Raw genomic sequence first — 144179 nt, forward strand, 5'->3', positions numbered from 1 at the left:
TCTGACAGTGTGCATTCTAGATGCAGAAATGCTGTGGAGTGTGCTAGACCTTTTGCTTCTGATGGCCTTTGAATTACGTTGTTTGTGTCAGACCATGAAAGGACATGAATGCTGGAACTTTGAATGTTCACTTTTGTTTTTCTACTTCTTTTGTGAAGATAAAAGTACTTCTTTTTGACATAGACAACAACATTAGGGGCTGTATTTGTTCTCTTTCTCTCTCTTTTATCAAGAAGATATTGATTACCTTATAATGGTATTTCTTTTCAGGTTATAGAAGAACAAAGCTTATTCTGTTATTCCAGCATTCTTGGAACTGCTGTTTGTAGTTTACATTTGCCTGCAACATTTCAGTCAAACAGCTAGCAATGCTCTTACTCACTTCAAAGGCACGAGATGAGCAGTTGCCATTACATCAAGGCTTTATATTCTGCTACATTTTATCTGCAATAGTCACATAGTTTATTGTCTATTATTAGGTCAAATTCATTTATATTTATTCAAGTTTTCTGACTAAAATAATGGACTAAAGACTCCATAATTTGGGCAGCTGTTACTGTTAAAAACAGTTTTCTTGTGATATTGTAGGAAAAGCATTCTGGATGCGATATTATCCTTAATTACTTCCATATTCTAGTTTATTTTTCTTTCTGAAGGCAGATGCACATGCGCATCACAAACACACACACGCATGCGCATACACAACTAAGACAAGTATGTTCAAGACAGTCTTGAATAGTGAACTGTTCCAAAATAGATGAGTCTCCTAGCTGTACCTCAAAAGAGGTTTTTAATCTGAACATATTTAATTTCAACACATATGGTAGGAAATTGAAAATGGAACTGCAATTTGCGAAAACTAGTGTTTATTTCCCCGTTTGTGAAGGAAGGATGCAAAGATCCCATGCAGTGCTTCAGCCTCACTGTTCTGTGCATGGCCAAGTCCACAGAAAAAAGAAAGGCCTCGTCATAAATCAGAAATACCATGAGGGAACAGAAACAAAATGATAGCAGTAACAAAACCAAGAAATAGCATATGCAATGGCATAACAGGGTGGTTATGAATCTCTGTTATTCTTGTTGACTCTAGGTAAATAAATTAACAATCATTTGGGGTAAGACATAAATGCAGACAAAAGGGAGAGAGTTAGATCACCTAGAGAGCATAGATTTTCCTTTTCAGATTGGAGGAGTTTGACAATTTCATCAGGTCTCTCCTTTAAAGCAGGGTTGCTTTAAGTGGTGAACAACAAATCGTCGGTTTGGAAGAGCCAAAGACTGGCTGAAACTCAGCTGCGCCAGCCAGGGGGATGGGTCAGGGTGGGAAAAGGACAGGAGGGCAGAGGAGTCCGAGGAGGGAAAACATAAGCATTGAAAGTTATGTGAGCTGATTCCTCTGTGTTTCTTCTCATCTTCAATGACGAATACGTGGGGAGTTTGGGGAACTTTTTTCCCTTCATTGCTTTCTCTGTGCTTCTTTCTTGAAGTCTAAGGAAGTACATAATAGGACTGTGGGCCAAGAAAGAGAAGTAGTAATGTTTTAACTTGAATATATTTTTTTTTCTTTTTTATCACAGACATGTATTTTCTAATTTTTACAAATGGTGCTTTATCTTGCAGATGAACACAGTAGAAATAAATATACTGATTTTTTTTTTCAGAGTTATTACAGTCTAATACTGTACACATACAAACACACACACTCCTGTTAAGAGTGCATTTATAAGAATAGGTACATGTAAATATATCTAATTCCATAGATAAGGAAATTAAGATGGGGTTTCCTAAATGGAATAATTAAATATGCAACATCTGATAATTATTCTAAGAAACATTCTCAGTCCATGTACTACTGCAGAATTGTTCAGAAAAGGCTGTGATTTACCATAGTAAGCATTCAGAAAAAGCAGAAAATAAATCAGTTGACGCTGATTGTATTGTATTCAGTGATGACAATCTTACTGCATCTGAACACTGCCAGGTTCCTTCCTCCCGCAAGCAAATCATATGTTTTTATTCAGTAAAAAAAAAAGCTTATTTCTGCATTCCTGTAACCGAAAACATGAAACTTCAGTCTTCTTTAAAGCATACAGTAGGAAGATTTCTCAACAAAGGGAAAGTCTATCTTTAACATATTCTGCATGTGTGGATTTCAGCATATTTATATTCATACAGACTCATATGATGGTTTCTTTTATTTTACTTGAAACCTTTTCCTTAAAGCAAGCATTTGTATTTTTAACTTAAGGTAAGGTTCTAAACATTAGCATTTGTGTGCATTTCATTCAGCCTACCTCATCATTTTCTTGTTTCATGCCCAGGGCTTAGCAGTTGGAGTTTAAAAACAGCCAGCTTTAATGTCTATGACTGACATGTAATTTCTGCTTACTTTAAAGCTTTTTTTCGCTAACTTTGCCTTTTTTAATATTCTTTCCTGTCCATAATCACAAAGCTACATAAGCTCTTTTGTGGCTTAATAAATATTGTCAATTTTTTAAAGCTCAACATGGTGTGTATTCTTCTTCAAAGATAGTTATTAAGCGTATAAAAAGAAGCTTGTTAAATTTGGAGATTCATTTTTGTTAGTATTATTCCTACTGCTTGTATTTAAATGAGGAAAGATAATCCATTAAAGAGGTTGAACTGTCAAAAATACTGCTATATATATAATTAAGTATAACCTTCCTGGGTTCAAATAACATGGTTATGACACAAACCAACAAAAGCCTCTAAATTTGAAATTAAATGCTCTACCTACCATTAACACTGTTGTTTTAGTTGGAAACTCAAGACCACGTGAATGCAAAGGATGTATATGGCTCATAGCTATGACATTATTATCTCCCATTTTTAAAAGTGAACAGTAATAAGTAACATGCCTGTTTGTTTGCAATATATGTTACATCTTAGCACCTTAGATCACATGTTTAATGACATGCATATATCTTAGTTCTGCAGAAGTAGTATTGCAAATAGGCAGTTAAAGGACTCAGCAACATAGCTATGCAGTCAACTTTGCTTCTCATTATCTGATCAAATAAACTACTCTGAAAGATACAGTGGAAACAGTTTTCCTTTTCACACTGCCTAAGAAGAAACTTATCATTACAACTGGAGAGATAGATTTTCTTCATCCCCAAAAGCTTGTAGTTGGGTTGTTTTTTTATGAAAAATGTTTTGCAAAGCACTTTAAAATTTTCTGTAAAATAGAAGTCACACATAGCTGAATTATTTATTACATAGATTTTGCCATCATTCAATCGGAGTTGCTGGCAGAACTCATTCGTTATTTGCCAACATATATGAGTTTTAGAGTAATTTTACCATGATTTTAATGAATCTGTTAAAATTTTGCCTGCCATGATCCTTACCTTCCCACTGCATGGCAAAATATCTGTGAGTAGCTACCTCCTGAGACATACACATCCCAAGACAAATAAAATACATAAAGCCAGCATCTGTGAACTTCATAACTCTTCCCTCCCACATTGCAGTTAACAAATAATGGATCTTCAGGTGGTAAGCTGCAACCATTTGATCTGAGGACTGCATACATCCTTTCTTCTCGTTCCTACACAATCCATTTGGTTAATACAGGTTTATGACATTTTTTTCTAATTGTAAACTATTTCACATAGAGTAAAAATCATTAATATTAGGCTATATTATGATTGATAAGGGATCATTTAATATGAAAATTTGGGGCAAAGCATTTCAAACAAGAAAGTGATGGAGGACAAAAAAAAAGAAATGAGTGGCAAAGTATTCCAACTGAACATTGGAAAAGAAAATTATTAGAAAGCACTCACTCTCTATCAAAATTTCCCCAAAAGTCCATCCTGCCCTTATGAAGTATTTGATCGACATTCTTCAGGTCCAGAAAACAATGATGAGAGACCTGCTAAAGGTCCCCCTGCTAAAGGGGCAGTAAACTGCCCCTTTCAAGTTGCACTTCCCTTATTGCACAAGAGGTCCCATCTCCTTTGTGACTTACCTCTTAAAACAAAGATTAGAAATGAACTTTTAGCAACTAACTTTCATTTTTATGTGTAAGTTCAGTTAAAATGAACATTGGTTAGTGCATTTCTTGTATAGTAACATGCACTAGTCAAACTCGATATCCTACAAAACGAGTTCTCTGTGTTAGGCTTTGCTTTTCCTTTAAAGTAGCTGTAAGGCTTCTAATGATTTATATAGAGAATATATTGCTCAGTTATTAGAATACAACAGAATACAGTGCTATAAGTAGTCACTGCAAAAAACATTTCCATAAGCCTCTGTACTGATTGTTGTGCTTAACATATTATACCCGTGTCAAATTGTAGCAAATTTCAAAGTAAAATAAAAATGTTCAGGAGTGGGAAAAAAGAAACTTAATTTAATTTAAAGTCAATCTTAAATTATAAAGTTACCAAACAGCATAAAATAACATCAAATATCTTCTTTACAACTTCAGATAAAATACACTTTAAAATCCATGAAAAACCTTCTAACTCACACGTCAGAGCAGACCTTCATACTACAAACTGAAAGAGTACAGAAAGAGCTGTTTTCTTTACACTGATTCATCACTTCCAAGATTAGAGAAAAATCACTGCTACTGTGTTTTCTTAACTAGCTAGAGAATTGAAGCTACTTCTATAGCTATTCATAATCTGTTTAACTGGCATTTTAGCAGCAACATTAAAACTAAGCACAATGTTGGTCTCTCCATCCTGCAAAGATGAATAGGTAGGCTCATCTTTAAGCACATGCATAATAATACTTACTCTAGGTTATTCATGCACATCAAGATAGGATCATCTACAATTTTTTTGTATATTTTTTTGCTCAGGCATGAAGACAACTTTACTATCTGAACTTGAATGCTCTGATTTCAGAAAAAAAGTAGCTTAGGATGCTAGTGCTGTACACAAAAACATCTCACAAACACACAATAGGGTGTGTGCACATGTACATATGTGTCTTTAGCTGAAGGTTAGGCTTACCAAAGCATCTTCCTCTCAAGGATCTTCTGAAGTCCAACCACAAGTCATGCTTATCTAGTACATCTAACTTGACTTTGAAGTAAAGTCAGTTTTGATAATGATCTCTAAAGAAGTCCTGAAGAATTTGTCTTGGTTTTGAGATACTGTTCCTTTTTCTGTTAAGGTCACAATGAAAAATATTGAGACTCTTTTGTTTCTGTTTTCAAGTTATTTTCCTGAACTGGTAGCATGCTAGCTAGAGAATGAACATATTCCTCAGCACAAATTTTGAAATTCTACTGATAAGGAGCTCACAATTATTTTGAAAAGTCAAGACAAGATGGAAAACTGAGAAATAAAAACACAGATGTGGCAATCTTCAGAAAAGGTCATGAAAACAGCTTCTGTCAGTTACTACTCAGTAGCAGAATGGCTGTATTACTAATCCCATAGCATGACCTACAGCATGAGGCAGAAAAATCAGAGCACATCAAAAAGAATAAGACCAAATATAGTAAGCAGCTTTGACTTCATACAGTAAAATTATTTATGGAGAAATCAAACATATTGTACTGAAGCTTTTTAATCCAATGCATTCATAAGAATTGGGTATTTCTTACATTTCAAAAAAGAAAAAAATATTCTCTGATTGCTCTTTGACGGACAAAAAAAAAATAATTGATGAATGGTGGATGAAGTTACAAAAGTACAAAAGTCTGATACAGCCTTGAGTAAGTGGAGAAATCACCACCATTTCCTCATTTCCCTGTTAGGAAATATACTGTACCTGGTCTTAAGTCTGCTCTAAAATATCTCCATTAATTCTTTGGAAGAAACAAAGTAAAATACTTCATGTTTTGTGTTACATTGTTAATTTATTCCTAGAAAACCTAGATCTTTTTTCTTCCATTATAGTGCAAGAGTTAAGTACTACTTACTTATGCAATGAGGCTGGAATCAAGTAAATAACTCCTGTTATTGCTACCCCAAAAAATAAAACAGTTTTAATATCTGGTATTAGAGTTCCTGCTGTGTTCCTCTGAGGCTTTTTCATACCAGAAATTGAACTGAACTCTATTATGGAATCAAAGTAAATAACATCCCAGCTGTTATTTGTTGTCTCCCCCAAAACAAGAAGTTATTGTAGCACAAAAATAACACAATTTATTTTAAATAACAGAAGATATAAGTGTAGAATTGAAATAAAGTTCACTGACCTTTTCCCTTAATTTTCATTATTTTTCTGATTTATGTTAAAGATCAATGGTAAGCCACATGTGACTTAACTACATCCCCTGGAATAGTTTGAATCTGCAGGAAGTAAAGAAAAACTTAACAAGCTCAGAACTATGAAATGTTCACTTTTTGTCTAAAGATCATTTCCATATTTAACCAGACTATAGGGATGATTTTTTAAATGTCATGGATTTTTCAGACTGACAAGTTCCTTTACATTAGAACATGTTCCCTATTAGAGTGAAAAATCTTGTGTTTTCCTTTCATGCAGCTTCTCTTCTGTAAATTTGACGTATTATTCAGCACTAGTTGCCAAAGCAGTATTGAGGGCTTTATTTGGAAGGAAGATGAGAATTGATGTAACAAGTTTGCTTTTCCCATCTGCATTCCCTGAATAAGTCCCAAAAGTTCCAATTTCCTCTCCTTGGCTTTGGCTTGCACATTGGCTTTCAAGGCATCCAAACCGCACAGCCTGTAGATGGGAAGAAAAGCCCTTGCATATATTGAGACTATAGAAATGAAACCCATTTGAAAAAAATAACCAAACTTCCACTGACAGGATGAGCCTTACAGGTTACTCTACCTGTGAATTTTTTACTACTGTGTAAATGTTTCTCTTTTCCTCCTTTTCCCAAGAAGCAATCATTTTCTTTCAATGGAAAATGTCCATTAGCCAAATGAAACCAAATGAAATGGTGGATTTCTCAAATTTTGGCTTTCAGAAACTGAGGAAGAGACTACTTTATGTATATAAACAGCTAATACATTATGAGTCCCTGAAAATTGATCATAATAACAACACATATACCTTTTGTTCAAGTTATACCTTAAGCAATTTCAATTTGAGCACCAGTGTCTTTAAGAATTAATTCTTGACACCCTGTTTTATATCCTTCATAGTTTGCCAACAAGTTTCCAAAAGTACATATCAAACGGGAAAAGGGAAGATGAGAGTAACAAGTCACACAGTTATGTGAACAGAAGTGTGATACTTTTGCCTTCAATGATAATGGGCACCAACTGACATTTTAAGCAATGATTTGTCTGGTGCAATGAAGCATCTGAAACGTAAGAAAAACTCATTGTGCTAACAAACATGCTAATAAAACAGTCTTGGAAATCTCATGTTTGCTGTTGTGTTCATGTGTCTTCAAACTGAAACTATCTTAGGGTTCAGCTTTCAAAATGTTGATTTTTCTCTTCAGGGAGAAAACTTTGTTTTAAAAAAACCCTAAAATTTCATTGTCTCTGGAATCTACAAACATTTGGGGTTTTTTTTCCCCCCAAAAGAAATGTTGTCTACATTAAAACATTTTGATGGAACATTATCAACTTCTTTACCCTATAAAACCCAACTGTGGTTTCTTTTATTAGAGAATCATAAATGTTGATAACATTCACCTACAGAACAATATGAAAGCAATAAACTGCAGCTACACCTTCCCTTTTTAGCTATTTCCAGGAGACTATAATAAGCAGAAAATCAGCATTAGTAAGTTTTAATACCCTCTTTATTTTGTAGTCAAATCAAATTTATCTTAATAGAGAAATATTTTATTTACCCTTTTTCCCAGCTACTTTCTGTAAAGAAACATTTTTGGAAGTAGACCTCTCATGAGTACTCCAGAATTAGTTTATGAAATGTGGAGCTGGATAAAAGTGAGGGTTTCTCCCATTCACTGTGTTTTTAATATGCAGTTCTTCTCAAACTCTCTGAAGAATGATCTATCAAATTGAATAGCTGATGCACTTTGAACACTTAGCTCCAAAAGATAGATGACATTTTTTTCATTAGTTTAAAATTTATATGCTACAGTATCTGTCACAATAATAATAAAATCTGACAGTGCAGATCATATGGGTATTTCGCACAGCAGAGGTAATGTGTTCTTTGGAAGATAAAATGACAATTTGTTCAAATCATAGATTTTTAAATTTTAGACAAACAAGGTAGCTCTCACTCTATGTATCTTATTCTTTCAGAGTAATTTCTTTGCTAACGATACTATGGCAGGATCCAGACCACCTACATTCTGTCTCTGTGGGAATCTGACAGACTGTAGATGTCCAAGAAAATGATCCGGAAAGCCTGCTCTGCAGTGCTGTTTACCCCAGAGACAGCAAAGCCTCACTAGGTGCTGCTCTGCACAGCCTGTGAGTTCCCATGATCTCTAAACATCAGCTTTAGCCTGTGCCCCAAATCACACTCTGTCAGCAAAGGGAGGCCCCTGGCTCCTGCATCCTTATGCAGGGGGCGTCCAGAGTGGTGTGAATACTAAATACCTTCACTTCTTTCATAGTGAAGAGGTGTTATTCAACGCAAAGTTCAGCAGTCATAACCACTTTTATTTAAAAAAACACATGTCGATGGAAGAAGAGCAAGGTGGTTATCCTTTGAATAACAACTAATAGTAAGGTCAGGCTGCCAGGAACTGGAAGATCTATTATCTCCGCCTGAGGGAACTATAGCTGCTAATTCCAGTTGCTGCCTTACCAAATTATTATTACTATTTTGTAGCCAGGAAAACAAGAATCCTGGAGACAGTACTAAAACAAAAATGAAAGGGTCTCTGACTCCATTATCTAGAATTTAAGACACTTAGTTATCATTAAATTCTGTCATTCCAGTTAGCTCTACAGCTATACCTTAATGCAGCATATTCCCTCTACTACCTGAGGTGAAATCTGTGTATAGCACTTGCACCCATTTACTAAAGATGGCTTGTTTGGACCTATTTATTTCCCAGGAGAATGATGCACTGCACTATTTAGACACACCTGAACATCACAATTCCCTCATTTCCTATATTTCCAAAATCAGTTCAGTTCTCCACCTAACTATGCCTTTAAAAACAAAGTCAAACAATATACTAAATTTATATTCTTAAAATTGTTAAAGGAGAGAAGGATAAAGCTCTTTAGAGAATAAACTCAAGCCTTGTTGTTATTTTCCTTCCTAGGGCTTGCACTTGTCACTTTGCACTGTGCACAATAACAAATATTCAAGGACACACCTCTAGGTAAAGAAATACATTTTCCTAGCATGAACAGAATTAATCACATATAAGTCTAACACCAACCGATAGTATTTAGAACACCATTTAAATTTTATAAAAGAGACACAAAACCAGGAACTTTTGGAAAGAAAATAAAAACAGCTGATTAGAGTTGGCATTAGTTGCTATTTGGAGCGGAAGCCTCTGAGGTTATCTCTTAAATCCTTTAAATTCAGAGCAGCCACCATATTTTTTTTTTGTGCAAGAACTAAGTGGATACCCATGACAGTTCTTATTCCTATTTCGACCTCCACACAGAAAGGCCACTGTAACAAATGAAATCACTGTGTTGTCATTGTTTTCTATTTTCATTTCAGAATCTATACCTTCTACCCAAGCTTTTAGAGTAAGGAATTAAAATACAAACACAATAAGATCTTTGAATATTGGAATGAGAATTCATATTCTTCTTTTAACCTATTTCTTTATTCCAAACTATTTGTATGAAAAGATGGTCACCAACATTCCCCCATGCTACCTCTTTAGTTTCAGGGTTATCCAAATAAAAATGGCAGATTCAATACTGTATTCATTCACTATTTGAATATCCAGTATTGCATAGATAAAGTTTTGAAATATTTTGAAAACTGATTCCACAAAGAAAGAAAAGGAAAAAAAAAGAAGAAGAAAAAAAAGAAAATTTCATTCAGGGCCTTCCTCAGGCAAAATCTTGGCAAGTTTTCAAGCAATTTGTCTATTAAGGAAAAGATTTTATAAGGTTCAGGAGGAACAAGCTTTCCCCTACATTTGCAGTTTATTGGTCAGCAGCAATACAGTAAGCTGCTGTAAAATATCTGTTAGGGCTCCTATGCCCTGTATTCCTATATCTAAAATCTTCCTGTCTGTGAGGTAATATTATGTTAATAATTTTAAAGTGAAGCCTCATTTGCTAGTTCTTCTTCCTGCTGCACGTCTCACATCTACTCCCAGCTAGATATCTTGAGCTGGATAAGAACCAAGTATGACTGTGAAACGTTCTTTTCTGAAGGCTTGCACCATTTCACTCACAAAGGAAATGGTACCCATGCCAACTCTTAGTGTAAATATATAAATGCAACTTCTGATTCAATAGTGGTTGAAATTAAAGAAATCCTTGCATTTTTACCAAAGGATTTTCCTAGTTACCTGAGATTTTTGAAAAATGTCCCTATGCTGTATCCTAGTCCCTGGCTGCTACAAATTTTATCTGGACTTGTGCCATTTCATATCTCTAGAAAGGTCTATTGCTCTACTTAAATAAAGATATCTTCCGCAACTGGTCAGTTTTCCCTGAGGTTTTTCTAAACATATTCCAGATAAATCTGTTATCTTGAGCCAAACAATTGATACCACTCCTGTCAAAAAGATGCATGATTTTTAGACAATAATTTTAACTCCACAGCAAGGTATTTTATGGATATGAAATAAGCCCCTGCTGTACTCTAAAATTCACAGGGTGAGAGTCTCAGCTCCTGTAAGCCCAGATGTACTTTTCAAAATGATGGATCTGTGCTATCTTAAATTACTTACAGATCTCTCCCAATATGACAAAGACAGGGATATCTTCAAGGGAGCTGTACTCACCAACTCTGTTTGAAAGACCTTTCCAAATATTTATAAATACTTCTTTTCTTTGCTTTTCAGCTGAGATTGGTATGTGTCTTTTATCAACTGGACTTCAGTAAACTTCACACCTCTGTTCTGTAGTAGTCTGTTAAGCTGTTAAGACTTATGAAGCTTTGTAGAGTTTCAGATATGTCATTTTTGCTGACAGTAGCTGTTTCCAGTGTGCAGTAGCTCCTTAGATAGGAATGACTCAGGCCTGAGAGAATTAAGCAGAAGAGTAGATTTTAATATTGCTGTGCACAGTCTTAAAGAGAGTTGAATTGTTAAAATATGAATGCATCTTTAATGTTTAGCAAAGGGTTTAAACGTTCCCATGTTTAATTTTATATACCAACCTTCAGGAATTGAAGTTTTCGTGACCTAAATGGCCATCTAAATCCCTGAATCACTTGAATGGGGAGAATTGTCCATGTTTAAATAGACCATCTAAACCACCATATGGTGGTTGGGAGGACACCTGAGCCATGACTCAGTAAATATAGAAGAAAAGAGATGGCTGATATCCTGTCCCTATCTGGACTTAAAACTACATGAGTCTGGGATTCACTGTCCAATATTGCTCCCATTATTTACAGACCCATCCTGATGATGGCTAGAACCTTTTTTTTTTTTTTTTTTTTGTACAATTAATTCATTGTACCTTTAGGTGCTGTATTGGTTTTGTCTGGCAAGGTTTTGGTAGCGGGGAGGGGGAGTTTACAGGGGTAGCTTCTGTAAGAAGCTGCTGGAAGCTTCCCCTGTGTTCGAGAGAGAGCGAGCCCGTACCAGCCGGCTCTAAGATGGACCCGCTGCTGGCCAAGGCCGAGCCCATCAGTGATAGTGGTAACGCCTCTGTGATGACATTTTTAAGAAGGAAAAAAAGTTGGGACGAGAGAGAAACTGCCGCGGGAGTGAGGAGTGAGAACATGTAAGAGAAACAAGCCTGCGGACACCAAGGTCAGTGCAGAAGGAGGGGGAGGAGATGCTCCAGGTGCCAGAGCAGAGATTCCCCTGCAGCCCGTGGGGAAGACCCTGGTGAGGCAGGCTGTCCCCCTGCAGTCCAGGGAGGTCCACGGTGGAGCAGATCTCCACCTGCAGCTGGGGAGGACCCCACGCTGGAGCAGGTGGGTGCCCGAAGGAGGCTGTGACCCCGTGGGAACCCCGCGCTGGAGCAGGTTCCTGGCAGGACCTGTGAATCTGTGGAGAGAGGAGCCCACGGAGCAGGCTTTCTGGCAGGACTTGTGACCCCGTGGGGGACCCGCGCTGGAGCAGTGTGCTCCTGAAGGACTGCACACCGTGGAAAGGACCCATGCTGGAGCAGTTCGTGAAGAACTGCAGCCCGTGGGAATGGCCCACGTTGGAGGAGTTCGTGGAGGACTGTCTCCCGTGGGTGGGACCCCACGCTGGAGCAGGGGAAGAGTGTGATCAGCCCTCGTCCTGAGGAGGTGAGGCGGCAGAAAATAACGTGTGATGACCATAAACCCCATCCCTGTCCCCCTGTGCCGCTGGGGGGGCTCGGTGGTGAAATCCCGGAGTGAAGTTGTGCCCGGGAAGAAGGGAGGGGTGGTGGGAAGGTGTTCTGAGATTTCGTTTTATTTCTCATTACCTTGCTCTGGTTGATTTGTAATAAATTGAGTTAATTTTCCCAAACTGAGTCTGTTTTGCCTGTGACAGTAATAGTGAATGATCTCTCCTGTCCTTATCTCGACCCGTGAGCCTTTTGTTATATTTTCTCTCCCCTATCCAGCTGAGGATGGGGGAGTGATAGAACGGCTTTGGTGGGCACCTGGTGTTCAGCCAGTGTCAACCCATCACAGGTGCTCCTCCAGGGTACGTTTAATGTGTATTCTAGGCCCTCCTCAGTTTCAGAGGGGTCTCAAAATATCAACTCAAATATCTCAGGAAAGATGTTTTGTCCTGGTCTGTTTAACGACAGGCAACTCATGAGGAAGAGAGATCTTTCTCAATCTGTACAGCTGAGACTGGACCACCAGGTAGAAAGGATATATAAGTGACAGTCTAAAGAGTCAGCAGATGTACAAGAGAAAATTGAATGTTGCCAGACATTAACCTATTTTCAGACAGCAAGGGGGAACAAGGTTCTGTTGTGTACTTTGGGGACGGCTTATTTATCTTCTGCATTAAGAATCAGTAGATAAAATGGTGCAGAACTCAGGATTCTTTGTCCTCCAGGAATATCAAACACTCAGACTAGAAGGTTTCTAATCTTACAAATACATTTTATGTCCAAAAGATATATCCCTGGAGCTTTCTTAGACTACAGCTGCATTAGCAAACTGATCAGGACTTGGACACAGGTTGTAGAGCTGGCTGTCCATACTGCTTGTGCAGACAAATAACAATCTTCCAAAAAAATGCCAAGGAGTGGCTCAGGGAATAGCATGAACTCAGGACCGTTCCTAATAGGGGGAATTTTCCCAGTAGGCATGATGATGACCCTGTTTTGGAAAGCAAGAGGGACAGCATTTATTGGAAAGATTATAACCTCAGCCATATGAGATTTAACTGTGGGAAAGGGAGTTCCGTTTCATGGCTTTCCTTGGCTAAGTGGATAAGCAAGCTTCTGGAGGTAGCAGTGATGCATGTAGTCGTCTAATATTCCCATAAATTTTCCTTCAATTACATAAGCACCTGTGTCTCAAAAAATACCTTAGCATTTTGTCTCAAAGGTACATACTCTAAAAATTTATAAGCCTACAATTAATAGAACCTACTCAGTAGGAATGAGAAGACTTTTATACACCATAGTATGGAGTGTTTGTGGTTTTAAAGTTTTCATTAATTATTACCTCATTTTCAAAACATTTTAAAACAGTATGTCCTATAAATTTTCCCAGTATGAACATTTTTATACTCCATTTCTATACACATTATACAAATAGTAAGCTGAGTTTGAATTTTTCTGCCACTGTTTTGAAAATACAAGTAATCATATAGGTCATGATCCCTGGGTTTAATTAGGTGACCATACTGAAAACATTTTATAAAAAGACTTAGGTAAATAAAACAAGGTCAAAATGCTAACTCATTTTCCAGAGGAGAAATGTCCTCTATGTTTAATTTTTGCTAGCAAGGCACTTAGGTTGCAATAACTTGTACCAAAAGGAGTCACAACAGAAGAACACTGTGAAGTAGAAGAAAGATTTTACAAATGTGATATACAATTTTAAAGGAGAAAAATCTAATTTGCCTGTAATTTTGCTATCTGGAAATGTTTGTTTATGATTTATCTTATCGTTGCAGCTGGAATCAACTGTGAAGGTAAATTGCTGAAGAAGCAGTTTACTAGCCCAGTTTATTCCCATTAGACAGCACTGCTTTATAATGAGAAATGGGAAAACAAGTCTTATTTTTTTATGCATGATGTATCTATTTATGTAGCCTTTATAGCTCCAAATATATATATCTGCATCTATGAATACTGAGCCTATTCTGTTTTAATTTTTATTAAACTAAGTTTCTATGCTTAAAGTAAATTTCACTGATGGTTTTTATAGTAATGTGAAATGCTTGAAGTATGGCCTAAAATTACTAAACCTCACATTGAAATATCATCTTTAAAAAATTAAGTTTCATGCTTTCTCTGTAGAACAAGGATAACCTCAACTGGATGGGCCTAAGTAAACATTTCATCATGCAAAATATTGCTAAATTTTCTATTAAACTACCAAATCAAAAAAGAAACAGAGGAAACATCAGAGTGAACTGTCCCTGGGAATACATTGGCTCTTGCAATTGTTTGAGGTTTGAGGGCTTTCTAAACCAGAAGCTGTACGTCTACTGTTTTGTTTACTAGCTACCTGTGTACTCATCCTCTCTAAATTTGTCTAATCCTTTTATGAACTCTGGCAGTTTTGGGGGTCTTTTTTCCTTTTGACATTCACAATATCCCAGGATAATGGGTTCTACAATTTCAACACTAGGGCTAAAAGTTGCACAGAAATATGAACAACTTGTTAAATAAGAAGACATTTTTTGATTTAAAAGTGCAAGAACTGTCCAAAAGGTCAACACAACACCTGCTGCACAAGTTCATTTTCAGTGACAAAAAACAGGATGCTCAGACAAGACCTGGGGAAAGAATGCAGGACAGAGTGGTCATCATTAAATATGTAAATACAGAGGGTGATCTGGAGAAAAAAGAAAATCTTGTAGGATGATTAAAAAGCTTTACTTACATTTAAACAGACTTGTTTGAACCAGTCTGTCAAGCAGGCTGTTTAAATGTCCTTGTCATAATTCCAGCCTGGAGGCTGGAACATCGCCCACAGGGCACGTGTTTACACCTCTTACCTCTCCCCAGGCTCTTACGCAAGTGAGTTATGTAAAGATTTAAAGGAAAGTCTATTTATACTCCCTCTCACACCATTCTTTTTCACAACTGAGAATATTTTGCTACACAAGACAGAGTTACAGAGCTGGGTGAGAGCAGGACGAGGAAGGTAACAACAAAATACAGGCAGTTGGGAATGGTTCAGCTGAGATCCAGAGTAAGTGCAGGCAATGAAGAGACAGTGTGTCAGAAGGCTGCCAAAAATGGCAGGATCTTACAGCGGAAAGGTCTGTCTCACACAATCTGCCTGGGGGACATGTCAAGCAGCAAAAGGAACGTGAAGGAAGGGGCAGTGTGATAAGTTCATGTTGCTTCCTCTGATCTGAAAGTAGAATGGTGTTCCCTGAGAGATAAATGCATTATTCAGAAGCCATTTCAGGCCTTGGCCAAGGCTGGACTTGAGGACGTATATAAAAGTATGCATAGAGAAGAAACCACTTCATTGTTAGTTGCTTACTTTTACGGAATGCTTTAATGGAGGGTAAGGAGGTTTTTCAGCATTGTTAATTTCAGTGGCATTTTTTGAAAAGGAGATGTTGGAGCTATCACTTACCTCAGCCTTTTTTGTGAGGGTCGGGGAAGATGTTGGGGGAAAAGGGAGAAGAAACCAGTTTTGCTTTCCTTCATGTAGAGGAGGGAAAAGGAAACTGAAATTGGAGACTGAATCATAAAATACCAAAGCACTATGCTATCCCTTTTGTTTGTTTTTCAGGCCAAAAATAAACTGAGATGCGGGCCCTGAGATGCAATGGAAATAGAAAAATATTGTAGCTTACAATGGTAAGCTTAATGGTAGAGAATAGGATATGTAAAGTGAAAGTGTAAAGCAGATGATGAGTGATGTCCAGTGAGGTCAACTTTATGTGGACACCAACATTTTAGTATTGTTGTTTTTCTAATATACATGTCAAGAAAATAATGGTCGAGTGATATAACTTGTTTACGGTATAACGAGAAATATTTTACACACTGTGTAAAATCCATGATGTTGAAAGTTTAGCTCTGCCTTCTGAGCTCTACAGCTCTTGTTTCTCCTGGATATTTCAGCACCTTATCTCAAGTTTTCTTCAGCTTGTTTACTGAATTTTCAGTCTGCTTGCTCAGGAGATTCTTCAACCAGAGCAAGCAGACATAAAATTCTGTAAATAAACTGAAGAAAATGCAAGATAAGGAGTTAGAGTGTTCAAAAAGTAAGAATAGCTGCAAATACCTTGGCAAGGAATTAAGTCTTCACAATATATACACACATACACGTATGCTGTATGCATGTGTGCTTTCATCATGTGCATTAAGCAGATGCTATACACAGTGGCAGGTGTGGTTTGCCCCACATACCATGCATAGCAGTGCATCAGCCACTCACTCTTTCCCATTTAATTAAATAGGAAAGCCATAAGTAAACTGCTGACAAAGACACAATATCACGGACAGGCTCAGTGGCTGCCACTGTATTTAATTAATTTAAATATAATACAACTAACTGAGTACAGAGAGGGGAGAGCAAAATCTAAGTATTTTTGAATCCGATTATTCTCATATGTGTACAAATGTAATAACATGCTCTTAAAAACAGATTAAGAAACTATAAATAGAGTTGTAGAGGAATACATTTTAAATGTTCTGTTACTTTTCTTTTAGAAGGCTCATTCCACTGAAATTGGCTTTTGTGGGATCTTAAGGAATAAAAAGCTCCCTCATGCACCACTTTTAATTCTCTCTTCATCTGTAAAAACAAGCTGAGAAGTGGTTTAATTTACTGTTGATCACTGGGGAGAAAAAAAAGGAACGCAAAATTTAAATGACATTCACACACAAAGTTAATAGCTTTTATCACTCTCTGAAGGAAAGTGTAGAGGAAGTATTACTTCATATAATATACAGCCTGCTTTCAGCTTTATAGTCCTTAATAGTCAAGGTACTGTTCTGCAAATAAGCATGGAGTTAAGACATACGGGTATCTTACCAAGGCAATAGCAGTGGGTCTAATAGTGTACTGGCTTTTACTATTATCACAGATTTATTTGGTGCTTTTCATGCATAGATTTCAAATTCCTTACAGAACTGAGTGACTGTCATTAACACTGTAACAGCTAGCAAAGACAAAATCCAGAGAGGTTAAAAGTTAGAGTCTTAGAGACCAGAAGTCTCCCAGGAGGTGGGGGACAGAGCTCCAGAGTCCTAGTCCAGTGCACCTACTTGCACATTGCTTCTTAGGGGGGGAACAAAAACAAAAACAAAAACAAAACAACAAAAAAAAAAGGGGGGGGGGGGGGGGAAATTATAAAAAAAAAAAAAAGAAAAGCTGAAGTAATACACTTCATAAGTGACATGAAAAAAAAGTTTATTCACATTTGGATCAAAATCTGACTGATGAGCAATGCAAAAAAAAGAGTTAATTTTTGTATATTTCAATTCCTATTGAGGTAAAACCTGGGGTATTACTTGTCAGAGTTCATGAAGAGTAGTAGAATAAACACCTTATCCAAAGTGCAAAAAGTTGCACAGAAGAAAACCCCATCCTAGAGTATGCTTTATCTCCGTACTTAGAGCACTCTTCAGGAGCTGAGGGCTTCAAATCCTTCTCATGAATTGGTCAGGGGCTTGGCCTTGATCAGCTATAGATAAGAGATAAGGGAAAAGTCACTCACAGAATCTAGCTTTCAGCTGTTACTTAAAATGGGTGTCAGTAAGACAAAATATTTAGGTTTTGGTCTAACATGGAAATTTAGTCCAGCAAATTCAGTTCAGAAGTTCAGCTGATCAACTTCTGCTCCTTAAATTTCTTATTTGGAATAACCCCATGACCTAAAAGAATAACAACTATGACAAACATTAATATCGCTTGAAACTTGATGTATTTTTCTCACTTATGCAGTAACTGCTTATATTCATATATTTTACCTGGAAAGTGAATAATCTAGTATCTCCCAGCATAAATTCTGTATGTGTATTCATAGTTACTACAGCATATTACTAATTTTTTTCCTTCTGTTGTGTGTTTCAGGAAGCAGTTTCTGCCTTTAGATTGGGCGTAGTTTCACTGAGCAGTAAATATACGTTTGCAGCCAAATGATCTAGATTTTGAGGAGGTTTTTTTCATCATCATCATCATCATCTGAGGATAGAAGATGCAATTAATATGATAGGACTATAACAGATATCCAGTAATGCTATTAACAACTGGCTAGCTCAGCAGTATGTTTTCAGCATTTTTATGGCACAGCAAACGTGGGAGATCCCTTTCTGTCAGACCAAATCAGCCACATACTCCAAAGAACAGCAACAAGCATACACAAAGTACCAGCAGAGTTAATGCTACTATCAACATGCTTTTCAGTTTCTCATCAAATCTACAGTCTGCTTCTTCCATGTATAAAAAAGTCTTTTCCTGTTTCCATTTGTTACTGTAGGTAATAACAATAATTTTCCCACTGATATCTTCCCTTTGAAAAAATTATCTCTTAGGGAAGGATGAGTAGTATGACATCCTCATTAATACCAGCTGAATCATTTAAAATGCAATGAATACAAAATGTACTAATGATAATGTGTGAACAGTAAATAGAGTTTATTGTTACTTACATCAAATAGTGCCTTATTTATATATGTTTCCATAAAACAACCTCATCAGAGTATGACCCTAAAAAATTAATTTATGCCTTCCAGCCAATCAGCACCATCTACTGCAATTTAGCATAACAACTGTCTTTGCCACAATAAGCACAAGTTTCAACTTTTTTTTTCCTTTCTCCTGTCATTCTTTGGATTTTCTTTTTATTCCCACTTATTGCTCCAGTGTGGCCTATCAAAAAAAAAGGGGTTAATTTGTCATTTCTGAAAAAGTTTCCGGAAATGTGACTTCTTTTTCAGAAGAAATCATCCCACAAACTTCAACTGGTTGACCTCAATAATTTTAGAAGTTTTGAAAATACTCAAGGTCAAAACATATTTTCAGTTTCTCTGGCTTTTATCTGTCAGGGTGGAGGGGAAGAAGGGAAAGAACAGGGGAAAAAAAAAAGAAGTTTTAAATTCAGTATAAACTAAGTCCCCTAAATCATTCCTACAAATGAAACAATAGTCCTCTCTCATGTCTGGTAATGATAGAATAGGAAATATTTGGCAGAATCTCATCAGGTTATCAAGTAGATCCTAGACTTTCAACACATTCCTCCCACACAATGCATTCATAATTTTGCTCCTACGGCAGAGAGTTCCCTTTATAGCCCTAAATACCATCAGGAAAGAGGCTTAACCCATTTGATAAAGGCTAGAGATTTGCTATCTGTCATCATATCTAATTTTAGCTATATAACTTTCTCCTTTGTCTCCTTCCTTTCTTCCCTCCATTCAAAGGTAGATGAATCTGCAAATCTCTCTGCAGATTTTTTTTACACTGTACTGGAATTGCTGCCTTACAATAATCATGAGCTAAATCTCACCACTTTATTCAGATTCATTCTGGAACAATACCAATGGCTGCAGTGATTGTTCTGACTCCAGAATCATGCTTGGGCAAACGAAAAAGAAACACGCTTTCAGACGTGTTTTGATAGGACCTGTCACATCCTTGGTTATACAGTGCATAGCATTTACGAACTCATGCTGAGGAAAAGAGCCACTGTGATGAAGTTAAAGAAAAGTAAGTTATGAGAAAAACAGGATCTACCTTTTCCTCATATAAACCAATGTAAATCTTAAATTTTCCCCTTTAGTTCACTTCACTTTACTCCAGAATGAGTACTCTACCACAGGTTACACTGGTCCCTCAGCCAACCCTGTCAATCAGCTTATTTGTGCCACTTACAAAAATATGCCTACACATTCTTGCCTTCATGGGCTTAATATATTTGATATGCTTTATTTTGCAGATGTTAAATCATTTAAAACTGGTTTGCTTGTAAGAATACCTAGTATGTAAGACATAGATTTTAAAAAAATGTTGTTATGTAGTGAGGATATAGAAAGAAATGAGATCCTCCACATGCTACATACAAGAGAACAGCAACCTTCCAGGGAGAACAGAGTGAAAAATCCCTCAATTGTAAATTGAGCATGTTCCTTCCTTCTCCTTCTCATTCAGGCATACAATAATTTCTAAAACCTTTTCCATACTGTTTTTTTTAGTGATTTGAGGATTACAGATTCCTAAGATTATATGACTCATTATGTGCCATTCTGGGTTATACAACAGCTACTTCCTTCTCAGACAGGCAGGCAGGCAAATCTGGGAGAACTTGGGAAACAGAAATACATAATTGCATGTTTCAAACATATAAGCAAAACAAACTAATTTTTTTATATGAGGTCTTCATTCTTAAAAGTCAGATATTTATTTTTGTTACAGTCACAAAGTATTGGTGCAGGAACATTTGCTTTTCAGTATGTCCTTCACACTCTCCCCTGCAGTCTCTTGATACTTAATATATTCTTTTCTTTTAGCTTCCAAATCCTCTTTTACCTGTCCATCAACCATCTACTCCATGGTTTTCAGTCTTCTTTTTCTTTTTTTTTTCCTAGACGAAAGGAGGTTGTGGTTTTGATTCTTTTCACTGCAGTAAGAGGAGATGGAACTTTAATGGGTTTAATAAAACTTTTCTCCTATACTCCAACATTAAGTTATTCTTTCCATATATTGTATTTTGCTGTGTTAAAACTTAATCTCTACAAAAGGTAAAGTTTTCCTTTTTCAGTAATTGATTACATTTTTAATATTCATTAATTCATTCATATTGGATATTTTCAGTGTAACATAGACATTAAATTACCATTATGACTCAGGAGTTTGTATTAACTAGTTATAATCCTGAGGTTAAGGACATTCACACAAAAAAACTCAGAACAAAATGGTGCAACGCTTGCGCAAGCATTGTTCGATTTTCATAGCTCCAAATGCCAAACATAAAGGTATTAATATTACAACATTTATATGGTCTATTTTAAAATACCAAATTTGTGATATGTATTATGAATAAAAGTCCAGATCTTTGTCCAATTTGAAGCTGGTGGACCTACTACAATACATTTAATTCAATGGAATATGTCTAATTTAAATCACTGTAGGATAATGTTTTAAGCAAGACTACAATTGGTGAGGGGGGCAGGATATGGAGCAGGTGAAAGCATTTTCCTTTTAAAAACTGACAGAGTGTTGGATTTTCATTCAGGTAGTCTCTGATGAGTTCAGAGAATAAAATCCCAAAATGATGCTATGTGGTCTCATGAAGGAAGAGTCCTTCGATATTTCAAAGAATCACTAGGTCAGCACTGGCTAGGCAATAAAAAAAAAAAACAATTTTTGATTAAAGGTTTGTCAGCATTAGTGCATGGATTAAAATACCTCAGATACAATTGACAAAGGCATTTGAAGTGACAGCAGATATGTAAAAGGTTCAGACAAGAAAGCTCAAAGGTATCATTCGGCTTCTGTGAAAGAAATTACTAAGTACACCAGGACTCTTCAGTCTGGAAAAGAGGTTAATTACGGTAGAGAGTGAATAGAATATAGAATACAGTATATGGTATCTGAGTGCCATGAGCTGACTGGATATGTATTATTTGTTCTCCATCTTTTACAATGACAGAACTATGAGGAATCGAATGAAGGTAGCAGATACAAAAAATAACAATAACAACAATAAAAATAATAACTAATAGTTCATGGAACAGTAAGCCTAGGACACTTGTTGCCAAGGGTTGTTATAGGTGCTGGAAGTCTATATGAGGTCCAGGGGAAAAAAATAATGGAAAAAAAAAATCCGCTGAGAAACAATAAATATCTCAAGGTCCCCTGTGTTGAAAATTGGAGACTGAAAAATAGGAGGAAGGTACTCTTTTCCAGGCATGCTTTTACAGACACTCTTGAAGAAAGGATAAGTATAAAAGAAACCTATCGGAAGTGAGGAACTTTAAATTGTGCTGAAAATTTATATGTGTACAAACCTCATTGTAATAAACAAGCTCTTGCATTAATCTTGGGTGTGATGCATCTCCGAGGTCCTTTCCAAACTCTGTGTCTTTTATTTCTCACAAGTCTTTTTTTTTGTCTCTTTTTATCACCAGCTTTTATCACCTCTCAATAGAGCCTTTAGGTCCAACCAAGTTCATTTAAGCTTTCTCTGCAGGCAGAAATGACCCAGCCAAACACCAACCTTTCCACCCCACTCAGATTCTACACAGATCGCTACCTATCTTGTAATATGCACTTTAGCTTAAAGTATTAAAGCAATTTAGTATTAATGAAAAATGATTACTTTTCAATAATTGATCATGAACATGCAGCCATGGGCCACTTACTTAATACGTCATTCACTGGTTTTTGTACGTCTGAGTATTGCTGAACTTCATGTTTGGAAATGGGACCAGTTATAATCAGATGAGCCTAATTTCAAATTAGTAAAACTTTCAGATGTCTTTTTTTTTTTTTTTTTTAATTGTCTAGTGAAAGAGAATGGCTTCTTGTAGGATAAGTCCTCACATACACAATGTTGTTAACACATGACCCTGATGTGGTGTTCCTGCAACTACTTAAAGTTAATTTTATTGAAATATGCCTTGCTTTTCCCAGATTCACTGTGCTTGAATGGTGACTACAGCCATGAACTTGTAGCGATGTCCATAAATGAAAGCAAAGGCATATCCCAAATTCTTTCCAATTGTACTACAGGGCACTGTCACTTCAGAAAGCAAAACAAATTAACGAAAAGCCTAACAGTCCTTCTCCTTTTCTTCCTCCTTTTTAGTATTGCCAGACATGCTTCACAACATGAAGCATGTACCCCAGTCATCCTGAATTCATTTTGATCTGTTTTCTCCATCAGTTATCAGCACTCTGGGAGCACTGATATAGCAGGTTCCTCCTTATTGTCTGAAGCCCTTTTCTGATGCCTAGAATCACACTGGCAGAAAAAAATTATCCCCTGAACAGAAGCCTATGGTATGAAAAGCTACCAAGCCCTTCTACAACAGCCTAATGAGATATTGAGCCAAACGCAACCCAATGAGCTAAAAATCAGCTTTAGGTGGCCAAGTAATGTTAGAACAGCCTGGATTGGAAGGAACCTCAAAAGATCACTGGTTCAACATTTTGTGGGGAAGGGAGCCTAAATGAGATTATGTAGCACTCTGTCCAATCACATCTGGAAAACCTCCAGTGATGGAGATTCTACCATGTCCCTGGGGAGGTTGTTCTAGTGAATGGTTGTTCTCACTGTAAAATGTTTATTTCTTATGTCAAGATGAAACCTCTCCCAGTGCAACTTGTACCTGTTGCCCTTTGTCATCTCCATGTGGCTCTTTGTGAAGAGAGAGCCTCCATCCTCTTTGTAGCCACCCCTTAAGTACTGGAACACTGTGGTGAGGTCCCCCCTGAGCCTTCTCTTCTCCAGGCAGAAAAGACCTAACTCCTTCAGTCTTCCCTCACAGGGCAGGTTCTCCAGATCTTTGATTATCTTTGTGGCCTTCCTTTGGATCCTCTTTGGTCTGTCCATGTTTTTCTTGAATTGTTGGGACCAGAACTGGACACAGTACTCCAGGTGCAGCCTGAGAAGCATTGAGCAGAGCAGCATGATCACATTTCTACCTCTGCTAGTAATGTCCCTGTGGGTATACAGACCACAATCAGATTTGCCTTCATTGCTGCAGTGGTACACTGCTGACTCCCATTCAGCTTGTTGTCCACTAGAACCCTCAGGCCCATTTCAGCAAGGCTGCTCCTCAGCCACACAGATCCAAGCCAGTACTGGGCTCTTTGGTTATGTTGTCCCCAGTGCAGGACCATGCACTTGTCTTTGTTAAACTTCATGCTGCTATTGCTAGCCCACTCTACCAGCCTGTGTAGGTCTTTCTGTAAGATAGCTGTCCCTTCAGATGTGTCAACCTCATCACCCAGTTTGGTGTAATCAGCAAACTTGGTGAGGGTGCTTTCAATCCCATCATCCAGATAATTTATGAAGATGTTGAACAGCTTGGGGCCCGGTATTGATTCCTGGGGGACAACACTTGTGACAGTTTGCCATTCTGAGTAAAAACTGTTCATCACCACCCTCTCAGTGTAGCCTGTTAGCCAATTTCCTACCCATCTTGCAGATTAGTTATCCAGTATCTTGACAGTTTTGCCAGGAGAAGGCTGTGGGAAACACTGGCGAATGCTTTGTCCAGGTAAACAGCATCCACAGGTCTCCCCATGTTGACAGAAAATGTTATTTTGTTGTAGAAGGTGATCAGGTTAGTTTGGCATTATTTGCCCTCGGCAAATCCATGCTGGCTTTTCCCAATCACCTGCTTCACTTGTTTTGTGATATTTTCCAGGAGGACTCATTCTATTACTTTCCCAGGGACTGAAGTAAGACTAATGGGCCTGTAGTTTCCTCAGTCATCTTCTGGGCCCTTCTTGTGAGTGGGTATGACATTTGCCCTCTTACAGTCATCAGGGATATCCCCTGATCTCCACAAGTTTTCAAATATAATACAAAACTCATCCCAGAAAATTTCAGGGAGCCTGCCAAGTACTAATCACATTTCTGTAGGGTTTATATGTAGTGGGTTACTCCCTGAACCCACTCATTAATCAGTCCTAGCTTATATGACTTCAAAGAAAAAAGGTAAGAATTATCTGGCAGGGAGACAGCAGGAGGACAGTGTCATTGCAGCCCTAATTCTGACCAGTTTAAGCAGTGATGGAATTGCAGTAGAGAGGCTGAGTCAGACACACTGAGAAAGATAAGAACTCCATTAATTCATTCACTTAAAAGAGAAGAGAAAATCATTTTACTTCAACATAATAAAAGAGTCTTCCAGGCGGCAGCTTCCCTGAGGGAAGAGAGGGAATCAGAAGCCTCTAGAGAAGGGTGCAGGGACAAAAGTTACACCCAAAGAGTGGGGATCACACAGGACCACACCAAATCTCAACACAGAAGGTAAAGGACATTACACAGAGACAATGAAACACAGGCAACCCTAGAACTCCTACTAATGCTGAACAACATCAGGGAGGAAAATATACATGAATAATTATGGATCCCAATACCATCCCACATTCATCACCAGTTCTCCTAGTCTGTGTTCAGAACTTAAATCCTCTCCCTTTCATACTTTCTTTCAACATTTTCCTTAAACCACTGAAATTCCTTATCATAGCTCTGAATATCTCTTCCCATATTGCTCCCACTAATCCTCTTCTTTTCTGCAAGCATGTCTATTTGCATTTTCATTCTGAGAACAGGTTGACCATTTTATGCTGTGTTCAAGTTATATCTTTACAAATTTAAAAATTAAAAAATACCTGACTCTGAGAAATTTATTTTGTCTGCCTTTCTTCATCTTCTTCCAAGAGCAGGATTTAATGTTATTGGCTAAATGTAGGTCATGGTCAATAGCTACTAACTGTCTCCTTGAGCTGCCCTTTTACTTTGGCATACAGGGAAAATAACATGCATGTGCAGCATCCAAATAGTTCATCAGATAGGTTCAACTATAAGAACTTATACCTTACGTGAACACCACTGTCACATGGAATGCTCTTAAATGCCTTGCCCTGGAGGGTCAAAAATTGATCACTGGACACATGTGGAACACAATCAGATTTATGGTTTCAACTCCATTGTCGTGGTTTAACCCCAGCCAGCAACTAAGCACCACGCAGCCGCTCACTCACTCCCCCCCATCCAGTGGGATGGGAGAGAAAATCGGGAAAAAAGAAGTAAAACTCCTGGGTTGAGATAAGAACGGTTTAAAAGAACAGAAAAGAAGAAACTAATAATGATAATGATAACACTAATAAAATGACAACAGCAATAATGAAAGGATTGGAATGTACAAATGATGCGCAGGGCAATAGCTCACCACCCGCCGACCGACACCCCGCCAGTCCCCAAGCGGCCATTCCCCGCCCCCACTTCCCAGTTCCTATACTAGATGGGGCGTCCCATGGTATGGAATACACGCTTGGCCAGTTGGGGCCAGGTGCCCTGGTTGTGTCCTGTGCCAACTTCTTGTGCCCCTCCAGCTTTCTCACTGGCTGGGCATGAAAAGCTGAAAAATCCTTGACATTAGTCTAAACAGTACTGAGCAACAACTGACAACATCAGTGTGTTATCAACATTCTTCACATACTGAACTCAAAACATAGCACCGTACCAGCTACTAGGAAGACAGTTAACTCTATCCCAGCTGAAACCAGGACAACCATGCAGTTGTATAACTGTCTACTTCAAGAAACCTAGAAGGCTTTTCAGGAAGGTGAACCTTAGCAATGCTTGATATACAGCTTGAGGTCAAATAATCTCAAATTCAAAAATCCAAAACCCACTAAATGTCCCTATTGGGTGTGTGAACTTGCAAAGGAATTGAATGCTTTTAAAGTACATGGACAAGTCAGTCTTTAAACTGTATAATGTCTCTAAATTGGAGAGACATGGATTTGACGGATGGACCACTCTGTGAATAAGGAATTGGCTGGATGGTCACCCTCAAGAAAGTTGTGGTCAAGAGCTTGATCTCTGAGTGGAGAGCAGTGACGGGTGGCATTCCTCAGGGTCAATACTCAGACTGGAGCTGTTTAACATCTTTGTCTGTTTTGTCCATCTTTGAAACATGGACAGTGGGATTGAGTGCACCCTCAGCAAGTTTGCCGACAACAGCAAGCTGTGTGGTGCAGTCAACAAGCTGGAGGGAAGGGATGCCATCCAGAGGAACCTTGACAGGCTTGAGAGATGGGCCTGTGTGAACCTCATGAAGTTCAACAAAGCCAAGTGCAAGGTCCTGCATGTGGGTTGGAGCCATCCAAAGCACAAATACAAGCTGGGCAGAGAATGGATTGAGAGCAGCCCTGAGGAGAAGGTCTTGGGGGTGTTGGTTGATGAGAAGCTCATGACCTGGCAATGTGTGTTGGCAGCCCAGAAAGCCAGCCGTATCCTGGGCTGCATCAAAAGAAGTGTGACCAGCACCTTGAGGGAGGTGATTCTCCCCCTCTACTCCACTCTTGAGAGAGCCTACCTGGAGTACTGCATTCAGCTCTGGGGTCCCAACATAAGAAGGACATGAACCTGTTGGAGCAAGTCTAGACAAGGGCCATGAAGATGATCAGAGGTCTGGAGCACCTCTCCTATGAAGACAGGCTGAGAGAGTTGGGGTGGTTGAGCCTGGAGAAGAGAAGGCTCTGGGAAGACCTTACAGCAGCCTTCCAGTACCTAAATGGGGCCTACAAGAAAGCTCGAGAGGGACTTTTTACAAGGATATGTAGTGACAGGACAAGGGGTAATGGTGGTTTTAAACTGAAAGAGGGTAGATTTAGATTAGATATAAGGAAGAAGTTCTTCACTATGGGGGTGGTGAGGCACTGGAGCAGGTTGCCCAGAGAGGCTGTGGATGCCCCATCCCTGGCAGTGTTCGAGGCCAGGTTGGATGGGGCTTTGAGCAAACTGCTGTGGTGGAAGGTGTCCCTGCCCATGGCAAGGGGGTTGGAACCAGATGATCTTTAAGGTGCTTCCAACCCAAACTGTTCTATGATTCTATGAAACAGTCTGTGCTACAATAAAGGTATAGCTGTTTGTACAGTATAAAGCACGTATATTACTAAATTATAGAGTAGGAAGGAATATGATATCAGCCAGTCTTTATCTGACAAACCCATTGCACATTAGGCTGCAGAATTTTGCAAGCAGTAGGCAGTGTGGGGTGATAAAGAGCTTCAGAGAATAACCTTGTAAAATTACAAACTGATCCTAGAAACTTTCAGACGTAACAAACTTCACACCAGGAAAGCAATTGTAGCATAAATGCCTCCTGCAAGCCCAATCTACTGAAACTCAGCTCTTCCATAGTATTCCACTTTTCCAAAAATTTCAAGGTTTTAGAATCTGTAATTAATGGGATCATTACAAGTATCATGTAAACAGAAGAAACTTGGGGTCTTGTGGACATGCCAAAATTCCAGTGCAAGCTATCTTTACTGCATTTCTGCAAAATGGTTGCTTACACATTTGCAGTATAGATGTAACTACTTACTGGAACGCATAGTTGTAAGTAACTTCACAAGTTACAGGTTGGTGGCAATTCTACTGGGTCTTAAGACTGAAATTTTATTACTGGGTTCATGGCCAGTCAGTAATGATAAGAATTAACTTCAGTGACCATTTGAGCAGATACTTTGGTTTACTTGCATTCACTGTACATTTAGAATTAACTCCTCTGACTTTTAGAGAATGAAATAAAGAGCTGCAGAGAGTAATGTACTTGTAGCGTACATCAAGTTTTATTAGTTGAAAAGACTAAAACACTGTAATGCACACACTAGAGCACATCTAATGTAATATCATATATTATATATTACCTTTTTGCATTTCACGTTATATTCTACCATCATTCTACTCAAGCAACGATGGAGAACATTTCTTGTATCATAAAAGAGAAAGCTATTTAAACAAATAAAACCAGTGTCATATAGTCTGTTTCAGACACTCTTGCACCATGAAGGAGTTTGGTTTGTTTTTAAGGAACTACAAGAAAGCACTTACTGAATTTTATTATGAATCTTACTATGTTTCAAATAGGAAAACTACACTGCCTCTCATCTTGTACAAAGCATTTCAGAACCATTTTGATTCAGCAACATTTTGGAAAAAGAAATGGAAATCCTCACAAAGTGTGAGTTACAGATAACTGCAAGCTATAACAGATATTTGGGAAAAATGACTAATGTCCTGAAATAAAAAGTTAAGTGGCAAATGTAATTTTCTTTGGAAATACAAAAGCTTTGCATATTTCTGCCTGGAGAAGACACAATCACCTAGAACCATCCGAGCAACTGTAATTTTTAATTACATTGTAGGTTTTCTTCATGTTGTTCTGGTTATACCTATTAGAACTCATTTAGCTGTAGTTTCAACTTTCATTCTTTTGCAAATTTAGTTTGTACCCATTAATTACAACTGTCATGAAAGAAATGCAGCCATTAACAATGCCAAAATCCCAATACATGTATACGCATAAGCTTGGTGAACATAGGTTTCTCAGGAGTTAGGAAATTATGAATACTAGGCTGTTTATATAACTCTACAAGGGCCTGATTCAGGTTCCATTAAAGTTAATAGAAAGCTGTCCACAGATTTCAGAAGTGCAATGAATCACTGCAGAGTGCTGTCCTGCCTAATAAGTATTTTAATCTTCATACTCATCATCCATTTAGGTAGGGTTTTAGACGTAATTGATACCAGTGCATGTATACTCATATTAGCTTGTCTAGTTAATTCTAAATGAAAAGAAAAACACAATTAAATTGCATGCCTAACTTAAAATAAAAATGTTTCATTATGTTACTTAAATCCTATTGGCTGCAATTACTTCAGCATACTAACTTTCAACATACACTAAAAATTATTAAGGATTTTTTATTTTTTTTAAAGACTTTTCAAAGGGGATACCAGTTATCAGGGAGAATAACAGGTATCAACTTTCAGCTTTTGGTAAATAATTCATGAAGAGAAGATTACATGGAAAGAATCTGAAATGCTTCATTAGCTAGAAGAGTCTGTATCCCACATATCACTCTCTAGTTCATACCTCATGATCATAAGGGCCAGTTTCAAGTCGCTATGAAAGAAACAAAAGCTACTAAGGAAAGTACTAGATATACTGGCATTTGAATCAAAATTGCAGTTTCAAATTCATAAACGCATTGAGAGAATTACATTTTTATTGTGTGTTTAAACCTACTGATGGATATTCGTCAATTTTATTAGCTATAAACAATAGCTTTTTTCCATCTTAATTACCTTCTGTTCACCTGATCTGCCATCACTGTGCCACTATGTTAGATCTGTGGACCAGCTCATGATGAGATACTGAGAATCAGACTGCAGCTCCATTCGCTGTTTCTTGGTGGTGAAGCTGATTTAGGAAGTTCATGATGCAATGCAATCATCCCTCCCCATCAGTTACAGTTTGCCACCAATTCATTTCTCCAAGTATTGCTACCCATTACCAGAGTGTGTGTGTATATATATAGTACTTATATATTATAATAACATTTTTTATGTTATTTAAATAATATATAAGTAGATGTGTGTGTTTATGTGTATATATTAAAAATATATTGTATACCAAGTGAAAGCCATGATCCTGGTTTTAAAAAAAAAAAAAAAAAAAGAGGGAAGGAGGGGAAGAGGGAAGTGTGTAGGAATGAATAGCCAACGCGGAGAATGTCTTATGCTGTCTGTCAGAAAGAAAAGGTATGTGAAACCTTGTATACACATATGTTACCTTGCTGTTGATAAACATAACTTGACAACTAAGTAGTATGTAGGAAAAAATTTAGGGGCCAGTCCTGGGAAAGAATATTCTATAGCAGGAACAGACAACATCTGGCCCTTTCTAATCTTTCCCCAGTCTTCAGTCTTTCTCCCTTTCCCACACTGGTTCTTTATAGAAATTGAGTTCCATTGTGTAATTACTTCCCTTATTTCCTCCTTAGATTTAACAACCCATTTTTAGAGGTTTCAAACCATTATATCTAGGATGTGTTGGCAATGCAGACCTCAATGTAGCAGAAAAATATTTGAGCTATCCATAACCAATCTGCAATAACTTTACAGGGCTTATCTAGCCTGTGCTACCATGGCTAAACTGTGCCAGGGAGCTGAGTTAATGCATTGGCAATACCAGTCAGACAACGAGCAAAGTTGTTTCCCGATCTAATGGTTAGAGTAGCATATACTGTTAAAACACTGAATCAATCCTGACATTGTTTCTTTGGAATGACTACCATATCATAACCTAATATTCCTCATGGATATCTATTTATACAAATAAATCTCATTATAGAAACACCCTATAGCTAGTTCTGAGCACAGTTACATTCTCTGGTTTCAAAGTGAATGAATGGCCTTTGCCTTATGGAAGGAGGAATATTTCTAATCGATGAATCAAGAAAATTTTGACAGAAATTATATGCTTATGGTGTGCAGCTGTTCCATGTAAATTTCCAGATGAATAAAACTTGGGTAAGTGCGATTTTTGTAGACTCAGTATGATCTGTACGGTGACAGGAAACAATATGTGTATCTTTAATATGGAACAACAGATGAAATCCCCATGAGCCTTCAGAAAACATCATTGAGGCTAATGTGTTATTGTTAATGATCCTATGGCTTACCATATGTCCATGCAGTAAAGCTAGCTAACGCACTATTGTTTTTTCCAACTTCAACTCCTTCATAAAACAAGCTGCTAGGAATATAATGGTATGAATGCTAGAGAATGAAAACTACAGAGGAGAAGACACTTGGTTTTGTTCCAGGGTATCAGTATTCAGACTATACTACATTCATTAGTATTTACAAAATTTACTTCCTGACAGTAGCTGTTTGTATAAATTCTGACCTCGATTACAAATATGACCTACATGAATATGCAAGAAGGTGGCATTAGAGATTGCTCATTTCCAATAACAACAGGACATGAGATTAACAAATTGACGAATACTGGATAATACATTCAATTAAAATTTCACAAGTAGTAAGAAAACCAAAAACCGCAAAAAACATGATGAATGCAAGAAAATGCAGAAGACAAACACAAATGAATAATGATGAAGATGCTCAGTAATAATTTCATGGTAATTTCTGAGCAGTGCTAAATGTCACACAATTTTAGTTCTAGAAATTAATAACTTCAGAGAAAGAGTCTAGAGACAAAATTTGTCTCATTCTCACTAGTATAAAGACAGAAGAGCTGCAGTGTCAGTAGAATTGTCCTAGAACTACCTTGGGTACAACTGGGATCAACATCTAGACTTCAGAAAACTACAAGTGTATAAAGCTTTTTTCAGAAAATGTCTGGATTACTTCTTTTGGTTTGTACTTCTGTGTTTTCAGATCAAGACTTTTTCTTATTTCTTCTTATTTCAGAATTCAAAGAATAAGGACATACATGCACATGTGAGCGTGCCCACACACAGCCACGTGCATACACAAGTTTGTTTTGAATTTTCCAAAGGAGAAATGTCAGCTTCAGGAAAGAAATCAACATTCTCTACTTTTCAAGTCACAATTAGGAATTCCTCACAGCTGTTTTGGAAAACTATCAATTTTAAAATGTTGAGTGTTTCTGCTAAAGTGAATTTGAAGCAACTATTAAAAATTTAATCTTTACTTTTGCCTGAATGTTCTGTCATCAAAAAAAAAAAAAAAAAAATCATTCTTTCTAGTCTCAGTAAACTATAACCTCTTGTGGGTTACTAAAAGAAAAAAAAAAAATCAACTTAAATGACTATTTGTTTAATTTAGATGCAGTAAAGTTTATAACAGTTATTCCTCTCATGGCCTAATTTCCAAATTTGCCTGTCTGCCAATCCAAACCAATAAAATGGCCTGTAAAAGCATTAAATTGCAATGGTTTTCACTGGGATGGAGCAGGTAAGGAGGTCATGCAAACAGGTATCCAACTCTCCTGAAAGCCTCTAGGTACCTGTCATGCTCTTCTCAGCTGTTGGTCATCACCTTAAAGCTGAAACTGGTGCTAAAAGGGAGAGTTATTTCTTTTCTGCTTCATTCTTCTGTAAAGCTGAACAGCTTCACTTAGCCCTTTCATAGCTTTTACTAGAAGAAAACACTCAGGCTTCAGGCATCTTTATTACAGAATGGGCCGATTTAATAACTGGGCAAGGAAGTCTGCTTAGATAAGACTCTCCACAACTCCATTCAGAGAAAAGAGCTGGAAGCTTAGGCTTCGGTGTTGGACTGTCATAGTCAAGAAGCTCTCTCACAGTCAAGCATTGCTCAGACAAGGGAGACATCTCACAGGAACCTCACACGTGTTGGTGTCTGCTTTCCAGCTGAGATCATGGCTCAAGGTGAGAGAGTTTTTTCTTCTGTTCCCTACCACAGCAAAGTTAAATGACGTAGCTAGAACAAACAATAGTCCGCACATAAAAGAAGGGAAAACAGATTAATTACAGCCTCAGGCAACAAAAAGGTTGCTACTGTTTTTCAGTTCAAATACAACAAATGTGGATGCATTTTTCCTGTTAGCAGGCATGCTATGTATGAGTTTGGGATGAGAGTTCAGTTCCTAACCATCAAGACCTACCCAATATTTTTCACAGGAAGATAGATGGATCTTGAATACTAGGCTTGTTTCCTAAACTTCATGTTACTTTTCCCCCTTTATACAAGGTGAAAGAATAGTGAAATAAGAATGAAATAGTATTCATTTCTATAGCATCTATCCATACAAGGGTAATAAGTTCATCTTCAGTCAACCACTTGTCAGCCAAGAATAAAGAAAACATAACTGCTTTTATATATTGCCCAGTGAGTGTTGATACCTATTCCAAATCCTATGATGAAGAAATTCTAGTCTCATATAGATCTTTGCTCACACTTAGCTTTTGGAAACTCTCAAAAGTTTAAAAGGATACTACTATGTAATTGTTTTAATTAACTGTCATTTGTTAGAAAAGCATCCCCATTTACAAATCTAATTACAGTGTTAATATAGCTTTAAAACTCTGCAATAATTATCCCTTTTTAGGAGGATCTCATCACACAGGCCCTTTACTGGTGTTATTAGAGCCATCTGCTTTGTCCAATAACATTAATTACAGCCTGGGAATGTTTACGTCTTCTAAATTTATGCAAAATGCCACTATGGCTAATAGAGAGTCTTCAAGAGATGCAGAAAAACATATGTAGATCAAGTAGTTAAAAAGTCTCTGTAATCAACAAAAGCACCACAAGGAATATACTGCACCACACCTGTCAATAAGCAGTTGTTCATTCCTGTGCATTCAGATAACTAAAGTAGAAACATCATTCTTCACACTGTAATTAGTTATAGATCTTATTTCTTTTATCTGCTCTGCATATGATTAGTTTTTATTCACAAGACTGCAGTCTACATTTATCCCTTTCATGCACTGTGGCGTGTTCTGGTGTCAATGTACACTATTTTTAGTTCCTGCACACTTTAAATGATATATTCTGTTAAGACTCAGGCATGATTTATGGCCATATCTGTTTTTCCACTCCTTATCAGGCAATACAGATAATACAGATATGTCATTTATGTCCAACACTCTCTTCTATAGCTTCTTGTTTTAATACCATTCACCAGTGGACAAAACAGAACTGACTATGCCTAAACCAAATGTGTATGGAACAGCTACTTGTCACCCAGCAGCTTTTCTCCTTTTCTCTGCCTGCTGTTCATGCAAAAGCCTTCTTACTCTTAGTTGAACACTTTATCACACATTTCTTCCATCAGCCATACCAAGTCACCCTGTTTATAATTCAGATATTAAAAAAAAAAAGAGAGAGAGAAGTGAACATAACTTGAGGACTGAGCATTCAGGTTTAATATACTTACATTGCTTATCTGGGACTCAGTTAGATTGCAGAATCTTCAGAATGAAAGGCAGGGTGTAGAAAACATGTATTTTTCTCTCTCAGTACAGCTCTGGCATAACCTAATTAATGATAGCTGGAGGAGATAAATTCAGAACATTTAAGCCTTTTCATATATATCTGTAATGTTGACTCACAATCTGGTTGCTACTTTTCACTCACAGTGGACATAATTTTGATTTATTTTAATTTTCCTCTTCTCAGCTTTTGCAGAATGCTGATGTGTGCATTTACTTACAAATACCATCTTGAGATTGCCAAAGTTGTTCTTCTAAACAACTCTTTTATAAAGATTTCAATGAATTCTTTCTTTTTTAAATCTTCATAACCATTAATCATGTTGAATATCAGACTTAAATTCTTCACTGGATTTGGAAATGTATTTGTAGCGTTGTAGTATTTGTGAGTTCAATGTTTATATTGCATATTTGTGTACACTTTATAAACCCACATATATCACTTCTGAAACAAAATTTAGGATTTGCTGACCAAATATACCCATGACCTGGAAATCTATAATGTATCTTCTCCAGTTTCTTGACAGAGGCTGCAAAAGCAACAAATACATATATTTCTGAGTAAATGCCACTGATATGTCCACCACAATCTCATGTCATAATGATTGGACTAGGCTTCTTCCTGTATTTGTAGAATTTTCAAGAAAAGCAAAAGTTTTGCTATTAAACCAGAAGTTTGATCTTTATGTATTTAAAAGGCAGTGGAACATCTGGTTCTACACTTTAGTAAATTCATCTTAAAAAAAAAAAAAAAAAAAAAGGAAGGCCAAAAAAGGAGCAATAGGAAAACTTTGTTCAATACCAAAACAAAATGGCTTTTATAGTTTATTTTTTACTATCACAAAAAGAAATATGGCAATGTTTTCTAAAAGTTAATTTTGATATATCCACATTTAAGAATTCTGGAATTTTACATTGCAAAAATATTTTTTTCGTTACAGTACAGAACAATAGCACAATTTAAATACCAGAATTTCCCACAGAAGAAAAGTATTTTCTATCCAGTTCTAGGAAATATTAGAATTATTTAAAGAAAAGTATTTCAGTAATTTCTATCCCTATATTTGTATGAAGGTCTTTGTAGAATAAAATCAAAGGTAAAAAGATGCTGTATTTTATAACTGTAATGCTGTAGTACCTTCCAAGACTATTTATGAATCTACTGAGGGAATATAGGTCTGAAATGTTACAAAATATAATTTAAAAAAATCAATTGCTTACTTTGCTATATTTATTCAGTTACTTTTACCGCTTTGCCTGAGAGAATGCTTTTATTTACTTTTACAATTTGATTGTTTTGTTTACACTAAATAAGTTGACTATGATCCATGCTCAGCCCTTGATGGCGATGCAATTATTAATTTCTCATTAATCAATGCTTTTAAATATCTGTCTTCAGTATAAGACTTAGGAACTTTACAGCATGAGCTGCTTGTTCTCTGAATGTCTTACAAATATGCATCTCAATTAGCTCATGTTGATAACATCCTCTGCTCCCTTTTACTTCTGCAGAAATTAGGAACACTCAGAAGCTCAGAAAAGGTACATAGAACACTGCAAGATCAAGTCTAGCTTTTTATTACTCATGAGATGTTCATACATAAACCTTTCAATACAGCATCTTGATAGGTCCCAATTGTTCTGGTGATAAAAGATGGGACAGAAAAACTAACAGAAAGAAAGTAAGTGCTATAAATAGGGAATTCTGGTTCTCAAGGAACTTCACATGGTAGCATACCTGTGCATTAACATGCAACAAGGTGCAACCCTAGTTTTCCACTATGATTCCTATAATGTTTCCATTTAGATTTAGGAGCTGTATTGATCTAAAAATAGAAAAAGTAAATCCTTCTTAGAGTATACTTTGAAAGCGAATGCTTTTCCTTTTTTTCTTTTCCTAATTTAAATACAGATAGGTACTTTTTGAGGCCTCCAGCATTACCTGAAAGATGCACAATAAAAACATTTCAGGTGCAAATATAAATTATTTTATATTACTTGTATAAAAACATTCAACTCTGCACCTCTCTTCCTTTTTCCTGCAAGCAGATCAAGGTCTGCTCTCATTCCCTTTCTGATCGCATATCTACTCATTCAGTATTGTTTCCCCTCATCCACAACGGCGTGCCTTGAAATTTCTCAACAACTTTCTATTTCAGGAAGTAATTACTGCTCCCATTTCACACACAGAAAACAAAAATACAGAAAATGCAGTTACCCAGACAAAGCCACTACAGAATTGTTCCAGGAAATGAACAGAGATCTCTTGATTTGAAGTCTAACCTTCTATCTAAAAGATAATTTCTCAGTTGATTCCTGAATTAGCAAGTTAATGAAACACACACTTAAAGCACTATAGATGATTCCAGTATCTGAACTAGCTCTAAGTGTGTCTATATTTTATCTTGGCAAGGGTGAATACCTTCAAACCCCGCTGTCCATACAGTTTGGTTACAAGTCCTTCTTGGGATCCACATTTCCATTAGTAGAGCCCTCCACTCAGAGGGCTGGATCTGCAAAGGGATGATGGATACTAGTCAGGCAGATATTTACCCGATAATGACATAAATGGTTGAAGCCCCCCAGACTCAAATTTTCTTCTGGTAAAGATTTTTGAGGGCTTTAAGGTATTCCTGATCATCATGTTCACAGCCATCAAAGTTCTGATGGACATAGTACATGTATAGTCTCCAGCTGATTTCCTTTCTGCTAAATCTAGCTGGTAAAGTCAGTCAACACATGTGTTTCAAAAAAGCACCCCTTCCTGATTTAAATGACAGACCACCTCCTAAGTTTCCAGGTCTGTTGTTTAAAAAAATATAAGATTTTTGGTCTATTTTTACCATTTCTTTACCATCAGAAATCTCTTTATAGGGTCATTTACACAGCATTATCAGGTCAGTTGCTCTATTTGAAAGTTAAATATACTGAGTTTATAACTTTAAAATAAACTTTCAAAAGTTTAAAGTATTCTTGCATTTCTTCCTAGACTTTTTTTTTTTTTTTTCCAAATTTTAACCATCACTTTTCAATATGGACCCTCACTGGCACAGTATGTTGTTATTGGTCTCAGAAATCATGTCTGTAGAAGAATAGTACTATTCTAAATTTATTGGCCACTTTCTTCTTTGTATTATTTTTGTTTAGTCTTCAGATCAAAGAAAAGGTTTCATTATAACACATATTACAAAATTATATTCCTTCTGATATGTTTTTGAACTGTTAAAATTAGAAGGCTGCCTATGTTTGAAGAATGGGACATAATCCTACCAATTCAACATAAATAATTATGCCTTTGCAGTAGTATAATACAACACATAGATTTGTATAATATTCTAAGAAACTATCTGCGTTTAGATATTTAGCACTCTGACTTACTCCGCATCACATATTCTCTTTCTAAAAAGGATGTTACATAAATGACCTTAATTTGCTATATCAGTTGTGAAATAGAGTACACTGTTGCTTGCATGTGAAAAATAACACCTATAGCTAAACGTCCTTTAGAGATTTATTCCCACATTTTGCTTCATATATAATTATTAAGTAGAGCCAATACCTCAGAACGGGTAATCCATACAAAAGGATCTGAGGCCTAGCTGAGAAACTGCCAGTGACTTCCGAAATGCATTATTGTAATGTGTTGACTTTCTTGTCTTTGCTGTAGCTGCAGTTTTCCAGCGGCACTCAATGTAAACTGATGAGTTTCATATAAGTTATTGTAAAAATACCCATTCCAATGTTTGGACTGCTGGCCAAGCGATTCTTTCTGTTCAGCATCATGAGTGTAATGTTCTTTCTCTTATGAATTTCTATTTTTATGAGTTTTTGAAGGAAACTTGGCTAGAAAATACAATGTGGGGCTGCTCAAACAAGTCTAATAACTCCAGGTGTTTTGATTTGATCAGAGGTGCTGGTATAAATACAAAAGAACTTGTCATGGTCTTCTCAGCACAATGCCCCATCGGCTACAGGATTTGGTTTTGTCGCGTAGGCAGAAAAACTATAGGGAAAAGAAAACTGAGTTTTCAAGATATTAGATGCTTCTTTCATTCATCAGACAATAAAGCTTTGAACAAAAGCATCCCTGTATGCAGTACTCACTTGCCTGACAACAAAAACCCAAGCAAGTGAAAATATAATAGAAAGGTGTAATCAACAGTTTGTATCCTTCCTATAAATGCATATGGTTGCTACATACAGGTGGCTTAAAATTGTAAGTAGGATTGAGAAGTGAAAATAATGTAGAAGAGTAAAGTCCTGCAAACCTGCAGGCAAACTACTTGCCAGTTTTTAAGTACCCCCGATCAAAAGAATAGCATACAATACAAATTGATGAAGGGAGGACACAAGAAACACCCTGCAAAGTAGTATTTCATTCTGTTCGGCACTGACTGCAGACATAACCTCTAATGAAACACTTTGGAGAAGTGCCAGCAACAGGGTGAGAGAAAGCAGAAAATTCCTCTACAGAAGACTGTATGGCTGAAATCACCACTGAATTAATTCTAATAGAACTAATGGAAAGTAGATTCATGCCACACACCTCCCTCATTTCTGTAAAATTCACTGGTCCAGTTTAAAGATAGTTCATGTAAACACACAGAAATGGCTTAGTGATTGATACCAAGGGCTATCTAACCCAGTGACCCAGTTCAGTGGTGGCCAGAGTGGAGGCATGGGAAGCACAAGAACAGGGCAAGCACAGAGGTCATTTCCTCCAAATATCCTGCCAGTCTCCAGCTAAGGTGCCTTTGTCTATTCCTTTTTGACCCTGCTTTAAAGGCTAAAAAATGAAACACCTAGGTGTTGTTTATTGCTCTTCGGGGCAGTAAGGGCAAAGGCTTTCTGCCACACTGAGCACAGTTTTTGTCCCTAGCATAAAATTTTGAAGGCAGAAAAAGAGAAACAATGGTTCAATTAGTAATAAAAACAGACGAGTAGTCAGGAGGCGATTCAGAGACCAAGTAGGACAACAAAGGTGTTAGAAGCAGGTATGGATAAGAGAACTAGTAACACAGCTGGAAAAAGCCCAGCAGCTACTGTGAAAAAAGAAATGCTCTCACTAAGGCAAGGCGCTGAAGGAATTCAGCGCACAACATGCCTCTTGTGACCTGTGTGGACGTGTATTGGGAGAGAAGCGAAGCACATCCTTTACAGCACTCACTGGAGAACGATCACCGTATTAGCTTCTGCACAATTAGATCCATTGAAGAATCCTGACAAATTCTGAATGTTTTGCCTGTCACCAAACTGTGACAACATATTATACAATAATGTGCTAATGGTTTGCTAATTTCAAATGCAATGTTTGGTTTGTCAGTAAGATTCATTTAAAAGTAATAAATGCAAAAAGGTCAGATGTATGGGGAGGGAGAACGATGCGATCATTGTCAGGAGGGGTTGGCAAGAAAGCAAAACACATTTTAGTTAATTACTTATTTAGCAGTCAGTAAGAAAGACTGGCACTATCCATTTGAACTTATGACGATTTCAAAGGCAGAACTCATACCTCTACCATTTTGGAGTCTGAATCATTCTTTTATTTTATTATCTCCAGAACAGCTTCTGAACTGAGATTTTTTTTTTTTTTAAAGGAGAAAAAAGAAAAAATTCAGGAGCTAGATAGATGTCCAGATGATAGACTATGGAAAGTTTCCCTCTTATTTTAATGAGCTTCAGATCACTCCTTTGTTGTACAAGCACTTTACCATCCAAATAGTTTAAAAATTATTATATACCTATGGCACTTCTAAAATAAAACTACACCTAAGGTAAAACAGAATAAAAGCTAAATAGGAAGCCTGCACACAGTAGCGTGTTGCCTAAATACATGGAAAAGAAAATTTATTTCTAAGTAACAGAAAAATCCTGCAAATTTTATTCCTTCTCTCTGTGACCCCTCAATAAGGAAACGGTAACAGAAAGCAAAGTCTTCATTCTCAATATTTCTCAGAATGACAGTAGAAAACCACAAAGAGAGTGAGCTTCTTGGAAATAAAAGTGTCTATTTCAGAAGACTTTATTGAATCAACAATATGTGAATCTGAGCTTCCAGGAATCTTGAGAGGTTAGATCTGATGATTGTATCCCAATCTCATCCCTTTTCTAAGTTGGTGAATGTTACTTTAAAATACTGAGACATTTCTGGACTTAGACAGTGTTAGACAGCAGCAATGTCTCCTTTTAAGTAGGTGATCAACAAGAAAAATAATCATAAAATTACTGTTTCTGTATAGATGGAAAACTATACAGTCGCACAAACTGAGACTTACAAACTAAAAGCCAGCACACTCCCAGAAGCAGTGTACAGGGTAGAGGCAGAGTCTTCTGACATGTGTCTCTCAATAACCACAGCGCTTAATGTGTTTTGGAAAGCTACACCTGGTTAATACTTATTCCACACTTCAAATTTAAAGCACATAGATAATAAGTCTTTATAAAGCTTTAATTTACCAGCACCAAGGAAACAAATGCACATTTTTTTCTACCATCATAGCATCTGCAGCAAATGTTTGGAGTGAACTTACCACCATCACATACACAAAAGGTAGATTTAGAGTAAAAAAAGCAATACACACATATTTTGGTAAATTATTCTGTTACAAAGAGCAAAAGAACTAAAAGCCAACTAAACCTAGAAAATGTGAAAATTCTCTTTTTTTTATGGTGCTTTATTTCCAAAAGAAGGAAATTTTGAAATGGGAGAAATATTTTAAGTCAATGAAAGATTTGATTAAAAATGTTTTTAACTTTTGTTACCTTGTCTCTTTTTTTTTCCCTTTCCTTTAAGGTACACCCAAAATGAAATGTATATAGTTATGTTTCTTCTGGCAAACCAAAGAATCTGTAATTTGCATTGCTGAAGATCCAGTCTCATAATCTCACATAGTTTATTGGCTAAATAGAAAAAGGAATTCAAGCAGAACAAACTTCGCTGCAAAGCTGCCTCATATAATAGTGAAAAATACAGTGTTAAACCAGTCCATTTTCCTTATTTTTCACATGTTCAGCCACCACTGATTTCATAATTCCTTTGCTTTAAAATACATCACGAGAAAACCTTGCAAGTCTGTTTGCATGATCTTGAATTATGTTGAGTCATGCTGCACATTGTGTGATGCTGTGTTATGCTTGCCAGTGCTGCAGCAGCAGGGTATGGTTCCCTGGATGAAAAGAGATTGGCAGCCAGAAGGCCAAGACTTTATTCCTTTCACTGAATTTCCTGAACTGAAAGCAGAGAGCTGAAGGCAGGAATGTCCTCGCTCTTCCACTGAACCTTTAATGTAACTTTGAGCTAGCAGCTGGTCATACACAAAACCAAAGGCAGAATGAATTAAAAATAAATTTGGAATTCCCCTTAGTAAAACTAGTTTATTTAAGGTTGTATGTTCTCTTTAGGAAACAATTAATTTTAATTACAGTGTTTGGGGGTTTTGGCCAAGGAAGTTTAGAAAAAGAAAGTTTCCAAACAAGATACTTTCCCATGTTTTCAAACACTTTATTCCCATCTATTTCCAGCAGGCAAACCAGTCAGGGCAACTTAAAAACATAGCAAAAACCTCAGTAAGGTCTTTACTTTAAATAAACATGCATTTTTATTTAAATACAATTTTACTACATTTTTAAATTTTATGCAGTAAAATAGTGCCTGAAACTGTTCAATTTGCTTTTCATTGCCTAAGTTGCTATGTTATCTTCTATTTTCTTTCTAAAATTTTGCTATTCTTTATTGCTTATTGCCTAGGTTGCCCCTTCAGAAAAACTTCAAGTGGCATGTAATTATAATATAGTATAAAAACACCTACATAATCACACGCATAAAGAAACACATCCAAAGTAAAAGAGCAGGAGCACTGAAACAGAAAAATGTGTGAAGTTTCTGTGTTCCATTGTATACCTTAGAAACACAAACAATGTATGAAAAACTAAATTTGGCATCTAAGCCAGTGTTTGGATTTTCGTGTTCAAAGCTAGATAGTTTAATGCTAAAGGGCATGGTTTTTGTAAACACTGCATAACTAATAGGCTGTCCTAAGAATTACACCTAAAAGTTCCCAAGTGTGTCTGAGGATGAACTGGTTTTCTTTTGGATCAGTTTAATAAAGCGAAGCCTCAGGAAAGAAAAGACAGATTAAATTCTGCATCAAAAAGGGGGGGGGGGGGATAGTCATTCAGTTTTGTGTATTTTAATTAAGGGTGCCCATTAAAAAATAAAGATTAACAAACAGCTACGTCATTTCACACAAAACAAGAATGTTAAACGTAGCAGGATCAGTCATAGTGTCCCCTGTTGTGCAGAAAGTAGACAGCATCTATTTTAAAGCATTTGGAAGTGGGATCTTTGCTTTTTAACAATGAAATGTGAAAGAATTAAATACTTCTGATACTATTAAAGATACACGGAAAGCAGTTTTGGAAGGTGCTGTTAATATCTGCTGCTTCCATTTAGTTTGGAAGTTAATCAGAACACCTTCAAAACACATTTAACAGAATTTCATATTTCTTGTTTTATCCTCAGTAAGCATGTAGGTCTTCACATATGGCTTTCACAGAAGGAATTGTCACTCGCTTCTGTTTAAATTGGGGTCTGGAAGGCTATGTGTAACAGCATTCCTGATAATTGGTTCTATTATGAAGCACTGTCATGGCAAATTTTCCAAGCACAAAACAGACTGCTTAACACTACCTCCCAGGAAAAAAAACCCAACACTACACTGCTTCAGCAGCACAAATTTAAATTCTAATTGCATAAAGTAAATGCAATTATACTTCATATAATGCAGGTGCCAAACCTGAAATTTGGAGTATGTATTTTGAACAATACATAGTTGCCACAGAGCTTAAAACAAAGACATGAAACACTAGAGTTTCGATTCTTCTGTAAACATAAAAGAAGAAAAGAACCCATCTGTCTTTTCAAAGTGTACTACACTGCTACATGTTTCTTTTTAACTCACTCTCTAGCAGACCTTTGCTACTTTCATTAAAACCTTTTTCAACATGTCATATATATTTGTGGTGGAGCAATCCATAGTTTATTCATGTTGAGTGGCTAACCTTTCTCAAAGCAATTTAGCAATGTTTCTCCTTCCTTCCTTTTGTATAATCTCACCTGAATGTCTCTGAAGCAGAACTGGGCAAGAATTGACCTAAACATAAATCTTTTTAAAGATTAAAAAAGGAAAACTTGGGGATTCATTTATTTGTCTTGGTTTTGGTACATCAATTTTGCTTTGATTCTAATTTTCATGCCTTTTTCTGTCATCCAGGTCCAGCTAGCACTAGAAAAAAAATAATGCATTGAAATTTTTTTTTCATAATATTTCAAATCGGAACAAACCCAAGAAGTTTCCCAAAGGCTATCACATAACATGATCTTACAATATAACAAGCTTAATTTATAGTTGCCTTCACACATTTAGAGATTCTTCTCTGAACTGTCAACTAAAACATCCATCATTATTTAGGACATGAAACTTCATTTTGGGGAATGCTTGATAGTTTGGAAGGATATGAAAAGTCAGATAAAAAAATTCTAAATGAAGTTAAGTTTAATTAAAAAGCAATTCAAACTTTAGTTACAAAAAGCAATGTTTCAATTTGCATAATTCATTTGGATAAATTACATATTTCTTTTTAATATTTCATCACTACATTTCCTTATTGCAGACAACATCTTATCATATTCAGTCAAAAACCGTAAGGTCTCAGGAGAATCCTTACTCACAAAATTGTATGCCAGATATCCTTCATTAGCTTCATGTATTAGCAGATATCATTCAGATAAATAATGAAAAATCCTCACATCTGTTTTTTAACAGTAGTCTATAGTTGCAAATGTATATAGTATACAGACTTAGTATAAGGTTTTTCAGGGTAAATTTCCTATTTTTTACTTTTATCTTGCAGCTGAAACAGCAGTGATTTAAAGTGTAGCTCTAGGAGTAATAAAAGGAACCCACAGGAGCATGTAGGCAGAGCATAGCACTGCAGAACAATTTTTTTCCCCCTTGGGTATTCCCTACTACACTTCTTACCAAACAGCTGTGGGGTAAGTTTAACAATAGAGATAATCTCTTCCTATTTGGCTGAGAAAGTAAGGTATCTCCTTGCCACTCAGAACTTTTATTGGATAAAAACAGAGGACAACAAAGGCTCATTTGACCACTGCATCATACACAGCAATGTTGAAAATGAAATGCTTAGCAAAAAAAAAAAAAAAAAAAAAAAAAAAAAAAATCACAAAACTTTTAAACTAAGCCTTGAAGTCTGAAGACAGTTCAGATAAGCCACTCTTTAGGCCCAATGAAACTATGACATAATAATTTAATATAGGAACAAACAACTACACAATCTACTCCATTAAGTAGTGCTGCATTCAAAGATAGTATATGCACATTTGCAAGTCCACTTACTTTGTAAAACCAGGAGTCGCATTAAGTGATCATAATTGTTGGTTTTCTCTGTCATTTGAGAAAAATCCTTTATGTTTTCAGGCTTTTATTTCTTAAGGATTCCTATTTGTGGGCTAAGGCTACAGTAAAAAGCTCTCAGAAAACAGTTTAAATCAGTATTTCATTCACTTTTTGCAACACCATCAGCTTTTCTTATAGATGAACCCAAATCATTTCAGCTTCCCCAAATTGGAGGATTCTACCACTTGGCTACACAGACTGTTTTTAACCCTATCCACTATTCACTAGATTCCATATTTTTACTTACACCACAGCATTGTCAAGCACAAGTGTAACAGGCTGGATAGGCTGCTTCCCCGTGCTTTCCAGGTGGACTAAAATCTTCTAAGCCATCTGTTTTTTCCTTAACCATTACCACTTTCAAAAGAATACATAGCCTTCAGCTATGCTAAATCTCCTGCATTCCTGCACATTGTCTTTCCCACTCATCTATAGTGCCTCTCCCTTGACCTAGAGAATTAACTACTCTTCTCACTTCAGAGTCCCAAACACCCCCCTAACAAAAACACACACCCCTCAGGCCTACTCAGAGGCCTAAATTAATTATGCTAATCAGACTACCCTGGCTAACCCAATTAAGTTTAATTAGCTGATGCCTTTCTTCCTAAAACACCTTGCCTTAGGGACATTTTACCTCTGTTTTTAAGCTAGCTGGAGAAGTCAATCTCCTCTTGCAAACTTGCCCCTTAGCTACTGACTTTCAGCAGGGAGAGACTCACAGCAGTAAGCCTCTTGAAAACCTTAAAGAAGCTTTTTGTTTCCTGAATACTTAAAACTGGACTCTATTCACATTGGAATTTGAGCTGTGATCAAAAGCAACTTTTTTAGCAAGTCCAGTTTCCATAAGAGGCCAGGAATGCCATTAAGAAGCCTCCTTTCTTGCTTTTCTCTGTCATTTGAGAGACATTGTAGCTCTCTGGTCATATTCAGGAACATCTCTGTCTTGAGATAGCTGGGCCATTGGCCATCTACTTCCTACCTGATCCTGAAGCTGTGTGTTATTTCACCTGTGTCTCTCTTTGAATTCGCTGCAGGAAACCTCATCTTCTTATAGTTACTACACCTGTCTATGCACAAAATGCAATGATGCAGAAAATCTCCTCTATGGCAGATCCTGGTTAAATTTTATCCTGTGTGATACTGAAACTAATTTCCTTCGCTCCTCTGTAGAATATAGCTGAACAAAAACTTTTAAGTTTTCAGTTCATAGAAAAATTCATTCTTTTCAAAATTTCTCTCAGAGCAAAGCCTAAACAAAAAAATCTGAAAAATTTCTACCAGCTGGAATTGCAAACTGATGTTGCTTCAGAAATACTGAAAAACTATATTTTCAGAAAAAGGCAGGCCTCTGGAGTTCTTCAGATAATCAATTCAAGTTGGCATTCTTTTCCTACTATCTGTAGACTGTTCTTTATATTATTTCCAGTGATAAACTAGAAAAACATTTATTTCAAATCACAGGAAATTTAAAAGGAAGCTAGAAGACCTCCTTCTTGAAGTGTTTTTTTCTCATGAAAATGGAGTTGTGAAGTCAAAGGAGGAAGAGAAATAAAATGGTGGTATATGTTAGTCAAATTACTTTTTCACCAAAATGGAAATCCCTAAAGAGTTCAGAATTGAAAATACGTTCAAATTTTGAAGGGGGGGGGGGGGGGGAGATGTAAAAGTTGTCATTATTTTATTGTGGCTATCAAACTTTTTCTATTGTAAATATGGTTAATAATAACTGAAAAAAATTCAGTTGGTTCAGTGGAAACTTTTAGTATTACTCAAAGACTTTTGCCCAACTAAGTGAACTGTTTCCATTTTTACTCAGCAAGTATGGGAAAATTCTTTACTTTGACAATGATAACAAAACCTTAGTATTCTATTTATTTGGTTTATCCTCAAGGTTAAAAGTAGATATTTTAATGAATGTACTTTCATTTACAAGCACATGAAAGAAATGCGATTTTGGACAAATGGACACTAGGCAAAATAAATACTGAACTGACAAGCATCATATGATAAATGATGATCTGGGAAGATTTAGTGTTATAAGAATTTGGGAACATCATTGCTCAAATATTTTATCCAATTCAAATCTCTGTATTCTGAAGAAAATGTTGAAAACAAGGAGAGATTCCTTAAGGTATTCTAAAGAATGTAATGCTCTGCAATGAATAATAGTACAACTTACCTTCCTATTAAAGTGTAACTTTGCCTCACATTACTATCTGCTTAACTTTTCACCAGTACAATCAAAGTAATGACAGGCATATATGGACTTATTCTAAATATTTCTAAATTAAGATGATAGTTTAGGGGTTTTATTTGTGGTTTTGTTTGGGTTTTTTGTAATATGCAAAGGTACAAAATACATCAATCTTTTAGGAAATATTTCTACTGATTTCAGTAAGACTTTTGACTAAGTGAAGATTGCAAGAGTAGCTCCTTGATTTTACATTCCAACAACATGAATATGCTTTGCAAGTATGGCTTCTATACAGGCACAGTTCTTAACAGGCTGTAAAACCCAAAATACTTTGTAGTAGTTCACTACTTTGCAAAATGCCAACTATTCATATTTCTCCAATTAATTACATTAGTAGTATGCTCTTGAACAGAAATAGGAATCTCTGATTGAAATAAGGAAGACCCTTATAAAGCTAAATGTTACATTTCCAGTTATAACACTTGGGAAACAGTGATAGGAAAAAATGCTGGCTGTTACATACCAGAAGAAACAAGTCAAAACTGACTTTCTTGGAGGTTTTCTTTTTTCCCTTATCACAGCTCTACACAGTGGCACCCTCTGACCTATCATGTTGAAGATGTTCAGGCTATTCAGCTGTTAGAATAAACTCCAGCAGCAAGTATGAAATGAATTTCCTATTGAAAACATGTTGATAAAATGTTGGCAGGTAGAAGTAGTGGCACAAGATGGAGAGAAAACGACTCTTAAAATACCCAATCTAATGTTCACATTTGGAATTAAACAAGTAGTTGCCTGAAGCTTCCCCTGTAATCAGGAAACTGCATATCTTGCAAATTGTATTAGGAGATGGATTCCTCAAGCCAAATAAATAACCTGCAGTGCATATGAAGTACAGATAGCATGTTTCCAAAACTGCTTATTTGGGATAGAACCATTATTATAACCAAATTCTGCTGTGGATTAGCTCCCTTAGCTCCACTAAAGTCAGGTTGTCTGTAGCTTGTATTTAGTTCTTAAAAATTAGTATAGCAGTGAAAAATAAAAGACTGAAATGATGACATTAACATAGCAAAAGTAAAGTCACAAAATACATAGCATATCACTGATTCAATGATTTGTTGTTACTTTAAGTTAGGGTTTAGACTGCTCTAGCTCAGTACCCCATCTACTCAAGAAAGGAAATCAAATGTATGATGCCAGTACATAGAAACTACATGCTATATGCTCACATATAACATGTGGCAGATGAGTTTCCTATGAAATGTGTATATTTCTAGTTCCAAGGAGACTGAGTGAATCTCTAAAAATGTTTCCTGAAACTACCATTAATGTGAGTCTCTTTCAAAGCTTTAAAAGACTATCCTAAAGATAGTAATATAGCTTTCTAGATAATCTCCAAAGTTACTTGTACTGTACAAATCCTCTCTTTCTAATGGTTTTATGCGGGCTCCAAAGTGAAAGGATGTGGTGAATCATGCAGTAAGCCAAGGAATTAGAGTATGGTAGTGACTCAAAAAAGATCAGATGGTACATATTCCTCTTGAAGGCAGAGGATACTAGTGGAGAGGAATAGTACAAAACAAAGGAGTAAAGTTCAGAGGAGCCATTCCTTTTCAAGTCTTCTCACTCTTCACCTCATAGCTCCTTTTAATCCCTCATGGGTGCTTCTATTTTCTGTGATTTCATGTCACAGTCAAACAACAGTGAGTGAGAGAATGCAACTTAGAAGTATGGCATGGTACAGAAACAAAAGATGTGGCAGGGGAGCTACAAATGAGAAGTATTGGTCTCTCTTCACTCAGTGTTGACTTCTGAAGATTTGTAGGAAGAAAGAGTAGCCCTGAAGACCTGGAAAGATCTGCAGGCATAGTTTTGGAGAGCGACAAAACCTTCTCTCCCATTGACAAGCTTCCCCAAACTGGATTTATTTTCTGATGCCTTAACTTTGCAAGCAAGAGGCTGAAGTAATTTTTCAAGCTCACTGAAGACAACAATCCGCTGTGATGTTCCAGTTTCAAAAGATGGTATACTGCTGATTTCATCAGTCTTTAGCCGTCATTGCTGGTCAGTAGTGGGATTTTCGATGTTAGTTTGTACCTGCTCTGATCTCTCATCATCTGCTACAGAGGAGGAATAGCAATTAGTCTTGGTGAATATTTCTATTTCTCTGGTGTCATGACTCAGTAAGTTCTTTAGCAATTTCTAGAACTTTTATAGAGAAATATTGCCCTGGTTTTAGAATTTGAACACTTAAAAATTAGTATTTTCATACATGGGTCAAACCAAACAGGGAATGTGGTTGGATGCGTTGAGTGGTTAGATGCGAGACATAGCATGAACTAACAAAATACACTTCAGAATACTTACAAATTGCTGGATAAACTGCTCTACATTGTGCATTGCCAAATAGATCTCTCCCCTCCCTGCTTTTTTATTCCACTGAAAACTGAGTCATATTGTACTTTTTTTTTTTTTTTTTTTTTTTTAACTTTGAGCACAATTTCTGTGTGAAGCCTTAAGGAACATGTATACACTTGGTTTAAACAATTCTCACATACAGCAGCACCCTGTCTCTTTAACATACAGCTCTTAAGACCCTACTGCAAAAGGCATCCACATTTTCACTCCTTCAGGGTATTTTTTTTAATAAATGATTGAAACATCTTTCCTTTTCATTATCAGTACAAATTAAAAGCCAAGCATACTTGGGGATTAGTTGGTGTAGCAGCTATGACAGTTTTATAAAACAGCAAGTCAAAACTGTGGAGCTTTATATGTGGAATAATATGATTCTCTTAGGCTGTGCTTGCATTAGCAAATAATTCAGTGTGATAGGAATAGATCAGGAGAGCAAAATTTGGTGCTGAGGACCCTACATCTACATTATACAGTTTGGTTTTGCATCTGCTTTGCCCTTGTTCAACCAGAGGCTCTAAGCTTAAGAGACAGGCTTAGCCTGGGAAAATACTTCATGAGATCTGGAGTGCTTGCCCGAGGTTTTCAGTCTTGCCATGAGCTCGTGTCATAACTTCATCTTAACCAGATAAAATGCCAAGAGCCTTACCTATGTTCAAGAAAACACTAGCACTGAGGAGGACCTAACAATTCAAACATACCTCTCCACAGAAACAGCCACTTTCTGAAAGAAATTCATCCCACTGTGAAACAACTGCCAGAGAGGTACAGACTAGAATGTATGTCTGTATAAACTATGGAAGTTTAATCTGCTAGCCTAATTATCTAATACCTAGAAAGCCAGATTTAGGAAGTGAATATCCTAGTAGCTCCTCCTTCATTACTAAACTGTTTTTATGTTTTAATTAATGTTAAATCAGTTTGAAAATGATAGAGATAATATCCATTCAAACTGGTAAGCAGTATATTTTAAATATATACTGAGGCACAATAATTCAAGGGGAAAGGGAAAAACACACTGGCAAAGAAATGTTTGGAAAACTGGAGGAAAATGAAAGAGAAATTGTGTGAATCCAAAATGTTTCATTCAAACTCATACACAATCTATTTTCTTAAGCTTGTACAAATTTTTAGCTCATTTCCTTTTTTCTTTATAGTCTAGGCAATTAAACATACATAATTAAATCTAAGTTTTATATTTTTCCATTTTCATTAAATGTTATTATTTTTAAAAAAGTTTCTGTTGCATAAGTTTTCAATATTGTCTAAAATTTCCCTGATTTATTTTCTTGACAACATTATTCATTTTACTTGACTAAATTTTCAGATAATTTAATCTCCATAAAACTTACCTTTATTGGAAAATTTTGTCCCACTTCTTTCAAAACATCAATTGTAAAGTCTATGTACACATATGGAGAGAATTTGTCTAGTTACAGAGACAATTTTATCTTCAGTCTTTTTTGGTTAAAGTAGTGCTAGAGAGGTGTTCACACTCATTCTAACCTTAAAACAATCTGTACTTTGGTGAAAAAGAAAATGAATTGTATACCATACGCATTTGAGACCTGTTATTTTCAATAATAACATGTGATAGAAGCATTCGTTACAGACTTGAAATAACTTATTCTGACAGTTTGCCATGGTAGAGTTCATGTTGAGTGTTGAGACGCTGACAACAAACAGTAAGAAAGCAAATAGAACTGGCTTTTTTCCAGTAGATGGCATTCATCAAAATAGTATATTTCCAAGACACATTATTACTTCTTCTCAATCTGCAAGTTCAAGGTAGCATCTTAACACAAGACAGAGTCAAACAGATATTTCTCTTAGTTGGCAGCACTGTTCATTTCCCACCTCTGCAATAAATCTAATCTATTTTAAGAGCATTTCTCCCTCAACTTTGAGGTCAGACTTAATTTTCAGAAGTCATCCACAGGTTACTAGAAATATGCAAAGCTACCTGAACTTAGGAGTTAAACAGCTTTTCTAATGAAACATGCTTTTGTCAGCCAGACAAATGTTCTCTCTCATATATTTTTGCAGATTACAGCAAATAAGTATGGGTCAGATCTTTGGCAAATGTAAATCAGAAGAGCCCTTCCAAGTCCTAGCTAATTTTAGTCCCAGCTAAGGCGAGTGATTTACACCGTCTTGGGACTTTTCCAATCTGTGTATTTTATTGTTCCCTTCTCAGGTAATATTCAGAACACTTTTTATATTTTTAATACTGTTACTGTAATGAAATCATAAGATGGAAAATTCTAGTGAATTAGGCAGAAATAATCTGAAAGCTTTTGGAATAATCAAAAGCGTCTGCAAGCATAGCATTTTTTGAAGGAAAATGGGAATCTTCAAAATTATGGAAATTATGTTTTAAAGAACACCTACAGAAGCTGTGCTACCCAAAACATTTAACTGCTTGAAAAGCAGTAACTTGTGCCCACACACATACCAGTCCAGCACTCCAGCCAACTTCATGTTGTGGGGGTGGCTCTGCTTCTAAACAGGACTAGTCAAGGACTGATACTTGTATTAACACCTTTATTCTACTGGAAGTGCTGGAATACATGCATAAATAGTGGGCATGACACTGAAGGAAGATTTTTAAAAATAGCTTTGAATGTTTTTGAAAAATACCATATAAATTTTAAAATCACTTACAAGCTCAATTTTCTTTTCTCAAGGCTTATCTAACCCAGCATATTTTGATTCAGCCTATACTGTCTGATGGAGACTCAGAGTGCTGCTACTGGCTACATGCTGCCACTGGCTACTGCCTTTCCTACTTCAGAAACAAGAGAGTCACCTCAGCTGGCGACATGTTTTGTCCAAGCCAATCAAGTCTTGCTGTGAGGCACAGTCTTGCACTAATATAGCTGTTAGGCTTTTTAACCCTACTTATTATCGGTGTTATGCCACTTGGAACAGTTGTGTTTGGTGCTTATATTGGCTCAGATCAGCACAAATTCATGGACCTCTGATCTCCAATCTGCTATATGAAAAATATTCCTGTGGGTTCATCTTGTAAAATTATTTTGCCTCACTACTCTGTATCTCTTTCAATTCATTTCCATTTCTTGAACTTTAATGGTGAAGTTCTTAGAAGATACTCCACAAGGAATTTGTACAGGGATATTCATCCTTTGCTTTTGTTTCCCAAAAATACTAAGCTTGATGTATCCAAGGACCATATCTACATTATCTGAAGCTGCATTATGTTGATGACTCCTCATGATATGGTTGTTGTTACTGGATTTTTCTCTTTCCAACTGAAGAGCTACAAGCATTTAGTAAGCATTCCCATTAAGCCTGAAGCTGGGATTCATGGGGATCTAGTCTAAGCAGACATCTAGTTTTCCTCCAAAAGCAATATGTAGTGAGAAAGGCACCACTAAAAGCCAGCACAATCTATCTTGTTTAGATAACTATTTTAGTATAGGGTAACTGTCCCTGTAGAGGCATTTCTCTATGATTATTTGAAGGAGCCCCGATGAACAGCTTCAAGTAAGCCTCTAAGTTTTAGACAGGTAATGATGGGTAAGACGAAAAGGCCAAATACTGTGACCTTATATTTGGTACTATTAAATCTTATTCCAATTCTATTACTCTAGTCCTCAAGGTCTCTTAACTCTGCACAATATTCAAGTGCTGCTTTGTATTTATAGTTCCTCTCACCTTTATGCCATCAGCAAATTTCATTAAAACATTTCTGCTTTTAGTGCCAGGGTCATAAATGAATATATTACATGACATCAATTCTGAACCAAGCTTTGAGGAGCTCCACTAGTAACCTACCTGCAGCCCAACACTTTCCCTTTTAGCATAAGATATTTTTCTATTCTCTTTAGCCAAGGTCTTACACAGTGTAAAAAACTTGTGTTACTTTGCATCTTTCTAGGCTAGAAATATCGGACATTTATAGACATTCAGAATTCGATGTTGGAACACCTGATTTCTGCAAATTAGTAAAAGGATATTTAAACGATCTGGTCAAGGACTTCAGGAGTGCAATTCAATTGTCTACACACGCGTACCTATCGCCCTGACCTTCAACTGCTGCGTTAGCAGGTCTCCTGTAGGTTCTGTGCCATATTTGCTGTTTCCATATGGAAATACAGGGTACCTTAGGATATGTCAGATGACACCCAAGGCCAGCGCTCAGCAACTGGTTTGTGCCATTTGTTAATGAATTGGGTGTAGGCAGCAAGGTTTTGGTACAAGGCGAGCTGCAGGGGTGGCTTCTGTGAGAAGAGATCAGGGGCTGCCCTGTGCCAGACATAGCCTGTGCGGGCCAGTTCCACAACAGATCCACCACAGGCCAAAGCTGAGCCCATCAGCCACATTGGTGGTGGCTCTGTGAAAACATATTTAAGTAAGGGCAGAAAATGAGAGAGGGGAGGAGGGAACAAAGAGTAAGAAACAAGAGAGGGAATACCAAGGTCAAAAGAGGAGGACGTGCTCCATGGCAGAGCACCCACACGCACCCCTCCCCTAAAGGGAGTGAAGCTCACGAAGGACCCGTGTCAGAGCAGGTACACAGCCCACAGAGGTCCTACATCAGAGCAGGTACTTCCCAAGAGGGACTGTGGCTTGCAGATAAGCCCATGCTGGAGACAGTATTATTATTATAATAATTATATGTCATTTATTATCATATTACTTAATATGAAAGTAAATTACAGTTTAGGGGCAATGCATTTATTATTAACTGGAAGGAACACCTTTTGCTTTATAGCACGTGGTTGAGTTGCAAAATTCTGAATCCCAGGGACATTGGTATATAAGATACACAAGAAATGGAAAAGGACACAGTCTATATCATCACAGCATATAGCTGCAATGGTTTTACCTAATAGTTGGCATTTATAAGTTAGACAGATACCTACATTCACTGTATAGGCTCCCTACAGCCGCTCCAAAGGCCTAGGGGAAGAGTCTGTAGGTTCGGTACATGGCTTTCTACAACCATTGACTATGCAGGGAGCATAACTATTTGGTTAGAGCTGATGCCTATTTTTTTGACAGCCAAAGTTAACAGGGTTTTGTGGACAATGACCATCAAAATCCCACCTGAAATATATTGAAAATTTGATATGCCTCCAAAACAGAGAATACAGCTAAGTGAATAGATGACTGTATTCAGTATTACTTCACTCTCTGAGGAGCAATACATTATACCTACTAGGATTACCCCTACCATTTTGGTGAAAATGAGTTATGATTTGCATCGTTAACTATGATTACTGCTTCAAAAATAGACTTATAATGTTCATATTCCCAATTTTCTGTCAGAAGAGAATTCAAAGCTCTCATATGTTCCAAAATATATTATTTTAAATTTTTCCTAGAATACTGCTACTTTACAGAATTGAATGGAGTATTTCAGGTTGTTGATCTATATTCAAGCCAGCTGTGGTAGGAATACAAATTAGGCAAAATGTTTCAGAGCACACATGCAATAAAACTACACTATGCAAAGACAAGGTAGTATTCAAGGGGGATATATGAGAGAAACTAAATGAAGGTCTCTTCAGTAACCTCACAGAAGGGATATAAGTGCATCTGCAGGATAATTTATCACTTTTCCATGCTTAGTGGGGGGGCTGTCTAGAGAAAGAAAATAAGAAACATAAGGTTCATGTGTCTGGATGGGCACTTGGCTCAGGACATACACTTGATCCATATGGGAATTAAAAATTTTTAGCCCCTTTTTTAAGATATGCATCAAGTAAAAGAGGACAAACAACCTCTATTTTTCACCACTGCTTTCTCATTAAAGTGCATGCCAGGAAATAGGATGCCTAGGTTCTTCTGAGTGCAGCTCCACTTTCACAGAAGAGTCTTTTCAGAATTAAGCTGCTCCGGAGCACTGTTCACCACAAGTGTTGCTCACTTGCTGAAGATGAGCCATGGTAGAGGAAAGAATGGAAACGATCTTCACTGATCCTAAATAGTGATGGCCAACATGTCAGTACCATAGTAGTATCACAGCTTTACAGGTAACAGATACTAACAATCTCCAGCGCTAATTCTATTCTGGCATCACTGTATCTGCATCCCTAGTCTTTTGTCTACTTCAATCCTACCTTAGTGGCCAAAACCTCCTGAGACTTTGCCTCCACCCATCCCACTTCTCCATTCCAGGCCTATAGCAATCTGGACCTGTGTTGCAGGAGTATTTTGGAGTACGTATGAAAAGAGCTCCCTTTTGCCTTCACTGCCACCTCAGTCAGCAGCTCTCCTTGCTGTCTACAGCAAAATATCAAAGCTAAAAATAGTTTGTATACATGCAGCTTCACTGGAGGGACAGTGGGCTCCAAGAGAGGAGTAGTTGAGGGAGACAAGCTGGTTGGTATAGGATGTTCATGCATGTAAGTTTCAGGGTGGGTGATAAAAAGGCAGCCCCGGAGCTTCCAGCAGCACATTCTACTGAAATCTTCCCTGTGGGGTGAAATCCATAAAAAATTGACTTTAGGCATTCAGTAAGGCAAGATCAATTGTAGAGTGGGGGAAACGTGTCACTGAAGAGAGCTAGCTTACCTGTTCTCCATAGTCTCCCAGAACTTCATCACCCTTTTTCCAAACAGTTTGATATCATGAAATGTGTTGATAACATGATTTTGATTTTTTTTTTACTTTTTCACTGTAACATCATGCAAAATCCAAACCTTATAATCTATTTCCAAGTCTTCATTTTTCAGAGTCTTTTCTCAATGAGAATTGATTCCTTTGCATTCTGGGAATTCCTTGGGTTCTTCTAATAGCTACAAACAACCCAAGGAATAGTCTTTTAAGTGTAGAAATTGACAAATTTCTTTAGGGAAAAAAAAAAACCAAACAAAAAAACCCCAGAAAACCACAAAATCAGAACAAAGCATTTCTATTTTTCCAGTTATTTTTCCAGTGAAGGGAAAATGAAAGTTCTTATATTCAATCTCATCCAAAGTGAAAACTTTCTTGAAATATCAAAATTTCTTCTAGAGGGAAATTCAGAGTGTCAGTCAGCTCTGCCTGAAAGTACCTTTCTAAATTCATTCAACCTCAGAAGCAAGTCTGTGAATCTTTCCAAAGGTTCTGAAAAGCTGTATTGTATTTTCACTTTAAAATGCACATTAAAGCATTACACATGCTCCAATGTGCATTCTCAGCAACAAAAATGCTTTTAACCCTCAACTTTTAAAAGCGGCTGCAGGGATTTGTTCCCCAGAGAAGACAGTCTTAAAAAGGCCAGCCGAATTTCTATGGTCCTGTGGGACCATGCTAAGCTTGTTTGGTTGGTCTCTGGGGTCTTTCAAATGGTTCAGCTGAGGGAAGTGCAATTTGTTCAGTTATGTTTGCTGATCATTCTTTTGTAACCAATTCAGCAAGTACAAATAACAAAAAAAGTGGAATAACTAGCCAATATAGCAAACATCTAAAGTGCACACACTTCCATTCTACAATCATGCCTTCAAGAATTGTATTAATTAGAATCTTCCCTGCATGTACAGGGAAATAAGGATTATATAATTTTTCTTTCCCTCAGAAATTAAACATTCACTCACTAGACTGAGATAGGTTTCTCTATTCACCTCTTAAAGGAAACAGCAAGAAGGAATGGTGGTTTACCTGAAGCTGTTGGTCACCCATGTCATCAAGGTACCTCAGTCAATAGCAAACTTTCAGTTATGTTCTGTGTAACTATTAGAAGAGATTAAAAAAACTCTACAGGAAAGTACTTAAAATTCCCACCCCCCACCCCCACCCCCCCACCCCCCCCCTCCCTAGGATTTGGTATGATACATTAATTGCTTTAGCACACAATCAAAGTTGGTATGAATGCTGCTTTAGTTTTCATCTGTGAAATACAACACAAACTGCTTCTTAGGAAGTTCTTGTGATTATTGCTTTGGAGTAGGGGAGAGAAGCCTCAGCTAAAAATGGGATCCTATTTCAAAGGCATTGAGCAAACACATTACAAATCAGTCCCTCAGCCAATTATTTTTTTCTTTAAGTAAATAAAACAGATCATAGCTGGTAACTAAAATGGTTATATGACTTACTAAGCACAGTCAGCGAGTCAGAGGCAGGAATAGAACTTAGATTGTCAGGTCTTGGTCCAGCACCCAGATTTGGCTTGTGGAATACTCCTTTTTTTTTTTTCTTCAATATTTTCTTCACCGCTCTGAAAACTCAGTTATACCACTGTCATCAGAGAGCATTTTCACACTGAATTCTAACAGTTCTAGCATGGCCAGAAGGCAATGATAACTTCAAAGTTTAGCTTCACTTTTAGATAAGGCTGGACAGAAAGCCAGGAGACACTCTAGTTTACCCTTTTTTGCCTCTAAGATGGTCTATTCACTAGCATGTCATGGTTTTTGCCTTCAGTTCCAGGCACAACATTTGCAGTAGCCTAATCTGAAAATGTTAGTATCAATTTGACTGGATTTCCATCACAAAAGGTGGAATACTCTTTTACTTGCAAAAATAAAGAATTATTAAAAATAAAGCCTTGCATGAGTTTTAAAAATGTTTTCTTATTACTGAAGACAGAGATTTCAAATACATATATCTTCATGGAAAGGAATAGTTAAAATTCTGAGTAGCACAATAGCAATGCATTGTTATGGTTATAATTGTAACTAGGATTGAAATGGTACAGAGCCGGTTCTCATTATCCCTTGCAAAATATACACTGTCCTACTAATAAAAATAAGAACTTAAATGTCTAAATCAATAACATAGTGTTATGTTTTACTTCAGCTTTGCAAATGTTACTGTAGTCATTCTGGAATGCACTATTTCATAGTCAGTCAATAAAAGATGCATCACAACTTTATTTATCCTTCCCTCTCCCCCAGTTATGTATACGATATCTCTAACAGATCTGTGAATATAACAATCTACTTAAACTGCATTATTTAGTTTTATGGCACAGTCAGTATGTCAGACTGATACCAAATACACTTTATTATGTTCATGCCTACTGTCTTGGCCAAAAAATGAGAAAGAATACCTAACAATGTGAAATAGGTCAGCTTCAGATGTGATTTCTAATCAAAAATAAAACAAAATAACTAACTTTTTGTTATGAAAGGTGACATAAATCATTAGGGAAAACATGAAATGGCAAGCTTAGTACAGTGTTACTGAATAAAGGTCCTAAGGACCAGAATGATTTTTTTGTTATATATTTACAATTGCATAACGAGAGATTACAGATCCACAGAACCAAATTTCTAAGTACTAACTAAATGCAGTAATATATAATCAGTAAATTGTACTTCTGTTATCATATGAAGATAAGCACTACTAGTTCTTAGAGTTGAGTCGAAGCCACACTTTTATTTTTAAATGCCATTGAGGGAAAAGATGAGGATAATGAAGTGACAGTAAAAGGATGCTTTGGTGTCAGCAAGGCTAGAAAACAGGCTTAGGAAATACAGTTCATCAAGAAATTTCACACAAATCAAGATTTAAGTAACTTTTGCCAGAAAACAGTGAACTCCTCTGCAAGGTAAAAACATTATGTGGACAGAAGAGCAAGGCAGTCCAATCTGATTATTGTGAAAATACCTACTTTATTGTATATAGCCAGGAGAGCCATAAGCTTGTACTACAGAAGTGTGTTTCTTTTCTTAAGAAAGTAGCAGCATATGAAATTATTGATAGAAACCAAGACTGAAATCTGAGGACCCTAAAAGTAGATGTCATCAGACACCACAAAACATGAATGTGTTCCAAATACAGCTACACAGAGAAAAGTGTAGTAATGAGAAAAGCTAGTTTAGAGATTGTTATGACTTATTATCCATTGCTGTGGAAAAAGAGCAATGGAGCCAGCAACTAAGAAGCACAACCACACGTGGAAAGGGACATAATCTGTCATAGTACCATAGTAAGCAACCAACCCCTTGATCAAAGTACGAGGATGTTACACTGCCTCCTTGGTGTGACGACAGAAAAAGTGGTAAGGATGGATGATGGGTTTTACTGCTAGTGCCATGACATTCAAGAATAAATAACAAATAAGGACGGTCTTGAAGCTGTGACTATCTTTCAATGTGTATTATTTACAGCTCAATAGGTTTTTTAATCTATCACTATAGTATACATAATGGATTTCTTACAGTCACTTTGGCAGCTCAGAAGGAAGTAGGAAGAAGCCTTAAAATTTGGAAGAAAACATGAGGACACTCTAACTAGGGTTAGATCAGCTAATGAGATAGGAGGTCTTCATAAATTTCTTTAATAAAACCACAGCCAATTCAACTATTGTTGCGATTTTATAACCCCCAGATTTAAAATTGTTCTTGTATCCTAAAAGAAAAGCTATTCCACAATTCATGAACTATGTAGACCACACCAAACAGAGAATTAATGTTAAAAATATTATTTATGCTTCACTTGTCTGAGCAGTGTAAGGAGGCACCAACTAGAGTATGACAAGATGCAAAAGATGGGCAAGAATTATATAGAATGATCAAAGAGGTTATAATAAAACACTATAGAATCAGATCAGGAAAGTAAAAAACAAAGAAGAATATCAAGACTTTGTTGGGAGTGAGTTCTACTAAGCAATAGAACAAAAAGGAAACAAGAGAAACGATAAATGTTGGCACCTGTGGCAATTGGAACTCAACAGGAAAAATATTAGCACAGAAAATACCTAACAGGAGAAACATGATTTACTGAATACAGAGAGAACTTGGCAATCTGGAAAGCTGGATTCTAACCTAAAGGTAAGGTACTGTCGTCTTGCACGAGTGCAGACAAGATGCTTTAACTACTCTTGCTCTCCTGACTTCTGACTGTCTTGTTGGCTTAGATTATGAACTTTCTAAGGTTTAGACTGCAAAAGTTCTCTTTTAACACGTGCTTATACCATGCCCAACACAACATTTCTTCAATCTCATCTCAATCAGCGCCTCTTTATGGCATGGAAAAATAAATAATAAATACTCTTTTCAATTATTTTACAGAGCAGAAACTTGATGTAGTAAAATTTTGAGATTTGTAGATTTTATATTCTTTAACATAAAGACTCAAATTATTATCAGCAGCAGTGCTATAAAAGATGAACAGTATTTATTAGTTTAAATATAGTCTTGATAAAACAGAGTAGATGAGACTAGCCTACAGGAGTAGCTACAGAATATATGCTTCTCTACACAGGGGACATAATGTTTGACAGATGAGGGATCTGTTGGAAAGAATACAGTGGGTAACACTCCTGCAGAAAAAAAGGAGTCCAGAGAGCTGTTTGATTTTCATGGATCAACTCTTCCAAGCTCAAGAGCAGTCAATCCCAAAGTGCAGGAAATCAAGCAAAGGTGCAGGAGGCCTGCTCAGATTAACAAAGAGCTTCTGAATAAACTCAGACATCAAAAGGAAGCATACAAGAGGTGGAAGAATGTTCAGGTCTCCCAGGAAGAATATAGAGACACTAACTGTTTGGTCACACAGGGAATGAAGAAGAGTAAATGGCCACAAACTCAAACACAGGAAATTCTATCTAGGCATAAGAAAAAAGTTTTTTACTCTGAGGATGGTTGAACATCAGAACAGGTTGCCCAGAGAGGCTGTGAAGTCCCCATCCCTGGAGATATTCAAAAGCTGTCTGGACATCGCCTTGATCAACCAGCTCTAGTGGACCCTGCCTGGAGCAGGTGGGTTGCACAAGATGATATCCAGAGGTCCCTTCCAACCTCAGCCACTCTCTGATACGGCATTTTATGCAACTATTACAATCTGAAAGGTAAGACGCATAGAAAGACAGCTTTTCTGCTCCAACGCTTCCAATCATGTTAAGTAAATTTACATTTGATGAAGATCTGGCTAAGAGAGCTTTAGAGCATTAGAGGCAACAATTCTCAAATAAGCAGAACTGACAAACAGCATAAGAAAATGTGGCTGAGTCAAGGAAATGTGCTGACATTTAAAGCATGCTTCTCACAGCAAGCATTCAGGTTTAAGGAATGAAAAGTGAACTAGCAATTACCATTAATGGGAATGGTGGGAAAACATAAAGGAGTATTGGGGAAAGTGTGTGCATGTGGAAAGATGTGACGTAGAGATATCCTATGGTCACTAATTTAGCAGAAATACTAAAGGTTTTAAAACAGATAACAAAGTACATGCAGAGAAGCAGCCAGAATACTGAAAGCAAGAAGGTGAAATAAAAAATAAGGAGACTTTAATGGTAAGAAAGATGATAGGATGGGTCAGAGCCATTTTATCTAATAAGCTGTTGTTGGTTTTAATCTTTAATAGCCAAATGCTTTACTTCTCCCGTTAAGGATCCTGGGATATCACAGAACTGCAGGACAAATTCAGGGAATAATTCTAACTCAGTATAAATTTAGCTGCCGTATATATTCAAAGAACACAACATACTCCTTCCTGTATGTTTGTTGGTCTAGGGAAGGGGATTGTAAGTCCCTCTTATCATTCATTTCCAAAATTACTATCGATATGAGGCACTATGCAGTACAGCAAATGAGGAGATAAGAATCAGTTAAATGTTAAAGCAGTTCACTGACAATTCTCAACTGTCTGTGTACCTCAAACCATCAGAATTACTTTATGAATTATTCTAAAATAATTCTCTTAAGATTCATTCCTATTTCATTGTTAAATACATTAAATTTTATTTTTAACTCTAAAACATATGTATAATAAAGCACTTTAGAAAGTATCTGAACATACATTTATTTTAATTCTTTGCCTTTTATTTCTCTTCATGAGGTGAGAATTTCAAGAGAAAATAAAAACTTAATAAGGCAAGAGGTGATATCACAGGAGACAGAAGTTTCCTTCCTTCAATTCACTGAACTGTAAATAAAACACTATCCTAATAACTTTGTTTTTTCTATTGATTCCACCTACAGACAGGAAAAATTCTTTAATCATGGTGAGGCTGTCAGAATTAAGCCAAATTCAGTTTCCTTCTTGCTTAAAAAAAGTGAGGTCTGTCTACTAGAGCATTGCCAACATAAAAATAAATACAATGCGCTTTAATTTGACTGACTTTCTGTAAAACACTGTTGCTGACAAAGATGATGTTTGATAGATACTAGTTGATATTTCTCACAGCATAAGTATCTCTCTGACATTTTCATAAATCTTCCTCTTTTTTTATTTATTATAACAATAAGGGTGGTTGGAGGCTCTGAGGAAGGTTTTGATGCCATCTTCACAGTACAGCTAAAGGGGAAAAAAATGCAAGCTGTGGGGACTTTTAATATTTTGGTGTGCTCAGACTTTAAAGTCACAGTAAGAACTCTAATTCAGGTTAAATTCACTAATTCAGGTTAAAGGAAATAGGAGAAGTTTATGAAACTGTACTCTTTATCAACAGCTTTAGAAGCATCTCATTTTTCATTAGAATAATAGCTAAAATTTGACCTTTGAAGTTCTTTTCATCTTACAGGGAAAAGTTAGCTTTCTTTCATGGACTTATCCTTTATAAAGAAAGCAGACAAAACATCTGTTACTAATTATTATTTATTCATATCACAGTAACACTGAAAGGCCCTAACACAAATCAGAGGTTCCATTGTACTTTACGCTAGAAAATACATTCAAGGAGACAGTCTCTGCTTCAAAGCCTTTACAGACAAGGCAGACACGTTCTTTCTTCTGAAGATTAGAGATGAGGTATTGTAGCACAGAACAATTGCATTTCTCTAAGTTGCACAAAAAGTCTGTGATAGAGACAAGAATTAAACTTAGATATTCTACAGATAACCCTAATTCTTTTATCACTGGACACCTCTTCATTTTCAGTACAAAATACTCCCTGGATAGTGGGCCTAATCATGGAGGCTACAAGGAACCTTTTTGGACTTATAACTAAATCTTTTATACCAGTTTAATCAAAATAGGAAATCTCTTCCTAAACTGGAGGGAGATAAAATGCATTTTGGATTTTTGTTCATATGTGTAAAAAACCTGAATTTTTCTTAATCATTCACACCATGCACATTTGGATTTATGTTTCATTAGGATTTCATTTTTGCATTATTTCTTCTGTGATGAAGCCTGTTTCACAAAATCTGTGTTATTTGATTTCCTAATAGGCTAGATATCATTACAAAATATGGATCAATACTGATACAGGCTTTCCTTTCCTGTATATAATATGCCTTCAGTATGCATGAAATACTCAATGAATAAATTACAAAAGACTTTCCAAATTGTCTATTGATCCTGGTGCAGTACACGGTAGGGAAACAAAACTGATGAAAACTTGAGTGAAACTAAAAGAAGATGAAGAGCTTGAATCTTTATAAAACTCACAAAGTAAAATAAATGACAGCACGTTTTCTCCAACACCTCCCCAAACTGGTTAATGTGTATATCTGAGCTATCATTAATAAAAATCTGAGGTCCTTTTTTTACCAGCCCTACTGCATTAGCAGGAACTGAAAAACAACTCATGAAGGTAGAGGTAATTGATTATTACATTAATGCTACATCAAATGCAGGATACTCTGCACTAAGGAAACAGGAAGACACTTTTAAAATATTGAGTGTCCACATTTTGTGTCCAAATTCCAAGGAGTCTAATGTTCAGATGATTGGTTCAAAGCTATTTTTGAATCCCAGATTAGTTAAATGTATCTCTGCAGAAAACTCAGATGCAAATGTGTATTTATATATCACAGAATCACAGAATGGTTGAGGTTGGAAGGGACCACTGATGATTATCTTGGCCAACCCCCCTGCTCAAACAACATCACCTAAAACCAGCTGATAAGGGCCATGTCGAGACAGCTTTTGAATATCTCCAAGGAGGGTGAGTCCACAACCTCCCTGGGCAACCTGTTGAAGAGTTCAATCACCCTCACAGTAAAAATTATTTTTCTTCATGTTTAAGCAGAGTTTCCTGTACTTCAGTTTGTGCCCATTGCCTCTTGTAACTTCGTTGGACAGTGCTGAAAAGAGTCTGGCTCTGTCTTCATTACACCCTCCCTTCAGATATTCATATATGTGGATAAGATCCCCCTGAGCCTTCTCTTCTCCAGGCTAAACAGTCCCAGCTCTCTCAGCTTTTCCTCATATGACAGATGCTCCAGTCCCTTAACCATCTTTGTGGCCCTTCACTGGGCTCTCTCCAGTAGTTCTATCTGTCTCTTGTATTGGTGAGCCCAGAACTGGACACAGTACTCCAAGTGTAGTGTCACCAGTGCCGAATAAAGGGGAAGGATCACCTCCCTCAACCTGCTGGCAATACTTTGTCTAATGCAGCCCGGGATACCATTAGCCACCTTTGCTGCAAGGGCACATTGCTGGCTCATGTTCAACTTGCTGTCCACCAGGACCCCCAGGTCCTTTCTCTGCAAAGATGCTTTTCAGCCCCCTTTGTATACTGGTGCCTGGGATTCTTCCTCCCCAGATGCAGGAGGCCTTTCCCTTTGCAGAATTTCATGAGATTTCTGTCAGCCTATTTCTCTAGCCTGTCAAGGTCACTCTGGATGGCAGCACAACTCACTGGTGTATCAACCAAACTTGCTGAGGGTACAATCTACCCCATCATCCAGATCATTAATAAAGATGATGAAAAAGATTAGGGCCAGTACCGACCTCCAGGGTACACCACCACTTACTGGTCTCCAGCTGGACTTCATACCACTGATCACCACCCTCTAGGCCTGGTCATTCAGCCAGTTCTCAATCCACCTACCTCACTGCCTGCTTTTCCAGCCCCTACTTCATCAGCTCCTCTATGAGGATCTTGCAGGAGACAGTGTCAAAAGCCTTGCTGAAGTCAAGGTAGACAATATCCACTGCTCTCCCCTCATCTATCAAGGCAGTCATTTCATGATAGTTCCCTGCATCCTCCTTCTTGCCCTTCTTGAAGATAGGAATGACATTTGCTTTCCTACAGTCCTCAGGCATCTCTTTCAATCACTATGTTTGTTCAAAGATTATTCAGAGTGGCCTCACGACGACATGAGCCAGCTCCCTCAACGCTCCTGGGTGCATCCCATCAGGGTGCATGGACTTATGTATGTCCAGTGTGCTTAAGTATTCCTTGGCCTGATCATTTTCCACCAAGTGCACATCTTCCTTGCTCCAGCCTCTCCCCCTGGTCTCTGGGCCCCTAAATTTCTGAAGGCTGGTCTTGCTTATAAAGACTGGGAAGAAGGCAATATTCAGTACCTTAGCTTTTCCATGTCCTGTGTCACCAGATTCCCTGCCCCATTCAGCAGCAAGCCCACATTTTCCCTAGCCTTCCTCTTGCTACTTATGTTAATTACAGAAGTGTGTGTTTCTCATTATGTGTTGCTCCCAATTCATTATTTCTCATGTATGATATTTAGTCCGAGAATATTTCCTCTGCAGTGAAAACAAGCAATTTAACCTATGATTTTTTTTCCCCAATATGGCCACAGTATCTTACAGGAAAAAAATTTTGTATGTTACCTTTACAGAAGTCATTTACAGCATTTTTCTGTTTTTAAAAAGGGCTAATATTACACTGATATTAAGAAGACTTCTCAAAATAAATGTCTTCAAGGGTGCTTGTTTTAAATCTCTGAATCATTCTGTGGGCCCAGAGATGAAGTCAAGTTAGTGAGTTTGCTGAAACAAAGATGCCATGTTAAATGATATTTCTTAAGCTTTTTTGGCATGGCTGACTGTACTCAAAACTTTGCCTTCTTCATTAAATTTGTCCAGATAAAGTTAAGACATTTTGAAAACAAACTGCAGCTAGGCAACAAATAATCATAGGCACACTAGATTTTTTTGACATAAAAATGGATATGTTTTATACTGTTATGTCAGAAAAAAGTGCTATGATTCCTCCTATCCAGTTGTACTTTTTAGCACCTGAAATGTGAATTTCAATTCATTTATTTTGAAGTCTGTAGGAAGAAATTTACAGAGACAAGTGTTTTATATATATACAGTTTGAATTTAATGCTTTAAAATTTAATGAGTTGTAAGAGAACAGATTTGTCAAAAAAAAACCCCAAACTTTAAATGAAGGTGAGAAGAGGCAGAAATGAAATCAGTGAGAGACCTGAGTTTCATATTGAGATAATTAGGAAGAAAAAGTGGAAACTTTACAGAGGTGACTAAGTTACTGATGTTGAAATAGGTGTGACTTCAGAAAACGGCTGGTGTCATCCTTCCAAATCTGAATCTTCTCCTAAGAATTAACTGAAATATATCCTCCATGCAAAAAATAAGTAGAAATACAAGGAAGTTTCAATAAGGCTATTTTTCCCCCACTGATTAAATATATAACAATAATATATTATCTATTAAACCATCTACTTCAGGTTATTTTCTTCTACTACGTAAACTTTGGAGTACAGATCAGCTGGAAAGTGTACCTCTTTAGAACTTAAATTTAGCCTGTTTCCTTATTTTTTTAATAAAAATCTTTCAAGTTTTATATAGTTAAAGTTACCTTAAACTATTCTTCCACTATTATTCTTCATTGTTCATGGAGAATAAGGTGTTTCAGGTTTCTGTGATCCCTCATTACCTTTTCCCTGCACTCACCATATTAACCTTGGTGAGCCACTGGTATAACCATTTTAATAATCATTCTAAGGAAACTTAATAAACAGTAACATAGCCCAGTATTTTCTCTCCAGCAGCAGGAGATGCTGTTTAGGGAGCATGCACAAGCCCTTCCACTATCTGCTGTCCATTCTCTTCACCTTCTCCCAGCATTCACAGTAGGAATTGCAGGGAGTACATGCCTGGTTTTAGTATCCATTTAAAAACCTGTTGCCCAGGAATTTGAATAATCCATTTTTGAACCTGCTTGGTATTATTTATCTCCAGAACATTCTGTGGCAAGACATGCCAAAAAATCACTAACCACTATGTAAGGCAGTACTTTCTTTTATCTGTCTTAAACTCTTATTCTGCTACTTTCAGTGAGTGTCTTCTTATTCTAGTACTGTGGGATCTGATGAATAATAGCAGTGTATTTGCCTTATCTACTGTCTTCATGACTTTTCGTCAATATTTATCATCTCTCTCTCTCCCTGGGCTTTCCTTCCCCAAACAGAAAGGCTCAAGCATTTTAATCTTTTATTGTAAGACAATGTTGCATTCCCATAACCATTTCAGTTGCCTTCTCTGCATCATTTTTAACTACATTATATCTTTTGGGGAGATGCGAGAAAAAGCATTGCATCAAGTAATCCAGTGCATCAATGTTTTTCAGAGAAAAAAAAAGGTGGTTTCTGGTTTAGCCTCAATATTTTTCCTGATGATGCCCAATATTTTGTTTGGGTTTGAGAGCAGAATGCACACTGAGATGATGATTTCAAAAAACTGCCAGTGAGAAGTCCAAGATCTCCTTCCTGAATTGTAACTTCCACTTCCAAGATCACCATTATGTAAGCATGATTTAGGTTGCATTACCTCCCATTTACTCGCATAGTGCACCATCTGGCATTTCTTGGCTCAATACTTTAGTTTTTTGATGTCCTCCTGGGGTTTTTCACCACCAGTGCTAGATTTAACTGCCTGAAAGACCTCAGTAACATCTGCAAACTTGAATATTTGATCCCACATACCCTGTTCCAAGGTCATCCGTGAAAATGCTGAATAAAAATGAACCCATTGCTGATCCATGGGTATCCATACTCTTCTCCCCCTGAAATGGGATCTAGAAGAAAGTTACTGAAGAGTAAGCTGTAGCCTATCCTTTATCTTCCTATTCTGTAAAGCCACCAAAGTACTGTCCTGGTTTTGGTTAAACCACGACAAGTACCATTCCTCCAAACCCATAGCTACTTAATTTCTTCAGTGGCCTTTGGTATAGAAACTGCACAAGGATTTTACTTTCCAAATCCACGCATATTACGTCTTATGCCTCTCCTTCACCCACCTGCTCACTCACACTCGCACAGAACTCCATGTTGCCAGGCTCCTAAGACAATTAGATTACACCAGTGCTTCATTACATTATTCTTTGTTGTAGATCCTCATTTTGCAAGGAACGGAAGTCAGACTCATCCTGTAGTTCTCAGGATTTCCTTTAAAGTCCTTTTTCTGGATAAAAGCTATGCTGCTAACCTGGCAGTCCTCTGACAGAGTGGTTGTTTCTAGTAGATAGTTTACACAAGTTCACCAGAAATTCAGCAATTTATCATCTGAGTTCCTTCAAAGCTCATGGCTGAATGTGATATGGTCCTAGTGGCTTACCCATATTTGTTTGGCATCATGTCATTATTGGATAAAACATATAAAGCTTCCCTCTTTCAGGAGAGCTGTATGGATTACAAGTCAACTTGCTTTTAATTTTTCTGGCTTGTTTGATTCAGGAATTCATCATAAAGACATAGGTTTAGTATTTGAGATGGAAAGCATTTTTGCTTACAAACATATGCAGAAGTTCATAGAGTCTAAACCAAGTTGGTGAGTCTAAAGAGATAAGGGTAAGATTTTTTTTATTTTTTTCCAGGAAAGGAGGAAATGAACCTGGGTTCACATTGTCATATTAACATAACCAAATCTCTAAGTGAAAAGGGAAATTTATCCTCTAGCTATGTTTTAAAAGAAAGCAGCGGCTATCACTGCATTTTCAGTAATCTGTAAGTCTGAGGAAGCTTAGCAGATCATAACCCTCAAAGGAGGAAGGCAGTAGGTGCCTAGTTTCTGGATCCCTGAGTTAGGGCTGATTTGCTGAACTACCAGGATTGAGATACTTCTGACAACTGCAGTAACAGCGATTTAAGCATCTGGGCAACTTTAAGGTCAAGAACTGAAGTGCTTATAGATTACAGACCTGTCAAATATAAAAAAGAGCTCTGCAGGAGCTCTGGACCTCACAGGTTTAGACTAGGACTTCAAAATATGCTGCTCTTCCACTTCAAGTACTTAAATTCTTTCCAAAATCCTGCCTTTGGTGACTTTGTCAAAATTTGCTTTGAGTTTTCCCATCAATCACATATTATTGAAGTAACCAAATAGTTGTGAAAAAATTATAAACCCCAGAATAATTTATGCATTTTTATCCTGTAAAAAAGGCCTAAAAGCCAATGAGACTTATATTGCTTAACTATGCTTATAATACAATATTTAGTACAAAAGTAGTATTGACCTCTACTGGACGTAATATCTGGTGTTCTGATAAACTACATGTGACTATAGCACACACTGTCTGTGTTAAAGATATTCATACAGTCTAAAATCTGACTTTTTCCAATGTTAGCCTCTGCCTAAAGCCGCTAGCAAGGAATATCTTCTAGCCAAACAGCAAATACCTCTGCATTTGTTGCAGAATGTCTTGATTTTATTGTTAGCAAACTTGAAAATAATAGTCATTAAAATTCCAAAAAGTTTTTCACAGTTTACTTTGATGGGTTGACCCTGGCTGGATGCCAGGTGCCCACCAAAGCCGTTCTATCACTCCCCCATCCTCAGCTGGACAGGGGAGAGAAAATATAACAAAGAGCTTGTGGGTCGAGATAAGGACAGGAGAGATCATTCACCAATTACCGTCATGGGCAAAACAGACTCAGCTTGGGGAAAATTAACTCAATTTATTACCAATAAACCAGAGTAGGTTAATGAGAAATAAAACCAAATCTCAGAACACCTTCCCTCCACCCCTCCCTTCTTCCCGGGCACAACTTCACTCCCGGATTCTCTACCAACCCCCCCCCAGTGGCACAGGGGGACAGGGGTGGGGTTTACAGTCAGTTCATCACACGTTATTTTCTGCTGCTTCATCCTCCTCAGGGGCAGGACTCATCACACTCTTTCCCTCCTCCAGTGTGGGGTCCCACCCACGGGAGACAGTCCCACATGAACTTCTCCAACGTGGGTCCTTCCCATGGGCTGCAGTTCTGCATGAACTGGTCCAGCCTGTGTCCCTTCCACGGTGTGCAGTCCTTCAGGCACAGACTGCTCCAGCGCGGGTCCCCCACGGGGTCACAAGTCCTGCCAGAAAGCCTGCTCCGTGGGCTCCTCTCTCCACAGATCTGCAGGTCCTGCCAGAAACCTGCTCCAGTGCAGGGTTCCCACAGGGTCACAGCCTTCTTTCGGCACCCACCTGCTCCGGTGTGGTGTCCTCCATGGGCTGCAAGTGGATATCTGCCCCACCATGGACCTCCCTGGACTGCAGGGGGACAGCCTGCCTCACCAGGGTCTTCACCACGGGCTGCAGGGGAATCTCCGCTCCGGTGCCTGGAGCATCTCCTCCCCCTCCTTCTTCACTGACCTGGGGATCTGCAGGGTTATTTCTCTTACATGTTCTCACTTCTCTCTCCGGCTGCCATTTTCCATCTGTCCCAACTTTTTTTTCCTTCTTAAAAATGTTATCACAGAGGCATTACCACTATCGCTGATGGGCTCAGCCTTGGCCGGCAGCGGGTCCATCTTAGAGCCGGCTGGTATTGGCTCTCTCGAACACAGGGGAAGCTTCCAGCAGCTTCTTACAGAAGCCACCCCTGTAACCCCCCCGCTACCAAAACCTTTCCACACAAAGGCAATACATTTACATAATCTGAATATTTTGTTTTCCATTTCTTACAAATCTAAGGTAAAAGTTTCTGTCTGTATGCTTCTCCTCTCCCTATCTTTCCATCATTTCACAATACCTTGAAACATTCCAAACTGTTGACCATTCTTTAAACTGCCTTTTACTAAGAAATCTCCTGGGAGTTGTGGGGCTTTTTTTTCAATCATATTCAAAGAAATTTGTGTGGAGTCAGTTCTTCTCATTTATTCTGAATGGTTCAGAAAATTTTCAATGAAATGTTAATGACTCTTGTATGCTTCTTTTTAAAAATAAATTAAGTAGAAAATTTCCAAATGGTATATTATATAACACATATACATATGGTATATTATATATGTATACACACTGTTTGTATTAGAAAAGTATTTCCTTATATTTTCCCTTCCATGCTCTTATTTTTTTGTTCCCCCCACCCCGTATCTTGTTTGTTTTTAAAATCAGATATATCCTGTAACATAAATAGCTCAGAAACACCTTTGCCTTTTCATCACAATAAGAACCTATACTAATTAACCCATTTTAACCTGATTAACTTGGGTAGTACTGCAGAATAAGTGCATAAATGACAACAGTGTAATATAAACATGTAATAATAGTAATTATTTTACTGCAAAAATTACTCATTAGCTCTTGGCCTTATAGCAGGACTTCTGACATTCGTTAAAGGTGTTGCTCACCCACTTCAGAAGAATACATCAAATAATCAGTGGTAGTTTGTTCATTAATTCAAAGTATTATAGAAGTCTGATACTCTTATCCACATCAGAAAAATCCACCAAATATTTAGTGACACTTTGTTCATGAATTCAAAGTATTACAGCAACCTGTCACTGCTTATCTCAACTTTGTTAATTCAGAACATTTGCCTACAGAAGCACTGTAATTTGAAACTGAGAGCATCTATCGCTTTAAATCCTTGTCTACTAAGACACAAAGAGATAAATTCTTCTTTTTCTCTTTTTTAGAACACAAACCTTGATTAAGTTACTAGCAGACAAACAGATAGCCTTTGAGTCCTAGGAACCATGACAGTCATACAGTCTGGCCTCTTATATTCACACACCATAGAAATTTCCCCAGTAATTTCTCGTTATAATCCATATAAGCTCATATTTCCTTTTTTAGCTAGAACACCTCTTTTTATAAGACACAGGATTTATTTAAAGTTTTCAGGCAGTGAAAATCCACAACTTCCCTACATAAGATTTTATAAAGATTAATTACTTTTACTTTTAGAAATATGTACTTTCTTTTTCAACCTTGAATTTATCTAGCTTCACCTTGAAATAAGATCCCTGGATCTCATTATACCTTTGCAGCTAAATTAAGGAGCTTGCTTTCTGTAGTATCTTTCTCCTGATTGTGCTTATAGTGTTCAATAGGTTAACTGTATGCCATATGTACCCAGCAATATAACTTCAAAACCTGTACTCTACCTTACATTTTAATATCCAAGAATAATTTTGTGATGATCATTTAAAATGTTGCTAGATCAGCATGACCTTGATATAACATTCAAATAGAGCACTTCTATATACTTAAGGAAAAAAAATAACTTCATATTCACTTTTGGGCTTTGTTTGTCACTGAATCCTGATGCACTTGACCCTAAAATATCGACGCAGTTGTTATCTACCTTCTCGTTGTATGCAGTTTCCATTCAATATATACTGATTGCCATATAAAAGGCCTGCATGAGAACACTGTTGACAAGACATTGGCACTAATTGTTATCACATAGAGTTGAGAAATGGAGAATTGGATTGACTTTCTATCTCAGCGAGACAGGAACAAATTCATCAAAGATTGCCCGTCATCTCTCTAACTGCCAAAGGAGATACGGATTAGGTCAGGAAAGATCAAACACATAGTGCTTTGCTTTCAGTATCCTCATCTCCGTGTTCATGCAGTGGGAGAAAAAAAGCTTTTTACACAGCTTCTATTAAGAAAAATAACATTTTAACAAGTAATATTCTAAACCAAACATTTTTAAGACAAATACAATGTTTCTGCATATTCCATTCCATGTATCTAAAGGTATTTATTGGCCTAGTTTATACTAGTAAGAAATTTATCACAACAGAGGAAGACCAATGGATCAAAACAGCTGGTGATGAGACCCAATATCAACACCCTGAATGGTCTGTGGTTTTACTTCAAACGAGCTTTATCCTGGTCCCCTGGACCAAACACCATCACCATATATATGTTATGAAGGATCAGTCATTAGTTTGAACTTTTATGGTGATGAAGTGCACAGCTAGAGCAGAGCTCCCAGTTTAATTTCCTCTAATGAACAGCTGGTTTGTGTGCACCAAAACTTCCCTTTGAACCAAAACAATGTGTTATAAGTGCAATTGATTGGAAGATTAATTTCCAGAACTGGACTACTGTTTCAAGTCAAAATGCTGAGGGTGCACCCATGGAGTAACAACTCTTTAGATACCTGATCAAGGACTAAGTGCCTCTAAAACAGGGAGGTATGTGAATTAGAGAAATAGTCAGAAAGAGGGAACTACTCCCATGTTTATTATCCCACCCACTAAAATGTGATACAACTCTATGATTCAGGTTTATATAAAGAAAAAGTCTGGTCAAAAATAGGATACTTATTCTAGCCTCTAAAGCTGTCTGCTCAGGCACTGATGGACCACAGAAAGAGAAAATCCCATAACTTCACAATATATGTCTGAAATTCTGCTTCTTCTGGCTTCATTTCTCAAGCCATTACATCCAGGAAGAATTTATATGAATTTCTCAGCCTGACTTCATCAGCTGTCATTTAAGGAGCCAGGTCCAAAATTAAGAAGATTTAGATTACTCCCTTAAACTTGTATGAGATGGTCTAGTATCAGTCCTCTTGATTAAACCAGTAGTCAAGTGTATTCTACACTCAACAAAGCACCTACATATTCTAACAACCCTGGATATAGCATATCACAAACCCTTAAACAAAATAACTTGGAAGAGATTAAGTCATTGCCATTGCCCTTTCATTAGCTACTTACAGTAACAATATAAAAGTATCATAAATAAATATTATTCCCTGAAAATCCAGGAGTATACTACTGTTTAAAAACATACAAGGTGTCATAAAAGTTTGTTGACAGGATTGTAGTCATATTCACCAGAAGATCCAGAATTCACATCAAATATTCTACGGTTGCTTCTTGTGAATCACTATTGTCTTTGCCTCATCCACAATAGTCCTTTGGAGCCAAAAGACCTAGTCTTAAAAACACTGGGTATTTTTGCTTCTTTTTATTCCTTTTATGATATGTTATCATGCTTTTATTGCCACTTTTCAGAAAAACATTATCACCAAGTTTAAAGGTCTGAACAGTATTCATTTCTGTTCATTCTTTCTCATAAATCCTCTAACCAGGTTTAGCCCAAAACCTGTTTGAAAACTTTTCCAGAGGGACTGTGCAAAAAAATGCAACCTATACAACATTTTCATCATCTTAGCTGATAATTTTATAATTTTGAACTTTTTTTTAATTATGTAGATAACAATGTTCCAAGTTTATCTATTTGTAGGTACTGGGGGTTTCCAGGTGTAATGCTGAGCAGATACACAGCCTAAAATATGTTTGCTTTTTCTTAAGTAGCTCCTTCAGTTTCACCATCAGTGATTTTAAGCAAGTACTGTGACTACAGAAATCTGTTATTTTAAGAAACCTTGAAACGCATTCATAACTTTGAGCTGCAAACTGACTTCCAGCTTCCTACAGAAAAGCAGTTTTTAATGTATAAATAAAAGAAGATGATTCCTTCCACTTTTCAAATTATTTTCAGAAATAAAAATGCTGAAATTATTATGTAGAATGGGATGCAACTGGCATTTTCCTGAGCAGGGAATACACACTGCTTAGTATAGTGTCACACCAGATTATATCCCATGAACACTACCTGTGAATTACAGTGGTATCCATTAGCACTGCTGTGGTCACAGGTCTGTCAGCTACACCAAGAGACCTGTTGTTGCCAAGAGGTGTGGGGAGGTGAGGGTGTTAAATCTCAGCCACCAACATGCATTGTTGCTGGAAAATTTTATACACAGATTCTACTCTGGCTTTTTCATTTGTCTCTGCTGTTCTGCTATTTGAAATAAGCTGTCGTCACATTCAAAACCGGTGTGAGAAGGATGCAAACTCACCTCTACATATCTGTTAGGTTATGCGGAAAAAAGGCTCCTCTCCCCACACACAGATGTGCGAGGCACAGGGTCAGGCAGGGGAACCTCAATAACCCCATCAGAGACACGAGCCCCCACCTCAACCCGGGCTGTCCGAGGGGACCTTCAGCTCTGTGGGCTGGGGGTGACAACCCTCAGACTGAGGGGGGTACAGGATTTGTGATGGGATGCAGAGGAAGAACTTCCTTTGCTACTCAGTGACTGGCTTGTGCATCTCGTCTCTGGTTGTCACACACGCGCACACACGCACACGCACGCACACACGTGCTCTCACTCTCTCTTGGTCTCTGGACCCCGTGGTCTCTCTAACAGTCAGCTTGGACCACCAGGCCCCTGCAGTAGCTGTCTCCCTCACAGAGGTGCACGCACGTATTCACAATGCAAGATATTGCACACAAGTTACTATGAGAAATTTAAGGGAGGAGCCAAAGGCAGGGAAAGGGAGGGATCAAAGTGTTTTGGGGAGGAACAAGCATGGGAAAATAGACAATTAAGTGATAAAAGGGGATGGCCATGTATAAATAGTGATATTTATGCATCCATATTCCAGCTGGTCACTATGCTTGCCTGGCCGTGCCCTGTGCCCATCACCACAGTCTGTCCTGACTTTTTATTAAATCTTGTTTCTAACTCTTTACCTTAGTGAGAGACTAATGTGTGTGCTTGGAAGGGGGATCTGAGTGCCAGCAGCTGGAGTCAGAACACAGGTCAGAGGGACTGTGCATCTGTGGTGCCAGTGACTGGAGAGACCAGACTGCGTGCACACTGTGAGTGGATGTATGTCACCGCATAATCACCAGCAAATATCAAGCTGAACTAGTCAGGAAGTAGCACACGTGGCTTGGGAGCCAGGTACCAAAGTGGCCGTAAGTCTGGAGTGGATACATGCGTGCACCTCTGTGAGGGAGATAGCTACTGCAGGGGCCTGGGGGTCCAATGTCGTGGTTTAACCCCAGCCAGCAACTAAGCACCACGCAGCCGCTCACTCACTTCTCCCCCCATCCCGTGGGATGGGGGAGAAAATCGGGAAAAGAAGCAAAACCCATGGGTTGAGATAAGAACGGTTTAATAGAACAGAAAAGAAGAAACTAATGATGATAATGATAACACTAATAAAATGACAACAGTAGTAATAAAAGGATAGGAATGTACAAACGAGGCGCAGGGCAATTGCTCACCACCTGCCGACCGACACCCAGCCAGTCCCCGAGCGGCGATTCCCCGCCCCCACTTCCCAGTTCCTATACTAGATGGGACGTCCCATGGTATGGAATACCCTTGGTCAGTTTGGGTCAGGTGCCCTGGCTCTGTCTTGTGCCAACTTCTTGTGCCCCTCCAGCTTTCTTGCTGGCTGGGCATAAGAAGCTGAAAAATCCTTGACTTAGACTAAACACTACTGAGCAACAACTGACAACATCAGTGTGTTATCAACATTCTTCACATACTGAACTCAAAACATAGCACCGTACCAGCTACTAGGCGGACAGTTAACTTTATCCCAGCTGAAACCAGGGCATCCAAGCTGACTGTTAGAGAGACCACGGGGTCCAGAGATCAAGAAAGAGAGAGTGAGAGCACGTGTGTATGTGTGTGTGTGCGTGTGTGTGTGTGACAACCAGAGACAAGATGCACAAGCCATTCACTGGGTAGAGTGAGTATGTAAGACTGGTTACTGAAGGGATCCACAGTGTAGGTGTCTGTGTGTCTCCGTCTGTGTGTGCACGAGGGGACTGGGGATCTGTACCAGCCTTGGAGGTTGCATGCCCAGGTGCCAGCAACTGGGGAGACTGGGTTCCAGTGGCAGCTACTGTGCAGACCGAGTGCCTGAGCCTGGCTGCTGCAGGGATCCACCCTGTGCATGTGTATACACATATCCCCATTAATGGATCTTCATCCTGATCAGTCACAGGGGGTGACAGGATGAGGCCACATGTGCTGTTTGTTTTTGCATGAGTGCTGAATGTTTCTGTTTGGTTTGATCTGTGTGGCTGGACGTGTCTAAATACAAATACATGGTTTGTGAGTATGTGTGCCTATTAGGAATGCATGCTCATTACTGGCTGAACCTTGGGAAAAGGAGCTGGAGCAATCTCACCTCTATCAGGCTACTGGATTCAGCAACCATTAACAATACCTGGCTTCAGTAGGTGGACAGGGAATATGCTCAACAAAAACATTTTCTGCATACACACTGTTTTTATATATGATATAAAAATAAGTACAAAAGATACATAAATATTTTGATACAAATATACTCATTCAATATTATACCAGTTACATATTTCTTTCTGTGACATTTTCAATGTAACATATCGGAAGTTCAGATACGTCTAAGGCAAAAATTACTGGCTTGCAAATAAGAAGTCTGCTCATAGAGTTACCCCCATTCAATTTGTACAAGTGGCACAGTAGCTGTTAGAGTCAATTGAATCGATTTAATGCATATTTGAAATATAACAAAGACAGATAAATAGATGTATAGCATAGAAAAGCTCAAATGTTTTAAAACTAGAAAGGGCCAAACCCTATTACTTCCATAAAGTTCTCTAGAACTGTGCAACTACCATATGCACATCAGACAGACAGGATTTGGTTTACAGTCAACATCAATATTCAAGGCTGATGAAATCAATAAACTGGCTGCTTTAAGATGTTTATGCATTGGAAACAGCAATAATGACCTCCTTCATATTTCTGAAGATTACTGCCATTACAACAGGGCTATTGGAAGGGATCTTGTAAGCATTAAGTAACTTCATGGAAAGTATAACAGATAGCTCTAGACAGGTAGAGCTAGACTCTTAGAAAAAAAAGGAATTCAAACTCACTTCTTTTTAACTAAAAAGTAAAGCAAATATTTTATGGAACTGCATTCAAATGTCCCTAACGCACACCTGAATGTACCTACTGACAGAAGAAAAAAGTTGTAGCCTTTAACTCTTTTCTGAACTGAGCACACAAGGGTTAATACTCTACAAATGCTTGAAATCTTTGTAAGCTTCAATGGAACTAGGGAGATATTGAGAAAGCAGACAGCACCTCATAGGATGAACCTGTATTGCATAACACCTGTATAATATTATATAGCATATGTTAAACCTTCTTGGACATTTCATACTCTGCAGTAAATTTTACTCCCACAGGTAGTTCTATTACAATCATTAGATTTTTTCACATGAATGCAGGTTCAGTGGATGCGGAAAATTAGTTTCTGCCTCAAGTTTTCTTCTTACCATAAGCATAAATCTCACTATGCTAGTTGAATGTAGATTCCTGTCATTTAACAGAACAAAGGTTTTATAAAAAAAAAAAATATTTATTTACTTTTATAATTCTTTTTTGTGTCTGCAGACACTTTAATCAATAGCTACAGATTCATTTTCTCTTCTCGATACAATAACCATTTAACATGCCTCCAGTTTTAAAGCTTAGAATAGAAACGACTACACCAGTTTTGTCACTGTCACAAGGTCTCCCAAAAACTACTTAGAGTCTTTCAGCACAGATGGATACCTCCAAACTACAGTCACTTAATGGAGTCTAAGTTAAATCCCTTCTCTGTAGCCCGGAGAAAGTGATTCAGCCCACCAGTCTGTTGGCTCTGGTCAGCAGGTATGTTTTGTACTCCTCATGTTAAAGCTGTGTTGTGCTGCGAGGAGAGGATTCTAGATTTGTGTGAACACAGAGGGAAAAACCTTCAGGTCACAATAAGGGGAACCTGGGTTCCAAGTTTTGCTTCAGATCCTGTTTCTCCACGGTGTCTAGTGACTAATACACAAATACTCCGGGGAGGAGAGTCTGTCTGTCCCCCACCTGATACAACTACAGCTTTACTCCTGCTAGTTCATCCCTTTGCAAGGAGGCAGCAGACACAGTGTGGGCTCCTCCATTTGAGGAAGCTCTGCTGTAAGCTGGGTGCACCCCACTTCTGCCCTCTACCCTCACCAGCCAGTCCTTTTGTAGCACAGGCCACAGCCTGCTGCTTTGCACCACGCATGAGAGGAAAAATGCCTATAGTTTCTCGGTACCCAGAAGAACAATTAATGTGCCCAAGTCAGGTTCGAAGCTGTGAATTCCAACTTCACACAGACTGCTAAATCCAGGAGAAAGTGAGATTTCAGGATATGTTGTTCCTATTCCTAAAGCCCTTTGCAGAACTTGGCCTTAATCCTCACTGAATTCACATTCTATTACAATTCAGCATCTGAAAAACCCTGAGAAAGCTTTTTGCTCGCTAATTGAGATCTATTTTAGCTCTAGTAGTCATAAAACCCCATCTATGGAGCTGAGGGCTCCTCTTATCCAATTGGAGGTTATATTTAATATTCCGGTCAGTTGTCTTTTGCATATGGATTTGCTAGATAACCAAGCTGCCAAATCAGAGTAATCCAAAAATTAAGAATAATCATCCACTTTGTAACATTTTAACCATTTCGCTTTTACAAATGAAAGTCTTTTCACAAAGGATTACCTTCTTTCCTATTAAAGCAATTGGTAAAGAATTCTGCACTGTACATAAGGTATGCCCGCCACTAGTTATTCTTCCCACATTGCAAAATACTGCTTGCTATATCTTACAAAATCATTTATAGCAGATTGTTATGGGTAAAATAGGACATCACTTTTGGTCTTGCAGGCTTTGCATGCCCTGGGCTTACTGATTTACTATACATCCATAATTTTCCGAAGCAGTCTCTAAATTTGATATAATTTAGTTCATAGATGTTCAGTTTCAAACAAATCATTTCATGTTTTTGGAAATAATTACCTGTCTTTCTATTTGCTATTGTTATTTCACACAAAGGATTAACTTTCATTCCAGAAAGCAAGACAAGTTAAGCACTACAGTATCAAAGAAAAGAAAAAAAGTGCATCTGCAACTACCAATTAACATGTCTATAGACACAAAGGATTTCAGAATTAACATTTTTTGTCAGACTGTAGTTTCCTAAAATTAAGCCACAGTAAACAGTAAATAGCATGGTATGTGAATTAGGAGACAGAGAAGAAAAGCTAAATACAAAAGGTGGTCTTTCCTTCCCAGAATCCTGTGTTTGTGATATTTTATTATTTGTAAGATTTGAAGATTCCACTAACGCTAATTTGCCTGTACTTACTCCCCAAATCATGAGCAGTAAGAATTGGCGTTAAAACTCGGTTCCCCAGCTAGTTATCTTGCCAAAATAATGGAGCTTAAAAATTAGCCCATTTTGCCAAAGTCAGTATTGCACCTGCTTACATCTGTCTTGACCTCTGGAACTCCCTGAAGTGATTTTGTGCATCAGGCTTACTACACTGAGTCTGGCAAGACAACTTTGGGATGGGTTTCATTTATTTTTAAGCCAACAGTTGTGACCAGTTATTTGCAATAAAATGGACTACTCCTCAAACACATTCATTGCAAGTGGAATTGGTAGTTTAAACTAAAGTGATAAACACTGAAACCCTAATAACATTATTGTGAATGCTGTTGCTAGTCTTTTGGCAAAAGTGTTTAGCCAGAATTTAGGGATTTTAGGGTTGTTTCTACCAAGGCAATGAAAGTCTATTTTTGGTTTAATCTTATTTATGCTAAGTCACTTCTACTAGGAAGTGCTGGAAACCAAGAGACAGTAATCTTTCTTCCAAAAATATGAATCTGACAACCCAGTAAGTTAATTGTGCATGAAGCTCTTGCATTACTTTGCTGGATGTATAGGTCAAGATAAAGGCTTCACTAAGTACAGGGACCCTTCAGGTGTTGAGCTGAGATACACCATTTCCTATAATATTCGGAACTGTGAGAGTAATACAGCTTGTACCACATTTGGCCACTTCGAGTACGCAGCCCAAAGGACTCAGTATCCACTTACACCCAGATCAGTGAGCATCTAGGGGATTCTGATTTCTAACTCAAAGCTTAGAAAAGGATATCTGACACCAAAAAGCAGCTATCATAACACCATATTCTGTGTGGACCTCATTTTCATGGTTTCAGCGTGCTTTGAACACACCTTGGTCTGGGGTCCTCATTGGCCTGTCACCTGAATATCACTTGGACTTAGTGGTAAATAGGTGCCTACCAAGTGTCTCAGGCTGAGAAAGCTCTTGGCATACAAAGACATCAAAAGCTACACTCCTGACGTGACCACCATCACTGTAGAACATTTTTTACTCCCAGTGCAAACTTGTCTCTTTCACAGCCTTGCAACAGTGGTAAGCTTTGAAATATAAAGCTTGTGTGTTACATGGAAACTAAAATGATTTTTTTTTAGGTCATAATTTGGATTTGAGCACCTGAAAAGAGAATTAAGAAGATTTGAAATGTCTAAGCTGTTTCCTAGATAAAGAATTTTTCTTATGTTTTTTTGGTATTCTTACTATTAAATGTAAGTGGTGAAGATTATAAATATAGAAATAGACTGATCAGACATTTTATTTCTTTTCATGCTTTTCCATCTAAAACTGAATTGCAGTGCTACTATAACAAAGCTTGTGAAGGTCTGTCATGCTATGTCAAACATAGCCAGTATCAGCACTACCACAAATCCTACCAGCAAGCCTTCCCTGGCAACATCCTCTCCTACAGTATTTTTTGTCATAATCCATCATTTCAGAGATGGAGCCCGATTCACAGATCTATGCGTTCATGCTGCTGTATTTCAGGATATCCCTATTGCAAAGCATTTGAAAGCCTGAAATGGGACCAGGCAACCCCAGCAGAACCCTAAGAACATTTATATGTGCTCTTTACAGGTGTATATATACACATAAAAAAATTAGGAAGAAAAACAGTATATCAGTGAAATACCTGCTCTGAGAGGAGCTAGCTGAGAACTGGTAGCTATAAGCCAAAGTTCCTACTGTTCCTAAATAACAGGAGTAATGAAAAAAGTACAATGCACATACAACAGAAAAACATCTCTTCTAAATTTCAGTAGCTGTCCTTTGCACTGCCTGAAAACAGCCCACTGAAAGCTTTACAGCACTGCATGCTATAGCATAAAGGCATTATTTGCTGCTGTGTTTCTTCTGTTGGTCTGTAGCATGCAATAACACTGTTCTGTACACCACTGATGGATGCAGATGTCAAATAGCAGAATATTATCACCTCTTGTATCCAGGGCAGACAGGACTGGCCATCACCCTACCAGAATAACTTGTAGCTACAATTTTAGCAATGTCCATACTGAAGAGAGACCAATCATAAAAAAAGTAATACAACTTTACAGTATAGACTGATATGAGAGGTATTGGTCAGTTATTCGAGGAAGACCCCAATAAACAGCCCTTATTACTTGCCTTGTGCGCAGCACTACCCCAAACTATAAGCTTGAATATTTGCAGTCACCCATTTTGGGTAATTACATGTTCAAATTACATCTTAGGGGAGAACGTTTAGGCATTTATGTATCAGTGGATAATTTAGTTGCTAGCCATTCAAATGTGGACAGTTTAGCTTTGCTTCTGCTATTGCTAAAACTGTAATGGGCATTTTGTTGAAGGTTATTTAAAAAAAAAAAAAAGTCAGCTAATTTCAATACTGGTCATTTTAAAAATAAGCAATAGTAAATAAGTACCTAGCTTCTTAAAAAAGTGTAAATCATTTTATAACAATACTGTTTAACTGTTAAACTTTTCTTTGGTAATCCATCATTTCTGTAGAGATAACTTTTAAATGAAAAATCTATTTATCAATTCCACACACACACAAAATTCACAAAGTTATGTTACAGTTACACAGACAGTTAGAAGTGTTCATGCTTCCTATAAAAGAACATTAAACTTTATTTGAAATTTACTTTTCCCTCAATGACAACTAATTTAACATTCCAGTCATCAGCTACAGTTTCATCAGAGAAATGAACACTACAGAAAATATATGTTATAATCCTTTTAAAATAATGGTTTACTAACAGCTATGGATTGCACTCAGAGAATTGCATGCTTCTTTTTCATTTTAATATGCACAATTAAACTCAGAAATACTCATTCCTTAAAACCAGGTTATTTTATTTAAACATTTATCTATATAATATTGGAAAAGTGATCCCATAATTGAAGTTGTGCTTATAAATCTCACCTAAGTCTTTGTTTGGTACAAAGTCATAACATAAATTTCAGTTTGAGTTTTCTTAAAAACTGTCTCTGTACTGCCTGGAGTTTCTGTCTGATAACTCTAAAAACCTTTTCACATACTAACTCATCAAAATGAAAATCTCCAAAACATTTCCTGACTATAACTCTTCAGTTTCCATTTCCTTAACCAGGACTCCTTTTAGCCTGGTTTCTTTTATGAAATAGCAGAGAATTTGAAGCCCTGGAAAAACTCAATTAATTTTTACCATGGACTAGTAGGAGACATCTTCATAATATATGCAGATCACGCGTCAGTCATTCCAGAACTATGTTTTAATATAGTCCAGATAGACATTCAGATCTACTAAACAATATGTTGCCACATTGGGCAACTCATGGGCCCTCTGATTTAAGGGGTAAAATTCTTTCAAGTTTTCCTAATTGTTTTTAAGACCGTTTGAAGGTTTTCCTGGTTTTCTCTTGCATGCAAGCACCACCCAGTAAACAGACCATTTTTGACTACCAGCAAAGTGAAGGTTTTCTACCCAGCCAATAAAAAAAATCTCAAAGCCTCAGAAAGATAACACAGGAAAAGGACAGAATCAGCCAGCTGAAATGGGTCTCTCCTTCAAGTATTAATTTGCCAGGAGTCACAAAAGGTTGAGATACAGAGGAGACATGAGTTTCAGTTTCCAGCTACATCAGGTCTCCAATAAACAAACAATGCTCTGTAAATTCCGTTTAAGGATGCTCTGTGCATTTCAAGAGGAGTAACCCTGATAAAATCTGTTAAAGAAAATTCAAAATGCTTTGAATTGCAAAACTTTCAGTTGCAGAACAGAAACACACATGATACACAGTAGGTACAGTGAGACCGTATTCTCATCTAATGCATCAATATGTTGGTGTTGCTGATAACAGGTAACCAAAAGTCTTCATGCCATGAATGCGTCTTTTGAATCCCCAATGAACCTCATTCACATATGACTAAGTTATTCAGAGCTCTGAATTCACTTCCAAAAAGCAGCACTGGGAATCTAGCCTCATTTTTCCTGCAGTTCTCTTTCTAATATTATTAGTATAAACAGTCTTCTGCTACATATAATAGTTCAGGCAAAGGGTTAACAGAAAATACAGCACTGTTTCCTCCCATAAAAACAGTAATGCTAATACACTATTAATGGTGATAATAAGGAAACAAATTAAGGTCGTCTAGGCTTTAAAACTATAATCACTTTCCTTTAACTTACAGGGACTCTTTTTAATGCATTGCACTATATCAACTAGAAAGCAACTTTTTCTTTTTTTTTAACTGGGAGCCTGTATGCTATTACAGCCCATCTTTTCAGTCAGTGTGACTTTACATATAGCATCTGTAAGGTACTTGCTTGCCTTTGCCTGTTTGTCTTATTATGACAAAAAGAATTATTTGAAGCAGTAAAGGAATCCTTTAAACGTCACCATATTTGAAATATAGCATATAGTTTATAATATACAATAGAAGTGAAATGGAGCAATTTTTCCATACCTTAAACTCTGCAAAACTGGTGAGCAAGATACATTAGTGTCACAGTAATATGTTTCTGCCTGTGTAACACCAATAATGATGACACAATGCTTTTACAGAAGATGAAGTTCCCTATCTGTGTTTCCGTGACCTAACTGTGAGCTTCATGAAACCTCAAACTATCCATGTACAATTACAGAGCGGCTGAAGTCAGTGAAATTAGATGAATTTCAAAAGAGCAAGAAATGAAAGTCACACCATAATCCCTTAATCAGCATCTTTTAACTTAAAAAAATGATGCTAATTTCAGCCACTTACCCATTGAAAATTATTTATGAAAGTTTTCCTTACTAACATACAGCAACTATAATTAATGACCTCAGGTGACATTTATTTTCCAAGTAGAAGCCTTCGGGTCCAGGATGAGTAGCAAACATTTTTTACCAGTGTCAAATATAAAGGTCAAATAGGGGTAATTTTAAAAGCCACAACCATAATGAATAAACATATCAAATTTCAGGAGCTATGCTCCTGAAGAGCATTACAAATTAACAATTAACAACACCAGTCAATGAGTGACCTTTAATAAATTTACGGACATGTGTTTAATCAAAAAGTGTAAGTGGCAACTCAGTGGTTAAAGTGGAACATAAACTGCCTTTCCAGGTCCTGCTTAACATCCTATTACTTTGAAGTGGAGTCAATTTATCTGCAAACTCTATAGCACTAAATATTGAGCAATATATCGAGGAAGATGTTTTCTGAGAATTAATGGAAAGTAGATGAAGTATACTGATTTGCTTTTTAAATACAAATTACTTGCTTTTAATGTTCCTTTTTTATAGTTTCTCCCTAAGAGCAGCTACTTCTCGTACCCATTCCTCCCACCCACTTTCACTCTCCAGAGCTACAGCTTATACTATGGCTCCATGAAATGGTCAATCTGATATTAAGTAGAAAGGTACCCAAGATGGAAGTAAAATAAGTCAATTGCATGAGAAAAAGCTTTGAAAAATTCACTTTGTCAGTTCAAAAGGATTCCAAAATTTTGAAGAGCTAACTTTTTTCCATATAGACATTATTCCAGCTCACATATTGCCCGTTCCACTGCTTGCAGAAAGCCTGCGTAAAACTGTATCAAGCAGTCTTTGTTAACAGAAACACAACTGTGTTATATCTGATCAGCTTGGGACCATCAGGGAATTAAGTGCACAAATCCAGCAATACTGAACATAGAGACATGAATTTAATAGCAAACGTTGCTTCTCTGACGCAGATTAGAGAAAACCTGAAAGAAGCTGAACTCCCCACACTGTCCTTCCTATGGTCTGAATGAAAAGCTAGGGATACATTATTATTTCAGTTCCCAAAGTGGGTAACTTCTAAATAGGTAGAGCAGGCTGGTGAAAAGAAAACCTGAAATTTTCTTTCAGTTTTTTTAAAAGTTCCGCGTTTGCTTCCTTTAGAAGCAAGTTTCCTGGTAGACTGATGAAAGGATAAGCAAATTAAACAGAAAGACCCAGCAAGGATCTGAGGAACAGTAATGAGTGGAGGAACTGTAGTAACATAATTAGTGAAAACCTAATCAGTGAAAATTAGACCACACTGAATCAGCTGCTCCTACAACTATCAAGAGAAAATTATTGTCCCTGGTGTGAAAACCACTGAGATGAGTCAACAGCAGAAACTTTCTCTCACACAGGTCTTCAGATTACTGCCTACAAAGGTACAGGATCCATTACAAGATGGAGGGGGGGAGAGGATGTGTGGACTGTGTAAAAGTTATTATGGGATGTTTCAACTGAATTGTGGGAATGTTCAAAAATTTTTACAGGATTGTCACGGCCCAGACTGGACAGACCAGGGAGTCCTGTTTAATTCGAAATTTCCTCCGGCTAAATTAAGGTGAAATGACACCAAACGATCAGTTAAAGCTTTTATTCAGGACAGAAGCAAACTGAACTGGGGAGGTGTGGTAGTAGGTAGTTTCTCACAACAGGAATTGACATAAGACTACTTTTGTAAACTGTGTAACCATATACATCAATTCAGGGAATAAGGAGATCCCTCCCCTTGAGTCACAAGGTTCAGAGCAGACCCCCTTGCTTTCCAGACTCCTCCTCAGAGAAGGGTCTAGCTGGATCCACTCTTAGTCTCAGACTTGGTCAATGGTTTATATCTTGAAACGGATGAGGTGTAACAATTGTGGAAAAGGAAGAGAGAGAAGAAGACAGAGAGAGAAAAAGGAAGAGAGAAAGATTTCACCAGTCCTGGGTCCAGCGTTGGTCCAGTCAGCCGAGGGGTCCAGTTCCAGCGGGCTTGCGCACCCGGGGCTTCAGTTGGTGCCCTTTTACCATCCTTGTCCCTCCTTTGGGCGGGCACCCAAACTCGTCAGGCTAATGAGCAGTGTGTGAGCCTTTGGGCTTGGGGGTCGTTTGGGGAGTAACTTCTCCTTCCCTGCAGACGTGGCCATCGTTTGATCTTTGTCTCGGAACAGCTTATCAGAACAGGGAGCTGCGCACCCTCCAGCACGCCCTCCCCCTCCTGTTGCTGATGTCTGAGCTGGTGGGCTTTTCACCTCGGTTCCTTGCTGTGCAGGGTTTAAGCAGAACTTGCCCCACCACGATGTTTGAGACATTAACTCTTTCAGTCTCTCACAGGCTTGCTTAGGGCAAGGACTGAAGTTGGGGAAGGAGGGTGACCAAAGTGAACTGGGGAATAACACTCATGGGAAAATAGAGAGGAAACGTGACAAAACCAGTTTCATGTGAACAAGTAGCTGGTTGGCAGGTTTGTCTGTCCCAATAGCAGAGGAGAGGAACAGTTTCAGGCTGTTTATGAGGCTCATGTTTATGTGAGGGCTGTGTGCACTTTTGTAGGTGCCAGCACAGGCATCATTCTTCATGGTGGTCTGTGTGGCCACAGTCACGTTAGCCTTGTGTGCACATACTGGGAGTACCTCACTTCTGGGGACAGGGAGCCGCAGCAGCTCTGGATGCACTGAGCTGGGACAGGAGGGTCCCCCGGGCCTCCATGTCCACCAGATTTGGCTGCCTCCAGCAATTCCTGCAGAACCATTTGGAAGACTGGAAACAACCATGTTACTATTCTTTTTCAGAGATGTATTTCAGACAGTCACCAAATCCTTTTCTGAGCTTAGAAATTTGAGAGTTATAACTCCAAAGATTCTCCATCCCTGGAGATATTCAAAACCTGACTAGACATGGCCCTGAGCAACCTGCTCTAGCTGACCCTGCTTTAAGCAGGGGCTCTTGGACCAGGTGGTCTCTAGGGATCCTTTCCAAACTCAGCTATCCTGTGATTCTCTGACAAAAAATTCTGCCCCTCTTTTCCAAATGTCCTAAAAATTAGGCAGTAGAAATGTAAACAAAAAAGTTAGGTGAAAGCTGTTAGGGGACAAAAGCCACTTCTCAAGAAGCTTTATGGTCTATGTGGCCTTGACACACAGACTTAAGATTTCTCTGCCTATGCTGTGAACCATGTGCCTCTGTAGCGGCATTAAAACAAAGTTCCCAATAAATCTTGTTAAAGTGAATTCCTTCCATACCACTGCAAGCCTGTGGTTCAGGGCTGCTTCAGATTCAAGCAATTCAAAATGTGGAAAGATCACAAAAAATATGATGTAAACATCTAAAGTAGTATCATTAGAGATAGATACAACTTAATTAAACTCCCTGTTTTATTGTAGGGCTAGTAGAAGCCAATTTAAAAGGGAAAAACTAAAACCAGATACTGTTATCAACATAAGGTACAATATGTTTATGGCAAAACATTGCCTCAGTGGAGAAACTGATACTTTCAAAAAATGAAAATAAAATGGTTTTCTATAAAACCTCAATTCTTAAAATATTTATATTCCACTTGAACAGACTTGTCTAATAAAATACTTCAAGATCAAGGGGAATCACTAAGGCATTTAGTCTGCCTTTGCACATATCTCAAGCTAAACAATATACCCAGTTACTCCTGTAGTCACATCAGTAATAAACGGGTTTGACTGAATCATATCTTTCAGCAAATATATCCAGGACTGATCTAGAAATATCTAGATTCTCTAAGTAATTCTGATGGTTAACACCAGTAACAGTAAAGATGTGTGCTTTATTTCTAACTTGAGTTTGTTTGATTTTAACTTCCAGCCATTAGTTCTTGTTATGATTTTCTCTGATAGATGGAACCTTTAATACCCAGTATTTTCTCTCCGTGAAACTTAACAACTGTAAATCACTCAAGACGATGCTGTAAAATGAGGAAAAAAAATTACTTAACAACTTTAAAGAAAATTTAAGAAGGGAGAAGAAAGAAAACGAAGCAGAAGTATGAGAGTAAATGGCCTCAAGTTGCGGCAAGGGAGGTTTAGGTTGGATATTAGGAAAAATTTCTTTACTGAAAGGGTTGTCAGGCATTGGAACAGGCTGCCCAGGGAAGGGGTTGGGTCCCCATCCCTGGAGGTATTCAAAAAGCATGTAGACAAGGCACTTCAGAACATGGTTTAGTGGGCATGGTTGGTGGTTGGACTTGATGATCTTGAAGGTCTTTTCCAACCTAAATGAGTCTATGATTCTATGAAAAGGTCCCAGATGTTCTTCCTACCACTAGCATCTGTAACAGTTAGCATTCAGGATCTTTTTACCATTTTCATGTGGGTTTTTTTGCTGTTTGAGGATATCGCACTACTATTGAAATAAAAAAATGGCCTAACTCTATGATTCAGGTAGTTTGGAACCATTATCCAAATCCAAAATATGTTTATTTGGGCATGAACATAAGATTACTATTTCTAAATTGCCACAATAACTGATTTCATATTTAAGATTCAGCACATTTTCCTATTTTTATCACAAGTTTTATCAAAAACAGAAGAAAAAGCTTTTCCTTTTTCTTGGGTATATGTTGCTAGGAACCTAATTCTGTAGCTTAGTATGTTTAGTTTCAACCTCCCATATTTAGCTTTTAGCATTATTTAACTTCTAGAGACCAATCTTAAATATTGTGATTTTTGTTTCTGAAGATATTGATATATTTTCTAGTATTATTATATGGGGACACATTATAACAGAGATAAACAGATCAATACTGAAAAAATAAGGGTATATCTGACCTGTGAAGCCTTCAAAATTGTAATATCACCCTGTATGTCAGACATTTTATTTAAGATCACCACTGTCAATGTGCTCTGGGATCTCACAGGCAAGAAAAATAAAGAACCCTCACAAAAACATATTGGTTTGGGTTTTTTGCAATTCTTATATTAGGGCATTGGAAGACAGAACAAAACCTAACATAGTGTCGTAACAAAAAAATACTAGTTATTGCACTGCTTCGTTATACTTCCTGAATAGCCATTTTGTTTCAGGCTTATTCAGAAAATCATTTTCTCCAAGTATTATAGCAGTGAAAGACACTCCCTAGGTAAGCATATACCATAGATAACCACTAATGCCAACTTTTAATCATACCTTTGATTCTTTTAGCTCCTCAAAAACCTTCCTTCTGGAGTAATATTTCTGGTCTCACACTAAAGAACAAGGAAAAGCAAATGTGTCTGCTTGAGTTACTACAGCATAACAAATAAATTCTGATTCAAAACAAAGTGTGACAAGGTAGACAATGAACTGGTCAGATTTTGTGGAGTTGACTGAGATCTAGAATTCATTTAACTATTATTAGAATCATTTTGCAATGACAGATAAATGTATTTAAAGGCAGGAATATATGTAGTCACCTTTGCATCTACCTTTAAAGATATTGTTAATCAGAGACGTATAAATCTATAAGTGTTCTCATTCAAATTTTATATTTTATTGAGTTTTCTCATTCAAAACAAATAAGTAGCAATTACTAAACTCCCTAGACCAAGCTGAGCACCCACTGAGAAAAAAGTATTCTGCATCCAGAAAGTTTTGACAACAGTTACACCCCAGTAATATCAGGCCAGATGGTTTAATAGCAAGGGTATTTCAGATCTTGCATGCTTAAGTTTCCAGGTCCAGGATTTTACACGGTCTGTGTGTTAACTGCCTCTATCTGTAAAGAATTTCTAAATTGGAGGCTCATTTTGTCAAGACATAACCCGTTCCTCATCCCAGAGTGAAATTTAATTTTTCCATGACATATTAAGAGTGAAAACCTACCAAGACCCAGATTCACAGACACAGTGAGGAGTTTAAACCTTACTGAAGTCAAAGTGGCTTGGGCTTCTCAATGCTAGCCCCAAAATCAAACACAAGTGAAGAAATCCTAGCAGTTACAGATAAATTGTACCTCTACTTTTCCTCCTTTTGGCTGGACATGAAAACACATTTATTAAGAACCAGTAAATAAAATTAAATTTGTTGAGGTATGTTAGCACACAGGTGCCTGAAGTACTCACAGGAAATCACAGAAACTTTTCCGTGTCCACCACTGAATTTTAAAAGCAGCCAAAAGTCATTCCAGTCTAGAATCAAAGAAAAATTTTATGCCCCTACCACACCTTGTATCCATCGTTAGGACGTTGCTCCTGCTTCTTCAGCTTTTTACGAACATAGAGGAGGCAAGACAGAGCTGTAGCAGGAGAAGTTCTCCAGGCCTCTGCTACAGTCAGATCCACGAGGAAATACTCAGTCTAGCATACTCCCAAACTTCCCTGGACATCCCAATTTATTTCCTTGGCTTCATCGCTTCTCTGTCTCTCTTTCTCTTCCTACCCTTTTTCTGCCTCTTCTAGATGGCTTTGAGCCAGTGACAATGAATGATCTTCTGTTATGAGTTTGAGTTTGAGTGTAAGCCAAGCAGTTCTGCTATTGTTAGGGGCTGCTAAGCTTTACTGTGAAAGGTAGTAAGAGTAGGATGGTTTAGAGATCACACTAATATTTTACCTAATGATGCCGGTTACTGGGGCCCAGCAAGCTGTTATTGACACATTGCTATATTCAGTGACATATAATTAATCATCATATCACTAACCAGAATCAATGGTTATAACTTTATGGATCTTTCTTCGACCTTCCTACTGAGTAACTTGCACTGGCTTAAAGTTTAACCTAACAGGAACCTGCTTAACCTATAAGCCCTGCAGCTGTAGGAAACCACCCCAGGGTTTTGTCGCTATGGCGTTTACTGGAATGCAATGGTATTCCGGGAGCAAAATACATGTATGCTTCTCTCTGATTAGGAAAACATCCCTGACAAACCTTGGACATACAACACTAACCCCCAAAAAACATAAAAGAAAAAAGAGATACATTTTCTTTCATTCAAATGCAAGGAGATTTATTCTGGATGACCCTCCTGGCAGCAGCAACCTTATAATTACACATGCTTTTAGAAGCTGGGAAAGCAAACCATGTGGAAAAAATTATACTTACCTACCAATACTATGATATCTTATTTTTCGTGAAATCACTAGCTATTTGAGTTCTGTGATGACAGAGTATAGTCAGTAAAAAAAACAAACAAAAAAAAAAAGAAAAGAAAAAAAAAAGAAAAAGACTTTAAGAAAGAGTGAAAAAGAAGACATAATAAAAAAAAGGCCTCGGATCTCCACCTTGTGTGGTCAATGGTGAATGACTATATAAATACCCCTGAGTATCTTCGTTTAAGAGTCTTTCAATACTGCTGGAGTGTAAAATATTGAGATATGATTCCTTACGCTTATATTTTTTGTCATGTTGAAGCATTCCAGGTTTTACCTTGATATTTTGTCTATCCTTAGCATCCTGTCTAAAGTTTGTTTATTAGACCCCGTCACAAGAGAACATAGACGTAAAGGCAGGAGCATGACAGTCAAGTCCTTAAGAAGAAAAGTTATAGTGGCCAAATATGAGTACTACTGGTTTTTCCTATGGTAGTATTAAACCAAAATATGGACTGCATCGTAGTAGCATAGTGCAGTCAAATACATAAAGTTTTTCTGTCTGAAGCATAGCACGAACAAATAGAAACACATCTGTACATGTATCTTCTGAGTAGTTAGTTCTTAGAAGGTCAGGCTTGGCGCTAAGCCAAGGTTTTTCGTCACTGTCTCCATCACACGCCCACTTACATCAAACACCTTCATTTCCTAATTGAGTTAAATTTTCTGTTTCATTTAAAGGATGGCTCCCACCTGGTGCTTTGTGGCAACAAGAGAGCTTAAGATTGTGACACTGAGGTCTTGTCTGTATAGATTCCACAACCAGACTGTCAGCCCCAGCCTAATTTCTTTGGATATATTTCCCTGTCATGCCTTATGTATCAGAAGCTAGTTGCTTGGTTTTGTACATCAAACTACCAATTAAAAGGCTCACTCTGGTTTTCTCCATTGTACCAAATGCCGTTAAGTAGCCAGAGGAAAGCATTTGGGTATTTTAGTTAAGCATATGTATGAAAACACAAGAGAGAACATTATTTTGGAAGAAATATTGAAAGACTGAGCTGGTATGAAAGACTAAGCTGGTATGAAAACATCTCAGCGACTCTGTGGCATTAGACATCAAGACAATCACACAGTAAAGTAAAACATGAAAAATTTGTGTTGAAAAGCCATGGATGAAAACTCAAGTTCCATCAGTTTCAACTCATTTTTCTCCATTTCATAGAACTTACTAATTACAGCTCCAAGAACTGAGCCACAGTCCTTTGTTCTGAGCAGAAATGGTCTAAATGGTAACTGGAATGATAAGAAACCCCAAGGTTTTTATTAAATCCAAAGCTAGACATTATCAGATGAATTTTTTTAAAGAGAAGGAGAGAAAGGAGCAGAAAGCAACCTCTGAGTCAACCACTCCAGTGCTGGCACCAGTAGCTAAAACCAGTTCTCCTTGTGCATTCAGGTGACCTAGACATCCAAAAGTCTGTCAGAAGGTAGGTCCAGATAATGAGGCGGTTTCAGCTAATATCAGATCCCAACTACCAGAGATACCATCAGGAAACTAGAACCCATCCATCTAGGACTTTACCTTAGGACAAGGTGAAAATAATACCAAAATAATGAGGAAAAGTTACTCCATCTTAAATCCTGGAACTTCCAACAGATAAGTATTGCAAAGACATTTTTTTTTCTCTGAAATTATGTTAAAATCAGTATTAAGAGCAAGTCTTTTTAAAACAAATTCTTGGCCTAAACCAGGATGAAGATTTCTCTTTTTACTGTGTGGATACTCTATGCTGAGCAACACAAAGAATTTTAACTTTTGGTATGAACTGCTCATAAACAATATTGGACAAGTAATAAACCACACTTCTGGTAGATCAATGAACAACTTAAGCTAAAATTAAGTTTTCAGACTCTGAAAATTTGTAGGGTTTGATTCCCTGAGCTTTGTGTTTAGGAACATTTTTTTTCATTTACTTTTAAACTACAATAGTCATAGTTAGAAGCTCTATCTTTTCCTGTTTATCTCGTTTCCCCATACTGCCATTGCTATTGACTTCATTTAAACCAACACAGTTGCTGAAAGACTGTGCAAATGAATGGGATATAAGACATCCTAAAAAAAGGAAGGGCAAAAAGAAGAAGAAAGCAAGCAGTGCTTGTGTTTATTTCTGATACTACAACTTGCCCTCTGAATAAGTAATCAGTGAACCCAATATGCAGTAGAGAAGCAAGGGGAAGCAAAAGACAAACAAAAGAGGAGTGAAGAAAGAAGAGAGAGACAAAGAAGGAATGCATACAATTTCCACCAGCCTTGATTTTTCACCAGTACAAGCTATTACAAACATAATTGACTTTTTATGTTGGCAGCTGCTGCTCTTTTGACAATAATAGGCAAAGAGCGTAATATTACTCTGGTTTATCCATGACATTAATTAAACATTCAGCTCTGCATCACCCATGATGATTCACTACCCCTGCATAGTGTAATAAATATACATTCCTAGTTCATTATGAAGGGTAAAAGTGAAGCATGGAGCCTATGCCATAACAAATCATTTTGCAAGCAATTCCACTTCACCCAAATGCTTTACAGTAGTTGAAAGTCAACGAAGCATAAAGGGCTTTCATAAGACCATCTCAATCTCCACCACAGGCAAATGGTTTCAGAAAGCATGTCCATGCACAAGAGTTTCTTTTCCTTTCCAAATCAATTCAGCACAAGCTGATGAAGAAATACGGCTATGGGAGGCAATGGGATATACACTTCAGTGTAGGAAGTGATTGAAAGTCCAAGAATGGATCTAATACAAAGCCTACTAATTTAATGAGAAATATTTTTACTATCTACCATTAGCATTCATCAATCTTTCATGGATATGGAAGCTCTCCTGTTTAGGGGCCAATTTAAGGGATAGAACATACTTTGAATGAGGTTTTACTGCTTTGCCAACAGAATGAAAGGTACCTTATACCTGAATACCCAAGCCTATCATGTTTCTAAACGTTTATGAACTTACAGTTGTCCACACCAGCGGACAGAGCACTTATGGTACTTTTAAGTTGTTACACCTTCATTGAAAAGAATTTTAAAAGGTCTTGTGTACACCAGGTGAGGATTTAGCCAAGTGTCAAAATTACTTAACATAAAGTAATTTTAAGAAATTTTCAATCTGAACATGTGATTGCAAAACTGATTTGAACACTTAATCAGCTTAGGAAGTATCATCCTGCAAATTATTATTTGTAAACATACTTGTGTTACAGCAAGAGTTATCATATCTTCTGTTTCCTTACCGTTGATCACAGTAGGGTTCATCATTTTGAAATGATAGTGCTAGTATCTCATAGCAATATGTTCATAGTTCTATGAGGATTTTATATGATTCAGCAACCGTTATAACTCCTTGCCTAAGGAGCAGAGGTAATATTGAGAAAACATCCAGTCTCAGTCCTGATTTTCAGCAAAATCAATGCTTTCAAATTATTTTGAAGTGCAGAGACTAGGAAGCCTATGAAATATTTACGAGAAAGCACATCATGTCTGTAGCAGTTCTAGTCTGTGACTGCAACATATGGTTTATAAATTGAAACAGGTGTGGGAGAACAGGTGGTCACAGCCATTCAAGGGCATAGCTGGAATTTACCATGAGGGGGAAAAAAAAAGGCGGGGGGTGTGGGGGGAGAAATATTAAACAGCAACTTGCAGGCTTAATGACAGACATCACAGCTCTTCACTGGGGCAAGTCTGAGACCATGTGATTTTGTTACCTAATAACTTCCTAGAACAAGTTTATGATAGCTATCTTCTGCCCCTACTCTATAACCTTGCCCTAACTAAATTTTTCTCAGAAATGGATACTAACTTGAGAAAAAAAAATAGTGTTTCTCCATCTTAACTTTGAAAGAAGTTAAATCAGTGTGTAAGAAACAAATGATACAGAGGTACAGTTGGCTGACTTCATTCAGATGTCAACCAAAATCCTCCTATCAACTGGTTCTTTTGTTGACTGGTTTTTAGACCCTGTAGTAGATGTTGCCTTGCAATAATGTTAGCCTTGGTGCAACACTTGATCTACTTTGAATTTACACTTAAGTCAGTTTGCTCCTGTTGTACAAAATCTGCAACATATCTAAAGCAAGCTCACCTGCAAGGCACTAACACATGATTAGTGCAGCTCTCACATCCCTTGAGTAGTCAAATACACCTTAAAAGATCATCCATCTTGTACATTCCTCCTGTGAAAGGATGTTTCATCATTCAGTATATTCCTAATTTTAAAAACTGAGCACTTCATAGATCTTTAATAAAAGCGTCAGTGTCCATAAATTACATGCTTGGATGATTCAGTAGTTGCCCCTTGGATCACAAAAAATGATCATTTTTGGAAACAGAACATTCATGCACTTTGACACTGAAGTACAGTAAATAAAATAAGCTCAACTTCAAATATACCTGGAGTCTGCATTTCTTTTCTAAATCACCAGCAACTGTTGGTCTGACGCTGGGAGCAGCTGAATTCCCACAGCCCTAGAAAGATAGGAGGCTAAAGTCATTTGTGCTTTCTTAAATGTATTCCACTTGCGCATTAAGATGTATGCATTCCACTAAAATTGATCATTCTAATTTTTAATATTCCCAAACCACAAGAACTTAAAATAAAATTAACTTGTTCTAAACTCTGCTCGAGACCAAATTCCTTTTGGCATTTGTGTACTGAAAAGCTATTTGCAGGAACATAAGAACTGACATGCCAGATCAAACCAATGGTCCATCTAGATAGTATATTAAGTGTGCTTATCAACTCTCACAGTTTTCCTCTGAAATTTCTCATTCAAAAACTTCCTGTTTATTTTTAATCTTGTAGACAACAATCAAACCAGACGATTAATTCCAGGGAGCAATTTACCATATGTGCTTCAACGTCTTCCCTGTGGATCTCAAAAATGCTAAAAGTGTGGGGCCTAAATGGTATATTTAATATGCTTTTACTAAATTGTGCTGTCGCATGCAATCAGACCAAGTATTCTGCCAGCAGTAGACCAAATTCATCCCTAGCAACATTCCACAGGAGCCAATGGAGTTGAACCAAGGATAAAAATGGCCAGCTATGCTTCATATTCCCTGCTTCTTTCCATTCATCTGCATTAAAGAAAGAATAAAATACATAAACACTCACTACTTTTGCTACTCCTAAAGCAAGTCAGCTAAAATTACTTTAAAACAGTTCATTTACTAGGCACACACAGTACTGTAGCTCGAAATTTACAGTTAAAACTTTTTTCCGTAGTAAACTCTTTTAAAAAAAAATTTATTTACACGAAATTATCTTAATCTTTGAGGGTGCTTGCATATGTAATTGAGTTCCTTTAAAGTTGATGAGATTTAAGCAGTGTTTAAGGTTAAGCACATGTTTAAGTACTTCCCTGAATTAGTCTATAACAGTGTAACTGTGTATACCGTATCAGTAAGCAACCTAGGTGTTTCTCCAGTACTCTTTTAGGACTTCAAGACTGACTCACATGGGACAGCATCTTTACAAATAGTGTATTGCTGCAGAAAAAAATCTAAATTAAACTATTAGATTAATAGTTTATTTTCTTGGGCAGGTCTGGTTTTTGTAGTGTTTTTCAAGATCAATTGTATCGAAAAATAATGTCTGAGAATAATATTTAATGGTCCATTAGTTTCTAGTCTCACCAAGTTATTTTTAATCTTTCATCTCTTGCAGGAGCTTCACTTAATCCTATGCATGTAATGCACATCAGTTCGAAGAAGACACATCAATTGGTCCTTTGTTTAAACCACTTACAAGAGGCTCAATACTTGAGGGTTCTCATCTGTTGAAAGTACAGCTGCATAAAGCATTATAAGGTAGGCTATGATTTAAAATATCTTCAACTATATTTTACATAAACAAATCATTCTCTGATTATAATAATGTGTCAATAAGTCTATTAGCCCATTTCCAGAGAATTTTGTGGTTTAGCCATCAAATGGAAATACTCACAAAACCAAAGAATTGTTTAACCCAAAGGAAGAGCTGTCACTGGCATAAAAAATAACAAGAAATTACATGGAAAGAGGAGTTTGCATTGGTGAATTTGTCATTTATTCATTTTCACCACAAAAAAAAGTAAAATTAGCCTGGTCTTTAAAATTTCCAGGTGGACAACAGGAATTAAATATATTAGATATCTAACCATTCAGTATTTCAATCACAAGTTATTTCACTGACATTATGCTTTTTCCACCTGAAGCACTTCCTGAAACCACTAATAGTGAAAGAGGGAGGATTTGCACGAGCTACAGGTAATGATCTGCTGCCCCTGCAAGTACATTATCAATGCACAGCTGAATAGCTTTGGATGTGTGCTATATAGGCACAACTATGTTTTTCAGTAATATTACCAATCTATTTTAAAAATATGACATGCATTCGCATTGAATGTGAAACAAAACAAAAAGCAGAGCTCAACAGATGTCTAACACAAGTTTAACATACAGCCATGAATTAAAAAAAAAAGCAGCTTTGCCATACATAATCTTCTGAAACCGCACAGACATAGTTGTAAGTGAACTCAAATAGTCTAACCATAATTATGTCCCAACCTTTTTTTGGAAGATGAGTCCATTTTCTCTTCACATGCTGGGAGGAAATTGATCTATCTATTCCTGTTCTCCTGTAAAAGGCAGAGGACTATACAAGGGGCTCAAATGAGATCAGACTTTGAGCAACTTGGCAAATTACAGAGAACCTGCAGAAGTCATTCATTCAGTGGTAGTTTCAAGTATCAAATATCACTTTTAGGGTTTGCCATCCCCAGGTAGCGGGTAAAACTGAGCTTGTGGATGTAGACTTGGGTAAAATCTGAAGAGTTTAATTCACACCACTTACTTTGCAAGCTAATATGAGAAGCAACCTTCATGCTAATTATTTAAATGTACAAATACAAAACCCCCAAAAAGCTGTTGCATAACTACTTCCTACAGAAATTAAAATTCAAGGATACTGCTGTTGAGGAAGCTCACAGTAGTAAGTCCAAATGAGCCAGCTGAAGCAAGAGATAATCCTAATTAAAATAAAACCATCACAGATCATGAAAGTGAAGACATTCTTTGTTTTGGAACATTCTAGGCCTATGTTTGTGTGCCTATATGTACATATATATCTGTGTATGTATATACAATGATACATGAGGTGAGGTCTCTGACAAGTTACATTACATTCTGCTAATATTGCGGGTTTGCATAGTGCCTTGGGTTATTTTTTAATTGAATTCCTCTATTTGTACATGAACAGTATTTTAAAAAAAAATCCCTGAGGACTGTACTGTTTGATACTGGATGATTTTGTTCAACGCCACGTCATTTTAATTTACATTGAAGGAGAACTTGTTAGAAGTAGGCTGTAGTTGCTTAAGCTTTAAATGTCAAGTAGGATTGGGGAGGGGGGTGATGTTTAGTTAATGTAAAAGACAGTTTCCTAAGTAGAATTAAAGAGCGTAATTTGTCAGATAGACTATTTAAGTAACATGGAGTGTCCTTTTCAGCTCACAGCCTATTAAGGGGAGAAAAAAAAAACCACCACCACATCAATTACCAATTACATTTCTGGAGAGTACAAGCCTCTAAATATATTCTCTAAGAGACTGAAAACTCTTATGTTCTGACCTGCATTACACCTCCACAGAGTAAGAAAATGGAAAACAAAAAGAGAGGAAATTATTTGGAACAATAAAAAGGAAGGCATGTATTACAATTAAAATAAACAGTTGTACAGTTGTTTAACTGAATTTGGTTTTCTAAAGTTGGACACTTGATTGCAGTCTCTGAAAGAAAATAACTTGTAATTTACAGTAAAGTGACAAATCTGAAATCCCACTGAATAAGAACCTTTTGTGAGTCACTCCAGTACAGCCTTTTTCTTACTTTTATCTTAATTAGAACCATAAAATAGCGCAGAAAGTTTAAATATGAACAACAATAACAATAATAAAGCCTCATGACAGAGCCACTTTTAGCCCTAGGATCTCAAAATGCTGTAGAAAGGAAGGTATTCTGATCCAATATATAACACGGCTAAGAATAAAACCTGTCTCCCAAGTCTTTTTTGAGTGCTGCCTCTTTCCTCTCCCTCTCATATTTCTCCCCAGCTGCCAGAGAAAAAGGAATATGACTGGAATATTTAGTCAAAAGCAAAAAGTAAAAATAAATTTAGAACTTCACTTCCATTTCAATACAACTGTGCAGAGTGGAAAATCAGAGTTCCATATTTCTTTCCAGGATTCCACAGGTGGAAATCTGCCTGAGATGTGTAGTACATATTTAGTGAGTTTAATCTGTCCAAGGTGCAACTCAGTCACTGCACATAGTCTTTTTTCCATTGATTTGTCCATATAACCTCAGACACAGATATAAGGTTGCTTGAATGGCGTCAGGCTGTTCAGATATCCCAACACAAGTGCTCACAGTTTTCAAATTCTAGATGGATAAGACTTCTGAATGGGAAAAAGGAGAAAATGTAGATAAACACAGATATATGGTAACTGTGTGAAATGCAGCCTTTTTCACTTATGGGTGTTTAACAACCTTCCTATGCATGACTGTAATTACCAAGCCTTAAAATTCACTTGTCAGAACCTGGGGAGAATTCAGGATGCATATATTTCAGTTTTTTATTTTGTTAATCGCATTCATTAGTATTCTTCTCCTGACCTCATATGTCCACAAAGAAAGCAAACAGCCTAATTTCAGCATTATGAAGATGGCTTAAAAAAATCTCTAACAGTAAGTTTAACTAAATATTGGTAAAAATCAACATTTTACATAACAGTTACATGCAAAAAAGGGGACAAACCTCACATGTACCTTAATTTTGTTTGGGTTAACACCCATAGGTCCAACACTTCCCAGAACTTACTGGGGCCCCTTGCACAGTCCTAAGGTATCCTGTCCACACCCAGCCCCAGGAACTTCATGCATTCCAGCTCCATCAAGGTATCTCTTCCTTTAGCCTCTTTATCTCCCAATTGTAGTGCCTGGGGGGGGCAGGGGGTGGGGGATGGGGAGTGGAAGAAAGAAAAAAAATAATGCCTGGTGTGGATGTTAAAACTTTTCTGCTTGGCTGCTTCATAGACAGTTAGGGCAGATTCCTTCTTTTATGTCTTTCTGCTAACCTCTGGATGGGCACTCTTCTTCATCCCCAGGTGTTTGCAAGGAGCATTCCTCCCTCCTGAAGCACTATAAAGTGTGACAGAAAACCACTTTTGAGTTTTCATGGAGTGGGAGGAATCACTGGCTGAAGTGTGTCTCATTATTTCTCAGCTTAGATTCCCAGATGAATGCAACAAACTGCCTGTGTGCTCTCATCCACATGAGTTGGGGTCCTTTTAACTCATTGGCTTTAACAAAAATATAACCCAGGAGAAAAAAATTTCCCACCGGTTTTACTCTAAAAGACTCCCTGAAAGAAAATGGATATTTCTGTAGTTAATTTCTTTGTTAAAAAAAAAGCCAAAATGGCTTATTTGGAACATACTTGTTAAAGCCAGTAGGCTCAGGCTACCCCTAAAATAAGGAAAAGACCGAGACACAGTTTAGCTGTGAAGTAGGTCTGTGAAGTTCACTATGTCCAGTTGTCTGCTGCGGTGGGTTGTCCCTGGAGGGATGCCAGTGCCCACCAAAGCCGCTCTATCACTCCCCTTCCTCCTCAACTGGACAGGGGAGAGAGACAGTCCTCCATGAGCTTCTCCAATGTGAGTCCTTCCCATGCACTGCAGTTCTTCATGAATTACTCCAGCGTGGGTCCCTTCCACGGTGTGCAGTCCTTCAGGCACAGACTGCTCCAGCGTGGGTCCCCCGTGGGGTCACAAGTCCTGCCAGAAAACCTGCTCCAGCGTGGGCTCCTCTCTCCACAGATCCGCAGGTCCTGCCAGGAGCCTGCTCCAGCGCGGGCTTCCCACGGGGTCACAGCCTCCTTCGGGAACCCACCTGCTCCGGCGTGGGGTCCTCCCCGGGCTGCAGGTGGATATCTGCTCCACCGTGGACCTCCCTGGGCTGGAGGGGGACAGCCTGCCTCACCAGGGTCTTCACCACGGGCTGCAGGGGAATCTCTGCTCTGGCGCCTGGAGCATCTCCTCCCCCTCCTGCTTCACTGATCTTGGTGTCTGCGGGGCTGTTTCTCTTACGTGTTCTCACTCCTCTCTCCAGCTGCCATTTCTGTGCCTGCTGCAACTTTTTTTCCCTTCTTAAAAATGTTATCACAGAGGCGTTACCCCTATCACTGATGGACTGGGCCTTGGCCGGCAGCGGGTCCATCTTAGAGCCGGCTGGTACGGGCTCGCTCTCTCTCGAACACAGGGGAAGCTTCCAACAGCTTCTTACAGAAGCCACCCCTGTAACCCCCCAGGTACCAAAATCTTGCCACACAAACCCAATACATCTGTTAAAATTAGGATTCTGTTAAGGGAACTTACTAAAACCAATGCACCCAATTTTAACAAAAATTCCCAATAAAGGCTTTCTACTAAAAGTGCAGCATGGAATATTTTAGTTTAGCTGAAACTTTGCAAACTCTGCAGAGCTTAATTTGACATCACATTTTTTGCAGAGCTCTGCTACTGCCATAGTGCAGTATTCATATTCTGTTTCAAAGCTCAACATATAAAATTTCTTTTTTGATGGCTTTCTAGAAAATGCAGCCTTAACAGCTCTGGTAATAAGGAATGCCTGCCAGCAAAATCCCTGCAACGATCATCACCAACACACTTTCAGAGAATCCAACTACTTTGGTAATTCATCAGTTTCGGTAAATGTTCACTTTAGAACATAATGTATTTTGTAATTATGCAGTCAGAAATATGGGCATATTGATTTGTGCGGGGAACTGAAACGCTGTTCTTCACCAATTCGCAGCTTCGTCATTGCTGAAGCTGCTTCTGATTTTCTCATATTTCCTACTGTTTGCACATATGTTGATTTTAAACCTTCCAGACATTTTTTAATTTTTTAAAAATATTTAATTTTTTGAAAAAAAACCCACCCTTATCTCAGTTTCAAGGTATACATATAAAAGTTAATTTTTTTCTCTTATAGGTCATCAAGGTTCAGCTGAAAGTTTTTGTCATTTTAAAGAGAAAGATTCCTCATCTCTATAAAGCATTTTCTTCTGTATGATGTTCGGACAGTTGATTTGACCCTTACTTTCTCCCAATACCTTCCCCCTGGAAAACTGAAACTTTGGTGGGGTTGGAGGAATTAAAAAAAAAAATCAAAAAGGTTGTAAAACACCAAATAATTTACTTTAGCTAGAAGTCAGAAGAATTCCTCCAAGGGAAAGTCTTAAGAAAGCTAAGTATAGGAGCTACTGCTCTTATCATATATCAAAAAGAAAATACAGTTTTATTTAAACTGCTTACAGTATTTATCATTAAGCCTAGACAATGAGTATTTGCTAGCATTCTCCCCTTATAGCCTACATATAGCTACATACCTGAAAACAAACAAACAAACAAACAAACAAAAAATCCACCAACAACCTATGCTGCTATCCAAAATACCTGCATCTGGAATCCCCAGGTGGTGAATAAACTGACCACCTCAAATCTCCCTTTAAAATCATATTTACCACCAGAATTTAGGAGTCAAACATTTTACAACATTGGTCTTCTCTAACTTTTGCTCCTACTCACAAATCCTCAGGATTATGAAACTGCAGATTTCATGTGGGAAAAGGCAATAATTAAAAGAAAATTAAACTAGCAAAACTCAATCCATATATGCAACTGAAATTCCATACTGGCATCCCAGTTAATTACTGTCTGGTGTCCTGATGTCCATAAGTCTTATTCATAAACAGTACCAGCTCACTCACAACCACATGCATGAAACTAAATTATCTCACTTACAGCCAACAGGGCATTTACAGGCTGCTTTCTTTTTCTGCCTTCTATGCAGTCAGATTCATGTGAATTTTTACTCCAACCTTCAGCTACCAGGCCAGATTACACAGTTTCAGTTCTGTCTGCACCTCAGCGGCTGCACAGCAACTTTTTATATCTTCTGCTTGTCCGCAACTTTAAGCCAGTTTAGGTTGATGGGCTTTATGAGTAGGAAACCTAGAAAAATACAAGACTCCTGTCCATAGTTTCAGGTGTCCTTCATGGAGCAAGTTGTCCACCTTAGGTCCATGATTCAAACACAATCACCTAAATTATCGTGCAGTTTAAGCCTCCTTCCTCTCATAAGCTCCCTGACACACTCTGTTTGCCTTTATATAGTCTGTAGTCAATAGTGCCTGGCTTCCTGGCACTACCTATTAAATTTTCCGGTTCCACACTGAAAACACTATTTCCATAAACCCAGCTTCTGTGAGTATTTCCACCACTTCCCTTATTCAGACTGCTTTCAGGAGCACTAAGTTTAAAACTCAAACAACAAAAAAAAAAAAACAACAAAAAATCTCTTCTAGAGATAGATTAACTAGGACCAAACTGGAAAGACTGGTCAGTAGTGAGAAGATTAGGCTGTTTACAGTATCCTGCTCTGACTCAGACTTTCTATGCAAATGTAAGCATTATTTGCCTCCCCTATGTGGGCAAAATTCCCAAATCAAAGTCAAATTATGAAGATAAATGGATTTATTGTTTTTAAGATGCAGTTATTATTATGATGGGAAAGACATAAAATCAATGTTTTCAGAGAAATTATTTAAAATTGTTACTTATATCCAAATAAATACTAAACAAAATGTTTTCTGATGCTCACAACCATTTTCTTCCTTTCCTTTCCCTTTGCTTCTAGCCCTCTCTGCCTTTCCAGTGTAGAAACCTATCATCTGTTTCTTTCTGAAACTTGTAGAGTGGCTTTACCACATTGCTCAACTACCCTATTCATTAGTCCCCATTGCCCTTCCGTATTTGCAAACTTCCACCTCGATTGGATCACTGAAAAAAGGCTCTAGGAAAAAAAGAAAATATTTTTTTATCATCTCACATAATTTTATTTTATAGACCAGCCTCTCAACTGCTTGTTGCTCCCCAGCAAAGGGTAATGCAGTAGCAAGATATGAAGCTGGTTTTACTACCACAGACTGTGCCCTTGTAGTCTCACTATTTTGGGTTCTTTCAGCAGCTATCCTTAGTATAAGATTTTGCTTTCTATCATCTGCCTGAATATATTTTTATTACTTCTTGCTTTCTTCCACTAGTTTATGAAATTATATATTGTAGTGTTTCAGCAATGCCACTGAGTTTTATATTCACTAACTACTGCCATAAATATGAAACTTCAGTAAATTCCAGTGAAACTTTTCATTTTTCAATTAGAATAAAGTTTAATTTAAACTTTTCTTCTGTATAGATCCTTACAATTCGAGCTTTTTTTTCTACCATTTTGTGTTTTCAAAGTCAGTAGCATAAACTGCAAAGTTGCATTATACCAGTACTTCACGCTATATTCAAGGTGAGGTGTAGCCACAATTTTAGATAGAAATAGTATATCCATCATTGATTTCATCCTCCTAACAGTACAAACTGAGAAACGTGTTTGTCTTCAGCACTACAACTGCACTATACTCAGAGCTTGACAGACTTTTCACACAATAACTCTCAAACTTTTTTGCTTCTTGGCCAGAATTCTCTAACATCTTCCCTTTTTGTGCATACAGTATTTTTTCATTTAATTTTTTTATTTATTGTGATATGCTTGTCAGTACACCTCCACATTTACAATCAACATACCCATCTAAATCTTTCTGCATTGTTTCTAATTATGTTTCAGGTTTAATAAAGGGATTTTTTTTTTTCTTTTTTCTTTTTTTTTTCCCCTAAATGTTACTATAGAATAATATATTGTCTTCCTCCTATAGAACTAAAAGGTCTGCATGATGTTCTTGCATTATTTGGAAGAAGAAAAGAGACAGTAGGAAGCAATAAAGAGGTATAATCCAATTCCACATTCTGGAAAGAAAAGGGTCTAACATTACCATTTATGGTGTCAAAAGTAGTGTTTCTGGGAAGAATAAGGATGGGTTTAGATTACCATCTGTCAGCCTCCTGTAATAAACCGTCCACAGAGTATCTGTCAGGCCAAATTTTTCCAAATCTGCATTTGAAGCCCTTCACATCATACTACCTTTTCACTAACTGTGATTATTTCAAATCTTAAGCACTTAGGAAAGTATCTCTTTATTTATGATACACCACATATTTTTCTTTGCTTATTAGAAAATACCAGGAAAGAATTTATATCAACAGGCACTGATTTGAACTTACTAGTTAAGTTGTAGTACTTCAAGAATACACACGTTAGTTTTTCAGCCCACCCGAAATCTGCCAAGTAAGTATTTTCTCTTGCATCATAGTCAGAGAGAAAGATATCCTCTGTTACCTGGGGAAAGGTGTGGATATTCTCCTTTCTTCCAGGGCAAGTCCTAGGTATGAGGCCACAGTCACAACTCTATTCATACAAGAGATTCAAACATTTCCATAAGGCTGAGGCCAGCCTTTATGTAAAGTTAATTTCAGAGCTAATATGGGTACCAAGATAACCTAGACAGAGAAGAAACAATAAACTGAAACTGATAAATAAAACTGATGCTGCAACAAAGAACATCTAATCTGGGGGCAATCTAATCTAATAATCACATTGATTAGAGTTAGGCAATTTAAAAGCACATGCAGGCACAAAGGAAGAAGAAGCAGGTGATGTGACAGACAGAACTTCAAGATCTGAAAGATAAGGGTCAATACTGTGTGGTGGACTTGCCAGGGCCCCTGACAGGTAAAGGAAATAGGAGCCAGAGGTCTATGCAGGATTAACAAAGAGCTTCAAAGAGAAGGGAGAAGAAAGCAGAAGAAAGATTATACAGACACAGCATCATCAAAAGAACCCCTCAAGGTCCTAAGAAATAATACAAGGATCTAGACTTCTCTGTAGCGATTAATGAGACCTGACAAATCTTGCTCAGCTGTAGCTTTGCTTCTTAGTAGTAGGAGCTAAGTAAATTTAATGCATCCCATAGCCTTTGATAATATAGTACAAGGGGTGACATGGTGCATTTCTGCCTTAGCATCTTTCAGTAAGAGAGAATAGCAATTTGCTTTCATTGTCAAGATTCCCTCTCCCATCCGCTTCAGCCTGCATCTAAAGGGCGGACTGCAAGTGTGCCCTTAATCAGCAAGCCTGTTTGGTGAATGGTATGTGTTCCCTCAACCAACAGCCCAGGCTGGTGACTGGTGGCAATCAAAATGGGTTGTAACTCTAGCTGTGTCTTCCCAGCTCCCGATTACGAGAACCTGACATTCACTGGGCCCTAAAAGTGTAGACTATTTCACTTACAAACATTCTAGCACTTGCAAAGAAAACGGAGTGGTTTGCTACTCATAAGCATAAGGCAGGATCACAATTACTAACAAGCATAGCCTGTAATTTCTGCTGGCTGTTTTAAAGTTAACATCTTTTGCTACCTGCAAGGGTCAGCACTATCTTTCATAAAGGGTGATTCTTGGATGAGTTATTCTTTTTCACATTTACTCTTTTGTGGCAGAATTGCAATGATTTTATTTTAGATTTTAAAATTATGGCTTAAAAATATTATGATGAAAAATAATGTATTTTAAAATATTTTTATGTAAGTTCTGATGTCAGCACTTGTCCACAAATACGGTAAGGACCCGATCCAGTTCTTATTGGACTGTCCATTGAAGCTGTATTAAACCCATATGAATCCCCCTGCAAACTATGTTTATATCTCAGAATTAGATTAGGTTATGAGGGAAAAAAAAAATAAACACTCATGCAGGAAAAAAGTGTGTTTCTTGATGCAGAGAGAGTATATTGTGCTTTGCAAAGATGGTTACTGCAAACAGCAGTAGTCCTGCATGAACTATATGAAAATGGATTTTATTTCAGTACATCGCATTATAGATCCTAAGCCCAACTTTGTCATTATAATTTGTCATATAATTATGTGTGGGTCCTATCTGCCTAAAGATTCTATCTTTCTTTTACTGCCTCTGGCTGTCATCTGGAAGAAAGTTCTCTATCATAATGCAAAAGACTTTCCAAACCCAGAAGTTAATGACCATACCGATAACTGTTACTTATGCATTCTACTCCCCCAAACCTCTGAAGCATCAGTGACATCTGCAAATTCGGAAAGGCATATGCCTAAGCATGTGCTAACAGTAGCTTACTGGCAGCAGCATGATGATAGATTTTGGACCTTTTACCTTAAGGATCAGTCTTTTCCAGACTTCTCAAGTGGTTTTATTTGTCTGGCTTTACAATAGCTTACGTTAAAATTAATTTGGTGATCATGTACCTACACCTAAAACAAGAATCTAAGTTACAGAACACCATGGCAACTTTGTTCACTGTCTCCACAGAAAACTTCTAAGTGGTGTAAATAGAGGGACTGACAGACACTCTCATCCTAGGCTGGTTTTAAATAATTAGGGCAGGACTGTAGCAAAACTAAACTGGATGTGAAAATATGGATTGTTCTGACTGCTCCATTTTCTGACGTCTCCCTTTCAGCATGATGTTCTAAGAGACAAAACATTCCTATATGATGTGAGATCTTTCGTGTTGAATGCATAATTTATCTATGTATTTCCTATTTCAGTATCTATTGTTTTGAAGAAGTCTCTTGTTCAAATATTTTTTAAAGAATCTTTCTCAAATTATCTGCTACATTTCAGGGTTAACCCTCGAAGTACTCTGCCATTCATATTCCACACAGCAAATCAATGGCTGCTGCTCATGTGTGATTCCTGCCAAATCACTAGCTCTGCTTAGACTGAGACTAGCTCAAGACCCAATTTGGTGACAGCTGCTGGGAATGCTATTCTGTAAACTGAATAGCCAAAAAATATTCTATCAGCTAACAGCACACAGTCTTCTGAGATCTTATTTGAATATAGGTGGTGATAGCACATTTCCTTGTAACCCATATGTACTTCATAATACGCTGAGTTTGTACTTACTGCAATCATTATAGATGCTCGCATTTCTTTAAATTAAGTTCATACAAATTCTTGCTCAGGGTCGAAGGATCAGGGTCGACGTTCAAAATTAAGCAGTCAAATGAAGGTGCAAGTTCTTTTGTTAACTGGTTGACATCAGCTAAACTAGTAAATGCTTCTATTCAGACTAAATAATGATGATTTAGGAAGATAGAACATGCATACCCAGAGTCAGTGAGATAGAACGCTTCCTAACACAGGCAACAAAACCATGTATATCATAATAGCCACAAAATCATGCTTTTCACAAACTGATCAATCTTCAGAACAGAATTTGTTACATTTCTTACCTCAACTACTTTTGCTGAAATTCTCTTCCACACTTCACTGCCTTACAGTACATATCCCTTTGTGCCTTCAGCATTTTTTTCTTTTTTTTAAAGCCAAGCAGCTCTTACTCTTTGTTGTTAAAAACACGGAGTATTTACAAGGCACATTGAGTAGCTCTCAGCCCCTGCTCTATAGTCTAAAGAAACCTATTTTTGTCACACACTGTAAGATAGGTATTTTCTATTGATTCTGATACCCTTCTCCAAATCTTTTTAGAAAACATGTGATCAGACCTCTGTATACGATGGTGCTTGTTATACATACCTAGCATTGGGTGTTTATAGAACAGCCAGATGGGTATTTTGTGTCCAAACCTGCACTAGCACCGTAAGTTGACTACCTTCAGAGAAAGAAATTTGGGTATTTTACAAAAGTTGATGAGTGAGATCAATGGTATATATCACTGAGTACCATCACTGTCTGATTGTATTGTCAGGTCTGGTCACAGGGAAGCAGGAATAAGGGAAGACTAGTGTCACTTACATTGTGTGTTAAACTTCAGAAAGTTTAGAAAATTTGGGGCATTCTGTCTCCTTTCTTAAACTGAGTTGCAAATTTTAACCTTCCCCATTGTACTGTTGCATATGGACCTGTATAAGGTTTGCGTGGCAAGGTTTTGGTAGCAGGGGGATTACAGGGGTGGCTTCTGTAAGAAGCTGCTAGAAGCTTCCCCCATGTCCAACAGAGCCAATGCCAGCCAAAGCCAAGCCCATTAGCGACGGTGGTAGCGCCTCTGTGATAACATATTTAAGAAGGGGGGGGGGGGGGGGGGGGGAACCAAACTGTGCAAGTGTAGCCAGAGAGAGAAGTGAGAACATGTGGGAGAAACAACCCTGCAGACAGCAAGGTCAATGAAGAAGGAGGGGCAGGAGGTGCTCCAGGTGCCAGAGCAGAGATTCCCCTGCAGCCCATGGGGAAGACCATGGTGAGGCAGGCTGTCCCCCTGCAGCCCACGGAGGTCCACGGTGGAACAGACATCCACCTGCAGCCCGGGGAGGACCCCACGCTGGAGCAGGTGGATGTCCAAAGGAGGCTGTGACCCCGTGGGAAGCCTGCACGGGAGCAGGCTCCTGGCAGGACCTGTGGACCCATGGAGAGAGGAGCCCATGCTGGAGCAGGTTTTCTGGCAGGACTTGTGACCCTGTGGCCACCCACACTGCAGCAGGTTTTCTGTGCCTGAAGGGCTGCACCCTGTGGAAGGGACCCACGCTGGAGCAGTTCGTGAAGAACTGCAGCAGGTGGGAAGGACCCAGGTCAGAGAAGTTTGTGGAGGACTGTATCCCATGGGAGTGATCCCACGGTGGAGCAGGGGAAGAATGTGAGGAGTCCTCCCCCTGAGGAGGAAGGAGTGGCAGAGACAACGTGTGATGAACTGACTCCAACACCCATTCCCTGTCTCCCTGCGCCGCTGTGGCTGGTACGTAGAGAATCCAGGAGGGAAGATGTGCCTAGGAAGAAGGGAGGGGTGGGAGGAAGGTGTTTTAAGATTTGGTTATATTTCTCACTATCTTACTCTGATTTGATTGGTAATAAATTAAATTAATTTCCCCAAGTTGATTCTGTTTTGCCAGTGACTCTAATTGCTGAGTGATCTCTCCTTGTCCTTATCTTGACCCACAAGCCTTTCATTATATTTTCTCTTCCCTTATCCAGGTTAGGTGATGGAATGATAGAACAGCTTTGTTGGGCACCTGGCATCCAGCCAGGGTCAACCCACCACAGAGCCCAAAGTGTAAACCAAGCCACAGAAATGACCCAGGCAGAAAGAAACCAAAACCAAACAGTCCTCCCCTCCCACCAACCCCCTTGCCCAATGCACTCAACCCTGGAGGCTACAGGCTATGATATAGGGTATAGCAACTAGCAGCCAGGAGCCGGACAGGTGTTCATAAATAAATATAATAAGAGACAAAAAAAATTACAACTAGCTTTTGTTAATCCTCAATGTCTTTTGTATTGCTGCAAGTAAGTATTGTACTATCAATTTTCAGCTAGATTCTTAACAATTATCGAGGTGGGAGAGGAGTTGGGATTTGGCTCTGTAACGAATGCAAGTTCTGAAAAAGGAGCATCAAACTTGAAGGTAAGTAAGAAGCTGAGAGCAATTTCTCTTTCTCTAATTTAATTAGGTTAATTTGTGAAGGAAAGGATTAGTGCTTAAGCAGGTACACGGCACCCTGTGAAGCAGCAGGTGAGTACTGGTGAGATATTAGATATTGTCCTACAAATGTATTTTGCAGGAACAAAAGGAAACTTACTGCAAAAGCATCCTTTAAAGACCTAAGAAGTAGAGTACTTGAAATACACCGGCTTTAGGCAAGTCCTTTCATGTACATTTAAATTATCTATGGACTCAAGTAGAGTCTCCAGAGGGGGCTGGCAGGTTTCACAGCCAATGTTCAAGCCCTTTTTTAACATTGTGAACAAGAACTAGAACAGGCCTGAATGTAGCGTTTTCAACCGTATATAATAAACAATGTCATTATTCCCTACAGTGGGAAGATAGGCTTCCTGCTGCATCTTGGCTCCCTCTCCGTAGTTAAAAGAGCGATTCAGAGCAGGAAGCTAACCTAGGTGCCATGTGCCAGCCTCTGGAGATGAATTTTTCTCTCCACTGCCTTCACTAAGCTCCTGGTTTAGGCACCTATGCCTATCCCAGAGAAAAAGCTCACCCATGCCTCACAAAAGAGTTATTTGAGAATTTTCCCTGTGTTCAAGTTCAACTTTGTGTCAAGATTATTAATGAAAATTTTACATGACATCAGTAGCAAGACTGATCCTGGAGGAATTTCATAAATAATATTTCCCCTTTAACAAAATCCATTATCATCTCTGCTTTAGCTGTTCCTCACTTCCTAATCATTTTTGTACCAAACTCTGTCTTCAGTAGTTTAACTACTAATTGCCCTGTTAATACTGTAGTAAATTTACTTCTCTAAACTTATTCAAAGACAACAGGTTAACCAGGTGCACTGCACTTTTTGGGGAAATATGTATTTCATTTTAATCTTTCTTCTAAGTGGGGTACTTCCTTGTCTTCCATTATCCTCATGTACTTTCAGTTGCTCTTTTCTACAAGTAACGTCACAAAGCCTTGCAGGTTATTGAGCTCAAACCAATAGTTCTGTAGTGATGTGACATGTTATGGCCCCTTCTCTTCATTGAAATTTGGCTGCATTCAGACTTTGAGGTATATACAGTATAGGAATGAACAGAGTAGATTACCCATCTTTTTGAGCATATAAATTGCATTTACACCAATAACTAGTGTCAACCTTAAAGTTAACTTATGCTCTCTTTGTATCAATCAGGGTCAAGGACCCAAATTTCTCAGGTCAACAGTCAGAAATACTGAGCAAGAAACATCCAATAGGTATAATCTATTTACCTCGACAGCTCAATTTAACCTTGATAATTCCCTCTACCTATGCCTTTGTTCAATGTTATATTATTAGTCTTGAATTTATAAAAATGTAATCCATGTTTTACAATGACATAAAAGTGCAGGAACTGTAGATGTTACTTTGAGAGAAAATATTAAGTGGAGGAGAGCTATATTTTGCTGGCAGATTGCAGAAGAAGAAGAAAACAGTAAACAGTGAGGTGTGTTGCTGTCGTGGTTTAACCCCAGCCAGCAACTAAACACCATGCAGCCGCTCACTCACTCCCCCCATCCAGTGGGATGGGGGAGAAAATCGGGAAAAAAAAGGAGTAAAACTCCTGGATTGAGATAAGAACGGTTTAATAGAACAGAAAAGAAGAAACTAATAATGATAACACTAATAAAATGACAACAGCAATAATAAAAGGATTGGAATGCACAAATGATGCGCAGGGCAATAGCTCACCACCCGCCCACCGACACCCAGCCAGTCCCTGAGCGGCGATTCCTTGCCTTCCCACTCCCCAGTTCCTATACTAGATGGGACGTCCCATGGTATGGAATACCCCGTTGGCCAATTTGGGTCAGGTGCCCTGGCTGTGTCCTGTGCCAACTTCTTGTGCCCCTCCAGCTTTCTCGCTGGCTGGGCATGAGAAGCTGAAAAGACCTTGACATTAGTCTAAACACTACTGAGCAACAACTGGAAACATCAGCGTTATCAACATTCTTCACATACTGAACTCAAAACATAGCACCGTACCAGCTACTAGGAAGACCGTTAACTCTATCCCAGCTGAAACCAGGACAGTTGCCTAGCCCCCTCCAGTTTGGTGACCCATAAAACCTGAAGTCTTTAGCTCTGTCCTGGTTGTCACCCAGAGTGCCCTGCCCTGCCCTGCCCTGCAAACCTGCCACACTTGCAGGAACGGTGACATTCACATCCTTCTCTCACTCTAACCCTGCTCCTTTCACTGGCACGTCTCAGCTTCACAGGGTACAATGAGGCAGTCAGCACCATTCCCACCACACACAAAAACCTCAAAGCGCAGCTCTTTCTCACGTCCCCTTCACTACTGCATGAAGTATGGAGCAGCCTGGAAAGACCCTGCATCGTAGAAAGGCTTTGCTTTGTATACGGATAACAGAACATGGACAAAACAAGCGTGAGTGGTAGGTAGGACACATGAAGAATGAGGCTCAGATAGCCTAGAGGGGACTATGTCAGTGCAGACAGACCTGTGGTGGTAGGTTGCTCAGGAACAGGAAGACCTGATACAGTTGTGAATGTGATTCCTGAGCATGCTGCTACTTTACAAACAGCCTGCCAGCGCATCAGGAACATTTTTACAGAAGAAAGGACTTTTCAGCAGTGTGGCTGTGTAGTCAACGGGAAGAAAAAAGAGGTGTTTAAATATGCCAAAATAATGTAACAAAAAATAGGATTTGTACTTGTTATCAAAAAATAGCTAATAACATAGACAGACAGATAGGGACAAAATAAGATGCAGGTGGGAACCTAAACTGGTATTTCTTATCTTCTGAGTGCTTGACTTTGCAACCTTAATACTGCAGGTTTTGAATGTGTAATTTCCTTGTTTTGTTTTAAGAATGCTACAGCCACAGAAAACACATCACACAGAAGACTCATCAGCAGGGTCAAAAGTTGGGTTATCGCTTAATTTTACATTTTCATAGAGACTACCTTCTTTTTCCTAAATTGTTCTATTATGTTTGAAAGCTGAAAAATACCTCAAACAAATGAATCCACCAATAACCTCCCCTTTTTATTTACAATTTTTCAGGAAGGAATGGCTGTAAAGGGGCTTTTTCTGACTACTTGAAAGCAGCATTTACATAGAGATTAATACACTTGAGACATTCCATGGGACACAAATCTGTTTAATTGGTTTCTCTTGACTGTAATCATTCTACCCAAGATATTTTTTTCAGCACTTGAAAAATTACAGACAAAAAAATCCAGTTTGTAATCGTCTTGCTGAACCATGCAGCCGTTCTCTATTAATTTTCTATTGATAAATTCTTTGCTCATTGGCTGAAAGTGCAGCCCTCTCTGTGAAGTTCTAATGTGAGAAAAAAAAGTGAGAATAACCTCTACAAAGCAATGGCTGATATGAATGGCTGGCTAGACGCTGTGCAAACCTCCATGCTGGTAACTGCCACCAGCTGATTCAGAACCTGTCAAAAGCTTCTAATCTGCTTCACTTTTCCCTCATTTGCTGCCACATTTTTGCTTGATGGTGAAATCTTGACAAGGCATTGCTGTGGCTTTGTTTCAATTTAGTTTATACACTGTTCTAGCTATACCACAGCTTTGGCAGCTACTAAAACACACTTCATTCCCCCATATCGCCAGTGATTTTACAGTCTTCATAATGTTCAGATCTTACCAGCCGCTGAATTTATCTTCTCAGATAAGTGAAACTTTCCATTCCTTCCAGTTCTTTACCAGCAAACATTCCTTTTTATCATGATTTTCAAGCCTTCATCTTTAGCGTGTTTACACTGAGGTCAGTGAATTTGTCATCTTTCCTTCTACAGAGATGCTCCTGTGCATCTTAAAGAGACTATCAAGTAGTTCTCAGAGGATGCAACACGCTAAACCCCAGTTAGGAGGATTTCTTTGCAAGATCGTTATTCTATGAAACTTCTTGTATGACATTTATTCTATCAAATTATTATTGACTTCTCTCACCCCATCCCCATCAAGTGTAAAATATTAAAGTGATGCAATAAAGTGAAAAATAAGAGTTGGTGTATAAGGATCATGCATTTTAAAAATGAATTGTTAATCTGTCAATAAAATCAATAAATGTTTGCGGGTTTTCCTGTCTATGGAAAAGATAAATATTTTATTGTAAATATAAAAAGACAGTTGCAAATTTTGCTTGTTACTGCAAAGGCACAATGTATGGTATATTGACCTTTTAGCCCATAAGCATTTGTCTTATGTATTGGCACTAGCTGACACCAGCAAACATCATATTTTTGTCAAGAAAAGAAATAATTTGCTGGTGAATGTGTGATGAGGCCAGTCAAAGGGAGATTAAGTTATAACCACTTTCTTCTTAGCATGCCTTTTAATTAGAGTCAATTTTTAAAACTTTATAACTGAAATATTCATGACAGAACTAACAGTCTAACTAGAAAGCATTCATTGAAGATGCTTTTTAGCATATTGTACAATGTTTGTACAGCTGCTTAATCCTGTAATTGACATCAGGTCTTCTTGTTGATTTTTTGAGAAAATCCAGCTCAGGTAAGAGATTTTTTTCAGTCGTCTTTCAAGACACAAAACTGAAGAAAAGTGTATTCAAGAGGGATGTTTGAAGTAGCATGCAGGAGCTAAATCCTGTTAACAAATAATGAAAAGTGTGTTTAAATCCCATAAACCTCACTCGGTTTCTTTTAATGTTTATAAACTGTTTACTGAAATAATAGTATTTCTGTTAGCGATGAATACAACAGTGAAATATTTCTTCTTTGAGGGAAAATATAAAAGGTAATGCTTTTTTCCTAATAAGATTTGTACTTAGTTATGGCATAGCACTGCTGTTGTTGGAGGTTTAAAGCTGAGTAACAATAAGATTTTATTAATGTTTAGTGACAGTGTGCCTAGCAGAAAGGATGCAGTTGATGGATAGTCATGCTTTTTTACACCGCTTGTTCTGTGACTCCATTATCTCTGTGGAGCACAGAATAAGGCTGTCTGTTAGGCACGTGTAATAAGGCCAAGTTTACTGACACCAAAAGGGATGCTACGGTAGTTTCATCCTATACACTCGGTCCTCACATCGCGGGGTTTTTAGGCATGGACGTAATTGGTTTTGTTGTGTTTGTTTAAAGTCAGATTAGTTCCCTCATTCCCAATCCACCTAACAGCTGAACAAAGACTTGTGCTGACACAGCACAGAGCGGGGGAGGTGCTGCAGGGAGAGAAGGAGAAAAAATAAAAGTCAACAGGCACTGAGACATAACACTTTGTACCATGAAACTACAGCTTAAATCAGGAGCAGCTTAATTTCTCTAGAGTGGGGAATGAGCAGCAGCTGTAATTACTGCCTGTAAGTGCAAACACTCACTCATTCCCCTGCCTCGAAGAGGTTGAGCTGCTGCTGGCCATTTAAGACAATTCACAGTTCCCTTGCCAGTGTAAACAGTTATATCCAATAATGCCTCTCACTTCTTTTCCCTTTTTAAGACGAGTTTCTCTTTTAACCTACATCATCTCAGTGATCTGGTTTACATCAGGGTCTTGCAAAGGCAGAGACAAAACTGAAGGGCTGCAAACTGCAGAGCAGGCACAGAAAAGCCTCTTGTTAAGCTATAGCCCACAGACTTGCATAGCTACAGGCAGTAATTGAGGATGACAGATACTGGACCAAGTGTCCCCAACATCCCCCACTGAAAAGGGCTCCATGACAACCTTATGTACCCTTCCAGCACTTTTTTTTTTTTTCACTTACAGTCCGAATATCTTTCCTATTTTGATTTAAATATTTTTGTTTTCAAAATTAAGAAGATTTAATGTTCTTACCCATTGGAGGGTTTTTGGCTTCTAAGATTTATAAAAGGATTTTGAATGACAGACCTGGCTCTGCGCTAAGGGCAGAGTGCAAATCTTCTGGGGGGCAGCCGTGAATGTATCCCAAGTGCACCCACCTTACCGCGCAGGATTGGTCATAGGCCTCCTGTAACCTAGTTCAGTGCACTCTTCACAAGCAAGTTTGGCTCGTGTTCTCATCTCTTTCCAGCTAGTTTCATTTTTCTGTCCAAGCGCCAACACCACCAATTGAAACATGGGTAAAATATGACCCTGAACTATGCCAGACTAAATGTATTTTATTTACTGTCCCTTCTGAAGCCTGTACCAAAAATCTACTTGCTATTGACCAAGTGGAAATTTCCACTCATGTCATAGTTTGCTAAAGCATATGATAGTTTTTAGGTCTTAGCAAATACTTTCCATGCTCTAGGACTAGAATGAGGCAGATTTGCTCCATCTGAATTTGAAAGGCTAATTCACTTGCACATTACGCCTACATCAAAACATTCATCCTTGGAGGTGTGAAAAAGTCATATGTCAGTGTTCTAGAATTTTTAGTTCCAGATCATCTTTATCCATATTACAGGAGAATTTTCTTTCGTGCCAAAACTGATAGCTGTGTTTTACTTTATTTGCATGAACCCATGCAAATAAATATATTTCTGTCCATGTCTTAACTATGTCTTTTCTTAATTCTTAAGCGGACAGATTGGACTGCTTCTTCAGCTGGTAAGTCCACTGATGCCAGCAGAGTTACACTACTTTGGTACCATTGTGCAAGTCTCTTTCAATAGACTGGTCAACACAGCAAGGACATAAGTGTAAGTCACTCAAAAGAGAAAATACAAGCGTAGCTGCAGAAGGGCATGGAGGCAGCTCCCCACCCACTGCTGATACTTCAGCCTCCTCAGACAATTCTGTTTTCTCTCTGGCAAGCGCTTACATGCTTAGCTCTCAGTTACATTCTTCTTTCCTTTTTCGTCCCTTTATTATCAGATTCCTAAGGGAATAAGAAATGTTCCTGAGAACATTTCTATTCTCATTTAGCCAATTAAATTCTCTAGTGGATGTGCCATACGCAGACCTACACACACTCACTCAACAGTAAATCAGTAGCAGTATTAAAGCATTTTTCAATATGAATAGCTGGGGCATACTCAGGTTCCTAATGAAGAGGATTTTCTATATACTTTTTTTTTTTTTTTAGCTCGGTTTACTTTGTCATCATTATAAGCTGCAGCAGGCTTTACAAGCCTGAAGGACAGGTGAGCAAGCAGAAAGCAGATGAAAGACTTTTTGAACAAGTCATATCTGGCAGAATGGCAGAGGTTGATCTGAGAGGATAGTCAGAGGCGGAGAAGGTAAGAGCTGCGTGTGGTCCTAGGACAGGCTCTAGGACAGCCTTGTGCAGCTGCCGTGCAGAAAGCAGGTACCAGCAGGAAAGACCACAAATACTCCCAACACCCTCGAGATGGCAGCTACAGGAAGGAAAGAAAGAGAAAGGAATGGAGGAAAAGAAAGGTGCAGCTCTCTTCAAAGTTATGTTGAAGCTTGAAACCGGTAACAAGAGGTTCTATTTAATGCAATAATCGAGAGACAGCCACTGGAATTTGAAAAGAGGAATTACGTCTCTGTGTCAATAGAAAGGAAGATTACTTCATTTTGTAAGAACAGAAAAGATTGGGGGCCTATTTGTGATAATAGATTCAGAGCTCACATCTAATACATTAAGTTTAATAAACAAAACCAAAAAAACCTTGCCACACATTGACCATGATTGTAACGTATTTAGCTACTGAAAGTATTTGTTGATCCTTCCTTTCCCCCTCACTTGCCCTTATGTCCACAGATGACAAAAATCTTTTCTTTCCAATTCTTTCTTAAGTGAGAAAATGTAATTGCTATTGAAGATGCTACCACCAGTATTGCTTTTCTTTAATCATAGAGAGACATTCAGCTGAACCCTTACCAATTGAATTTCAGAGTGTTTACATAAAACTTGATGTGGATACAATTCATTTCTGCGTGTTGTAAAGACAATGGTTTTTATTCTGCAAAATGCAGCACATTTCCATATTTATCATTGTAAGCATAGAATTGCCTAAAGGCAGCACATCTTTAATTAATTTTTACTGCAGTGTGAAAAGAATCCTAAATCATTAATCATTTGCCTTTCACTGTATACTGAAAGAAAATTTTCCTGTCCTGTTCTATACACACACACACACATACACAAGTTCTTGTTGAACTTGACTTTTCAACAACCTGGTTACAAATTGCACCTCTTTCAACCTCTTGATCTAAGCTGACCTACCCATCAGACAGCAGTCCTCCAGTAAGGTTGGGGCAGTTAGAGTTGCCAGTGGCTGGCCAGCAGCTTCTCCCAGAGCCTGTACCCGTTTCAACAGGCATAGATGCTGGATTGAATTTAACATCTAATGTATATTTTCTAGCTGATTATTTTTAGCTTTCATTCACCTTCCATAATTGGCTGACAATTGTTTCCTCAACCCAACCATCCCTCTGTCTTCTATTATTTTCCATTACAAGAGGTGAATAAATAGCTTTCCGTCAGAGAAAGCAGTTGTATTTCTTCCACATATGTATTTTTTCCCTACATAAATGTTAGCAAATAAGGTGTTACACTTAGTAGTCTGCAGTAGGGCAGCTTAAATGAAGGTACCTGATCATTCCATCTGCTGCCTAAACAAAGCCTGGCAAATCAATTTATTATACATTCCCAACATTGTATGAATATTAACTAATCTTTCCAACAACCCTCTGCCACTGGCAGTCATTACTGGCCCCATCTGAAAGATGAAATAATGAAGAAATAGAGAGGATAAATTATGCCTCCAAATTACTTCTATGACTCAAGATTCTAAAGACTTTCTTAGGGAACTGGTGAACCTTACAGGGTTAGGCAAGTAATTATTTCGTGGCCAAATTAAAATCTGGCCCATATAAAGCATTCAGGGTCATATTGCAGGCAGAACTAGATGCATACACTGAAATTTCAAAATGCCCAAAACCATAGCATGCACCAGTTTGTGGTCCTTAAAAAAAAACTAGCCTCCATATTAATCTGAAGGACTAACCTTACTTTTCATTTTTTTTTAATCTTTAAAGTTAACAATGTATCAGGTATGTCTGAATATCCTAAAACTGTGCTGTTCTTGATAAGCATGAGAAGTTAACTAACTTTACCATGCCTAAGCATGATAAGAATCAGAAAGGTGGCTTCTTTTGCCCAGGTTATACAAGTGAGGTCCCACTTAGGGAAGCAAGTTTATGTCAAGCCTTTGTGCTGCATTTTATACCCAGGGTGAGCAATTTTGACTCAGTGAAGACTTACAGACATTCCAGGGGAGGAAGCTAGCCAACACAGAGAGCCATTTGATCCACAACTCCTACAAGACAATGCGGAGAGATTCAGTTTCACATCAAAGCCAGCTGGATACATTGTTCTGACAATTTTTGACAAGTGAAAATAAATCTCCTTAATGCTGAAATATAAATAGTCTCCATTTGTACATTGCAAGTAAGTGCAGAGCTATATTTTAACACTTCCTATTCACAATTTCTCTGAACTCAGCATTTTCCTTACATTTCAACCAAATTCAGGATATAAATTAGTGTCAATAGATTTTAATATCACACTGGATAAGAATTTCTATTTTCAGGTAGCATTACCACTCTTGCCTTAAAATAATCTTCTGAACCACAAAGGGAAATTCTGAAAACCATCCTTTGAGTATACTCACAAGCTTGTCTAACACACACACGTTACCCTCAAGGTTAACATTTTAGGGCCAAATATCAGAGGAATCATTTCAGTGATGACACACAAATTGAGACTATACGACTTTCTGCTAGCATACAGACTGTGGTAGATATTAGCTTTTCTTTCCCTTCACTGTTAATATTTGCTGTGTGTCATCTCAACAGATTCAGGCAGATAGGTTCTGAAAGTTATTGCTAAGATGGAATGCTACTCTTCTTACTTTTTAAAAAGACTGTCAATAACAGATATGCAATAAAGAGATGAACAAAGATAAGAATCCTCTACAAGGGGTTTATGTTTATCATATAATATTTATAAGTCACTCAGTACTAAATATACTACATCATATTAGCTCCTACCTAAATATAACTTTCTGTGAAGGCTACTCTTTAAAAGGTGATATGCCTTCTGTGAAGGCAGCTCTTGAAAAGGGGATCTATATGATCTTGGCATCTGAAATGGATTAGGAATATATTTAAAGTAGATTTTTTTTTTTCCACATACAGCATGGTTTTATGATGACTTTTCCTCAAACAAGCATGCTTCTGGGTTTTTTGAAAGTTGAAAAATATAATTTTTTTTAATATTTTTTTCTTTCTCCATGATGGTGGTATTCCTTTTTATATTCAGATGATATATTCATATATGTGAGTGTTCAGAGTGTTCATATATATGTGTTCAGAGTACATTTTTAATATATTCAGACTATATACAGTTCAACAAAATTACGGTAAAATTGCTGCTTCATATCAAGAAATAATTCCCTGTATGTGAATAGAATTAGGAAAAAGTCCTCTCCATTTGGTAGTTAGGGGCAGATCGTTGTTTAACTGAGATCAAAATAAGACTAACCACATCATATGGCACCTCGGATCAGATCAGCTCTATGTCATTTAACATAATCCTTTATGTCCAAACTCCAGATCTTAAAACCTGTACATCACTTAATTAAGTAAAGCACACAAGGTCCTGGAGATGAAAGTTTCTGAAGCTGTCTGAAATTATAGAACATGGCTTTGAAGTGTAGTAGAACAAATAAGAGATCATAAACAGGAAAAAAATCCACTTAAATTGTGTCATAGAATGGGTCAGCTCAGCAGGAAGTATCATTTGTCTGTGAGACAGTTTAAAGCCTGCTTGCATTACTTATGTTCAAGCACTGATGATTTAAAAGATTTTTCTGTGCCTTAGATATCCATACACTTCTTACAAAACTGCCTTACCACCAGAGAAAAGTATTTTAAAAATACTAAATATACTTTCACGGTGGAGGCTTAAGAATAACCCATAGGTCTGTTGTAGCAAGTGCAGCAACTGGCACAGCAGTAGTCTGGGTGATATTCTCAGCCCTGAATTTTACCAGTTCTTTTGACTTTTACCCAAGAAAAGTTTACATCATTTTAATCAACTCCTGAAATCCTTAATGTGGCATGTAGTAGCACTTCTTGTTATTTAGCAACATTCAGATTTTGAAATAAATTGGGTTGAAAACATGTACAAGTAATAAAAAATATTTTAATTCTTTCTCTCTGCTCTTTCTTGGGGGGGGGGGGGGAAGGGCAGAAAAACTTTTTTGCCTTTTGTAATAGAGAAATGCTTGAAGCTCTTACATGATTTATTATTTACATTGTAATAGCATGTAGGTATAAAAGACAAGAATGAACTTTCCCTTTTCCAGACAGAAAACAGAATATGCATAAACCATGGGACAGGTTGAATTCAATAAAATAACAAGAATACCAGAACAGTCAAACAACTTTCTTTGTGCAACATGTTTTATAAAAAGTTTGTAGATAAAGATACACTTTATGAAACATAATTAAAGAAGACTGAAATCTGCTGGTTTGAATATTATAGTACATGTAGTTTACTTGTTACTCAGGAGTGTTATTTGCCTTCAACATGAAACATAAATTTAAAGGACTGGAAAATAGTAACACCTATAACAACTTTGTTTAAAAAAAAAAGAATAAAAACAACCTGACCAAGGAAAAAATCCCGAAGTCTGAAACAAGCAAAGATACCCTTCTCAACACCCATAATGGAGTAGGTAGCAAAGGATAGAAGATAAAAGATAGAAACTCCAACTACATTGCTGAATTCTTTCAGAAGATTTTCATCATCGGTACCAACCTAAGTAAAATGGGGTTCTCTTTAGAAAAGTCCTCTTCAAATCCAAAAATCAAATCGTGACACAGAGGGCAATTATTTACTTTTAGTATGACAAAGGACACATACTTTGAATCTTGGAGATTTTAATGGGTTAGTCAGTCTGTCTCAGCACTAACAAAGTCTCTTGCATTATGGTAGTCATTTTACATACCGCAAATTCATCTTCTCAATATCAGGTTAGGGTTGTTACCTTGAGGGTTTTTATCCATGTTTGATGGATGGGAAATTGAACTTGTGATAACACAGATTTGAAATACTGACATAGAATGGAAAGAATGCACATTTTTGCTCCCAAATCATGTCATATTTTGTCAACCAGGGCTTAAAATCTCCATGTCCTACCAATAATAAAGAACAGACACATGTTAGTGGAGCTGCTCCAGAAAGGGTCACCATGGAGACTGTTAGCCACCAGACCTAGCATACTGAAGGGACATCAAGTCTTCTCCATTAATGGCAGGAGGACTATAGTAGGTGTAGTGTCATGGGGAGGGAGCAAACAGAATATCACAGACTTTATAGAATAATCTCTATTCCTTATCTCCCTGGTCTCATTTTCTGATTTAAATAGGAGCTATGGTGACATGAAACATTCATGAAGAAATATAGGGGAGATACAGGAAAAAGGGACTGCTGACCTCATTTAATGGAGAATCTTACTCTGGAATGTTATGTCTCCAGGGTTCGACTTCCTTGGAGGTAGTACATCTCAAGTGGGGAAAAATAAAGGAAATCCTGGGAGCCTGCCAGTCTTGCAAACAGCCTGAATAACTTGTTTCACTGAAAGTACATCTCTCATTGTCCTTGACTCAAGGCACATCAGATGATTTTGAAATGATCACATGAGAGCAATATAAGGCTGTTGTGGCAATAATACATTGCAGGAAATAAGGAAAGGTACCTGGGCTAATAATAACAATTTACGAAGTTCAGGAAGGAGGTGCCTGAGGTTTAAAAAGTCCACAGTTCAATTAAATGCTAGAACAAGTGCTGCAAAGAAAAGGATTGTCAAAGTTGGAAATTATTTTTAGGCCTCAACAGGAAAGAAAAACATAACCCACAAGCTTTATTTCTTGCTAAAGCTAGCAAATTACATAATTACTGAATAGATTGACACAAAACAACTGGCTTTCCAGAATCTGCTCGGAGTATAGAGCAACCTCAGCCTCAACCTAAAAATAGATGTAAGGAGCCAGCCACCAGGTCAGCAAGAATTGACTGCCTTTTGCTCCTGCTTCCCGTATCTTGCTATGAAAACAGAAGAGTTGTCACTTTAGGAAGGGCTATGGCTCTTTGATACTACAAGCTGCTTCAGTGTTTCCCGTCTGCTAACATCTTTGGGAATACAGCTTCAGAGCATCTGTGAACAAAGGGGATGTTCAAGGCTCTAAGGGTAAATGCGAATAAGACAAATGTGAATTTCTTCTTCCTGTTTGGGTTTGTTTGGGGTTTTTTCCCTCTTTATGGAGGGAGGAGGAGAAATGGAGCAACAAAAGCCATATTTATGGTCTGAGTCCCGTTTTTTAATCTGGGATTGGCAATACTAAATATTCAAAGCTTTATAAATTTCATTCTGAATGGACACTTATGTTTCATACACATTACAGTCTTGTGCAAAATCTGAAGGGCTGCACTGGATGCAGATAAAGGAATTGCTTAATGCTTATTATTTATGTACAAGTTTTGCTGGATTAGGGCCTTGGAAAACACAACTGTTTCTATAACTAATTCCCTCTGTTAACTTCTCACAACTTAACACAAGTGATACTACATTCTTCTCATATTCCTGCTCATACAGTGAAAAGTGTTTTTGCCATAAGGAGTACTGCATTGAAGAGCTAGGTTTACAATTCTAAATAGGAGGGACTTCAATTATTGATTCATACTCAACCTTGAAACTATTCAGCATCACTAAAAATTGGTTCTGTCTTTTCTTATTTTTCAACAAGAGGCAGCTCCGTACAATATAACTTACACCATTGCAGTACAATCATCTTCAACAAGCCACCATCCCAGTCCAGTGACTTCTCTGACAACTCCTTTTTCAATCCTTAACTGAATTATGTAAGAATGAGAAATATAAACTAGAGTGCATCCCTGCCCCCATTTTCTATAAAACACATTTTTTTTCTGATAGTCCAATTCAGAGGAATTAATAGCAGAGATAACATTTCATAACTATGCCATCTTAACCGTAAGAATAAAATCCGAATACTTAAACCATTCTATATGAAACTCAGCATTAATTACTTACCAAAATGCTAATACCAATTACTTAATGAACTATTCGAAATGGCATCTCACTAAACCTAACGTGATCTTTAAGATCTAATTCAGCTATGCCCTACTTCAAGCTGAGTCCTATCACTGCTAGGCTACAAAATTTATGCTCTGTTATACATGTGCTCTCTCACTGTCTACTTCTCCCTATTCTCTGATCTTGGCAGCCTCCTCTCTCTCCTGAGGTGTCTGCTTCTTTTTCATCCATTGATTGTCATTTGTATCATTTTTTCCACAATACCAATAGGCAAAATTTGAATCTTACAGCATGCTAATTCTAACTTATCCATACGAAAAATAAGAAATTATTTCCTAAGGGAATAACTGGACTTCCTGATACACACTCACAGGTGGTTTACTTCAACTACAAATTGTCCATGTCATTGCAAAAATATCTGAGTCAATTTGTAAAGCAAGAAGTTTGTCAATGTCCATAACAATCCCCTGGACAAGGTCTTGCCTGGGAATACAAAGTGACACCTCCAGATAATTGAACACGTTTTAAAATTTCCTCTAGCAAGAAACCCGTTGTCTAAGCATACACCTTTTTTTTTCATATTGAGTCTTTTTTACTTGCTAATTGGTTGGAGTAGATTATACATTATATGATATCTTAACATTTATTTTATGCACAGAAGCCGATATTTTTCTTGAAATATCAACCCCTGCATAACAAAATGCTTAAATGTGCTTAAAGCTAAGCATAAATGCAGTCCATTTAAAGGGAACAGAACTACTCCCATGCTAAGATTATGCATCTGGTTAAGTACATTTAGGCATGATGATAAAACAGTTGAATGAAATGGCTTCCATTATTCATTTAGATATTCTAAAATAAATAGACATAAAAGAATATTAAATAGTCACTGTTTTTAAAGATAACTCCAGGAGTCTGTGACAGCTGAACCTTTAACTCCTTTATGATGCTTTGTGAATCCCAACCTTTTTTAGTAATGCTCAAAACTGCAGTAAGAAAGACTTCATTTTACAAGCTATGTTAAACACAATAAATAACAGCTTCTGTAAAAGCCTGATCACTGGAAGTGCTTCTGGTGAATTCTGCAGAAGGGCTTAACTTTATGGGAACGTGTGCAATTCACAAGGTAGCGCAGACCTAATCTTGCCAAATGGTTGAATGACGATCCGAAGTGCTTACAACCATATCTGCTCCTCACGGTTATGTCAGCCGCAAGCGCAGCAGGACCTGTACCGGCCTCGCTTCAGCTGGGGTATGGTTAAAGATGAAATTAGGTTCGGTGTTAACACACAGCTAAACAATCCCCCTGCTCTGCAGCATACCTTATCGTCATTGTAGCAGACAGTTGTTCTAAGCCCTGTGCCAGACTGGATCCAGCTGGGCTTCGGACAGAGGAGGGCAGGATTAGAGCCCACTGTGCATTTGCTGTGCTGAGCAGTGTTAATGGGAAAGGGAAGGTGTTAGGCCAGTTAAGGAAAACAGGGCATTTTCTCCTTGATAATCAAGGCCCAAAGCGTACGTCCTATTGTGAAAGGACAACCTTCATGCCTTTTTTCTGGACAGATCTCTTCTCTGCCGAAGAAAGCAGCCCTTGAGGAACTGCTGAATCCACACGCCCTGGGGAGTAAGGGCGTGCAATCAGGAGAGGCACAGCCAACGCATAGAAAAAGGTCACCTTCCCTCATTACCTCCCGTCCTTCTCACAGCAAGTGAGAATCAGTGATGGCCTGCGTCCACTAAATCCTGTATGTTGCTGAAGCGTTAAATCTATGGGCTACCCTTTGCTCACAGTGCAATCGAATTCCACATGACTTGCTGGAGGAATGTAATATAAATACGTTTAGGTATTAATATGTCACATTTACAGAGCCAGACTCTCCTAGCTGTTACTCTTGGTAAGCCTGGAAAGTGTTCTGTGGTCACTGACTCAGAACAATAAAAAATAATTCTGCAAACCACAATAAGTGTAAGGAACAATCTTGAATAGATGGATATTATTATTTTTAAAGAGAATCAGGCATCATCACTCTTTCTAGCTGCATTGGCAGAAAACAGCTTTTAAATAAGAAAAGCAGAATACGTATTCTTTAAAATCATGTATGGTAAAAAAGTATTGTCCACCTATTAGCCAACACCTTTAAATCTAATTTTGAACAAACTGCAGAGAATGATTAGATGACAAAGTACTTTATCAATGTGTTTTTCTTTTCCATAATGCTACTTTTGTTTGCTGAGCTTGCTGTCTATAAACTATTTATAATGCTCACTTTTGATTTAGACAGTGCTAACATTTCTGCATTTACTGCAATAATACCGTGTGAGCCATAACACCATAAAGTAAGACATAAAAGCAATTTGCTCTCTATATGATATTGATTTTTAAATAAATGAGCAAAGTTTGTGCTTATTCCATCCAGAAAGCAAAAAAAAAAAAAAAAAAAAAAAAACAACTAAAAAACCAAAACAAACTAGAATTAATAAAATTACACATAGAGCTTTTTCAAACTTACCTAAAACACATCACTAGTTATGGAAAAGATTTGTGGATACATCTTTAAAGCCCACAAAATAGTTTCACACCTTCACTGAAGTGCTTCAGGGAGGAACACGTCACAATCTTTCTAAAACTTAGGGCTTCTATTCCTCTAAACATATGCCAACATGACAATTTCTGGACAAGTTAGAGCTTAAAGTTTGGAAAAGGAATACTCTAATGCAAATACTTTGCCAATATATGAAGCTTCATTATGAAATCTTATTTTCCTTCCAGTATTATATTTCCAGACCAACTTCACTGAACCACCTAGAAATCACACCACCTTTATTTTTTCTGACGTGCTTATGGGCCCAGACTACCAAGCATTTTGAGTCAAACAGAATTTGTTTCCTGATCCTCCAAACCACAGTTAATAAGGAAAGAACGTGAGAGAAAAAGTGGTCCAATTTTCTTCTGAGTAGCTCTTCCCTGACTCCTGTGTCTCATATTAAGGACAGGCAGAGACGACTTTTTATGGCACTAACTGACTTCTCATCTATCACTGATGGAGATGTAGCTGTAGAATGGCTTAAGCTGTTCACTCTGTGACATAAGGAATAGAATTTTCTCCCAGAGATTCCTGTTAAAAAAAACAAAGGATGACAGGTTTTAAGATGATGGCTAGGTGATAAACAGCTTCCTGGGTTTGGCAGTGAAAAACAAAGAAATCCATATGGAGAATCAAATTGGATTTTTAAAATTCTTATTTTTTTTTCTTGCAAAATTAAAAAACAAGTTAGATGTGGAATGTCCTGTCTGAAATTAAATTTGGTGTTTGGTTTTCTTCTACTTGCAAAAAAGGAAACTAGGTAAAGGACCAGATTCACCAAACTGAAGAAGATCATATCCCATTTCTGCCTAGGACCCTAATTATTAGAAGCCATGGGTGACCTGTGCTCATTCCAGCTTCTCAATAACCAGAATTAACAACATTTTTGAAGGAGGTTACCAACAGAGTGCACAGAGATCTATGCTAGGTTGCATGCTGTTCAACATGAATATGAAACAAAGGGTATGGAAAGAAAGGATGAGTAATGAGGTAACAAAGTCTTCAGATGACAGAAAATTACTCAGTTAAATCTAAAACTGCAGAGAATCAGCTCTGAAGATACTGAACGAATGGGTGGAATATGGCAGATAAAATTAGTTGACAGTAAGTGAAAATAATTGTACATGGAGAGAAAATCCTATGTGTGCCTATAACATAATGGTCTCTGAATGAGCTACCACTCAAGAAAGAGATCTTGGAGTCATTGTGGATTGTTTTCTCAAAATATAATCACTATAGTTAGCAGCAGTCAAAAAGGCAAAAAAAAAAAGAAGAAAAAAAAAGCACATACAGTAAGAGAGAAAAAAAAAGAACGAAAAACAATGAGACCATGTAATTACAGACTGCGCCCATTTTTGAACAATATATACCGTTTCGGCCATGCCATAGCAGAAAGCATAAGTGGGAAAAGGCTACCATGGACGGTCAGGGGTTTGGAATTCTTCTGTATAAGAAGAAAATAAACAAACTAAGATTATTCACCTTGGAAAAGAGTCCCTGAAGAAAGGATGATTTACGATGTTTTGGAAAACTGTTTTGTAGGGAATAAATCGTTACAACAGTACATATTACTCTGATCATTAAATCATGAATTGTGTGAAGAGGGTGAATAGGAAATTACTATGGCAGTTTATAGATATTAATTATAACAATTAACAATAACAATTAACAATATTTATATACCAATTAGTTATATATATAACAATACACCATAACAATTAATTATAGGTACTTATTAGAATGATTATTACAACAATGTTATTAAATTGTGGGACAGTGCCACATAATGCTGTGAAAGCCGAAAGTAAAAGTGATTTCCAGAAAGGACTGGAGAAATTCACAGGAGACAGGGCCATCAATGGCTAGTAAACATGATGCTTTTAGTCCAATATTGGCTTAAAAAATTCTCTTTATTTGTTTGACTTAAGCTGGGAGAGAAAACCTGGGAAAGATTTTGTCATCTTTGCATTTTCAAACTTTTTCTCTATGTATCCAGTATTGGTCACCGTCAGTGACAGAGTGCTGGTCTAGGTGGATCTTCAGTTAGATCCAGTACAGCAGTACTTATATTCTGGAGTCTATAAAGTTCTGTAGAATGTGAAATCAGCCCTGTATTATTAAATTTATAGATGCGTATGAAGAAAGAAGAGTAACCTGAGAAACTTAAGAAAATCTTAGGTTGACACTTAATCTTAGGTGTCAGAATTAAAAATGTTCCAAGATTATTTTGTGCAGATTCAAAGGATTTATACAAAGCAGTAATGCAAAGGATTTATACACAGCCAGTGTTAAAGAGTTCCAACCACTTGTAACAGACAAAAGATTTTTTTTATTGCTTCTGAAAATACGTAATTTCATTTATGATCTTCCAAAAAGTTTTTTCTAATAGGAAGAAAATGTTTAAATCAGAGTATCTATCATCCAGCAGGTTATACATGTGTCATTTGGTTTTGAAAAACAGTAAATTATATTACTTGATACATTTTTACTTACGTTCCCTCACTTTTTTATTACTGTTGATTTTGCAGTATCACCCTTTCCAGGGGCAGCTCTAAGGTTTAGAGGGCATTAGATAGCCTCACTGATTGTTTTACCTACTCAGGAATAACCCTCAGAAACTTAAGCTCTATCACAAGTTCAGGAGGTCCACTGGACTGTGGTCCAGGCAGTGCTATCAGTCCCACAGAGTTCCCCTTACTTGTGCAGAGTGCTGCTGAAGTAACCAAGTCTCTGCTCTTTGGACATGTTGGAAATTAAATAGTGCCACTGTCTGTACGATGTCCATGTCAGACAAAGTTCTTGGCTTTGGCCTGTAATAATAGAATAAAAGCTGTTTAATCAAATGTCAGTCTTTCATGATTTTAATTCTGAAATCTTGTTGATCAGGACAACACAAACAATATTTCCGTTCCTTTGAAGCCAAGGAGTATTTTGTCACTAGTGTTGGTGAGATGAGGGTTTCACCTCTGATACCCAGGAAAGAAATAATTTTGACACAGGCAGGTAATATGATGACTAAGTTTGCAATGTTGCAGAATATTTACACATTGCACTTTAGGTGAGGTATCTCAGATGTAATCAGTTTGAATTATTATTTTCAAGTCGCATTTACTGGTGAACTCCTTTCTTAGAGACCTTGACAGTTCCTGTCAATAATATGGAAATCTAATATTTACAGACACATTCATTTTAGGGGATGTAGGAACAGCAATATAAAAATATATTCACTCAAGCAACAAAAAGTAGATTTTAATTGGCTATATAATATTATTCTTTTTTTCTGAGTAATTTAGATATGGAAATTTTTGAGAACTTACTCTAAACAATCACCTTTCTTAAACCGATTTTATTTCTGTATATTGGAGTGATCCTTTGGCAGTGATTTCTGTTATATTGTCTCTGTTCCTCTTTCTTACCCTCCTAGTCCTGTTGTGACTTTCCCCACAGAGAATACCTGCATTTCCTTGACTAGTTCCTCTGCCTAACTCTGTCTACCATGAAGTGATTGAAACTCTGGTCTCATTGCTTCCTGCTGCCAGGTGCACAGCGGGCGTTGGTATTCAGTGCTCCTGGAGTCAGGGCTCTCCTTCTTGTATTTTATCCAAACAGCTGCATATTTCCAGAGGCATATTCTCTGCTGCTTGGGAACCCCATACAAAATTGCTGTTTTGGAGCCTAGCTCTTCTTCTGAATTGTCACCTTCAAATTATTTAAAAGCTTTAGTCTAAAATTTAATATAAAAAGGGGTGGAAGGCTCTATTTTAATGTAGAATGCTGACAATTAGCTGTCTCTGCTCTCATGGGACTCTGCTACAAACTTCAAGTATATTTCTTAAAAGAACACTTTAATTCTGAAAATCTATTTTGCATATAAAATCGGTACCTATTATTGTTACAATCTCCTTCTCTCCCCCCAGCATTATACCTGAAGAAAACTAAAGAAAAACAATTTACACCATTTTTTTCATGTTATTTAGCTTTGGGCTGGGTCTCAGATACCAAGCTTCTGCTGATTTAAATGGAATCTCTGCATTGCATTTCTTTCCTCGTCTTCCTTCTGAGGCCTGGGCACCAACTAGCCCAGCCTTAGTCAAATCTTCAAGCCCTCCTGGAAAGCAAAGTACAACAGGAAACAGAAAGAAAGGGAAAACAACTACTTCCAGGGGACATCAATGAAAAATGTGAGAGAACAAGGGGGAGACCAGAGGGGGTCCCTTGGCAGAGCAATCCTGACAGCACCCACTGCCCCCAGGGGTGTCCATGGAGCTGGTGCCTGGAGGGGTGGAATGGCAAGGAAGGTTTTCCAGAGGAAGGTTTTCCAAGCAACATACGCAGCATGCTCCTGCATGAGAAACAGGAATAAGCTGTCTCACCAGGATTGTTTACCTTCTCAAGAAGGGAAGATGGTCCCTTCCCTCATATTTCATTGCACAGTGTCTAAATACCTTTGCAGTCAGTCTGCGTGCTCCTTGGTGCTTTTGCCATTTTTGGTGAAATTCTCATGCCATTTACCTCAATGTGGGTTTTGGAAACCATATCAAACTTAATGTATGGTACAGCTGTAGAGTTAGAAGGCCAGCTGCTCATAGAGTTCACAGAAATATACATTGGCTCCTTTTGAAGTGTTGGCCTTTGGATAAGCAGAAATGCAAAGATTTGCACAGGGCTTTCACCCTGTTTCCAACCACCAGATCCCTCCCCATTACCTTTGAGAATGCCCAGCTCTAACTCTTTATGGTAGCTGTCTTATGTAGTGTAAAATACCACAGTCCTCCCCATTTTAAACAAGGACATTGGGTGTGAAAGTCTCTCCATCAATCATGCTTGCTCCAGCTGGTTTGATAAAATTTGTAACTTACAGTTTTCCTTCCTGGAGCATGTGATCAAAGATAACAGTGGCCAGATGGTCTTCTTAAAATTGAGCTATTAATTGTCAGTTAAATGGTTTCATACATGAAAACAAAGGTTTATAACTCCAGAAAGGACTACAGCATGACTTTCTACCTAAGACTGCAAAGAAGAATTTTCTCAATACTGACAGATGAAAACAATCATTAAGCTCAATCACTGGGTTATATAGTATTTTACCTTGTTTTAAAGCAAGCTGCATTTTTTTTGTCCACTGCCCAACTTGATATTTCACAGGTTACACTAATTTTGTCACAACAAATTCTAATTTTGAAAATTACACTTATAGAAATTTGGGTGTTTGCTAAAAATTTGTATCCTTGCTTTAATCTAGATAACTATACTCCAAAACTAGTATTAGAATTTCCATCTGCAGCTGGTCGGGGTTTGGACTCGGAATGCAAGTGCAGGACTAATTACAGCAGCTCTAAATACTGCTACTGTTGATAGGACTTTAGACTGGCATGAGAACTAACTTGTACACTGAGAGCAAGAAGGGGTAGATAGACCAGACAGCAAATTTATCCTATGATGCCTGATTGTATTGCTGCATGTCCACCTGCAGACCACTCACACAAAAAAAATCTTGGTGTCTCAGAAGTATGATGAGCTGCTGGCCCTAGACGCCATCTGGAGCTGCCCAGTTGTCGTGGTTTAACCCCAGCCAGCAACCAAGCACCAAGCAGCTGCTCACTCCCCCCCCTCCCCCCAGTGGGATGGGGGACAAAATTGGGAAAAAGAAGCAAAACCTGCGCATTGAGATAAGAATGGTTTAATAGAACAGAAAAGAAGAAACTAATAATGATAATGATAACACTAATAAAATGGCAACAGTAGTAATAAAAGGATTGGAATGTACAAATGAGGCGCAGGGAAATTGCTCACCACCCGCCGATCGACACGCCGCCAGTCCCCGAGCGGCGATTCCCCACCCCCACTTCCCAGTTCCTAAACTAGATGGGACGTCCCATGGTATGGAATATGCTGTTGGCCAGTTTGGGTCAGGTGCCCTGGCTGTGTCCTGTGCCAGCTTCTTGTGCCCCTCCAGCTTTCTCGCTGGCTGGGCACGAGCAGCTGAAAAATCCTTGACTTTAGTCTAAACACTACTGAGCAACAACTGAAAACATCAGCGTTATCAACATTCTTCACATACTGAACTCAAAACATAGCACCATACCAGCTACTAGGAAGACAGTTAACTCTATCCCAGCTGAAACCAGGACGCCAGTTGTTTTTTAGGGCTCTAGGCAGTTTTGGGACCTCACAAGCATTTTAGAATGACCTGACATTTTGAAATGCTGAGAGCTGTTTTAAAATTCCATGACAGAAAAGGATTCCAAATCTGTGTTACCTTAAGATTATTATTATCTTGTTAAAATATTGCATTTTTCTCTGGTATAGTTTCAGAGATCTCTAATTGCAATTTATTTTTTACATTAACCTTTGATTAACCAATTGCGTGTTCTTTCATAAGCACCTAGGTCAGTCATTTCTTCTAACAAGCTCCCACTCAAGCCATCCTTCTCAAAATCGTCATTGCAAACAGAGGGAAATTTTCCTAATATCACAAGCTTTCTATTCTCTCTCTATATTGTACTTAAATCAGAGAATAGTCTAATCAAGCTTCTGACTTTCAGTAAATTACTTCAGACTGATTAAATATCTTTGATACAGTTATGAATAGGCATCATAGGACCCTTATTCTGTGCTAACACTAGACTACAAACAACAGAAATTATCCTTTAGGTTAACTGCACTATATTTAAAATAGAAATAACACTTACTCAGAATTTAATTCTGGAAAAACGCAGAATCTCATTATTTCAGTATGTTAGTTTCTATTGGTTCAAATAATAAATGTACGCGCCCTGACTTCATGAAAAAAATTGTCTTTTAAGAGAAAATAAACAAGACTTGCAATTACGGGGGTGGACGTTGCAAGGTCTGCTTGATGTGCTAATCCAGATTTATACTTCCATAACTCAGTTGAACTCCATGGAGTTACAGTGACTCAGAAAATGAATAAAATAATGACAAATTGGGTACAGCATAGTTTAAATCAGGTTTCACCTTGTCTTATTTGAAATTGCACTACTGAAATTTGATTGAGGTAGGTCCCACAAAAGGCCAGAAAGAAGAATTTGAGTGCCACACCCTGAGAACTCTAGGAATAGAATTTTGGTGAAAACAAGTAATGCCAAAATGCCAGGTTATACATATAGGAACTTACATTACTTACATTACGTGGATTTACATTATGTATGAGAACCTCTGAGATGGAAACAGGAGAGGGGAGATAAATTTGTCAGACTAATAATCAATAGTACAATGTCCTCACATGGAAAGGCAAAGTCATCTTGGAAAAGCATTATATGAAGTATTTTTGGTAGGTAAGTATTGATGACTTTTATATAAGATACTTTCAAAATTTTCTTTTAAATATTCCATCACAATTCTGGTCGCTCATTTTCGAGAACAATCAATCTATCTGGAGCAAGTAGATGGGCAAGCAACCAGTATGGTCAGAAGTTTGGACTCTTTTAACGGGGAATACTGAAAGAATGTTTGGCTTCCTGAATCTCTTAGAAGAAAGGCCAAGAGGAGATATGGTTGCTCAATATAAACACATCACAAAGTTAAACATTAGAGACAGAAGAGCTGTTTAAGCTAACGGGCAAAGTTCACAAAAAATGGAAAGGAGTGGCCATGGAATAAACTCCGAACAAGTATTATTAAAAGTTCTTACTTGTCAGATGAGAGCATTTCTGGAACATTTTCCAATAGCAATAAAGAAACAGAAACAAAAAATATTCTCATGAGGTTTAAAATAATCAAGTTATATAAGTTACTATGGGTCATGGTTGTTTGCACGGACAAAACATTAGACCCACTAGACATGGAAGGTTCAAGCATGTGTTATCACATTCCCTGAGTTGGGAGATGGACAGTAACTGTCAATCCTGAGATATTAACAGTACATTCCCACCTGCCAGGAGAACTCCATAACTACCAGGCTTTGCGCAACAGTGGGAGAGCAGGGCAAAGGAATGATCTTTTGGTCTGTCTTTTGCAAGCTGTTCCACCCTGCTCGAAATGACTCTGTGGCTATGGACTCATGCAGTTAACCCAGGAAAAGCAAATCTTGGCTCACTAGGTTTGAGTGGCTGGACGACGCTCTCACTCACATGGTTTAGTTTTAGGTAGCCCTGTGAGGAGCAGGGAGTTGAACTCAATGATCCTTATGGGTCCCTTCCAACTTGAGATATTCTATGATTCTAATGTGAATAATTGGTACATAAAGCAAGAATCTCCCAACTGTTTCTACTTCTCAGTGGTTCTAATAAAACCAGAGGCAGACATATTGCTGCCAAGGAAGATTTCCTCATGAATATTTAAATACCTGCAGAACTAGATAGAGTTAACTCTAGTAGTAGTTTGGGGTATCTACCTTTGAACTTAGTTTTTAGAAGTGATACTATGCAGAAAAAAGTACATTTTCCCATTTATGAATCTGTCTTTTAGATGGAGTACATTTTAGCTGACTAAATCTGATTCTAAAAAGCAGAGTGCTGGAATTTAAGCCCATTTAAGTGAGATTTGTTTCAATGATTCTAAGGAAACACGTGTTTTATACAGAAAGGTTTTCAGCATAATAGATACAATTCTGCACACATTTTTCTAACCTACTCAGATTATTGCCTTATATGTTATCAAGATACAGCAGTATAATGTGTTATCATATTGTCATGTTAAATAAGAAATATTTTTGTATTTCTCTTTAACAAATTTATTCCATGTACATATTTAATTTAGGGAAAAATGTTAATTGGCTTAAGTTCAATGAAATGTTTTATAGAAAACAATTTGACTTTATTGCAAAATGAAAACTTTTTTTTGGGGGGGGGACACCTCATTCTAGTGCTTTAAGGATTGTCATTATGTTGAGCATTCAGTGGTAAATGTGTCTCACTGGAAGTGAGAAAGAAAGTCTATAAAGTCAATATACTGTCATGCCAAATATCTTCCCAAAGCAAGATGGGCTGCCAATTCCTCCTAAAGAAATCTCAAAGGGAATTAAATTATATTCTTCACTGCCTAAAAGTCCCTAAACACAGGTTAGACCAGGTTTTATGAGATGCTGTGCTTGCAACTATATGCAAGTACATCTAAAAAAGCACCTTGTTATGCTCGCAACTGCCTCACTTTCATCAAATCCACATAGTGAGTACTGACCAGTGACCGAGGTGAAAAAGTTCACAACAATAAACTATTAAGTAGCTTTATACAACATGCATTAAAATCAACAGAAAACTTCCCAGTCACTTCATTAAAAATTGAATTGGCTCTTACAGGAATAAGGAGATGGAATAAGGAAATAGGGTCTTGTAGGATATTAAGAGGGTCTGGGGTTTTGGGGCGTGGGCTTTTTCCCCCTCAGTAGGACATTGTAACTTCTGTTTATATGGCAATTATAGTGGAGAGCATAAAAGACAATACAAATTTCAAACATGCAAAAGGCCAATTTAATTCCTTATCCAGCTTGAAGAAATTAAAGGGAAGTTTTTGATGCATAAAAGCAGTAATGCGTTATATTACAACCTCTTATACTGTCACTTAAACACTTGGCTTTTTCCATTTATTTATAAGGGAGCAAGAATAGCTCCATGACTGCAAGTGCATAGGGATGGAACCCTGGACCTCCAATCTCAAGAAGCCAAGTTCATTTTGTTATTCACTTTGTTGCTTCAAAGCAGGCTAAGCTATACCTGTACTATTTCTTTGGCATGAAGTAATATTCTGTCAAGTGCTGGTGGTTGCAAGACCTTGGCCCAAAGCAGCTAGGGATCCTTTTAAATTGAACAAACCACACTGACCTGAACACTCACTCATAAAGTCTGGGATGACTAAATACCTTCTCTGTTCTTCATTTAATCGTCTTTTTTCCCTACTAACAACCACTGAGTGTCCTTGTGAAACAAAAAAGAACTTCATCAGAGAAAAGAATGGAAAATATCTTTGTTTGGGGAAAACACAAAAAAATATCTCCACGTAAAACAGAGTGCCTTTGACTGTAGTCCATTGATCTACACACCAGTGTGAATATCCAGTAGCCAGTTCCCATTTTCAGCATCACTGCCACATCCCCAAGTACTATCATTAGTCATGCAGTCTCAGATTCTTGAAATATTGGCAGTAAATTAAGAAAATATTGCTTCATTCTACCTAATGGCTTAATCTCAAGGCAGCAGAAATATTGGGCACAATTCACTCTGTCTTCAATTCTGTCCATGGCAGCAACAAGGTAAGCCAAATAAAAAGACCGTATCACTAGCTCCACTAATAGTACTTTCATTTGGTGGATTGCCCAGGAAACCTCCCGTTGCTTCTCTTCTTTTTGGAAGATTTTTTAGACTATGGCAGTCCATAGTCACCTGGGGACAGGACAAGAGACTCGTAAAAGGCTGGGCAGAGGTACCGAGTGAGCACATGAAGCAGAAGAAGCCTTTTCCCATTCTCTGTTCCTTCCTTTGAGAGGGATGGTCTTGTCCATTTAAATGGTATCTGTTTATTCCAGAAGCTGATTGCAATGAGATCACTAACAGCAGCCTGGTGGCATATTCAGCCCTATTTTGCCAAGCTTGCATGTTCTGGAATCACATCAGTTGTACTTTTACTAAGGTTAAAAAAGACAACAATTAAGACATTAGTCATATTAAAGGTGATCAGACATTGATCAAAACCAAACGCTTAGCAGTTTGAACAGCTTTTGATTTTCAGACATCCCTTCCATGTAAGTCTGAATTTTCTAAAACACGATTTTTTTCTTTGAGTTGAATTTTGCAAGAGAAACATTTTACATTTTGAAGAATTCTATCTAAATCACCACAAATTCTTAAACAGAAATATCACACACTTCTGTACAATACAAAGATTTTAGAATGTAATGCAAAACAATTAAGATTTGGATAAGGATCAGTGAAGCCAAAATGAGTCAAGTTACTTAAAGGTAATCCCTTCAGAACAATGCTTCTATACAATATTTTTAAAATTTTACGAGTTACAGATAGCTTGTAGATGAAATCATTCAATATTTTTCATTAAAATTCATTTTTCCTTTGTGTATTCTTAGCTGTAGAGTAGATGAGTTGGAGATCCTATTGCTATGTACAATTATTGCTGCTCAGACAACCACAGTTCTTAGATTTCTTATGTCTTGATTGTGTAACTCTTCAGTACTAAACTTCTTGTAACACAGATCTTTTGAACATACAACACAAGTACTGCAAGTTCTTCCCTTCTGAGAAACCCATATTCTAATGCAGACATGCATGTGTGACACAGGAAAGAATTCATGTATGTAGGAACTGCATATCACTTCTAAAGAGATCAGTGATGAAAGCCTTTCTGAAATCAAATACATTTCAAGCAATATAGACCCTTTTTTGACCTAGCCCAAGGGCTATTTCAGGTAGGAGGCAAAGCTGATAATAGTCATATATTTCTTCAGTGTTAACCTGTTTATTTACAAAGAATGCACAAAATCTGGTTCCTCTGAACGCAGCAGAAATCAAACAGCAAGAGATACAGCTCCTTTGCCCATGGGGTCAAGACTCTTTCTACCTAGCACTTAGCCCAAAAGATCTTTCTCTAACCTTTGTGAAAAGCTGCATTCTCAATGTTTGCTCTCACCGTGTCCTCAAGTGCTTTTTTCTCCACTTCTCTGCGTTTTCTCTTGTTTCTCTCAGAGACAGGTACATTCACTTTTACCAAGCAATGTCACCACAGTGTGCCTGTCTAAGAAAAGCTCTGAAGTTGCCTTTGTACTGGGAAGTCCTATGTTTTCAGTGGGTGCCTCTATTGTTTCAGCTATCCAATTCCATAGATACTTTAGCTATACACACACATATTTATTAGTAGTGACTATCAGATTGACTAGATTTCACACAATTCATAAACACACAAGTCTCTTTCTACAGGAGAAAAGATAGTTCATTTCAATCACACAACACACTTGAAAATATTGAAAAAACGACAACTGGATTTTATTACCCTGAGGCAAGTTTGCTGGCATTTAATTACATAGTCTCATTGGGTGAATCTTAAAGAGGCTCAACATACAGCTGGCAGCCCTGCAGCAGAGATAGACATATTTTTAAATCTTTCCAATATTAAGCGTTTCGAAGGAATGATTCCTGACATAATGTAGACAGACGGAAAGTACTGCCTAAAACTGCAGAGAGGCCTCCCAGCACCTTAGAACTCTTCAGCTCCTGCGCTATCATGCTCTCAGCAGATCTTCCCTCTTAAAGCCCTGTACCTGGTTACAGTAGCTAGTGTTCTGAAGCACAGTGAGTACAGTTGTTTTTTCCTGAACAAAGTTTTCCCCTTTCCAAAACTACGGATAAAGTAAACACTGTATTTTCAACAACCATTTACATACAAAACATAGGCTGTATTCATTCTATCTTGGCTAATTCATGTGAAATGTATTGCTGTAGGTCTACAGGCACTGGGAGAGAATACAATTAATTGCCTCACCTCACTTGTGCATAATTGGATAATGGAAATTAAGTGTATAAGTGTCAATAAAAAAGCTTTTTTTTGTTTCTATGTGTATTTAACTTCTTGACTGTTGCACAGCATAACTGACATGGACCAGTCGTAGACACAATGTGGAGGACGAATACACAGCATGTGATTTTTGTGCTGTTATTCCCAGCTGTCTGTTTGCAGTTTTCATTTGCACTGATGCTTACTGCTAAACCAGACACTTATGCTTGAAGCAGCATTTTTATGTGCTTTATCTATGTGACCCTCTGAACCAGAAATCATGTGGAGTTTTTATGCAAAAGATAATTCTTAGCCTATAGCTAGGAACAGTCATACTAAGATGCACACTTCTAAATATTACTGTTTGTCAATGGTAAGTGACAAAAACACTAAATGAACTGATTTGTACTAGTTTGGCCATAATGACTAATTTCTCGCTTGACAGGACATTGTGATTATAGGGCCAAATGCAGAAGATATTGATTTTTTTTTATTTATTTATTTCACTTTCCTTCAGGCCACATCAGCTTTATTTACCACCACAGGGGTTTCTTCTGCACAGCATTGTTTTGATGATCACATGACTAGTGAATGACAGCAGGTACCATTAGATCAACAGCAAAGTTAATTGTCTTTTAGCATGAGCAAAGACTTCAGGATTTACCCAGCAATGTAAAGTCTATTAAAACAGAATTAATCAAAACACAGGGGTGAATTCCTTTCACTTCACCTGTGCAGAATGCTAAAATTATTAAGTTCTAATTAATACCACCTTAACATCTCCTGCAGAGGTATTTCTGTGTACAAGGAGCTCAGCAGGAAAGCCAATTTAAGGACTTGTACTTTTCCTCAGTCGCAACCACTCTTTTCCTCCCTTGCCCCATGGTGCACAACGTACTCAGGACATGTGGTCCACTTGTACTGGAATAACTGCTCTGGATTTCAGCAGTAAACTGGATCAGTATCTGATCCGGGACAAAATAACCCATTTTTTTCCCGTTCCAACAAGAAGGCTAATCCTAATGCTGCCAGTTGTGTGATTTTGAAGCACTGCAGGGGTAGAAATTAGAAGGTCTATGAGACTGCTCCTAAAACACCTGTATCCAAGAGCTACAGCTTAATTGTCCCCTCTGTAGAGCAGCCTTGAGAAATTAAAAGAAATCGTTCTGCTGACAGCCAAGAAGCAGATCTGCAAATAGGAATGGCTTCAGTAAATGGATAAATACAAATCTTTCCTTTTTTTCTGACAAAAATACTTTTATCTGAGTACCAATCTATCATTTGCATTTCCTATGTTGCTCTGTAGACTATTATTCTCTACCAATAGTTTTAAGTTAGGTTTGTTGGGTTTTTTTGTAGGGTTTGTTTTTTTTTTTTTTTTGGGGGGGGGGGGGGGGGTGTCTGGTTTTCCTAAAGGAAACAAATTAGATACTACAAACATAACAAATGTGATATACCACATTTAACTCTGTCTAGCTATCTGCCTGTTCTTCCCCTGCCCTTCATAATATTTGAACCCTGCTGTCTGTATTCAGCTATATATGAAAGAGAATGATTGAAGATAATTTTATTCCTTCAAGTACTGTGAAAATCAGCAGTTAGAGGGAAGGGTAGGGCATAAACTGCTGTCCTGCTGAGAGAAAGACAAACAGATTTCTGCCCATATACACACCATTTGGTAGCAGCTTTCTAGCAAGTCAGCAAGTGTGTCCTGGCTGGCTGATCAGCACACAGATAGTTCCAGACTAGGTATAGCATTGCTGTCTCTTGCCTGTAAGGGATATCATAGATGACATGAAAGAGAACTCAGCTAGAAAAGGTTAGCGACAAAAGACACAAATTATGAGAAAAAAGACTTCATTAGTTCAGCTCGTCATGGAGTAGCCTATAATCTTGGACCATATGAATTACATCATGCAAGTATGTCTCATACAAGAATATATTTTCTAGAAGATTACTTATTTGGCATGCTGCAAGTTATGTGACAGAAAAGAAATGTTAACATTAGGAAGACTGAAACTTTTCAGCCATAGCAAAGTTACATTGTAGAATATGATTAAGTTAGACGCTTTGTCCTGTTTCTCCTGCTTTTTTTTTTTTGCCTTTTTTCCTGACTTGGAAAGTTCTGCTCTTTGCTCAGCTGCTGCAGCATTTTTATTCTCTCAGACATTTTGTAGGTCACAAGGGTATCATTCTGACTGAGATGTGGTCAGAGAGAATAAGAAAAATCGATTTTGGAAAACCTCTGTTAGCACTCTTTCATGAACATTTTGTTATATCCATTGTGAGCTTTTAAAAGACTGAACCTGTGAATTTGCTATTGCCATGTCTTTGTATGATTTTCGTAGGCTTATAAGCTGAGAAAGAGCAGCACAGCATAGAAAACACCCCAGTCTTCATGTGCACTGGGACAGATTCCCTTTTGTATTAGATCATAATTTAATATTCTGTGCACAGGCATGAAGAATTTCTTGCTGGGCACTGAATTATGCAGAGAACTGTAGATCTGCAAACAGGAAGCTAAGCTTAGAAAGGATAATGTATTAAAAGTGCCAGTGAAAAGCTGTTCTGCCTTCTATGTTCTTAACTCCCCCCAAAAGTCCTCTGTCCTTTACTAGATCTACGTGAAGATATGTGGTACAGATGTATTGAAAGGTAAAGTTTTTTCAAAGACTTGAAAACTACCAGTCCTATCTGTCTGCCAAGCTTTTGTATGGTTCCCTTCACCATAACACCTTGGAATTTCCACTGATCAGGTCTCTGAAAAATCAATGCAGAAGATGAATTAAGTATATCTGAGTGTTTGTGTGAGACTGAAAAGTCTTTTGATTCAACAATCTCAGCACTGTTTTTTAGTTTTGTTCCACAGCAGCAGAGTGGAGGAAAAAAGTAAGGACTTGTGATTAGATAAACTCCTTTTAATTTTTCCATTCTGTCTCAGCCAGATGGAAACACATGGACAATTTGTTTACAGAGATCTTTATCCTCTCTCCTTCATTAGCACCACGGGGAAGTTTCTATAGTGGCTAATGCACTTACTGACATGGTTTCAACAATTTAATCACCCAGAAGCCTCTCTGTAAGGTCAATGTTCTCTACATTTGTTCCAACTCATTTACTGAGTAGAAAGGTGAACTTTTTCATTCCAGGTATGTCATTATGGAAATCATGTTAATGAATCAAGACACTGGAGGGCATATGTATCTCTGTTAGTGCAAGATTAATGGAGACTTTATCAAGGAGGATTCAGTCTTAGATCCTTCTGGCAAATCCAGGTCTGAAGTTTAATTGTACATTAATAGTCTGG

Source organism: Accipiter gentilis, chromosome 3 (assembly GCF_929443795.1).
Source record: "Accipiter gentilis chromosome 3, bAccGen1.1, whole genome shotgun sequence".
Classification (NCBI taxonomy): Eukaryota; Metazoa; Chordata; class Aves; order Accipitriformes; family Accipitridae; genus Astur; species Astur gentilis.